The 141,096-nt window shown below is 41.4% G+C and overlaps 8 protein-coding genes across 20 annotated transcripts in view; 6 read left to right on the top strand and 2 right to left on the bottom strand.

The window, feature by feature from the left end:
• lxn (latexin) overlaps positions 1–4,424 on the top strand; it is a 5,487-nt gene extending 1,063 nt beyond the window's left edge. The window contains exons 1-7 of one of the 2 annotated variants that reach the window (XM_026191525.1): positions 1,939–2,118; positions 2,301–2,477; positions 2,571–2,633; positions 3,076–3,250; positions 3,464–3,600; positions 3,776–3,838; positions 4,047–4,424. In XM_026191525.1, coding sequence (XP_026047310.1) covers positions 2,340–2,477; positions 2,571–2,633; positions 3,076–3,250; positions 3,464–3,600; positions 3,776–3,838; positions 4,047–4,163 — 693 coding nt within the window. In that variant the 5' untranslated portion in view covers positions 1,939–2,118; positions 2,301–2,339 and the 3' untranslated portion in view covers positions 4,164–4,424. Of the gene's footprint in view, positions 1–1,938; positions 2,119–2,300; positions 2,478–2,570; positions 2,634–3,075; positions 3,251–3,463; positions 3,601–3,775; positions 3,839–4,046 lie in introns of those variants that run through there. The other variant, XM_026191524.1, reaches the window with a different exon arrangement.
• Positions 1–14,914, bottom strand: part of gfm1 (G elongation factor, mitochondrial 1) — a 15,549-nt gene extending 635 nt beyond the window's left edge. The window contains exons 1-17 of the mRNA XM_026191519.1: positions 14,615–14,914; positions 14,366–14,518; positions 14,148–14,280; positions 10,594–10,798; positions 8,352–8,468; positions 8,012–8,162; positions 6,467–6,621; positions 6,254–6,338; positions 5,995–6,132; positions 5,606–5,707; positions 5,441–5,497; positions 5,192–5,329; positions 4,480–4,562; positions 1,241–1,403; positions 987–1,131; positions 729–889; positions 577–630 (exon numbers count right to left, since the gene is read on the bottom strand). Of these exons, the coding sequence (XP_026047304.1) occupies positions 577–630; positions 729–889; positions 987–1,131; positions 1,241–1,403; positions 4,480–4,562; positions 5,192–5,329; positions 5,441–5,497; positions 5,606–5,707; positions 5,995–6,132; positions 6,254–6,338; positions 6,467–6,621; positions 8,012–8,162; positions 8,352–8,468; positions 10,594–10,798; positions 14,148–14,280; positions 14,366–14,518; positions 14,615–14,689 (2,115 nt within the window). The 5' untranslated portion in view covers positions 14,690–14,914. The remainder of the gene's footprint in view (positions 1–576; positions 631–728; positions 890–986; positions 1,132–1,240; positions 1,404–4,479; positions 4,563–5,191; positions 5,330–5,440; positions 5,498–5,605; positions 5,708–5,994; positions 6,133–6,253; positions 6,339–6,466; positions 6,622–8,011; positions 8,163–8,351; positions 8,469–10,593; positions 10,799–14,147; positions 14,281–14,365; positions 14,519–14,614) is intronic.
• Positions 14,915–15,769: 855 nt separating this feature from the next.
• Positions 15,770–33,269, top strand: itpkcb (inositol-trisphosphate 3-kinase Cb). 3 transcript variants are annotated; one of them, XM_026191551.1, is made up of 8 exons: positions 15,770–16,298; positions 18,740–20,073; positions 29,002–29,101; positions 29,374–29,587; positions 29,767–29,971; positions 30,482–30,583; positions 31,080–31,151; positions 31,272–33,269. In XM_026191551.1, the coding sequence occupies exons 2-8, from the start codon at positions 18,910–18,912 to the stop codon at positions 31,479–31,481; spliced, it is 2,067 nt and encodes a 688-aa protein (XP_026047336.1). In that variant the 5' UTR covers positions 15,770–16,298; positions 18,740–18,909; the 3' UTR covers positions 31,482–33,269. The 3 variants fall into 3 exon arrangements, with proteins under 3 accessions (XP_026047336.1, XP_026047338.1, XP_026047337.1); XM_026191553.1 differs by having other exon boundaries at positions 15,783–15,850; XM_026191552.1 differs by having other exon boundaries at positions 15,787–15,854.
• On the bottom strand, positions 31,978–41,431 carry actmap (actin maturation protease). 5 transcript variants are annotated; one of them, XM_026191558.1, is made up of 9 exons: positions 41,016–41,431; positions 40,855–40,898; positions 40,568–40,772; positions 37,414–37,482; positions 37,076–37,200; positions 36,724–36,853; positions 36,549–36,619; positions 36,282–36,434; positions 31,978–35,528 (listed from the first exon to the last, which is right to left on the bottom strand). In XM_026191558.1, the coding sequence occupies exons 3-9, from the start codon at positions 40,744–40,746 to the stop codon at positions 35,488–35,490; spliced, it is 768 nt and encodes a 255-aa protein (XP_026047343.1). In that variant the 5' UTR covers positions 40,747–40,772; positions 40,855–40,898; positions 41,016–41,431; the 3' UTR covers positions 31,978–35,487. The 5 variants fall into 5 exon arrangements, with proteins under 5 accessions (XP_026047343.1, XP_026047339.1, XP_026047341.1 ...); XM_026191554.1 differs by lacking the exon at positions 31,978–35,528 and having other exon boundaries at positions 35,941–36,434; positions 41,016–41,430; XM_026191556.1 differs by lacking the exon at positions 31,978–35,528 and having other exon boundaries at positions 35,941–36,434; positions 40,568–40,767; positions 41,016–41,430.
• Positions 41,432–41,456: 25 nt separating this feature from the next.
• Positions 41,457–44,027, top strand: snrpa (small nuclear ribonucleoprotein polypeptide A). 5 transcript variants are annotated; one of them, XM_026191560.1, is made up of 7 exons: positions 41,457–41,519; positions 41,830–41,913; positions 42,050–42,222; positions 42,309–42,479; positions 43,147–43,323; positions 43,421–43,509; positions 43,597–44,027. In XM_026191560.1, exons 2-7 carry the CDS (start codon positions 41,841–41,843, stop codon positions 43,754–43,756), a joined length of 843 nt encoding a protein of 280 aa, XP_026047345.1. In that variant the 5' UTR covers positions 41,457–41,519; positions 41,830–41,840; the 3' UTR covers positions 43,757–44,027. The 5 variants fall into 5 exon arrangements, with proteins under 5 accessions (XP_026047345.1, XP_026047346.1, XP_026047344.1 ...); XM_026191561.1 differs by having other exon boundaries at positions 41,458–41,519; positions 41,833–41,913; XM_026191559.1 differs by having other exon boundaries at positions 41,458–41,519; positions 41,789–41,913.
• A 4,386-nt stretch (positions 44,028–48,413) lies between these two features.
• Positions 48,414–112,321, top strand: LOC113036523 (protein jagged-1b). Its single transcript, XM_026192923.1, has 14 exons — positions 48,414–49,267; positions 56,057–56,386; positions 90,102–90,165; positions 94,605–94,853; positions 96,201–96,261; positions 97,350–97,480; positions 98,744–98,863; positions 99,233–99,346; positions 102,777–102,890; positions 106,734–106,847; positions 107,226–107,272; positions 108,892–109,068; positions 110,897–111,047; positions 111,130–112,321. Exons 1-14 carry the CDS (start codon positions 49,109–49,111, stop codon positions 111,564–111,566), a joined length of 2,268 nt encoding a protein of 755 aa, XP_026048708.1. The 5' UTR covers positions 48,414–49,108; the 3' UTR covers positions 111,567–112,321.
• A 4,031-nt stretch (positions 112,322–116,352) lies between these two features.
• On the top strand, positions 116,353–131,647 carry clasrp (CLK4-associating serine/arginine rich protein). Of its 2 annotated transcripts, XM_026191637.1 has the most exons (21): positions 116,355–116,464; positions 117,716–117,855; positions 118,232–118,329; positions 118,421–118,522; positions 120,427–120,506; positions 120,664–120,748; positions 120,841–120,977; positions 121,603–121,699; positions 122,828–122,906; positions 122,989–123,062; positions 123,144–123,185; positions 123,279–123,467; positions 123,812–124,153; positions 124,233–124,418; positions 125,476–125,515; positions 128,116–128,176; positions 128,325–128,383; positions 128,524–128,570; positions 128,652–128,737; positions 128,978–129,002; positions 130,561–131,647. In XM_026191637.1, the coding sequence occupies exons 2-21, from the start codon at positions 117,757–117,759 to the stop codon at positions 130,601–130,603; spliced, it is 1,971 nt and encodes a 656-aa protein (XP_026047422.1). In that variant the 5' UTR covers positions 116,355–116,464; positions 117,716–117,756; the 3' UTR covers positions 130,604–131,647. The 2 variants fall into 2 exon arrangements, with proteins under 2 accessions (XP_026047423.1, XP_026047422.1); XM_026191638.1 differs by lacking the exons at positions 128,652–128,737; positions 128,978–129,002; positions 130,561–131,647 and having other exon boundaries at positions 116,353–116,500; positions 125,476–125,519.
• A 170-nt stretch (positions 131,648–131,817) lies between these two features.
• LOC113035855 (B-cell lymphoma/leukemia 11B) overlaps positions 131,818–141,096 on the top strand; it is an 11,108-nt gene continuing 1,829 nt past the window's right edge. Inside the window, 4 exon segments of the mRNA XM_075410391.1 lie at positions 131,818–132,337; positions 132,340–132,483; positions 134,675–135,052; positions 139,575–141,096. The exon segment at positions 139,575–141,096 is cut by the window's right edge and continues 1,829 nt beyond it. Coding sequence (XP_075266506.1) covers positions 132,232–132,337; positions 132,340–132,483; positions 134,675–135,052; positions 139,575–141,096 — 2,150 coding nt within the window. The 5' untranslated portion in view covers positions 131,818–132,231.

Raw genomic sequence — 141,096 nt, 5'->3', positions numbered from 1 at the left:
GCACAAATGGGCTACATAGCAGGCGGAGGCTTCAGCAGACTGCATACTGTCATACATGCGTGTTCAAGCCTCTGCTTAGAGCACCAGCTCTGATCTGATTGTTCTTGATGGAAATGTGACTGGACAGACGTCCTGAGATGAGCTCCAGTCATTGTTATGGCAGTACCCCCACCCTGCAGCTAGTTCAGCAGAAAGATGTCCCCCACCCCTCCACGCTGCCAGAGTAGTGCAGGCCCTCCTGGATGAGGAGCATATCCAGATGCTTCCTTGACCAGCATTATGTTGTAACAAGTTTCCTGTCGAGGATGACTGGGACATGCAGGATCAGCATGCTTATCAGAGCCAAACGCAACCGCTGCAAATGTCCAAAAATGGAGGGCAGTTCTTTGACAACAGATTGAATACTTATACAGTCTTTGCACAGACGAGTGACCACTTTCACCACATCCACAGGAGGCTTTACCTCATATTAAACACCTACCATATGGTCTATGATATCATTTGAAAAACAAACTTTAATTGAACTCATTCCTCAACATTACCTGACCGTCAGGTTTTGTATGTTTTTGAACTTACCTCAGTACAAGAGCGCAGCTCTGTGGCGTAACCAAACATGTCATTTAGTGGGATCTGTTGGAACAAACAGGATGACATTCGAGTTAAAGCAGGACAAGAAAGCGGGTGAAACTGGAGATAAGCACTGTATCGTTTATATTTACTGGACTTACATCAGCATAAAGAGTGAAGTATCCTTCACCCCCATCCTGTCCTGTGATGACGCCGTGGCGGCGGTTTACTCCAGCAGTGACGGCTCCTTGAAACTCCTGGGGTGCAACGACTTCCACGGACATGATTGGCTCCAGGATCACTGCGTTGGCCTTTTCCATAGCTGTGGAGAAAACGGTGAACCCAGCGGCAACATAAACCAGATATTTTTCAGCTGAATCGGACACAAATGGAAAAAACAAACAGAAGGGCGTCCTCACCTTGTTTTAGAGCGCCCTCTCCTGCGCGGATAAAGGAGATCTCATTGGAGTCGACCATGTGGTGCGCTCCGTCTTCCAGGAGGAATCGGACTCCTGAGATCTTGTGCCCGCTCAGAGGGCCCTTCTCACAGGCGTCCTTGAAGCCCTGCAGCACGATGGGGGAAGGAGGGAGAAAATCGAGACTTTAAATTTGGAATCGCTTCCACTTGTGTTTAAAACTTATTCTGTGAGACCACGTGAAAGTGTTTGCATGCCTTTTCAACAGCTGGCACAAACTGCTTTGGGACGTTGGTTCCAACAGTTTGATCTTCAAACTCCAGTTTGGTGTAATGGTCTGACTCGAGAGGCTCGAGGACCCCGATGACTTTACCGTACTGCCCGGAGCCGCCACTCTGCTTCTTATGGGTGAAGTCAAATCTACGAGAGAGTGGGGGGAACACTTGTTAACATAGAGCGACACAACAGGAAGTAGATGATCCAAATGTATGCACCAATCAAATCAAAGAACCAACATAACCAAGAATACTCTTAAGAAACTAAAGTAGGTTTAAGTACTGGAATGTACAGTTTTATTTTGGGTTTATAACAAAGTATTTGCATATCCTAGGCTGTTTTAATGAGGAAAGATGAGATGTAACTTTAACTATTCAGTACTTCTGATGATTGATGAAATTGCATTTATAAATATGTCTGTTGGGGATCTCTAATTTACTCCAAATATAAGATTGTACCAATACCAAGTATACTTAAGCTCCAGCTCTATCCACTAAAATGTGAACATTTCCTTCATATTTTAACTGAAGCTGAAACTCTCCATTACTATATAACCAAATTTGACCTACTTTACTAAGTTGCAAACATTTGCAGAGGTCTGTTTGCTGTAAAGCGCTGCTTTTTTTTTTTTTTTTTAAAGTCAGGAGGAAGTGTTAAAAAGGGCTCTGTCTCTTTAAAAAGGGGCAGTCCTCAGTGAACTCTACTGTCAGAGGAAGTGGGAAGTTATCTTTCCATTTGCGCGAGGAGCAGCTGACTCGGAACACCGACTGTGAGGGGAAAAAACATTCCAGTTGGCAGAGATTCACTCCCCACTTTAATTCAGTTTGGGACACTTCACAGCTGCGTATCACTTCACCCTGTAAGAAAACACATGGTTTCTTTCCTGTATTGCTCAGTGGCTGTTGTGTGCAAAGCTGTGTTTGTCTACATAGCTGCTCACACCTAAAGATCAAAGTCCTCCAGGAACTGGAAGCCCTGCACAATAACCATCTTCTGTTCTCATTCACTCCTTTTCCCTCTCCCTCCACTTTCCACCCACAGATAAAGGCACGGACAGAGGAGGGAGCCGAGGAGGATGTGATGGCAACTGGCGAGCTGAACCCAAATCACTACCCTGCCAGGAGGGCAGCTCAGGTGGTCCAACACTACCTCAACACCCGGTACGGTTCACCATTCAGGCTGATCGGAGTGCAGACGGTCCACAGTGGGAACGCAGAGGTCAGCTGACCTTCAACACTGAAATATGTGAATATGCCACTGTAAATAAAAAACAACAACAACAACAACTTGAATTTCCAATTTTTCTTTCAGGATGTGGCAGACTCCGGAAGAAAGTATCAGCTGGAGCTCTCGGTGAATGATATCATAACCAATGTAGGACTTTCTTTTTTTCTCTTTTTCTTTTAACCACAATGTGAGGAAAAAAGACATAATGGTGGAGGAGGGAGGGGGGGTGCAGCTGCAGCTTCTTAAGAACCACAAAGAGTAATGATCCACCTCTCAAATAGGGTGGAGGTAATCTGAATAAATGTCTTCACCCACTCCCAAACACAGCGTTATCTGTGTTTGCTGCTGCCTATTGAAAGATCCTACAAATAAATCTTAGGTATGGTAAACAATCTCACAGCGTCTGGCTTAGTGTGAGCAGGTCTGACAAGAATGACTAAACAGCCTATAAAAGGAGGCTTATGTTAGCTTGTATGATGGTGTGGTGCAACCTCGACTCATCTGGGCTACATCCACTCCCATTTCTTGCTCACTAAGAATGCCTTTACTATTCGTTTTTTGCTAACTTTGTTTTGTTTAACTCCTTCAGACTACACAGACTTGCTCTGCAGAGCTTTTCTTTCCAAAAGGAAAAGGGCAACAGCCACCTGAAGTCAAAGCCTCGCATGAGGGGCTCCTTAAAATTGACATTAAAGCTCAAGAAGAGGCTCTATACCAAAAATACAAGACCAACCAAACCCTGATGTCTGCACAGTACTTACCAGGTAAGTCCAATAAAACAGGCTTAACTGTCCAAGCTACTGCAGTTCCACCCAATCAACACTGAAAGTCAGATTTTGCACAACAGTTGCGTTCAGACATTTCAACACTGTCGGTGCTGCGGTGTTCCTCTAAACATTGACAACACAAGTGCTGTCATCATGAACGCAGGACGCTTGAGAGATGAGACGTAACTGAGAACTCTAAACTTCCCTCAGACAGCCACGGTCACATCGAGCCCGACATGAAGCCTTTTTGGCATCTGGGCATTCTGGCCTCCAGCTTCATCATGCTGAATGAATCCACTGAAAACACTCTGTACAACGTGGCTCAGGTGGCCAACATCACTCAGCTGGTAGGTGCTTTACAAAAATTTAAGCCCCTTTAAGCCCCATGTCTGCACGATTTACTGAATACATACAGATTGTCAATAAAAGTCCTTCATGTGGTAAAACAAGACAGGTTATGTCGGCCATATAAACAAATGTATTAAGCCTTTAAAAAAAATTTTTTTGTTTTGTTTCCTACAGACAACTGAGGAGGACCACCTGGAGTTTGACTGTCACACACTGCTGCATGAAATGGTGTCCCAGGTAGACACTTGGCTAAAAAATGCCTTTAAAAAGCCTGAAATGCTAAAATAAAACTTTTTATAATACTAATAGATTTGGTACTTGTGGTGTGTTGGAGTAAATTAAACATGCACTTTACTGCACTCATGCTAAACTTTGCTATTCAATCTGAGCCACATTTTTGCATCCAGAGATCTCGCTGAACTGACATTTTTCTGTGCCGATACAGGAAATCATTCACTGGAAGATGCTGTTTACCTGGTCTCCTGCAGAGGGGGTTAAAGTGGTGCAGATGAAGCGGCTGCCTCACCGCCATGAAAGGGAAAAATCTCCAAAGACTAACTAATCTGTGGGTGTTCATCACACAGCCAAGACCACTTATTTGTCCTCACATCTTGTGGGGTCAAATATTGGCGCATAAATGGGTTTTTTTTGTTGTTGTTTTTTCATGATGACGCTACAAGCACTAGGCACAGATCTACTGCTGAAACCTAGAATTTACACTCTTAAATGCTTTAACTCATAAGTATATGATATACTGAAATTGTTTTAAATGTCTGTGTTTGGTCTATTTTAGCTTAAATAAACTGTTTACAATGACAAAGTATTTTGTGCGTGCTTGTATGTGCGTGCGCGTAAGGACAAAGACTATCAGGACGTACGGTACGGGACTGGTGATCGTCTCTCTGAAAGCTACTTTGGGTTTTCCCATCACACAGGGGCAGTTGTATTCCCTCTCCATCCTCTGAGAGAAAAAGAGCAAAAATAAACTTGGATTAGATCATAAAGGTTACTCAGAACAGAGATCTGTTAATTTGCAGAATTAAAGCCTTCATGGAAATACTACTGAAGTACTTTACTCCAAACTCCAAAATTAGCCTGAGATAAAGCAACGCTGGTAAGGCCAAAGACACTCACTAAATTATTTGATTCCCTCACTGAATTTGTTAGTTTGCTCACAAAGAAATTAACAGCCTAATTTTTCTAGTAGTTTCTAAAGTAGAGAGACGGAACAAATCTGTTACATAAACATTAGAAATTGATTTGAATGTCCTTGAGCGAAACAAGTATTCGATCCCCTTCATCCAAACTGGGCACACAGATTACAATCAGTCAATCAATTACAGACTCCTGATATCAACTTGTGTGTTTAAAGCACACCTGTCCACACAATCAGTTTCTTTCCAATGCACAACAGGGAGAAGAGTGTGGACCTGCACGAGGCTGGAATGGACTACAAGACCAATCCAAGCCCGTTTGTTTCTTTTTAAGTGAGTAAACTTACAGATTCAGCAGGGAGATGAAATAATTATCCCCACGTTATATAATGGATTTGATGAGATGTCCCATGAAACGTGCAACCTGTCTGAGTACCTGTGAGTAGATTTCCAGATGCAGCTCGCCCATGCCTGAGATGATGGTTTCTTTGCTCTCAGTGTCATAATGCACTCTAAACGTCGGGTCTTCTCTGGTGAAACGGTTGATTCCTTTAGAGAATTTATCCAGGTCGTTCTGTTCAGTCGCACAAGAGGAATTAATAATAAGAGGGAGTGACAAAGAGGTGGATTTAAGACTAGAGTTATAATAAAAGGCACGTCTTTCAGGTTAAACAAGTATTTTTACCTTGTTGGCTGGCTTCATCGCCATGGAAATGACAGGTTCAGGGATGTGAATGGACTCCTGTGGGTGTTAAAAATTGACATCAAATGAAGATGCTTCTCATGAGGCACAAAAACACTTTAAAAAGAAGCAGGTTTCTTTGTCTTTCGGGTGTCCTTTGCTTCTTACCATGGACAGGTCAGCAGTTGTCTTGGATGTGAAAGTGTCTCCGCTGGCACAGTCGATTCCAAACAGGGCACAGATATCTCCCGCATAAACCTCATCCACATCCTTTCAAAGCAGAGAGAGAGCACAAAAAGCAGGATGATTGTTTTTTAAAAATGATGACAGGAATGACTAAAAAACAGTTTCACATCTTGTTTTGATAGAAGATGGGTGCAAACATGTTGTTTTGTTGTCACAGGGGATGTGGTTGATATCTACACACTTGATTAAAGCCAAAAAGAGGAACCCAATCTTTCTGACCAGTCATGCTGCTCTGCTGTTTAATGTGCAAACCACAGATGGAAAACTGTGACCTCTCACAGCCTGCTGACGCAACGCCGGTTTGCTCTCACCTCCATCTGATCAGCATGAAGACGCACGAGCCTCTGAACTCTGACTTTCTTGCTTGTGCGTGTGTTGTAAATATATTCTCCCTTCTTCAGACAGCCTTGATACACTCGTATGTACGTCAGCTGACCAAACCTCCCGGCCTGAAAGACAGGAAATAGCAGAACATGGCAAACTGAAGTATTTCTATTGCACAAATGTGCAGAAATAGAGAGATCACGAGGACATGAGACAGAACAGATGCTCTCTGTCAAACTGAATCACCTCCAGTTTGAAAGCCAGACCAACGTAGGGGTTTGCAGAGTCTCTCGTTGGGTCCATTTGAATCTTTTTGGTTTCAGTGGAATCTCTAACAGAGTGGAAAAACCCGCCAATGTTAGTGGAAAAAAAAAACAAACAACTTTTAATCTGATTTTGATTTAAATCTACAGTTTCAGGACACTTTGCATGCAAACTGACGTTCCTCTTCATACTCACTCTTCATTGAGGATGGCGTAGTTTTTGACTTCACTGGGGTTGGGCAGGTAATCCAGGACGGCGTCCAGTAGAGGCTGGACACCTTTGTTCTTCAGCGCTGTGCCCACCAACACTGGGGTGAAGAGACGCTGCACCGTAGCCCGGCGGATTGCTGCCTGGAAGGCAGTGAGGTGAAAACTGATTGAGACAAATGCCTTTATCTCTTCGCTGATGTGAAATGTTAATCTCAAAATTTGGATGTGAAAATTCTGAATGATTTTCAGGATTTCTATACAAACTTTGGGGTAACTGGTGATGCCAAATTTGGTATTTCCGGACTGATCAAAACTGACTCTCAGATATGTTTGCTTCTTTGGATCGCCACCACTTGTATCAAGTCTGAAATACAATCACCGGTCACTTTATTAGGTACACCTTGACAGTACTGGGTTGGACCTACTTTTTGCCTTAATTCTTTACGACACAGGAAACATTCCTGAGGTATTTTCATCCATGTTGACATGAGAGGATCGCAACGTTGCTGCAGATTTATCAGCTGCACATCCATGATGTGAATTTCACGTTCCACCACATCGCAAAGGTGCTCTACTAGGTTGAGATCCGGCGAACTGTGGTGTTCATTTGAGTACAATGAACTAATTGTCACGTTCAAGAAACCAGTTTGAGATGATTTGAGCTTTGTGACATGATGTGTTATCCTGCTGGAAGATTGGTGCACAGTGGTCATAAAGAGAACCTGCACGGTCAGCAACAATACTCAGGTTGGCTGCTGCATTTAATCATTCCTCAGATAGTACTAAGAGGCCAAAGTATCCCCCACACCATTACATCAGCACCAAACTGAACTGCTGATAAGAAGCAGGATGGATCAATACTTTCATGTCGTTTATGTCAAATTCGGACCATCTGAATGTCACAGCAGAAACAGTCCTCAGACCACAGCACCTTTTTTCATGTAAGTTGTACCGTCAGTTGCAGTCTTCTGCTGCTGTAACCCATCTGCTACAAGGTTCAATGTGACGTACATTCATTATCTTCATTTCTTGGTTATAACAAGTGGTTATTTAAGTTATTGTTGCCCTACTGATCTTTTACCTATGGGATCAACAAGGCATTTACACACAGACGATTGCTGCTCACTGGATGTTTTCTCCTTTTCTGACTATTCTCTGTAAACTCTAGAGATGGTTGTGCAGGAAAAACCCAGGAGATCAGCAGCTTCTGAAACCAAGCTGGTATCAACACCCATACCACATCCAGAGTCACTTAAATCACCTTTGTTCCCCAGTCCGATGCTCAGCTTGAACTTCAGCAGGTCATCCTGACCCTGTCTACATGCCTAATGCACTGAGTTGCTGCCATGTGATTGGCTGATTAGATATTCAGATTAACAAACAGTTGAACAGACGTACCTAATGAAATGACCAATAACTAGTGACTATACCTCAGATACCAGCGGGTTTAATTGAGGATTTTTTTTGTTTGTTTGTTTTTGTTGGAGTTTAGTTGACACTGTTAGATTTCACACAAACTGGTCTCTCAAACCTTCAGATCATCTTTGGTTGGAATTTTTTCCTCCAGGAACATCTCTCCCAAGATTTCATCAGCATTGGCGACACACTCCACCAGTTCCTGCCTGCGGTCTGCGGCCTCAGCTCGAAAATCTGCCGGGATCTCATCATAGCGCATAGTTTGCCTGCAGGAAGCACGACGCAGCTTTAAATATTTTATACAGATCAGACTCGTAAGGAAACTTGGTCTTATCCACAATTTCTATGGGACTGATGCAGATCGCAACAGTTTAATTGTACAATAGCTGACCTTAAGTCTAATTCATGGCAGAGGGAAAATAAAAACCACCCATTTACACATAAATTCATCTTACCCAAACTGTCCTTCGAAATACATGCTCCGCTCCTCTATGAGGTCAATGATGCCACGCATGTTCCCCTCTAGCCCGATGGGGATGTTCACAAACGCTGCGTTGTGGTTCAGTTTGGATCTTAAAAAAAGTAGAAAATTTCTTTAAAACTGCGAAAAAATCCAAAGAAAGAAACACACAGCTGCTTACTGCAAGAACCTAAAGAGCTCCTGTATATTCTCACATTTTACTGCTCTTTGATTTCATGCAAACTAATAAAATAATAAAAGTCCAGGAAAAGAAACGTTGAATACACCAAATGTGCAAACAAACGGGGGAAAAATATTGATTACTACACTGCAATCTAGTGTGCAATGTGGAATATGGGTTAAATATATTTGTTTTATTGCATTTACAAGCTGTATTATTGATTAAGAAGTTAGTCTTTGTGTTTGCTGCATTAATGAAACACTTAACACAGTCAGTGTCAGACATGAAAAAGCTGAGATACAAGGACTGGTCTACATTTTCTCAAGGGATTCTTCTGGCTAAAGATCCAAAGACTGAAACATGGAGTTAAAAATAAAAGTCCAACTACAGTGTCACTTTCAAGTTACCTCTAAGGATTTAGGGAGTTTATGATTTTGTTTTTTAAACTGCAACCTATAATAAATACATCCTTTAAAGGCACCCAGGTCCATCCAAGAAGGTCACTGTGGCCCCTCAGCTGATATCTTAAAAGTATAAGTACAATTAAGTCACATGGTTTGGTAATGGAAATGTTAAATACACACATTGCTGATAAGTTAATACAATTATCACCTAATCTGTATTATTATCCAGTTAAAAACTGCTTAAAGCACCAATCGTGGTGCCTGAAGAGGACATTCATGTTGGAGAACATGGGCCTATGCAAGTGAGACCTTAGGAAGTCAGCTACTCCTTAAATAACTTGTCTTTAAAGCATGCTCTCACCATGAGCATACTGTGCGTTTATGCTTGTTATGCACACCAGGTCAAGATGTGGTTTCAGATAAGTTGTTTATGCTTCAATTTTGCGTAGGTTGTAAAGGTGGCAGAACTAATCTCTCCTCAGTTTTTCTACCGACGTCTCAAAGCCTTTCAAAGCTGTTTGCTCATCCAGTCCATACACGTTATTCTTCAGTCCTCAGCCCTGTGGTGTAACGGCAAACATGCCGATGCGTCTGACTGTTCTCTCTATGTGACGTGCAGAGATGGGCAGTAACGCGTTACTGTAATCCGATTACTTTTTTCAAGTAACTATTAAAGTAAGGGATTACTATTGCAAAAACGGTAATTAGATTACCGTTACTTTCCCGTAGGAACGCTGCGTTACTGCGTTACTAAAACCGTGATTTTTTTGCGAGAATGTCTCATGACAGTGACGTAAGCGAGTGCCACGTTCGTGACAACAGCTGTGTGCAGATCAACAATGGATCATATATCGAGTGCGGGAGAGAGTATGAGCGTGCAGCGTTTAAAGCGTGGAAGTACTGACCTTACTTTGAGTTTGATTCCATAAAAAGTGACAAAAACATTAGTGTCCATTAGCATTGTGCGTGGGAAGAAAACTTCTTTTTACAGCGAAAAAAAACCCCTAAACTTCCAAGCAAGCTCCGAGTGCGCTATGACGTAATGGAAAATTCACAGAGAAACTGCCGTATCCTTCCACTGACCGCTGCGGCACACCTGCACCAGGGTAAACCTCCGCCTACCCAACTCCTGCTGTACAGGTGAAAATAGAGCAACAGGACCGCTAGTCTTTGATTTTATTTATTTTCTGCTGTGTTTTACTTGCATCTATTTGAAAGAGTGAGTGTAAACACAAAAAAAAAAAAATATTTTATGTGCTGGAATGTGCAGAAAATAGGTTTAAATATTAAACAAATTTCTTCAAGTCAGAGAATGTTGCATATAATTAAATTTTTGCTTGATGCATAAAGTTAAAAGATTAAAATTAATAAAACTATAAAAGTTTTAAAAAGAGACTTTTCCATTTGATTACATTTTGTATGATGGATTATGCAGAAAAAGTAGAATTGGGCTGAAAGATCTATCACTTTATCACCTATTCAGGTTGTAAATCGTGTTTTTAAAAAGTAACTAAGTAATTAATTACTTTTGAAAATAAGTAATCAGTAAAGTAACGGGATTACTTTTTGGGGGAAGTAATCAGTAATTAGTTACTGATTACTTTTTTCAAGTAACTTGACCAACACTGGTGACGTGTGTGTACAAACCGTACCTCATCTGCTGCAGGGCTCGTCCGGGGTTGGCGCCCATTCGGTCCAGCTTGTTGATGAAGGTGAGGAAGGGGACGCTGTAGCGTTTCATTTGTCTGTTTACCGTCATGGTTTGACACTGGACGCCTCCCACCGCGCACAGAACCAGCACGGCTCCATCCAGCACGCGCAGCGCACGCTCCACCTCGATGGTGAAGTCCACGTGACCTGTGAGGCACATCGAGTTCAGACGCACTCAAAATGAAAGTGCTGAAAATGTGCCTTCACACCCCTTCACATTTCTACCGCTGTTAAAGAGTTGACAGAAAAAAAATGATCAAAGCAGGGACGTTGCAACTGCATGACTGGTTCTGATTAAATGATAGAAATGCTAACATACAACATAGATGACTCGGGGCCACTGACACTCTCTGTTGAGAAAAAAATGTCTGGCTTTTACGTGAGACTATAACATTCAAAGTTCTTTCAACTTTTATCCTCTGTTAAATTTTTGGTGGAGGAAAGTTACAATTACATCAGCTCTGAATCACTTTTCCACTTCAAAACAGACAATGTGAGCAGCTTTAGATCCTCAGGTGCACAAAAATGTTTAAAATACATTACAAATAAACAATCACGCCTCACTCTACAACACCACTAAGGTGCGAAGACTACAGCACACTTTAATTTTAATTCACGTGGCTTCTGTGGCAAACCACACAACAAAATAAAGCCTAATATTACCTGAATACTAGAAAGGCTTTAAAGAAGAGCCTGAGCAAGGCTGGATTTTGATGCTGTTGCAGTTTTATAAAGAGCTAAAACAAACAAAAATATCAACCGATTTTGATATCGGATGTGTGTTTTTGTTTTGTGTTTTTGAACCGCGTGACTCAAATAAACTGATCAGGACAGAAGGAAAACCAACCAATGACATCAGTGCTGTGAAAATGTATTATCCCCTGCCTCGTTACATCATTAACTGTCTAACGACATTCTTTTCAATTTCATTACCCACAAACAAGTCTAATTTCTACTGTAGAATCAACAAATCACTGACACAGAACCTGTCTGACAAAGTGAAGTGATGCTAAATGATCTCAAAAAGCAACACATCATGTCACATCATGTCAAAAGCTGAGAAACAAAGTCATTGACATTTATCAGTCTGGAAATGGTTATAAAGCCATTTACAGTGGGGCAAAAAAGTATTTAGTCAGCCACCAATTGTGCAAGTTCCCCCACTTAAAATGATGACAGAGGTCAGTAATTTGCACCAGAGGTACACTTCAACTGTGAGAGACAGAATGTGAAAAAAAAATCCATGAATCCACATGGTAGGATTTGTAAAGAATTTATTTGTAAATTAGGGTGGAAAATAAGTATTTGGTCACCTCAAACAAGGAAAATCTCTGGCTCTCACAGACCTGTAACGTCTTCTGTAAGAAGCTTTTCTGTCCCCCACTCGTTACCTGTATGAATGGCACCTGTTTGAACTCATCATCTGTATAAAAGACACCTGTCCACAGCCTCAAACAGTCAGACTCCAAACTCGTCTGAAGTTTGCCAGAGAGCACATGGATGATACAGCAGAGGATTGGGAGAATGTCATGTGGTCAGATGAAACCAAAGTAGAACTTTTTGGTATAAACTCAACTCGTCGTGTTTGGAGGAAGAAGAATACTGAGTTGCATCCCAAGAACACCATACCTACTGTGAAGCATGGGGGTGGAAACATCATGCTATGGGGCTGTTTTTCTGCCAAGGGGACAGGACGACTGATCCGTGTTAAGGACAGAATGAATGGGGCCATGTATCGTGAGATTTCGAGCCAAAACCTCCTTCCATCAGTGAGAACTTTGAAGATGAAACGAGGCTGGGTCTTCCAACATGACAATGATCCAAAACACACCGCCCGGGCAACAAAGGAGTGGCTCCGTAAGAAGCATTTGAAAGTCCTGGAGTGGCCTAGCCAGTCTCCAGACCTCAACCCCATAGAAAATCTGTGGCGGGAGTTGAAAGTCCGTGTTGCTCGGCGACAGCCCCAAAACATCACTGCTCTCGAGAAGATCTGCATGGAGGAATGGGCCAAAATACCAGCTACTGTGTGTGCAAACCTGGTAAAGACCTATAGTAAACGTTTGACCTCTGTTATTGCCAACAAAGGTTATGTTACAAAGTATTGAGTTGTATTTTTGTTATTGACCAAATACTTATTTTCCACCCTGATTTACGGATAAATTCTTTACAAATCCTACCATGTGGATTCATGGATTTTTTTTTTTTTAATTTTTTTTTTTTTTTTTCACATTCTGTCTCTCACAGTTGAAGTGTACCTCTGGTGCAAATTACTGACCTCTGTCATCATTTTAAGTAGGGGAACTTGCACAATCGGTGGCTGACTAAATACTTTTTTGCCCCACTGTATATTGGATTCCTGTGAACTACAATGACAGGCATCATCCACAAATGGAGAAAACAGTGGTGAACTCCAAGAGTGCCCTGACAACGCATCCAGGAGGTCACAAAAAAACCCAGAAAAATGTCTGCATGCCTCACTTGCCTCAGTTAAGGTCAAAGTTCATGACTCAACAATAAGAAAGCAGTTGGGGAAAAAAAAAAAGGCACAAAGGCTCTTCTCACATTTGCCAAAAAACATAGGGAAATGAGGCTGCTTCAGGAGCGACTTGAACAACTTGCAGAAAATCTTGAAGGAGAATGTCTGACCATGAGTTGTGCCCTGAAGCTCAAGAGCACTTGGGTTCTTCAGCAGAACACACCAGCAATTCCCCCTCTGACTGGCTCAAAAAATAAATAAATAAAATGAAGGTTTTGGATGGGCCTAGTCAAACCCATCTGTCACTCCTACAACACATCACCACTGCCTTGCTGTCCTCATGCATGTCCTGCACCACCCTCACATACTTCCCCGTCACTCCTGACTTCCTCGGTATCTCTTGGCACCCCATCAAATGCTTGTCTAGATCCAAAAAAGACACAGTGCAACTCCTTCTGACCTCCTCTATACCTCTCTATCAACCCTCTAAAATCAAATATCATATCTGTAGAGCTCTTTTTAAAAATTAAGGCGCTCACTGATCATCCCCTCTGTTCTTAACCTAGTGTCAACAACTCCCTCCCCTAGCTTTACGGTCTGGCTCATCAACTTTATTCTTTGTAGTTACTACAACTCTGCACATCACCCTTTTTTGTGAAAATCAATGCTAATACACTTCTCTTTTCTTCAGGCATCCTCTCACTCTCCAAGACTGTGTTAAACAATCTGGTCAAAACGGTCCATTGTCTTCTCTCCTAGACATCTCAATACCTACACAGGTAAGTATCTTCATAGCTGACCTCACTTCCTCTGCACTAGTAGCAGAGCAAGAGGTAAAAACTGCTTTGGAGTGAGTGCGGATCAGTCTGTCGATTCATTTTTGACCATTTACTGACAGTTAATGAACAGGTAATACTAAATTACCCTACCTGTGCAGCTCACCTCAGCAAACGTTACTTTGTAGTTACACAAAGCACCACAGTAATGAGTTACATTTTTACTAGGTGTATGTCTAATTACCTGGCGTGTCAATTATGTTGATGTTGTAATCTTTCCACACGGTGTATGTAGCAGCTGACTGGATGGTGATGCCTCGTTGTCTCTCCAACTCCATGGAGTCCATAGTGGCTCCAACGCCATCTTTCCCCTTCACCTAAACAACACAGGTGAGGGAAAGCATTCGTGAGCCTCACCTAAACGGAAAAAGGAGCTTGATAAAGACAATGAAACGGACTCACCTCATGGATCTCTGCTATCCTGCCGGTGTAGTAGAGCACGCGCTCGGTCAGGGTGGTTTTCCCAGAGTCGATGTGAGCGGAGATCCCGATGTTGCGGATCCTCTCGCTTGGAAAGACACCGGAGGAGCAGCTCCGGCAGCTGTTGATGAGCACCTGAGGATATGAAACCATCACAGTTCACTCGATCTACCGACTGTGAAACAAACTGGACTGAGGTCAAGTCAGCAGACCCGGGTTAGATAATATTACCTTTTTAAGTGTGACGGTTCCTCGCGCCGAAAGATGCGTTTTAGCTAAAAACATGCCCGCTTTTAACACCCTCATCTCGGCAACAGCTCAGTGGAGTACAGCTTGGTCGTAGTATTGCCCTGTTTAGATGACCCCGGTGCTGCTGACACCCCGGTGAAAGTCACGCCGGGACCCTAGCTGCTTGTGAAACGACTGCTTCCGGGTTTACGGAAGCCCAGAAGTACCAAAATCACAAACGTTTAAGTTTTCTCTTAAAACGCATTATTTATTTATTTGTCCCCTTTCTTTCTTTTAATGTTATTTAAATGTTAACGTGTTTTGAAAAGCCAAACGTGTTTAGCCACGAATCTTAATTTATCTGTTTGATAAATTATTTTTTAGGAAATAAAAAATATATCTCCAACTTGCACATGAAAAATATCTGAACCTTTGTGTTGACTGTCATGTCTATTTTATTTATCACCTATAGCACATTTAAACAACAGAAGTTGAACCAAAGTGCTTTATAAGCAAGCACATTTACATTCCAGGTCTTAAAGTAACCCAGTTTCAAATTACATGACAAGTTGAAAGGTGTGTTTCGTTGTGTTAACTGATTATTGTGGAAATTAAATTCACAGTCGTTAAAATCAGAATTCGTGATGATTCATCTCATAAATCATTACACACTGCTCTTCCCTTCATAAGCCACCTTTATAAGTTAAAAGTATCGGCATCAGCATTGGTATCGGCAATGATGGCCTTGTATTTATTTGGTATCATCAATACCAATTTTTTCAGTATCGCACACTGCTAGTTCACCACTAAAAAGAAAAAAAAGAGGTAATATCTCAAGATTTCAATTTACATCTGAAAACTCCAAATTTTAGTCATTAAATCGAAATTTCAGCATATTAAGTTGTCATTTTTACTTACAGATAGATAAAAAGAAATCACGGGCATTAACAAATTTCCATCCCATACTTCTAAATGTAAGAAATCCAAAATTATTTCTGGATGGTCAACTTTGGTATTTCTTGAATATCAAACACAAAAAAATGCAAATATAATTTTTTTAAGCTACCTTGCTGTTACGATGTTTACGCTTTTGATTTATCAGACTAAAATTTTTTTTAACCTTTCTCAATTGTAAAGGTTACTAACGGTTTTTCTTTAGCGCCTAAAAAGCCAAAATTCGTGGTGCACTTGAAGGTAACTCCATTAAATGACCTGTAGGCCACCGTCGGATCATTTTGAGTAGGTTTGTGACGTTTTCTTAGACATAATAAAGATTGTTTTGGGTGACAACATTTTGTTTGGTCGCCTTTTTCTTGGGTCTTTTCTTATTTACCGTACTTGTGGTTTTTAACTGAGCTAAATCGTGTTTCTTTTTTGTTTTTTTGTGGCCGTTACGTCTTGTCGTTTGGAAGCTCGTTAGCTTGTGCCACTTCAGGTGTCTCTGGAAGTTACTAAGCCTGAAAGTTAACGACACTTGCCTCCGTTTTACCAGCGCTTCCTCTTTTACTTTAACCACATGCTGATACTTCACTTCGTGCAGCAGCGATTCGCACACACTAGCTGAACAGCTCATGATCACAGACACATCATCATTTTCACGCCCTGCCAGAAGTTTTTAAAAACCTCTGCATCCCTGTCAGCTATTTTTAACTGTATACCATCGGAGGAGCACTTCAGGATCAGTCAGGTAAGGTTAGCTCAAGTTTTTGTGTGTGTGTGTGTGTGTGTGTTATTTTTTTTATCCGTTTGGTTGTTTTGCTTGGCTGAAAACGCGCAGATAAGACTTGTCTCTTCTTATTGTTTGATCACAGGAAACTGGTACGCGTTTTAATCTAGGGCCAAGTTAAAATCAGGATTTTAAAAAGCTCTAGTGCTGCCCAAGCTCAAATTGAAAGTGTGTGTTAAACCGCCCTTTAAACAAATGACTTACTGATAAGTCTCTTCATTTAGATTGGCTGTGTTTTCCATTTTAGCCACAAAGTGTACGCTGCTGATTGAACAAACAGATGAGTGGTTTTGATGGCAGTGCTTTACTGCCATTTATCACCCTGAGATCTATTTTAAGGGAGTGTTGTTGTTGTTTTAAATTTATTTTATTTTGTTGGGGGTTTTTTTAAGACTTGTTTTGAAATGATCAACTTCCCATAAACTATGTGTCACTGTATGAGCCCCTGCGGATGGCACAACATTCACAGTTATACAGGCCAGCGTGAGTCATTATATAGGATTAGTTATTATTTAGATTATGAATATAGTGAACTGTGTGGTTCTGTATGAGCTGTATTTTCCTTTGTTATCCTTGCTGTCTCATTTCCTGTAAGCACTCCTTTTGAGCTGTCACAGCAAATAACAATCACTTTACCTCACCGTGTTTCATTTATAATGTCGGAAAGGCTTTAAACGGCTTTCTGATAGAGGAAAAGTCATAATTTGACCCTTTTTAAACACTACTGTCTTTTGTATTTACATGAGAAATGTTGCAAAACAGCAATTCCTATGAACAGATAGAGGAAGTTGAACCTGTGTTTTGACATAGCTGACTAGAACGACTGTAAATGCATTATTAAAGGGAACAACCTGTGCTTTTTCTTGTTTTCTATTATTTATATATAGTGAATGATCAAATTAAAAAATAACAAAGGAACAAAAGTTAAGTAAGTGGGGTTAGCCTACCAGCAGCCTGAAGCGTCAAACTGCTGGTACACTGTACATAAAAGATGGACATGGCCATAGTGACATCACCTGTTGTTCATGAGTTCTCATTTTGAAGCACTGAGCCTAGCGTTGTTTCCGTCGCCATCTTGGTGGTTTGAAACTAACCGTGATAACAAGGCGGATCAGGCGAAGAATCCAAAGGAGGCTGCAGCCCCGTAGGCTGGTAGCTTGTACAGTCGTTTATTGGAGATAATTATTTTCAAAAAATTCAAGTTTGACTTTAACTCAAGAAGGCTTGAAACTACCAACCAATACCATCAACACATCAGAAATAACATTAATAACTGCTGTAACAAAACATTTTCCCAAGTATTGGATAAAGTGTTTATTGTATCCAACTTATCTTGAAAATAAATATAGAAAAATCAGAGGAGTCGCCCTCTGCTGGCCTTTACAAAGTATGCAGGACATGCTGCCTTCTTCCATCTTTTCTATACAGGTAGTGAGACTTTTTTTTTTTAATTTATTTATGAGGGGCAGCAAATCAGAAGAAATCTGAATTAAAGAGGAGGGGAAGTGGATCTATGAGTGTTTCAGATAGTAAATGACTTCACAGGCAGCACCAAGGCCCAGTATAAGATAAAAGTGGGTTATTTTGCATGCTGTATCAGAATAGACAAAAGTACTCTTGTAAAGTCCATGAATAAAGATAAAAATTAGAAGGGATCTTAATAGTTTAACCCTTTAACCAGTGGAAACAAGTTACGTCATAAAAGTAGACCATCTATATGGGCGAATTTGCTGTTGCAGCGATGAGCATTTAACATTTGTCTTCTTAAATAATCAAATTCTTACATATTAATTTAAAGTGATTGTTCTTTGCCTTGAAAAATGTCCAAATTATGTAATGCTGACTATTTAAACTCCTAATTTAGACATATCAATGCTTTGTTATATGACCACTATTCCCTATTGGGGGAATTTTTTTTATTTTTATTTTTATTTTTTGAAAGAAACATAAGGATAGCAGTCTAAATGAAGCTTACTGGGACAAATGAATCGTGTCCAGACACAGGAGGGCAGTATTAGACAGACGTGACTAATGGTGAAACTGACTAAATCTCAGTGAAACTTTTACAGTTTTCCCCCACATCAGCCCCCCCTGTAATATTTAAATCTTTGTTCTTGTCATATTTTCCTGTAATTATACTCCAGTGCAGTTTCCAGTGAGCCTTTATCTGACAGTTTCTGTCCTGTCGTCTGGAAATAATATGTGACTTTTAAGGGTGATTAAGCACATACGAGTTGGCATTCTTGAATCAAGCGCTGGTTTAAATGTGCGTTTGTTTTTGTATTATCATTGTGTCATCGGGGACTCTTTAGGTAAGGTAAGGTAAGGGTTTAGGGTTTTATTTGTCTATTGTCCTTGCAATTTTATTTACTAAATCACACATCATCTGCTTTTTCCCACAGATCAGTATAATCCCAGATGATTAACAGGGATTGATCAATAGCACTAACTGAAGTGTGTGATTAATGGATTACCGTTGCTTGATGGAGTCACTGGCTAAGTAGTTTCGACTGTTTTCTAAATCATACTTTGAGGGTGTGTCTGGGTCACTGCTACTATTACGGCATGCAGGATGGGCCAAACTCGCTCTGCTCTATCGCACAGCACTGCCACCCGTGGCAGAGCGAAATGGAAAGCGGGCGAGACAGCCCGTCGACTTCGTATCCGCAGACCTGGGAGCGGAGAAAAATCGAAAAGTGACCAGTTAAACAGGAATCCGATGAAAAATAAAGTGCTGTCGTATTTGGGAAGGAGAAAGCGAGACTCTAGTCAGGGGGAAGCGGATTTGGGTGGCGGAAACGCAGCTGGAGATCCAGCAACGCGCCGCGGCCACAGAGTAGGAAAGTTGCCGAGGGACGAGGTGGTGTCGGGGGTTGGGGAACAGCGAGCAGCCGCGGGTTGTTTTGACACGCCATCCGGGCTAGATGGAAATACTGAACCGACACAGCACGTCGTGAACCGTGAAGCAACCGCTGGTTCATCCGATGCACCAGGCTTGGAAAGTAAGAGCTGTGAAGTCAGCGGCGCGGGCTGCGAGGAGCCGAAACCCGTGCGAAAGAACAATGCCTCGGATCCCCAGACGAGGGCCATGGAAGATAAGCCACTGGGGGGAAGCAACCACGATCCCATTGTGTCTCAGGATCGAGTATTAACTGGAAATAGCACGCGTTCATCCAACTCACCCCCTCTGAAGACCTCTGACCCGGACACTGAGGGGATTTTGTCTAGTTTGGCCTCGGATCAACTTTTGGACTGTGGACTTTCAATTAGGGACGATCAAGCCGAGGCTACAATGACAAAAACCGACTGTAGCACCGTTTCATGCACACCCAAAGCGACCGGCAAACTGAACAGCAGCTGCCCGGTTGAAACAAAGAGCCAAACGGACTCTGATCAGACCAGCCAGAGTCCACCAGGAGGCCAAAGTTTCCCAGGAACCATACCCAAGCTCATCATAACCAGAGACCCCAGTCCGAACCGCTCACAGGTCGCATCGAACCTGCTGAGAATGGAGCCCAACACCGGCTGTCTGGAGCCTCAACCGGACGACGAGTCCCCCTGCTCGGACAGCGGCTGCGGAGGGTCTCCCGCTCTGATGCGGTCCCCCAGGAAGCTGTCCAACTCCTCTTCCATCGGCCTGTCCTCCGCCTCGTCCTTCGAGGAGTCAGAGGACGACTTCACAGGCAGCGACATCGAGTCCAGCCGGTCTCTGTGCAGTCCGGAGGATGGGACGGGGGTGAGTGTCTATTCAAGTCTTCTTCCGCAACAGACAACTTTTATAAAGTTTTCTGTTCAGTTGCTTGCAATATATTCTTCATAAATATTTTAAAAGACCTTCAGCTGGACTCTGACAAGAAACCATAAACTGGTCTTACTACCAAAGCTACCAAAAAATGAGTAATGCAAATATTGTGCAATTGACCATATATGATGGCATTACAGTATTTGAAGCTATTCTTTCCATAAACAAACATGTTGTTAGGTGTGACCACACTGGAACTCATTGTAAAATGAAAATCAATCAAAAAGAAAATGATACAAGTCGGTAACTGACTAGGTATTACATATTAAAATGTAGTACACACACCCTGCATAGGAAATGTACAGTAAACATTCCTGAGTCCTGTGTCAACCTCAACCACAAACACTTTATTTTGTCATCAAATGTAAACAGTGTGTGAGAGCAGGTGTGTCAGTCACTGCTGGTGCTATAAAGACAGTCAAGGAAAGAAATTTGTTTAATATGTGTCACGTTGATAATAAAAGGTCATTATTTGTCAGGAGGTGGAGATTTTTCAGCTGCTGTGGTGCAAATGAGGGGAAAAGGGCCCATTCATTCAGGAGAGACTTTTGATCTAATGTGTGTCATGTGTGGTAGAAGGCTTTGACTCACACTGCCCTGATAATGAAACATGACTGTAACAAATTTAAACCCAAAGGAGAGGAAAATGGTTATTATTGCCAGCCCCCACTTCTGTGTCCTTCCATCACCCATGCCACATGATCACATGGCTTTGATGAGCTCAGCCTGAGGACCATTTAAACATTGTTTGAATGCATTTCTTAACTGCTCGTCATTCGTTTACAGTCAGCACTTTGAGCTGTGACCAGCCTTCGTTATTAGAGAGCTTAGCCTGCAGACCCAAGAGGCTTACAGATTTTCCTCTCCTCCGTCCGGGAGAAGTAGCTTAAAGTTTAGTAGGAAGTTGTGATGATTTCCTCCGGTATCAGGAAGCTTTGATGCACTGTTGACTACCATGCATGGAATGCTTTAAAAACAGGATGTGTCTATCAGTATCTTCTTATCATCACGGTAGCTCTGTGAATGCTGAATGTCCAGGTTTTCATGCAGGGCCACATTACCAAGAAAGATTTTCAGCTGTCAGTGTTGTGATTCATACTGCGATGCCCAGGACATAATGATCTTCTGGTGGATGTGGCGGAAAACCCACCCTTTTAATTTATTTATTCATTTTCATAGATCAGGAAAGATTGAGAAATGCGTCACCCATGAAAATTGATGCACTTTGAAATTCACGGTCATACATTAGACCACCCCAGAGTCTCCTCTTTAACATATATTACTTTTGCTTTTCTCCAAATTGTTTAGTCCTTCTCAAAGAGCTGCACCAAACACAGGCCTCTTGAGACCACCGTGAGGTGGAGACAAGCTCCAGTTGATGTTTAATGATTTGATTATTCCTGTGAGTGAGGATCTAAATGTCAAAATAAAGACAGTGTGGGCAGCTTTCTTCCTTCATGCATGATTTTACAAAACAAAGTTCAGCAAAAACTTAATATAACTCGTGTCACGATGGCTTAATTAGATTAAGTATAAAAATAACATCCATATCGAGTCCACCCATCTAGTGATCTCGATCAACTGAAAGATGAACATTTTATCCACAGAAGTTTGTCTGTTACTGTCACAGCTTTAGTTGAGATCAAACATTCTTTCGACTTGTTTCAAATGTAAAACATCACAAAAAAATGAGAAAAACCACACCTTAATCTCTTCTAAGAAGCCAGTGTGGTATCTTCAGATGTTTGTTTTTCTATGTTCTGCAGTCTTAACATGCAAGCAGTGCTATAAAACAGAAACACTTTAAATCCTCGCATTCAAAAAGGAAAAACGAAGAGTTTTTGCTTGAAAATTATAAAAAATAAAACGCCTATAATTTATAATACCCCCTCATGTTTACCGTCCCCTTTGTCAGTCATTCGTTTAGTGTAAAGTCCATAAAATACCTCTGTCATGTTCAGATACACATTTCTGCAAACATATTGATTCACATATTGCATGTTTTGAGTGAACAGGACAGCGGACAGTGTAATTTCCTGGCTATTATAACAACACGCAGGAAGTGAGCAACCTGAGTAGTTGCACTTGAGGTGTTGTAACAAACAGGATGACGCTGGCCTGTGGTTTCTGATAAGAGCTGGTTTTAATGGGCATGTTTTGTCATATGTGCAGCTGTGTGGAAAACGCTTTTGTTTGTTGTAATTAATAGAAAGAGGGAGTGTGTGTGGCCGTGCCGTCAGCTCACAAACAAACCTAACATTTTCTTCATGAGGTGACGTGAGCAGATACTTGTTCGCGCATGCACGCACACAGACACACACACACAGAGCGATGCCGTCTTGCATTCAGAGTTCATTGTGTGTCATGGAAAATTGGGCTGAAGGCTGAGCTGGTTGCTAGGCAACGTCTTTGCCATATATGGTGTTTTTTTTTTCTCTCCTTGTGTTGTTCGCTCCACCAACAGTGTCTACTCTGTCCCTGACATTTGAATGCTATAAGATATAAATTCCTGCCAACGTCTGCTGTGCACAGCAGCGCCGATATTTTTGCATGATCATGTCTTCCATGTGAGACACTCTTTCTCCCTCTACAGTTTGCCTGCACTTATATAAAAAGGCTTAATATTTTCCTCTTAACACACTGTGAAACATACAGTGGAACGGAAAACAAGAGGAAAATTAGAGTAAGCAGACAAAAGAAGGAGCGCGCACAGATGAAAAAGATGCAGCGAAACTTTGAACACGTAGCCTACACTTGATGATTATTCTTATTTATGCATGCTTATTCACTCATGAGCCACAATTGCAGACTTGTTTTCCGTCCCACACATCACTCCCACAGCACTTATATACTCAAAATCCACGATACAGGAAAGTCCACGTTAGTTAAAAGTTAGCTTCGCTTTTATGTATTTATGTGCACAACACAGAATTACCTGATACAAGATGTATCAGGTTAAGATGTAACGCCCGCAATGAAATAAAATCCAGTGGTGCAGGAAGCACCAGATTCAGAGTATCAACGCCTTGAGTAAAAATTCTCCATTACTTCCAAGCAAATCATTTGCTTTTGGAACGTTGGCTGTTTCTTATCAACAATCTATTAAGGAAGTAAAGAGCATCATATCTCTTAACCCTATATCACACCTATAAAACTGTGCCTAGCTGGATCATTAAACATGTTGTCTCTGGAGTATTTTTTAGGTCGCTGTTCTGTTTTTGTAACTGTGCGCATGTGCTTTAGTTTTTGCAATGTGTGACATTTTTAATGTTATATGGTTATGCTCCGGATCTTATCTTTGAATACGTGCTTCTGCACTTTTGTTTTTCCTATTACTGTCTATTATTTCCATCAATCTCCCAGGGACAAGATATGAAAATGAGCATGTATGACTTCATCTGGCACATTCACACTATGGACAATGTACACTGTACACTGCCCCGTTTTTAACAAACAAACAAAAGACAAACAAAAAAACAAGACCAACAGCTTTTGAGTAAAAGTACTCACAGCGTTTGGAGGGGGTGGGGTGGGGGAATCATCATTTCCTTCATTACATAAAATTAAAAGACGTGCATACAGTTAAAGAACACAATACTGGATCACAAAAAAAATCCAAAACCTGGAAAGCAGTGAGACTTAACCTCCTGTCATAAAAGGTAGAACGCTGTCATTGATCCTTTCTAAACCAGCAAATCAAATTTTGCTCATATATGCCATAACCCCCACACATGTCCTCATGTGTATAAATAAGTAATTTTGTTATTATGACTTGATGCACAAACACAAACTTTTAGTGTGGTTTGTAAAGTACAAGCAAAAAGCCGACTTAACCAGCCAATACATTTAATGGACTCCCAAGTGAGATATTGCTCATTTTTTACTGAAGAAAGATGTTACCAAAAATGACAGTTCCATATAAGGAGTCCTTCACTCATAAATCTGCAAGTTAAATACTTAATATGCGAGCTGGAAAGTGAGCTGCTTTTCTTAGCTCAAGGTTTCACTGGAACTATATCAGATTTTATGTAAATAAGAGTTGCCAAAATAATGTTTTTATAGTTAAATGTGCTCCGCAAATAGAATTGGTCGTTAGTGGAAAATCATTAAACAACACACTGAGATGTAATGTAGGTATAAGAGGTCGAATACTTCCAAGTATTCAGGAAACGGTGATATTAAAGGGAAAAAGTAGCAAATCCAGCAAATACCAAATGTATTTTCATTTGTCAGTGATATCAGCTGATGACGTAATACCGTGTTTCTGGCACATGCAAATAAACATTTCAAATATTATCAGATAAAAGAGACATGTGAGTCTGTTTTCTGCAGATGGTTTTCAGGCGGAGGTTGAAGCCGGTGCCATCTTCTGTGCGTTCACTGGCCCACCACAGTGGAGCTTCATGAGCTCTGAAGACTTGAGTGAAGGGAAAGGGATGTGGTTTATATAAAGTAGTTTTGAGAAAAGGTCTCTAAGAGTACCTGAAAACACGGTTCGGGTTTGCATACAGTATGGTGTCACTCTTGTAGCTGACTGTCGCTTGACAGGTTTAGTTTTGTCCCCGTGCACAAACGCACAACTCCGTAGGCCACATAGTAGTCAAGACCTCATCATGCAGACAAAAGAGGAGCTGTGGGACTATATGGAAATGTTTGTTGGCTCTACCCCCACCTGCACTGAATCTGGCAGGAGATTGGCTAAGCATGAGGCTCAGGATAGGCCCAGAGGGGATTAGAGGATGAGAGAGTGAGACAGGAGAGAAACAAAGGTTTACACTGGGAGAAAGCGAAGACGGCTCGCAGAGTGGGGGATTTGCGCCTTCGGGGAGACGGGGTGAATGATTTCAGGGATGAACTGCGAGTAACAGGACTAGTTCAAACAGGCAGAAAGTGGCGAGAGCCAGAAAAGGGACAGCCTTAGGACACTTGGTGGATATGTTTGATGACGGCAACAAAGAAATTGAGAAAGCATGAAGAAATCAAAGGGTGGAGTACTAAAATTCTGCAATGGTGCAAATTGTGAATTAGAGTGACAAAAAGGAGGTTGTAGAGACGCACGAGTGATTATTTATCGGGCGATAAAGGAGACAAACAAACACCAAAAATTGACAGCTTGACTAAAGGTGATTTACCAGAGGAAGACCGAGCAGACAGTGGACTGAGTTAAAGGACGTTATAGATGACTGTGAAGGATCTCACGCCCACAGGGAGGCACGCGTCCCTGACGTTTGATTTAAGAGACCCTGTCCTGATGGCGGGGGGCATTTTGTGTTGGTTGCGTTCTCGTGTCGTCTCCGGGGTCGTGTGTATCTGTGTCGGCACCTGCCTCCTCCTCCGCTACTGCTCCGTTTGCCAGGTAAGAAAAGGGTCCAAAAATAATTATTGAGAGAGCAGAGATACTGATTCAAATTTAACCTACCTCAGCCACTGTTATAAATGTACGCTGATGTCAGGCTTCCTCAGAAACATGATATAAGGGGAGATTGTATCAAAGAGACTTGGGTATTCAAATAGAAATTAAAAAAAGATTGCTGTTGTAGCTGTTACAGCATATGAGGGCTATCTGGCTCGCGTTCAGCCACAAAGAACTGTATCTGGGTTAAGAAGCCAGTAAGCCAGTAGCAGCAGGCTCACCATGCTGTACACCAAGTGCTGCTATAACAGCTAAAAAGTAAGGTTTTGGAAAGGTGTACTAAATATTAACATTATAATTTAATAGCACCAAAAGTTGAAGTAGCTCCCACAACTTGTTTTACCCAGCTGATCATTACAGGCCTCATTATGGGCTATAATTATTGAAGATGGGTCTTTTTCTCCTGACCACAGTGGCCTTTGGTGGCGGCTGTGCACATGGCCACAAATGGTCTACATATATTTCAAGGCAAAGAGTCTGTTACATTACTCGTGTTATTTTTTGACAATTTTACAAGCAAAGATGTGTTTTAATTTTTGAGTAATTAAAAAAAAACAAAACCTTGTTAACTGGTGAGTCTTCTTTAGTGGGCACTTATTTCTTTTATATGCTGGAAAATCGCCACTAAAGGGCTACTGAAGTGGCAGTGAAACACCTTCCTCGTCTTGGATGCATACTTTACACATCTAAAGCAGAACATTCATGGCCCTTGTAACGTCTCTTAGCAGCGCCATTGTTGTCATTGTCTGCTGTGCTGGGAAGTGTTAGGGCCGGTGACATTCCTGGAATTGGATCCCATAGGTCTAGGAAATATGAAGAAGGGATGGGAGCACTACAGGGGGAAAAAAAAGAAAGTGGTAAAAGCAAGGGATCTCTGTCTGTTTCAAAGAAAAAAATTAAAAATAACCTCAAATGGGGGTTGATATGATAACTTTGTATGTTTGTGTTATGTGTACAGTTTTCATGAGTTATATAAAAGAAAGTGGAGATGGCGAGGGTTTGACTGTGTGGGGTGAAATGTGACCTCAGCATTTAAAACGTGTTTGTGTGTGTGTGGGACGGCTTCTTCGCTTTAAGCTGAAACGTCGAAAGCTCTTTATGTGCTCTTTGATGGGCTTCTGAACATTTATCAAACCACCCTTTTAAGAACGCCTTAATGTCCACAAGAATATTAGCAGCATTAGTATTTGGCAGTGCATCTGCTGTTAAGGAGGTGCATTCAGCTCCACAGAGGCAGCACATTAAGCTGTCAGCATAGGGCCATCAGAGAGCCTGACCTGGACGAGGAAAGTGAAAGAAGAGAGGCTGAAGCATCACGTTTCTCCCCGCTCAGGCCTTCTGTCACTGAACTGGTCTTCAGATGGAAACAGATGCTGGTAATGACTAAATATTAGTGAGGAGAAGAAGTAAAAGATTTGATAAGTAAACAGATTCTGTTTGGGCCACAGGTGAATGCTATTTCTGGACTTGTGCATTCAGAAAACTAATATTTATCTGTGATCAGTAATCACAGCACGTCGTTACAGCTGGCAGGAAATCTAGTCAAATATTCAACTGTAAACTAAAAATGTTTAAATAAAGGTCGAGCATGTTTTGGGAATTTTAAGAGTCTTTCTAGAGTCTCTGGTGACAGTTTTCTTGCCTGAGTGGAAAGTTGAAATGTCGCTGGCTTTTGTTGTGGGTTCATTTGGATATTTTCCCTTTGAGTTTGAATATAACCGTTCTTTTTGCAAATAAAGAGAAGAGGAGTTTTGCTGAATAGGCTGAGATATTTGTATTTATTTGAAGTCTAATCAGAGATTTCGGTTAAGGTAAAGATCAGCTCAAACACATCCTGAGAGACTGTATGGGGTGTCAACAGGCAGTGGAAATAAGCAGGCTAGTAAGAGAGAAAAGAGAAAATAGATAATAGAAGTGTTTCATCACTGTGATCCTGCACATCTATTAGTGTTTGTCTGTGGGTCAAATGAAGGTGTGGTTTGCTCAGTTAAGTGAGCAAGAGGAATTTTTGTCATGTTGAAAATTCAGTCGTTTACGTCACATGTGGTGAAGTGCTGTTCTTCACCCAGACGAGGCTGAGGTTAGAGTAAGGTGAATCTGTGGGTGTCGTTTAAGATTAAGTCCACAGCCGTCTCTCGTTGACTCTCTTCACCTTCGGCCTCTTGCTAAAAATCCTGGTAGTGACCTGCTCTCTGTTTTAAGCAGAATTTCTTTTTATTGTAGGCTTCGTGCCATCTCATGTTAAGATTAAACCTGTTATCCATCCTGGGATCTGAGGTTGAGAAACTGATGATAAAAGATTTAAATGCACACTCATTCTAGTTCTTAGAATGGTTACAAACTTACATGTTTGATTCAAGTTATCGCACTAATATACCAGAATAAATAATCCACAATTAAAGTAAAACCCTTTGGAAAGTTTCATCCCGATACGTAAAACTGCTCCTTCTCCTTCAACTAAAAAGTGTTTTTAAGGCTTTCAAACTGTTGCGAACAGTTTAAACTTGAAGCATTTTTTCCCCCTTCTTCTTCTTCATTTGAGGTAAACGCATACGCAGTGTTTCCAGTGTGTTTATGTTCCTGGATTAAGACTGTTTTACTGTGACAGTTTCCAAGAGCAGCGGGGGGAAGGAATGCAGAGCAAAGGGAAGAGCAATCTCTCTCTCACACGCATACAGAGAGAAATAATTTAGTTGTAAAAAGATAACTTTTATGGTTATGGCCTCTTGCATTTTATTACTCGCAGAAACCGGTTTTGTTGCCCAGTGCTAATTTTCTTTCTGCTCCTTTAACCTAATTGTCTCTGTGCTTTAAACCGGTTTGGTGCATAGAAGCATTTTAGGACTTAATCAGCTGAAATGTAAAAAACACACACACACACACACACACACACACACACACACACACACACACACACACACACACACACACACACACCCACCCAGAACTGGCTGTCCGTTTGTTGTGATTTCCCACACACATGTTCTAATCAATCAGTATCAGGCGCCTCTCTAACTGCTTGCGTCAAAGCGGCTGTTGCACAGTGTCCTTGTTCTACTGTTTCCCAACACAGATTACTGTAACCCACACACAGGCCCACAAGCTCGCAAACACGGAGGTTCTGTTTTACGACACCACAGCGGAGGCTTTGGTAAATGTTTTATGAATGGGCTTTGTCGTGTATGCGGCACACCTGGCCTTGGCTGCAGGGGAGGGTCTGTCCAATGTCTACTGATATGTTTGTGTGGGTATGAGGACAGTACAGGTTGGGTTTTCCTTTTAATGAGTAATCAGTCTTTTGGCCTGCACTCAGCTCAGTACTGTTTGTCCAGGAAAGAAAGCTCCTTTTCTGATTAGTCAGAGCTTCAGATTTATTATGTGTGTGACCGCCCATGCTTTTTTAAAAAACAAGGCGATGAAACCCTCTATTGTTTTTTTTCATCTTTCAGAGTAAGTCCTGGCACAAGCTGAAGACCATGGTTCACTGGTCCCCCTTTGTCGTGTCCTTCAAGAAGCGTTACCCATGGGTGCAGCTTGCTGGCCATGCAGGTATGTGTAAATGCAGGATATTTGTACACCTGCATATCAGATGCATTTATATGGAGGTTCCTTCTAAGAAAAGAACAAAAGATTTATGCTACTGTCGTATCTACTGAAAGGCTGGCAAGCATAAAGTTTAAGGGCAACAGTGCCGGCTCTATCCTGCTCACTTGTACGCCTTTTTTCAGATCTGCAGACAAACAAAAATGCACAGACATGTTGTAGTTTCTGATCTTTCTGTCTCATGCGTCATTAATTTTCTTTCCCTATCTTTCTCCAAGGTAACTTCCAGGCTGGGGAGTACGGGCGTTTGTTGAAGCGATACTGTGAGTGTGAGCAGCAGTGCCTGCAGAAGCTAATGACGGACTCTCTGCGCCCCTACGTGCCCGGATATTACGGCATAGTACAAAAAGACGACCATGACTACAACCTGATGGATGACCTGCTGGCTGACTTTGACTCGCCTTCCATCATGGACTGCAAAATGGGCAGCAGGTAAGACTTGGCACGTGACAAAGAGAGTGTATTTGTGTAAAAAGCATTTTTCCAAAAACAGCTTGTGCCTTAGGAAGGCAAAATGATTCTTGAGAGTTTACCTTCACGCACATTTACTCTTGAATCGTGTATGTAGAATGAAGGCTGTGCAAACATTTAAATCTAACCCAAACTCTCAGGACTTACTTGGAGGAGGAGCTGACAAAAGCCAGGGAGCGTCCACGTTTGAGGAAGGACATGTACGACAAAATGATTGCCGTGGACCCCGGGGCTCCAACAGAGGAGGAACGGGCCAAGCAGGGTGTCCTCAAACCGCGGTACATGCAGTGGAGGGAGACACTTAGCTCCACCGCCACCCTGGGCTTCCGGATCGAAGGCATTAAGGTATGAGGTCATGCTGAACACACAAACACATCTAGCCTGAAGACCTCAGCTTCAAGAGAATAAACAGCTGTGCTTGTTGCTGCAAAGACGTAAACCAATCAGCGGGAGTAAACACTTATCAGTTTGTTCACAAGACAGACCACGTGCACTGGGGTGAAATGGAAAATGTGGTTGGTTAACATGCAGTCATTAGGGGGACTGTTTGTTCTTTCGAAAATAAATCCGAGGCTGGTTATCAGTTTGTGCCAATAGTGAATTTGCATGCTACTCAGAGACTAAAGAAAAAATGTGATGACACGCAGTGTATTAAAGGCTCGCTGCAGCTGTATTTTCCAGTTGAACGAGTTCTGTGACTGTGGAATTTATTTAGAGCCATTTGTTTCCACCTCGAACCTCAACAAAACACAACTGTTAAAACCTTCTGTTGTCCAGATAGTAGCGTGAATCGGCATGTATAAGCTGAAGTGAGTCATTATGACATTTTTGATGGTTTCCTTTTTTTCTATATAGAGAGCTGATGGAACCTGCAACACCAACTTTAAGAAGACAAAACACAGAGAGCAAGTGATGCAGGCCTTGGAGGACTTTGTCGATGGCAACACTCAGATTCTGGTATGTTGTTCAATTGTTATGTTTTGTAAATGCAAAAAAGCAAAAAGCAGGAATCAGCAGCTGCTTAGTTTAACTCGGCCGGTGAGAAGAGGAAACGGCTATCGTGGCTTTGTCAGCTCCTCTGTAGGTCACTAATAGGTTGTTCTGTTATTTAGAGGAGTCTCTCACTGACTCGCATCAGACACACAGACAACAAGCTGTTACTTTGTTCTTAGATTTGTACAAATAAGACAACCAGATGTGGCATGTTCATTAGTAAATCTTAGAGATGCTGCTTTATGCTCCACCGCTTCTCGGGTCTGCACTGTGCTCACTCTATACAGGACTTACATCCTTGTTTCACGCGGTAGCACCTGCATCAAACAAGGATGTAAGGTTTTACACTTACCTTTAAATAAGAAAGAAGAACAAAAAGTGTTTTGTTTGGGTTTTTTGGCTCCAATTTGCAAATTCCCACAGTCTCAGTTTCTGTGTCCTTTTTTTCTGTTTTCCTCAGAAACTCTACCTGCAGCGGTTGGAGGAACTACGCTCAGCCCTGGAGCAGTCACAGTTCTTCAGGACACACGAGGTGAGACGGACTCCGTTCTGACTTCTTCTAACAGACCTGTTGTCTGTGTTGCTGATTTGTTACAATCCCATCAGCGCTGCATACTTAAACTCACTGGTCTTGCTGGTTTATCGATTGCAGGTTGTGGGCAGCTCTCTTCTGTTTGTGCACGACGCCTCAGGAAAAGCGAAAGTCTGGATGATCGACTTTGGAAAAACGGTCCCCTTGCAGACACCTCAAACTCTCGACCATAGGACTCCCTGGGTGGAGGGCAACAGGGAGGACGGCTACCTGTGGGGACTGGACAACCTCATAGACATCTTCAGCACCATGCTCCCGGAGACTCCTTGAGCGAGACACAGGACTGCAGTAAGAGACTGATGGGATGTTGAAGAAGATTATACAAACTAAGAGTGACAGAGGAATGGCTAACAGAGGGCCACCACTTCAGTTACTCCTTTCAGGGCTCACACCAAGTGACTTTATCAACTTGTACCAGTGTGAGAAGGGCGGGCGAAGTGGAATATGCCAAAAGGTTAACGTTATGCATTATGTGGAATAAGGGGGCGGATGACACGAGCTGTTAAATTTAAAGCACAATTGTAACTTTGTTTTGTTTTACTTGGGCTGTGGTTTATTTTCTGAGAGTACAGGCCTCTGCACTCATGGACCTTTAGCAGTCACTTTTTATTGCAGAGACTCATCTCGCTCCTCCTCACAGCTCCCTCTGTTGGCGAGAGGTGGCCAGAGCAGCCACCTCCTCAGCCGTGATCTTGACCAACAGGAGCGTGTTTTTGTTTTTGTTGTTTGTTTGTTTTTTTTAAACGAGCCTCTGAGGAGTGTTGGATTTTTTTTTTTATTTTTTTTTATCATGGACCACTTTTGATGACTAAGTATACAGCAACACTAAAAGCAGTGGTCAGACCACGTGTTAACTAACTCAGCATGTAAATACAGTTTAATTTAACTTTGTTTTGTTTTTTCCTGCCTTGGTATAGCCTTCTTACTGTGTTTGTATGATTTCTGTGCCTGGCTTTTTAAAAAAAGAAACTGAGCTATCTGATCATTCCACTTGCAGTGGACTCGTGCTATTTTACTTCCAAAAGAGTTCACCCAAGTATGAATCGATTTACATTGAAATCCCACAGTTTTAACTTTTCTTGGAAACAGAAAGTTTTTTTCTTAATTGGACTTTTGTATGAAAATGCAGTGATTTTTAGTAAGAAGCTCGACAGCCTTGTTTGTCTGAAGTTTGTTGCACTATGGATTCTCACAAAGCCATTGAACAAAACATGTCTGTGCGTCTCCAGCAGAGGTTTAAGTATTGGGTTTACTGTTCAACGTAAATATTTCTGCCTGTTATCTCGATTCGCTGATCAGTGTTGCTTTAGTCTGTGAAACTGGAATTACCCGATTAATCTGATCAGTTCGTGTGGGCTCTGACTTACACACAAACTCAAAACCCAAAAAAATAAAAATAAAATCTGTGTATGAGCGATGACGGGTGTCTGAGTAAAACAGAGGTTAAAGGACACCGCTGTAAACATAATTAAGCTAGGATAGACAGGAGGAATGTGGGTATTTACATTTTTGTATGCAACATTGAAAGTTTACAAAGAAGCGACACTGTTATACGTGCAGGCCGTGCTTGTGAGCATGTGCATCAGATCCCGACGGGAATGTGACGCATTGGTGAACGTCAAGTGTCCAGTCTTCCTTTGACAGTGTCAGGCAGCACTGTTTAGGTGGGTGGGGGTGTGGGCGTGTGGTTAACTCGGCACGAACATTTCCCACACAAGTGCTGTGAACGCGTGACTTAACAAGATTGGAATTTGAATTCAGGAGTTTAGATTTTTCATCTCCGAAGGGTAAACATGGCAGGAGAGACGGATAGTATAGTGTTTACAAAGTGTTAAAAACCTTTGCCCAGAAAGTCTCTATATTTGTAAAATGTCAAACTATCAGGTTTTCAAAGAGGGTGCTGCTTTGTAAGCAAGAAAACTGGATTCGTGACCACATTTTGTATTTCAAAGGCAGCGCTTTTCACAGAAAGAACAGACGGACTGATTGAAACTGTTTATAAACCTCTGCTTTGTCCAGACGGTCGTGGATTACAATAAAATGAAAGTGGAGAGTTTTCAGAGTTTTGGGGGATTTTTATTGTAATTTTTTTTCAGTTCTTTGTGCAAACACACACACACCAAATCATATACTTTTGTAAAAGAGCGCTGAATCAAGATGATCTAACATTTAATTATAAATTTAACACTACTGTAAGAATATGTCCTGTTCAGTCAGCTGTGACCTTTTATCACAAGTTTCTAAATAAAACCAGATGAATCATTTTGTGTTGAACTGTCCCTGAAAACTGAGATGGTGGAAACTTTGTGTAAAAACTAGATGACAATTTATTTTTGGTTGATAAGAAAATTAGCAGTCCACAAGTACAGAGACAAGAAAACCACCTTAATGAAGATCAGAATCAAAATACTTTTATAATCCCAAAGGAAATTATGTAGATGTGACAGAAGCTTCTTTTTTTTTTTTAATTTTTATAAGTAAATTAGGAATCAAAGTGCTAGTTTATCATTTTGGCTGTAGAAATTTCACATTTAGATGAACTTGCATGATTTAGAGGTCATACTATGCCTCAGCGATTTCCATCATCTGTCAAACATGCTGGAGGCGCTGTTATAGTATGGGCGTATCGATGGTGTGACTGCTGACAGAAGCAGCAGGACGACTTCTGAAGTGTGCATGACTTCTGCTCAAATTCAGCCAAACGCTGCAAAACTGGTGCTTCATAAACAACCTACAAGCTTCTTAAGGGGGACAAACTGTAAGCTTATAAATGGGTTAGTCACAATTATTTAACTAAGCCGGATTTTTACTTGGTAACGGGCCTGCAGGGAGGAAATAAAGCATTTCATAACATCCAGCCAGGCTTCATGCAGTCGCCAACTGCAAATGAGGTTCATCGGAGCAGATTTTATAATTATCTTAGTTTATCTGATTGTCTTTGAACCCATGGAAACTGATGGGCTGTTCACATTCATTTGTCTACTCACACATTTTAAGAGTGCATGATCAAAATGACTTCCGCGTCTTTCTTTTTTTTTTTGTACAACAATGGTTCAAAATTAGAGAGAAAACCATGATTTCACACACCAGTTACACAAAATTCTGACGGCATTGCAAAATCAACAAGTCTTCTGATCTTGTCACACGTTAATGGCCAGTGTGAGTTACGGGTTGAAGCCAGCATGTATCCTGTAGTGTCTGTAGGATTTGAGTTGAAGGAAACTGAACATTTATGGCTCTTATAGATGTTTCACCTCCTAACTGAAAGGCTTTTTCAGTTCTAAAGGCTAATGAGGAGTCTCGGGTATTCAGTATGTCTTCAGTGTGGTTTTTACCGTGGAGGCGGTCTTTAACTCACCCTGTAATCACGCGTCACTGCTACATGAGTCAAGATATAAATTCTTTGAACTGCCTTCAATTGAAGCGGTTAAAACTACCGTGATGTGGATGATTGAGGACCTGCACAACTAGAAGTATGTTTTCAGCGCCTGACAAAAACACTGCAACAACCAGCACAGGCTTTTATCGCCTGACATATTTTCTATGCTCTCTGCTCCATAAAAGCATTCATTTGAATGACAGAAAAGTAAACCTGTTTGATTTAGCAGTGTTTAAACAAGCTCAACAGCAGCCAGAAAAGCAACATTTGAAACCCTATTTCTCCACTCCTGTTTAAAGTGGGGGGTTTTTCACCTCACTCACTGTTATCACTGTCAGGAGGAATTTCCCCCGACATGCCCATCCTGCTCCTTCCAATATTTTCTGTCAAAATGTTTTTAAAGCCGCCTATACTGTGCAAATAAATGTGATAATAAGCGGCAGCATGAGACACGATAGCAAACACACTCACAAACATTATTGGACTGCTTTTTAAGGTTTTTGACCATTCTGGTTTGCTGCAACCATATAAAAAACTTATCTGAACAAAGGACTGAAGGTCATTTAACACCGAGAATGCTGCAAAAAAGCAACATAAAAGTCAGAAATTTCTTTATCCAAACTTGCTGGGTAATTTATATACACCGAACGTGTTGTGTTTTTCAAAAAACACTGTGAGCAAAATGAAGTAGATGTCAAACTGAGAGGAGCTGAGATTCAAACTGAGATTCTGGGTTCATCAGATTGTCACGAGAAGGAAGCAGCAGGGAGAACTTGATGGTTTGATCCAGGAGTTAAAGCTGTGTCACAACTGCTTTCGTGCATATTTCAGGATGTCAGTGGGGCAGTTCGAGCTCTTGTTGGCAGAGTTGGGATTGGTGGAGGTAGAGGAATCTTTTCAGAGAGCCGACTGACCCAGAGCAGCGTCCAGCTCTGCATCTGACGTAAAATAGTATTACGTTACTATTAAGTATATCATTGCATATTCGGTACTGTGCTATGAGCATGCTTTTTGCCAAAAGCAGTGATCTGATTGAAAAATTGGAAAGATTGAGCTTGGCTCGAGAAAATAAATGTTCCAAACAAATTCCTCCAGATAAATTACACGGTCTGTCTCCTTAACTGTTTATTTTAAAATCCATTAAGGTGGTGTAACAGGCAAAAATTACATAAACACTGTTCCTCTCCAAATAAATTGTGGATATTCTAAAAAAAAAAAAAAAAAAAAAAAAAAAAAAAAATATATATATATATATATATATATATATATATATATATATATATATATATATATATATATATATATATATATATATATATACATATATATATATATATATATATATAGCTTTTACAGTTAAACTGACACAATCCTTGTTAGTGGAAAATTATAAGACGACTACACATTTTACAAAAACAGTGACCAGAGCATGGCTGAACATGTGGGTGTGGCTTCTCCCTGATAACCCTTACTTTAAAGCCCTTTTAATTAAATAAATAATGTGTGTCTGCTTCACTGTGTGGATCTTGTGTGGAGCATCACCGCCTTTCCAGCCAGACCGGCCTCCACCCCTCCTTTGGGAACCACATACTTGGTGCCATCACTGGCTCTCTGAAGGTCCATCATCCTCAGCTGCCCATTGCTCTGAGCTACAGTGTCCAAACTCCACAGCTGGTAGCGCATGCTTTTACCTTGCTTAGCGAGGATGTAAACATCTCTGAGCGCCGTGCTGCCGGCGGGACAAGATGAGCTGCTGTCGGCGGCGAGGTAGAGCCACGGCAGAGAGGGATCAGGCTGAACATGCTCTTTACTCACACTCCCCTGGTCCACACCGAGGAGAACGCCTGGAATGAATAAACTCTGTTACTGTGTGGTCTGATTAGTCAAACTAGGCTCACTTTAAGGGAAATCCTACATAATAAACCCTGCCTTAGGTTGGGTTAGCTATTCATTCTTACCTGAAGCAACTGCCCAGTGCGCTCTGTGGCCACTACGCTGGCACGGCTCGTGGTTGTAATCCTCGTCATAGCTGTAAAAACTGTCAAGGAGTTTTGCTTTTCTCTTTAATCACAAATCCAAATCTACTGCTTTTCCTTCACAGCAACCCTTTCCCCATGGTTTGGTCCAGGATACGGGATGAGAACAGGCTGTCTCCCCCACAGGTGTGAGATGATGGCTGCAGCATTATTACCACTCAGACCCCCCGAAAGGAGCTTGGCCTTGCAGCCACACACCTCTTCTGCCAGCAGGGCCATATTGTCAGCTGACAAAATAAAAAGCTTAATGAGAACATAAAGAAATCAAAATTCACCAGCTTGAAACTGAATGTTTACTTGCTTGTGAAACATTAAATTAAATATCGGCTGCAAAATGTGTCATAAAGTTCCAAATGTTTAATCACAGCCTCCACCTGTTTCTTTTGCGTTTTTTTTTTTGCTCCCAAATACAAACAGACCTGAAGAGTTCACACATTTTTATTTTATACCCGAGAACATTTCACCCTGAGCCGTGTATCCCCTGCTCAGAGCTGTCTGAACCACCGTCTCCATGTCAACACTCAGCCGCGGCTGCCGTAGGTAAGCAGCCATCCACAAAGCCACCAGACCACACCTACAAAGTTACCAGAAATAACACACTGAATAAATATGTCACCCACTCACGTAAAAGAAGTCAGGTAAACCAAATAACTAAAAACAATAAAATACTACAGAAGTTTAAAATTGTTGTGGAAACTGGCGTGCTATGCAACATACTTCTTAACCAAAAATAGATTGAGTTGTTGAGTGACAGGTATTACAGTGACACTTCACTTTAGTGACTTACTGTGGACCATCTTGAATGAGTGATGGCACGTAGGTGTTCGCCAGAATCCACTGCAGGTCCTTCCTGAAACTGAAGAACAAACAAATGGCACTGCATAACACGAAGGCATGGAGCTTGTTAACCGTTTATCTGCTGCACTTACACAAATGAAAAAGTTTTTTTCTCAGCCATGAATCAATTCTAAGCATCAGTTCCATATGTTGTGTCATATTATCTGCATCAAAACTGTAGCAGTTTACGGCATGTGAGTGTTTCCTATCCCCAACTGTTTCTAATCCCTGCTTTCTGATTCTTTTATAGTCACGTGTTAATCAACTGGCTGATAACTGTATTGGCTGCTAAGGTTTCAGGATACTTTGAGGAGTCAAATGCCAGCATTATAAAAAGCTTCTTTCACAGGACTATCATGTACAGTACTGTGCAAACGTCTTGAGCCACCCTTCATTTCATCCCGTTTTGCTATAAAATTTGAAATAGGTTGTCTTTGGATGATGACTGCTTTTCATTCAATTCAATGGAATTCAGTTTTATTTATACAGCACCAGATCACAACAACCGTCGCCTCAAGGTGCTTTATATTGTAAGGTAGACCCTACAATAATACATAAAGAGTAAAACTCAACAACCATACGACCCCCTATGAGCAGGCACTTTGGCAACAGTGGGAAGGAAAAACTCCCTTTTTAACAGGAAGAAGCCTCGAGCAGAACCAGGCTCAGGAAAGAGCCGCCATCTGCCGTGACCGGTTGGGATGAGGGGGGAGGGGAGGAAGACGGGACAAAAGACATGCCACGGAAGAGAGCCAGAGATAATTAATAAGTAATGATTCAACTCAGAGAGGTCTATTAACACATAGTGAGAGAGAAAGGTGACTAAAGAAGCACTCAGTGCATCATGGGAATCCCCCAGCAGCCTACACCTATTGCAGCACATAGTTAGTGCTGGATCAGGGTCACCTTTATTCCACTGACACTGTGTTTGGAATCATTGTCATGCTGAAAATGAATTTGTTGCCAGTTAGATGCTTTCCAGATGGTACTGATGGTGGATCAAAATGTGATGGTATTTTTCTGCATTTATAATTCCATCTCGTGTAATTCGGCATACCTCAGCCTTTTCTCCCTGTTTTCCTTCCTTAAGAACAGCTTCTTGAAAGACACACTTTCAGTGAGACCATTTCTGATGAGGCTTCAGTGAACAGTAGATGGATAAACTGAAAGGCCAGATCCATCTGATTCTGCTTCCAGTCTTTAATGGATTTCTTCTTATTTTACAAGGACATTTCTTCCAGATATTTTTCATCTGCTGAAGTTTTTTAGGCCTTTCACTTCTTTTGTCTTCTATTTTGCAATTTTCTCAAATATTTAAGAACACACTACACACCAAGCAAAAATACCATTTTATGTCTGCCAAATTGTATTATCTGACACTTTTTCATAGATTCAACTAAAGAAATGGGAACAAATTATGTTTTTATATAATAGGCTGCTAGTAACAAAGTGCCCAAAGATACAATTTAAAATAAGTACTTTTCCAAGTTGTCTGTAATGTGACTCACACTGACAACGGTTTGAGTTAGGTTCCCTTTTTTATGCTATGATTCATAGGTCAATATTAAGTTGCACAAAAAAGATTATTCCTCTGAATAAACGTCAAATGGGAGGACTGGACTGAGAATGAGTGGAAAAAGCAGCCAATGCCCAAAGAAAAACTTTTCAAAGACCTTCAGAAAGTCTGAAGAACTATTGTTAAAGACCAATTTAAAAAAAATGACAAGAAGGTCTCACTCTTGGCTCAGGACTTTTGCCCCAATCTTGACATTCAGTTTTATTGACTCCATGTCAGAGATATATTCAGGCAACTCTCTGTTCTTGGGGTTAAGCTACAATGCAATAATATCACAATATAATAGGATAATGCAACTTTGTAGCAAAGTTGTAGTAGTACTCAATACAAAACAACATAACCATCAGAGAAACACACTCTTTGTATACAGTCCATTGTGGTGTCTGTGCGTGTACTATTTTTAAACTTTTTAATTAAATAACAAATCTCTCACTTTACTACTGTCTTTCATCCTTCCTGTGAGATTCATTTTCATCACTGCAAGCTAGTTAAGGTCTCTCTTTACTTTAATTCATAATTACAGCCATTTAGGTATATTACAGTTATTTGTTATATTTTGTAACTTTGTAGCATTATTTCATTTAGTTTAGCTAGTTACTGTTCTTAACGTCTTGGAGCAGCTGTGATCACATAATTACCTGTGTGATTAATAAAGTATCCTGATTCTGATTGTGGGACACTTATCGACTCATAAGTTCATCCGTTCAGACATCTGACCAGGATGCCTCCAGGACAATACAGGAGAGGTATTTTGGGCCGGCCCAGGACACACTGAAGAGATTATATCTCTGAGATTTTCCCGAGCAAACCCACTGTCCCCTCAGGAGAGATGGAGGAAGATGAGAAGGAGGTCTGCTGCCCCCACCACCCACATAAGTGGCAGAAAATAGATGCATATATTGCTCTGTCAATACTTTATCTCACTGCTCACTGGTTCTGGATTATATAACTGTACATTCTGAGATGTGTCCTGGTCCGTGGGTTTTGTTATGTTTTAGGTTTTCTGGACTTTAGATTTCTTTTCACTGTTATTCCTTAAGATTTTTATTTTTAAGCTTTTTACTTGAATTCTGGTTTATATTGGTTATTAATAGGTAACTCTTTGTTTAGCCTAGCCTCCCCACGTGTCTTCTTGTATCTTGTAGTTAAGTTGTTGTCTCTGTGTTAGGTGTCCCTCTGTTACATTACTCACTTGGTGAATCCTTGCCTCTTGTGTTTGGTTTTTAGTTCCTGTATCTTTGATTAGTTTAAGCGCATGGTTGTGTTGTTTGTCCCTAAAAACATCATCAAAGATAAGTTACACAGTCATGGCTGATTATGCTGCACATGGATTTTTAATCAATAACCTGTATGGCTGTGCTGGCAGATGAAACATTTGAACTGCACAATGGATCCGCTTGATCAACTTGAGCATGACTGTGTGTGACAAATGTCTGCCAAGCATGTGAGCACTTAAAAATGTGCAGATTTATGTGCAGATTTATCAATTTTCCACACAAAGCGAAAACATTCATGATAAAAACCTGACCTGGTCTCCCTCTGACTGATCAGCAAGCAAGCCTCTGTGTGATCTCCCTCTACAGCACGTCTACTGCTGGCTATAGTCTGATACAGCTTCTTCTTTGGTGCTGACGTTTGAGGTGGTGTACATGGAGCAGGTGGAGGAGGTGGAGGCGGTGGAGGTGGCAGGGAGCATTCCATTGACATCTTCTTTTATCCTGAGGAATTCTGGACTAATAAAGTAGAAATTAGTTAGAAAACGGGGGCAAGCTGCAGCAAGCCAGTATAAACTGTAATTATAGAACCTGCAACTACCTGCCCAACTTCGACTTCTTCTTATAATAAGCTAATAACTAAACCTGTCAACATACAGGACCAAATGACGAACGTTATTCGATGTTGGAGACTATTTTAGTGCAAACTGGTGTGCAGAAATCATATACAAGTACTTGGTTTATGGTCTTTTGTACACTTACCCCACACCCACTTATCTAACTAGCAAAGCCAGCTAACGACACCCGGCTTGTCCCCATATTTGGCAGTACTACTCTCGCGCTGCGTCTTCTTCTTCTTTGTGTAGTCACTCCTCAGGAACATAGAAACATACCGCCCTCCAGTGCATCTAAATTATCTCAGTACCAACTGCAAAATTAATACATATGACTCTAACTGCTAGTTAAATATGAAGCTAAAGATAAATTATAAGAATTTAAAAAAGCGCTAAAATAACCCGGACTAAAATATGTGCCACACCATAATCTGAACTCTGAGAAGAATTGTATCAGAATGTCTGCCCCTATGTTATATTTTTAGCCAAAACTGTGACACAAAATGTTATGTTGCCACAATGATTGGAAACAGCTACAACAGGAAAAAAATAATAAAATGGGACACGGATGTTAAACATCGGAAGTTACGCTTGCACTGTTATCGCGAGAACAGAAAACGGGATTTGTGAAGACCGGGTTTTCATTCATCAGGTAGGAACGTCAAGCTAAAGACTTGAATCGTTAATTTTCTTATAAAGAAACACTTCTTCCGCGCTTTCATGTACTTAAATAATGCATTTGAGCTTTTTGTGACGATCTTAAGTATTTGGGTGATTAGTATATACATGTAAAACACCAAACAAGGTGTTAATTTGTAGTAGATAGCTTGCAGGCTAACCCTCCCCGTCACGTTTGGTGAGTGTTTGCTAACGGTCGCTAGCTAGTTAGCTACTTAGCATCTAATCTAAACTGTGCCTCAGACTGTCTCTAAAGATACAAACGTTCATCAAACGCTCATCAGCAGATTAAAGGATGGCCACCCCGGATGTCCGGCTAAATCATACTATCTACATCAACAACCTGAATGAGAAGATCAAGAAAGATGGTGAGGTTTGCACGTTGAAATCTCTTTCCGTTTAAATAAGCACAACCAGAGTAATCATTTTATGGTGTGTGTGTGTGTGTGTGTGTGTGTGTGTGTGTGTGTGTGTGTGTGTGTGTGTTTTGTTTTTTTACTGCAGAGCTGAAAAAGTCGCTGTACGCCATCTTCTCACAGTTCGGACAGATTTTGGATATCCTGGTGGCACGAAACATAAAGATGAAGGGTCAGGCCTTTGTTATCTTCAAAGAGATTAACAGCGCCTCCAATGCGCTGAGATCCATGCAGGGCTTCCCCTTCTATGATAAACCGATGGTAGGGTAACTAAACACTGAATATCACACAACTGCTGCTTACCATAGTTTGTGTGTCACATGTGATCTTTCTGTTTGGTCCTGCAGCGCATACAGTATTCAAAGACTGACTCTGACATCATAGCTAAAATGAAGGGGACTTACGTAGAGCGTGACCGCAAAAAAGAGAAGAAGAAGATCAAAGGACCCGATGGCACTGGACCAAAGAAGGGTGTAGCTGGTGCAGCCATGGTCGCTGGTGTGCCTACCGCTATGCCTGTAAGTGGAGCCAGAGCTGTTTTATTGGTTATTTTGGCAACTATCATGTATTCACAAGGAGCTCTGAGCCAAAGTGTGGGCAAAGACACAAAGTATAAAAACCCTGAGATTTCGAACTTTAATATGTTGGAAAATTCTTGGTTATTTTGTTCTATAGAGTAGATGTTTTATAGTAGATTCCTACTGTTTCCTGGATCACAGAATACCCTAAAGAAAGGCCACAGTTTGTCAGGTGTGTTTCTGAGACATTAATGAGCAACATGGGGGCTCCACAGGGGACTGTCCTGGGTCCATGGCTTTCTACATTGCATACAGCAGACTTCGATATATAGATACAGAAAATCATTCTCTACAAATGGCAGATGAGCTGTGTCAAACATATGAATTTCCGTTTGTTATCAATGAAGTTGTTCTTATGGCTAAAACATGTTTTCAGCTCAAGTTGCAGAACAAAAAACATGATACTGAATTGGGATGAACCTTTTAGGAACAATATTAATAAATAAGGAAACAAAAGCAAAGGGAGAAAGTTTCTCCTGCATTTAGAACAGTTTGTGTGATTGAAAACTGACCCTATTTTCATTGACAAATGTAAATAGTAGCACACACATCTCAGAAGAGGAAAATGGACATCGGGTTTTCTATTAACAAGCTCTTCACTCTTTAGGGAATGCCTCCAATGAGCCAGGCTCCCCGTATGATGCACATGCCTGGCCAGCCACCTTACATGCCCCCTCCAGGCATGATGCCACCTCCAGGGATGGCACCTGGCCAGATGCCCCCTGGTGCCATTCCTCCTGGTCAGATGATGCCTGGGCAGATGCCTGGACAAATGCCCCAGCAGGTAGTGTTTTGTCACAGAGCATGTTGTGTCTTCATTTAATTTAATAAATTGATATTTTTCTGGTTGATTGATTCTGATATCCAATGTGTACTCGTAGGTTGCAGAAAATCCCCCCAATCACATCCTCTTCCTCACCAACTTGCCGGAGGAGACCAACGAGCTCATGCTGTCCATGCTCTTCAACCAGTCAGTAGCAAACCCATTCTCTAGATCTAGTTTTGCACGCTTGTGTCTGTTATAGGCTGAGCCTAACTGTTGGTGTGTGCGTTTTAGGTTCCCAGGTTTCAAAGAGGTGCGTCTGGTCCCCGGACGCCACGACATCGCATTTGTGGAGTTTGAGAACGAGGTGCAGGCCGGAGCTGCACGAGATGCACTACAAGGCTTCAAGATCACACAGACGAATGCAATGAAGATTTCATTCGCTAAGAAATAAGCTCTCAGGAAGGGTGGTCTTTGTTTTTTAAATTTGCAGTAAATCTGACTGTGATTTATTCTTAGAAATTGACTTTCAGGGTTGCACGTAAGTATGTGTCAAGCTGGTGTCTTTTTTTTTTTTCTTTTTTTTTTAGCTTTACATCAAAATCCACAAGCAGCTTGATATGTCTTCTATATTTGTCATAAAGCATTGCACCCAGAGTCTGGTTTACCAGACATTGTACCTGGAGCTTTTCTTTTTCTTTTTATAAATAAAACTGTTCTAAGAATGTGCTGCTCTTCATTTAAGCTGCAGTTTGAGCTTTCCGCCAATAGGCGATGCTTTCTCTCCTCTTGTGTTAAACATTTTCTCTCAAGTCCCTGTAGTCAAAAGGATCTCATGTTTAAACAACTTCAGCTGCACAACATGTAGAAGGAGAAACCAGCATTGAGAAAACCCTGTGTTTTTTTTTTTTTTTTTTTTTTTTTTTTTTTTTTTATAAAGAATACCAATGCTGTGTGCTGCAGTCTGAATTTAGACCGCATCTGCAGAAAATTTAGTTCTTTGGAGTCTTCTGATTATTACAAAACATGGAAACTTTATGGGACTCCATATAATTCACCGTAGCCATCCTACTTGTAAAATAAATGCACTGGAATCTCATTTAGTTTGTGCTTTGAAGTAGAACCTAGATCTCTGAAGCCACTTTCTCTCCCTGTATTTGGCATTAATCATTGGTATATTATTTAATGGATGGCTGGTGTTGCATTGTTGCAGCGTTTCGTCATCTGCTCCCCCAACAAATGCTCGCACGCTATTACACCTCCAAAACTGCAGTGTTCGTGTTGAGACTGGTGTTGTTGAAATGAGATAATGAAGCTGCTAATTGAAGATGTGTGAATGTGCTTCTCAAACCGCAGTATAATTGTTTTTGTGTTCGAGCCAGTAGTACATACCTGTCACAGATGTGAGGGCTGCTTTTGTAGAAAAAGGGTTCTGCTGCATTTCAGAACAAAGATATTATTTTTAGAGGATCATTGTATTATGAAGCAAACATGAAAACAGACTTGATTCTCTGGACACTTGCGTGAATATTTTGTTTTCTACTCTACTAAAAAAAATTTCGGATAAAAATTGTGCATTAAGTCACATCATAACATTAAAACAGGAAGGCTTGTTGCTGAAAATGGGCCTCCATACAGCTGTGTAGATATTTTACGGCGATTTGATTTATCATTGAACCTAGTTTATGCAATTTCTAGTATTTCAAAAAACAAAGGGTAGGTGGACCTGAAGTTTTAGGTTGTTCAGTAGTGATAACTGGATAAACTCTATACTGGGTACTGTTAGGTACACCTTGCTAGTATCTATCCATTCATGCTATGCATTCAACAAGGTGCCGGGAACATTACTGACAGATTTTTCCATGTAGCATCACACATTTGCGACTCTCCTGGTTCATCACATCCCAAAGGCCCTCTATTGGATTGAGATCTGGTGACTGGAGACCATTTGAGAGCAGTGAAGTCACTCATGTTCAAGTTCATCTTCAAGTTTGAGCTGATTTGAGTTTTTGTGACATGGTGTGTTATCCTGCTGGAAGATGTGTACACTGGTCATAGAGGGATGGACATGGTCAGCAACAATGCTCAAGCAGGGTGTGGTGTTTAAACCATGCTCAGTTGGTACTATGGGGCCCAAAGCATGATAAGAAAATAACCCCCACACCGTTACACCATCACAATCAAACTCATCATACGAGGCAGGAAAGATGCATGGTTCATATTATATTTACTCCAAATTCATCTGACTATTCTCTGAATACCAAAAAGTTGATGTGGGTGAATGAAATGAAATGTTTGTGAGGCAACATCCCAGAAGATCAGCAGTTTCTGTAATACTCAAACCAGCCACAGTGACACACCCAGAGTCACTTAATTCACCTTTCTTCCTCCTTCAGATTTTCTGTTTGAACTTCAGCAGGTTGTTCTGACCATGTCTACATGCCTGAATGCAGTGGCTTACTGTCATGTGATTGGATGATTGAATATGTGCATTATTGTATTTAATGAAGGGATGGATGAGTGTATATTTTCATTTAAGTTTAAAATGTTGTCATGTAAGTGCAAAAAAGGTTTTTCTGCAATGTTCTGTAAGTAACATAAAATTAGGTGGGTAAACAAAAGTAGCTCAGAATCATGGACAATATGAATTATTGTCTCAGTAAATTCTTATTGTCTATTTTCCTCTCAGCCTTCACACGATATGTTTGCAGACATGCTAATAAGGAGCACGTCCTCCTCTCACAGACTAGATTCAGACAGAGTGACGTGTGAATTAGGCCTGAAAGGCTTAATTTAGACTCTCACTATCAGCTGTGCCCGGTGTACACAGGGCCTCCCTGTTATGTGCCCTGAGTAATTGTCTTCAGGTCAGCTCAACGGTGTACACAGAAATCCACATTCTTCTGCAGTTTCCCAAGCCTTTCCACACTCCCTTATTTTGCCTTGAGAAAGCACTGACCTCAGTCACCAGGGCGCCGTGTGTGTGTGTGTGTGTGTGTGTGTGTGGGGGGGGGGGGGGGGGCATGGTTTTGGCAACATGCCCAGTGCCTTCCCATTCACCAACACAGTAATCTTTCAGAGACTGAAAGGCAGCTTATACTTATCCAGCAGCTTATGCGTGGAAGCTGTTCCTGTCAGTACCACTTAAAAAATAAATAAATTTTATAAATCATCTCTTAAGTATTTTTAGTTTGCAAAGTATGGAAGAAATATAGTATCATCAGAATTCAACTATTTTTAGACATTGAATTTATAACACTGAATTTTTATCCTCCAAATTCACCTGCAAAAGATTCATACTGTGTAACTAAACTTCCTAAACCTTCAGATATGTAGGCTACCTTCAGTTAAAGAGAAGCATCCCAAGTTTAGAGGATAAAACTTCGGTTTCACTTTAATAGTTTTACCTCTATTTCACAGTTTGTAGTGTAAACAGAAAGCATGGGAAGTAAAGAAAGGACGGTCACATGCATCATAAGCTGAACTGATGATATTGAATTTGCATAATCCTGCATAGTGGAGGAAAGAAAATTTGATTTCTGAGTGGAAAAATGAAAGTTCTTGTATTTTTTGAGTTCTTTAATTTAATGTGTTTTTGGTTTTAGTTAAGGAAATAACAGAAATTCAGTTAGATAGAGGTTAGTGGATATTTTAGAGCTAATGTTCTGTTTTTATGCTTATTTTCTCTGTATGGTCCATTATTTGTTTGAAGTGGATGAAACATTAAAAAAAAAAATTAGACATGTGGAAATCAAATCTGATCTAAGCTCATTCTAAAGGCCCCGAGGAAGCAGGTTACTTATCTATATGCATTATTTATTAGTATTACATTTTGATTAAATAACTCCTAAATGTGTTTTTTATCCTAATTTGAAATGAGCCATTGTTTTCACGGCAGTTTAAATAGTGTTAAAATAAATAAATAAATCTGCCTTTTCAAATCCTGCGCAATAAAACGCGTATTGACCATTAGATGGAGCTAAATGCACAACTAACTGCATATCCGTTATGTAGGCACCAAGAAAGCAAGTGAAAGGATTACTTTTTTTGTGACTCTTCTTCTTCAGGTGAGCCACACGCTGCAACCTCTGCGCAGACCCAGTGATGCACGTGTGTTTCCGGATGCTTGGTTAGAATTCAGCTCGTGCTTCGAGGTCACTGCTTCCCCCATGCAAATTAAGCCTCTGCTCCTCAAGAGCCCTCTGTTCCGCTCCGGGGTCAACGCGGAGCGCCAAGCCGCGGAAACACCAGCGGTTGTCAGGGAAGCTCTTGAGCAACAAGCCCGTGATAGACTTTAAGATTGAGAAGGGGGAGGAGGGAGAATCTCATTAGATTTTCTCTGATAAAGAAGGTGCATTGTGTGGAGGTCTTGGGTCCAACAAGACGAGAACTAGAGGACTGGAGGAGATATGGAAAATATGTGTGCCATGTGACCGCTGCCAATATTCAAAAGATGCCTACACACCCTACAGTTCTCTTTTATATTTATGCGCTCAGCCGGTTAGTATTTGCAACCCGGCGGCTCCATTAAGCACATTAACACTTTTCAGAGCCGCAGCTGTCGAAACAAGTTCAATCATAAAAGTGGGTTCAATTATAACGTGTCATAAGAAATCAGTCTGCAGGTGGGTGAGAACCGCGTAAGCACTTTTGCCCTGTGCGTCCTGACCAACAGAAGCCGCTTCACACCTTTCCTGCAGGCGTGAAAGTCTGTTTGTCTTTTGTAAACAACTTTTAGTACATCATCCGCAACAGCACGGGTGTTTTAATTAAGCTTGAAGGACAAATCATTTCTATTCACAGGTCTGAACAGAACTGTGAGAACAGTTCTGCCAAGCTGAGCTTTGAAGTGTTCCGTGGACTGCAGAGGTTTGAAACTGGAGGAGAGGAACCAGTGAGGCACAACAAAGGACAGAGGGGAAACAGAACACTCAGGAGAGGATAAAAGAGATGCGAAAAGCATTCAGAATACTCTCACACGTAAATATGGTATTGAAAAAAAAAAGAATGTTGGTCAAAGTGTGTAGAGAGAGAAAAGGGGATGAGAGCCCCGTGCGCTCTGGGAACCATCCGGACAAGGAGTGAAAGACGGATATTCCCTGCCCCAGGACACACCCTCATGCTCTCCCTCTCCCTCTCATTGTTTCCCACAGTGACTCCGTGGCCGCCAGCCTTCGTATCGGGTTTACAAATGACCAGCCAGCCGCTCCAATGACAAGAACACAAAAGTGAAATCATTCCGCCGGGGAGAAGCAACTTTGGTCGCTGCTTTGGTCACACACTCATCAAGAAATAGGATTCATACGATTGTCCCCTCTCCATATTATCTCTGAGAGTGGATTAAGCTTTGAGAGAGACAGGAGATGAAGAGAGAGTATCAGCTAATTGGGATGTGAGTTCAAGTCAAGTGAGCCGGCAGATTGGACCCGTAAAGCCTCTTAAGGCAGGTGGTGGTGGGAGGAATACACCAAGGGGAGTGTGTGTTTGTGAGAAGCGTGCGTTTGTGTGCATGTGTCATTCCCAGAGGAAACCTGCCTTGGTCACAGCAGCAAGGGAGGGGTTGATCAGGTGTGCGCGCGAGCGTATGTAGGTGGGTTGATTGCAGGGAGAGATCCAAGCTGAGACAGAGTTATGGTTTCTCCGGTCTGGACGCGATGAAGTGGCTTTGCGGGAGTTTCAGGGTTTAAGACCGGCGAGGAAGAGGAGAGCTGGGCGGACGGAGGACACTGGAAGAGAGGAGTAGGAGGAGGGGGGACACCACCGCCACCAAAGCGCACAGCACGGTCCCCAGTCCCTTGATGCAGGGATGGAGAGCTCACGGGTGCACGGGATAACTCGGAAGAATCTGAGGAGCAGAGGTGAAAAGCTCAACGGGAAGCCAGACATGAGAGCCGGGCGACACCAGGGACACTTCCACCTGCCGCGGACTGTGATTTTTTTCGTCGCGCTCACGGTGCAAACGCAGGTAAGCCACCGATTAAGTGCTATTTCGGGCTGCATGCACTTAAACGCCCCACGCGGACTCGCAACTGTGGTTCTGTCTGTTTTTTAAATGAAAGCTGAGAGAAAAATACTCAGGAATAAAGTCCCACGCACAGTGTCCCTTTATGCTGCCCTCTTTCTGCTCCTGCATGGCGCTGTGCCCACCTGTTGTTTCAGCCCGCTGGTGTATTATCCCACACAACAGAGAACGACTGTAATCCAATTGTAGAAGCACTGGATGCAAATATCAGAACAAAAATCCGCCTTTGCGACAGACGGTAAAAATCACATATATATTTTTTTTCTTGAATGAAAAAGAGTCAGTGTGCCACTGTTTGCCAAACAAAGACATGTCATGATAACACAAATCAATCACATTAGTGACATGTAGTCGATGAATGTGATTTATTCCATCATTTTCTGCTAAATAATGATTCTTAATCCCTTTTCATTCACTTTGGTATATCCTCGATCATTAATTGCGCATAAATTACACCCAAATTTCACACCGCACCCCTGTTAAGGTATTTTCCTTATTCACGGATCAGTAAATGAGTGAAAACATCTTCCCTTTTAGGCTCTTTGGTTGCTGCTTTGTCCATTTCATATATTAGTAACCATTCTCAGGTGTGGTCTGATTGTCTTATTTTCTCTCTGTCTGCATGGCTGCATGTATGCACGCTTTCTTTTTGGCATAACAGCAAAGTTCATTAATGACTGCGTAAATACTTCTGAGAAGGTGGTTATAACATTATGAGGACAATTTGTGGCTGTATTAAAGCTCTGGATTTTATTCCAGTGTTGTTTTGGGCATGAAAGCATAAACAAGCAAAATATTGTTCCCCTTTTCCCCCATGAGCTCTCAGGCAGCTGCTGGTCTTGTCACAATGTGTCTAATGTGTGACAGCGCTCACCAGTAGCAAGACCAGGCCCAGGGGTGCTCCGAAGCGTGCATGTGTGCACACACGTGAGTGCACGTTTTTTAAACACTGAGCTCACATCCAGCATCTGTGTCCTGGGTGTGTGTGGAGCCCGGGGCCACAGCCTCATAGACTCCGGGGCGTGTGAATGTTGAACATTCAGGCAGCTCTGCGTGCCTCTCTGTACCTCTGCAACCCTTTCACAGCTGAGGAACAACACACCCTGCTCTCTCCATTCTCCGACTGCACTGCAGTGTGAAGCACACACTCAAGATCCTTTGCATCTGCTGGTGCCCATTTATAATGCAGAGGACGGGGGATGTTTCAACCTGCAGTTCATAAATGAGGCTTCTTGACACTCTAGCGGTCCTTATGTGTTGTCTATTGTGCCACGCTCACACTACAGTACGCAAAGCATTTATGTTTCGCTAAATTAGACTGCCATTTTCAAACTGAAGCTGAATTTTAAAATGAGATTGGATGAAATTTATGTGCACATCATTTCTGTTTGAATGCTGAGCAAAATGCAGTTCATAAAGTGAATCAGCGACAAGAGGATTTCGACATTTAAATAAACAAACACTTAGAAATTTATCATCCGCACAATGCTTGAAGCATCCACCCAGACAGAATTTCAGTGTGATTGAAGATCCTGACCGTGACTTAACCGCAATACTGTGACAGTAAGAGACTGCAGTTATCAACAAATAGTTAAAATGCCTCTCACACAACACCATACATCTTCAAATACCCTATTTTGTCTGGACAGTAACTGGGAAATCAAAGATATCACAATCTCATAAGACAAAGGAATCAATCATAGACTGCTTGTTATGAATAGGGTTGCCAAAAATGCAAGGCTCGTTAAATAATCAGTTCATAAAATATCTGATGCAGTTTCACAGTGGCATTTAAAGTGCCACAGAAATATGCTTGAAATCAATGATGCCTTTCCGAAGAAACTTGTTGGCCTCGAGTACAAAGAAAGTCTCGCTTAAATGGCTCACAGCGAGCTCTGTGGAGTTCGTCGAATAGTAGCATTTGTTCCATGACAGTAGAAAAGTCAACAGATCATTTTCCGAGGCTTGAATGTCTTTAGGTACAGAGGATTGTGAGTTTTGCCCCTTAGAGAGCTTTAAACTGACGAAGCTCAGTTTCAGAGACGGGCTGAGCTTCGGCTTGGCTCACTCTCTCTCTGTTTCCCCTTCTCCCTCTCTCCCTCTGAGCGCTGAAATGCTGGTATGCAGGGAATGGCTTAGGCAGCGAGTGGAGGAGAGGAAGAAAGGAGGATGCAGAGTGATGAGCGCCACTGTATCTCCACAAGCCTTTTGATGTAGACAAGTTCACCCCACCTCCCTCCACCACCACCACCATTACCCTGCGACCCCTCCCATCTCACCCCTTTCAGCTCTGGGACAGGGTGCAGGCAAGGGACACAAAACCCAGTAACAATGGGGCGACTGAGACTGTGGCTCAGCGTTGGGCGGCCTGGCTCTGGCTAAGCAGACATATGAGAGTTTCCAGGTCTCGGTGATAGCTGTCCATGATTGAATGCACCACACCTCTGGGAATACACGGCTTAGATCCTCGGCTGTAATGAGGTGTCACCAGCTCATTGTTTCAGATAGAAAGCCAAAAAATAATGTGAATTATTTACATTTATTCATCAGTGAGGGTTTAAGGACAAACTGATATAACAGTGGCCTTATTTTGGTGTTTGCTGTTGTTGGATAAAGCCAAAACCACAGAGAGGATCACATACACACACTCACATACACACACAGACACACACACAAATGCACACACGCACATACCTGACCCTTGTGCTCTGAGACTCTCAGGGGGTCTTGTTAAGTCTAGAGTGTGTGAGAGAGGCTGTGCGGTTTGTGTGTGTGTGTCCCCTCTTAACCCATCCCTAAACAGGGAGGGAACACAGACAAGAGAAAAGGAGGCAGATAAAAGTGAGGATGGGAACAATGTAGAAAATGGCTGATGGCTGCAGAAAGAGAAATGACAGGAGCGTCAAAGCTTGTTCTCAGATAGAGAAACAAGTGAAGTGGAGGAGGAGGGGAGAAGAAGCGTGTGAGCAGGATCCCAGTGTCATTGCCCCCTGGGAAGGGGAAGTGAGAAATAAGAAGGGAGTGGTGGTGACACACAGGAAGACTAAAGAAAGAAAGACAAGAGCCAAAGAAAGGCGAGTCCAAAGATAAAAGCTAGTGCTGTTTAATCCCTCGATAATTTAGGGAACATCTCTGTTCCCCCAAAAGTTGGCACACTGTGAGAAACGTAAATAAAAACATGGTGCAATGACGCAGAATGATCATTTATTCTTTCATCTTCACACTGTAAGAATCTGAGAACTGAGGACATCAGTTTCTGTAGTTTTAACATAGTTAACATAGACTGTATATGAAAGACGGGTGTAGCCTCTGACTTTTAATAATGGATTGCATTTATATAGCGCTTTTCTAGGCACCCAAAGCGCTTTACAATTCCACTATTCATTCACTCACTGATGCAGGCAAACCGCAGTTGTAGCCACAGCTGCCCTGGGGCAGACTGACAGAAGCGAGGCTGCCATATCGCGCCATCGGCCCCTCTGGCCAACACCAGTAGGCGGTAGGTGAAGTGTCTTGCCCAAGGACACAACGACCAGGACAGAGAGAGCTGGGGGATCGAACCGGCAACCTTCCGGTAGCAGATGAGCTTCCCAACCACCTGAACCACGGTCGTTTTAAACGATAAGCCATAAAACTGCAGTTTTTGTAATGTCTAACAGGGGGCGACTTCTGTGGGTGCAAAAAGAAGCCTGGTTGTATAGAAAACAGCCTATCAGCTCCCTTTATCTGTAACCTCAGTAAAACACTTTCCTGATGAGTTTTTAGTCTTATTTAATGCAACATGGTGTTCATTTTGTAAATTATGAACTTAATAGAGTCCAAAAGGAGTGTAAAGCAAGGTCTGCTGTAGGGTGGGTGTACCTTGGATTTAAAAATCGCTACTGTATGAGCATGTCCTTTGGATTCTCAGTCAGATCCACCACCTGCTTGTTGAGTTGAATTTCTAAAGGCACCAAGACAGCGATGGACAAAATGCTCAGCTTGAACTTTTAAGATGGGACTTTGGAATCCAATGAGTGATCTCACCAGCGCTTGAGATCATTTTTCTTTAATTTTTATGGGGACAGAGATATTTTTCTATTTCATAATCTGCTAAATGTTTTCGTGGGTACCAGATCTGGAATTCAGGCAGGTGACTTAATCTCACTTTTACGACAAAACCATGCTCTTGAATGCTTTCTGAATTTAGTCTGTCTTGCAGAAAAAAGAAAACCTGCTGAGAAAAAATGATATTATCTGCAGCTGTATATGTTTCTCCTAAACCTGCATATTCAGTATTAATGGTACCTTCACTAATGTGCACTTATGCACCCCCATATCATCACTGATGCTGGCTTTTAAAATTTGTCCTGATAAGGAACTTGATGGTTGCTCTTTTCTTCAGCTTGGAGGACAACATTTTTCACTGAGCGAAGGTGGCAACGTTTTTTCGATCTTATTTATATGTTGCTACTTTGTTCCCTCTGCTTGTTAAGGCCAATTCAAGGGCTTTAACATATGTTTCTAAGCCCATGAAGTTATTCATATTAAAAAAAATTAAGCTTTACTCCTAAAACCCCGAGCCTCTCATAAATGCTCTTTTAATACCCAGTCATGTTACTTGTTATCTAATTATGAAATGTTCCACCAGGTCTGTTTCATTCTTTTCTTTTTGTGTCCCCCCCTTCTAACTTTTATTCTTAGTTTCAATATTTTTTCCCAGTTACGTAATTTTACTTGTTGTCTTTGGATTATTTTCATTCAAATATAGGTTTTTAATCATTTTTAAACTACCATGTTCTAGTATTTATATTCTATACAGCGTTCCAACTTTTTGGGAGACATTGGTTGTAAATGGAAACGTCTGTTTTTCTCTTCACTAGAGGTCAAACAAAGTTATGGGAATCAAAGTTATGTCATCATGTCTTCTTCCCCCTTTTCTCTCTCTGTTGCTTGCTTTTTGAACGCTGTTGTCTTGTACGTACTGATAAACAGATGGTGGAGAGGAGACATGCAGGCCGCTGCTGATTCCCAGAGGCACTGAGACAGTACATTAGAGGAAACACGATAGCCGTCTCTCAAAGTTTCATTGCGCATTTTTGTTTATTTTAACTATATGATGGTGTTTGAGTTAGTCAACCTCTATCATGTAAATTAATATCTAAACTATTAAATAACTGTGGATGAAATGCATAAATCAAGCTCAAGTGACTGACAGGGAGAAGGACTTCTTTTTCTTATATGTTATAAACTGCTGGAATCACATAATAAACTTTAACATGAAAAATCTCACTGTAAAAAAAAAGTCTGCTCAGCTGAACTGTCAGTGGAAGTGATTGAATTCTGCAATAAAGGGAGGGCATACATAGAAACATCTGGTGAAGCTGGTTATTTGTGTGAGGGTAATTGTTCAGTTTCAGAAATATTCTAGCTCTTAAAGCGAGTCTTTATAAATATTAAATATTCCAGAGGAATAGTTTGACATTCTGTGAAATACACTTGCATTTGCTTTTTCGTATTATGTGGGTAAATTGATATTTCACTCTATCGTCTGCACTAAGGCTGTCATGATAATAGAATTACAAATTTTAGACTGATACCCAGGAAAATGCTTGATAGTTATTACCATTTTCAATACCGTGGGTGAACAAAATGGCCCAAATCAAGAGTAATTTTTAATAAATATTGATTAGAACAATACAAACAATGATAATGTCAATGAAACTATTTGCAAGTTGCCTGAAATATTGCAGAAAGCCAATTAAGATAACTTTAAGGTATATATAAATATGTATATGACAAATATTTTAAACAAGAAAAAAGGACAATATTTTTAGTTGTCCAAGGTAATCTCTGTTTGTCATTGCTAAGGAGATAGTGTCAGTAAAGTAGGCTACCTGTTTTTGTCTACAAGTCTAGGTTCAGTCTAGGATTTTAAGAAAACACATAACACTTTTTAAACACGAATAATTGTGAAATCCTGTTAAATCCTTTTCTGTAGGATAAGAAGTCTTAACTTTCATGCACTTACATTCTTAGTTTTTCAGTAACCAGAAACCTCAGCATTCAGCAGCCATCTTCAGACACCTCAGTGCATTTGTTTGGGCAGGTATTTTAAAGTGCTATGTATGGTAAATCATTGATCACTGAGCCATAAAACTGGATGCATATAATCAGCATTAAAATCTAAAACCTAACATCTGAAAGGTTTACTGACATTCAGCTGAAATGAGCTTTTTCCCCTGGATGTTAAACTTGCACCACCATCTTTCCCGAGGCAGAGTTCTCCCATAGATTTCAATGAAGGTTTCTTTGATTGCCCTGTCTCTCTCTTATAACGTCTCTAATGTTACAGCTCATCAGAGGCTTCTCTTGTATGTTTCTGGAAAGGCCTGCGGTCCATTTTTTAAGATTAATTGGTTTCTAACTTTGCACCAACTGTAATTTAAACATTGTTTGATTTTATAAAAGATAAAAAGATAAAACAACTCCTCTTATAAATTAAAAGCTTTTGCAATTACCTTCTTTCACTTCCTGTCCTAATGAGACATTTTTAAGTAGAACTTGAAGCAAGACACAGCAATGACGTGAATTTTTACACAACCTAAAATGGCCTGTAAATGTAAATCACCTGTCATTACTTGGTGATCTTCCATCACTGCAGTGGGTGAGAATGGCCTTAACTGTGCAAGTTTGATAATATATTAATGTAATTCTCTCCTTTGCGCTCCTCTCTGCTCTCTCTGGATTCAGGCTGTCTGTGCGGTTGGGATGTTTGAGCTTCAGATCCGACACTTTCAGAACCCACATGGTCGTCTGCAAACAGGAGAATGCTGTGATCTCCAGGCCAGCGGAGCACAGCACTGCTCTGCCAGGGACCAGTGTGACACTTTCTTCCAGGCCTGCCTCAAGGAGTACCAGGCCCGGGTCGCCCCAACTGGAGCCTGCACCTTTGGTACCGGCAGTACGGGTGTCCTGGGTGGAAACTCCCAGTTGTTCCACCACAGAGGACACGACAGGGGGGGAGGAGGAGAGGACGGGAGTAATGGACACATTGTCATTCCTTTCCAGTACGCCTGGCCGGTAAGTACAGGGGCAGTGATGGTTAGCAGTATGGTTACCAAGGGAACAGGCTAAGCTTCAAGTGGGAAACAATACACTCAAACTGAGGCTAGAGGAGAATAACGATGACACTCAGAGCTTCACACTCACATGCTTTTGTATCACAATAACCACAACATATTTTTCTACTAGAGTATTACAATATGGAAAACACAGAATTTGCTCATGTGCTCATGAAAGAAAGATAATCTTCCTGGTGAATCACACATCTTACATCTCCCAGACTGACCCAAGAAGACCTGATCTAAGCTGTTAAAGGGTTATTAAAAGAATGAAATGAAAATATTTGACAGTGTTTGACACAGATTTTCTTGTTGCCCATGATTAGAATTTTTGGATATTTGTGATCTTTGGTTTATGAGCAAAAACACACAAACCTGAAAATGAGAGTGATGCAGCTGTGGTTCAGAATGAGTGTGACTATCACCCCCAAATTGCCTCTGATGCATCCGTGTCAGTGTGACAGAAAGTACATAAAGGCTCAGAAAAAGGTGCTGCGCGCATGTAGGTTTTGGGAGAAAGTCCACAGTTAGACTTGAAGACTGCTTGAATAGAATGAGGCCATTTACCAGCAGAATGGCTATTTTTTGTATTTAGTATATGCTAATCTTAAAGTTCTTCCTGCAATCCTGTAGCGGCCCTTGGCGACTTTCTGCTGTTTACAAGGGAGAGTACACTAGTGTGCATTTCATTCATCCACATTCTTGTGGGCCTTTTCACCTTTATTAGACAGTATAGTGAGGTGGAGAAAGGAGAGTGAGGGGAAGGGATGCAGCAAAGGGCCTAGAGTCAGAGACTGCTGCATTTAACTGTGCAGCATACGAGGTCCTGTTCAGTCTCTGAGCTTTATTCCAAATGCAATCACGGAGAAATACAGCTGGTGAAGCACTCTGGGTAATCAGTAAGACTAGAAGAAAACCTAGAAAAGCACGAAATGAATGCAGCCCATGTATCATTAAACTGGTGTCAAAATGTAACGGCCTCCAACATCTCCACTACACTAATGGCCACCACACTAGCCATTAGCCTGGTGGCCATTAGTGTGGTAATTACGTTGGTAACTGTCAGTGCAAAAATGACGATTACCAACATTGTCACCATAATTTAATATATCCGATATATGTTGGCTGGCTTCATACACTGGAACTGAAACTTTGTGTGTCTAAACCAAGAAGGTGAGCACAGTCTGCCTAAACTTGGTTACTTGTTTGGTTTGCTTTTCACTCCATTCCACTGTTTTTCCCATCACTTCCCATCTCCACATCTTTAAAACGTTCTGTTCCTTATGTTACAGAAAGTTTCTGGAGGTTTCTTCAGCTCATATTGAACTACTTGTGTCTTGGGTCCTCTTTACAGAGCAGAACAATTAATCTGCAATTAGCACAACAGTAGGCACGTGTGGTCAATTGATTATTCAATCTAACTTCTTTCTTCCTCCTCCAGTGCTCCATCTATCCCTGTTTATCCATTTAATTTTTGTTTCCCCAATAAAGCATCCAGAAGCTAAAAAGGCCACAAATATGTGCACTCACAGAAGCCTCTTTTAAAAAATGTGTATTTCTGTCTATTATATCATTTACATGTGCTGTATGTATGTAAAGCACTATGCAAAACTACGGTGCCAACCCTCATTTCTTTATGCTTCCAAGGAGCCAGACTTTTCTTGTAACTTTTTTTCGCAGTGGTCTTGAGAAGTAGTTTTTCTTTAGACATTGGCTGCCTTTTTCTCTGATCCTTCTACCTGACCATTTTATGAGGAATGTTTTTGATTGTTGAACCTATTAACATTCAACTATGAGTCATTCAAACAAAAAAGGGCACCTAACTTAAGGGATGAACTATTGTTGTGTGCACACATAACAGAAACCTTCGAAATGTAAATTGTATCTTTAGGAACTTTGTTACTTGCAGCCAGAAACATTTTTTTTTTCAAATTTATTTTATTGAATCCATGAAAAATAATAAAGTTTACACAGTTTGAAACGCATAAAATAGTTTTGTTTTTGCCTAATAAGATGGTTCAGTGTCTTATGGAGTGAAATATTAGTTTCAAATGATTGTCAAAATTTAAAGATGCAGTCAGGAAAGAAGAGCAACATTGAAGCATCTGTAAAACACAGTGGAGTGCTAATAGCAGAAGCAATTGATTGTTTTGGTAAAAATAAAAAAAAACATTCGAAAAGTAAGCACCTTTCAAGTGTTAGCCTTTTCAGAGGTTCGGGGGAAGGTGCAGCTGTTGGAATAAAACAGCAAGTGGGGTCTTCATGTGTCACGTGACTCTTAAAATGACAGGAGAGTAAAAAGGTTTAATCATAGTGTAACACAAATACAGTAATTAGGCATAGCACTTATCTCTTCCCATCAACCCATTTTCTAAGAATCCATTAGTCCATCTGGGTGCTCATTAGTCACTCCTTTACTGTACTTTATTCTCACATTTAACTCTTGTTTATCGGTGAAACCAGAGCTAAGAGAATCTGTTCAAAATGTCTTGGCAAGGACACATAGAAGTCATCCACAATTTTCCCGTGGATGTGAAAAGGTTTTGTTTGTTTCTTGCACTGAAGAAATGCTCCTGCAGTATTTCCTGTTACCCTTTCTTTGTCTTTGATCGCTCCCAGCTTGTTTCTCATGATGAAAGAATTACAGAAATGGCAGTCAAAGACCTCACGCTTCTAAGCCATAATCATATTATGTCGTAATAATGTTTGTTATGTAGCACAAAACCCCCAGGTGAGGCTTCAGAAACACACACACACACACACACACACACACACACACACACACACACACACACACACACACACACACACACACACACACACACACACACACACACTCCTAATATGTCTGCAGTATTTCCTTCACTTCAGAGGACGTTACTTTGACTCACATTAATTTCCCGGAGACTTACGCTAAACCTGAAAACTAACCCTTCATACTGAAATTAATTGATTTATGTTATGGGGGCTTGGTTATTGTTCCTGCAGTGTGACTGAAAACAGTTTATGTCCCTGCAACAATCTAAGTACAAACACACACAGAGGAATGTTACACAGCTTTGGTTTAGGTTTCTTTTTCTTGATTAGTATCAGTCCATTTACCTGTGAGACTCCCTGTCCCAGAGCCAATTATCTTCCCTTATCTGTGTATAGTTTGCTTTTGTGTGAGTTTTCATGTGTGCGCTGTATATCTAGTGCGTGTGTCACACTTTTCACCGGGGAAGTGCGTGACTGGCAGGTACGAGTGTGAGAAAGTTCTCCGTCAGAAAGCTTTACCTGGATCAGTTTCAGGGCCGGGCCGCAGGGCGGGCTGGGCTTCAGGGGAGAGAGAGCCGGGACACTCTGTGGCAACCTTAGAGCATTTTCAACTGAAAGGCCTGCTTTATCTGGCCATCTCTGGGAGGTGGAGGGTAGTGGGTGGTGGGTGAGGGAGGTAGAGTGATCCCCCTGCCCCAGGTGAGGGGATGAACAGGTGAGCAAAGTCATTATGAGGAAAGGTGAGCTCTTTCTGTCCCCTGCCCTCCGCTCACATGTGCAGTCTTCATTTCTCACACTAATCTCTTCAGGGAAATGCGCGCCTGTGTTTTTGTCTGCATTTGTTTATGTAGCTGTAATTTCTCGTGTTTTGTTTGGTTTGCGTATCATGCTATCAAAAATGACTGCAGGGGTCCATCGCTATTAGGCTCCTGTAAGTCTGTGCCATGATTTCTCAGCTTATGGCTAAATCAGCTTTTTCTATTGGTTTTAGAGCACCTGTAAAAGCTTTACTGAAAGGCAGCCTCTCTGAGAGGGTTTTATGAGAATAGTTCAACTTTTCGTTACATGTTCAATGTGAAGACTAATACCTTTCTCTTTAAGTTCATGACAGTACAATTAGAGAAAGACTGAATAAGCATGGTTTGTTTGAAAAAGTTGCAGAAAGACAGCTTCTTATCTCTAAAAAGATGCACAGTAACACATTTGGAGAAAATGCATAATAGAAGGAAAATTTCATATCAAACCTCATTTAAACTGTCAAGCACAGTGGTGGAAAGGTGATGATTTGGGCTTTTTTTGCAGCCACCTGCGCACCTTGATTGTGAACTCTAGAGTCAAACGTAGGCCATTTGTATCACAGCTAAAGCTTGGCTCAAATTGATTCATGCAACAGGATAATGATTGCAACCACAGCAGTAAACTACAGCAGCATGGATGACAAAAACAAAGAATATAGGTTTTGCAATGGCCCAGTCAACAACCAGACCTCAACCTGACTCAAAATACTGTGAAGGGACCTTAAGAGAGCTCTGCATAAACAAATTCCTGCAACCCTCAATGAACTGAAGCAATGCTGTAAAGAAGAGTGGTTCAAAATTCCTCGGCAAGAAAGAAAACCGCTACTTCAAGTTATTGCTGCTAAAGGTGGTTTATATATAAATAATGCACTTTTTTTTCAAAAATTATGTCTTGATGCGTAAAATCTGATGTAAGTAGTGAAATGACTGAATGTAGTGTGAAGCGCTTTGGGGTCCTTTGGGACTAGAAAAGCGCTATACAAATGCAGGCCAGTTACCATTTTACCAAATGTAGCAGTGAGTTTGCATTGCTATCCTTTTGAAGTCTGAAGTCAGGTTTGCTGGTTTTCCCGTTTCCAGTCTTTACACCACGCTTAAGGTATCACGGCTTTAGCATTATTCGAGTCCCAAGTGGTGTCAATCTGCTCCTGACAAACAAGCTTATTTTTCAGTGAGGAAACTTTACAAAATGTCACATAGTGTAACAACATTTAATGTTTTTCGTTTGCTTATTATGTGAAAAGTGCAGACGAATCATCCCTCGAGTGACAGAGGATGAAATAGGATATCGTTGCTATTTTCAGTCTGTCTTTGAAAATGAAAATGCAGAGTTTAGCTTTGCCTCCTGGTTATCAGTGACGGTACAGATAGACTGAGAGACGTGGCTTTTTTTTGACCCCGGCGTTAGATGCATGGATACTCAGCGGTCTGGAATATTTTAGCTGTGGCGTTTCAGCAGAGATCAGAAAAGTTCAAAGACTTCGTAGATATGAGGTTGTTTCTTTATGGCCTTCATCTGATGTTCATTTCACTGGTGAATCTGTTTTCATGAAGTGAAATAAGAAAAGCAATGCACTAACGTAACGGTGAAAGTTAAAGGTGCAGAGGAAACAAACAAACGCAGAGACAGAAAGAGAGTTTTAGACAAGTCATCCAATAAAATAATCTTAGTAATTGTTTGTTCCTACTAATATCAGCATTTCTTCAATGAACATTAGAAGCATTTCCAGAAGAAATTGGACCTTTGACACGGAAACTGAAGTTTGAGTCTCATTTTTGATAGTTAGGCTTTAAACACACCTTTTTCAGTGTTGTGCAGATGTTATTAATCTCTACGGTACTTTCTAAATAATCAGGGTACTGATCTTTTTGCTTTGTCTTGAAATCAAAGATTCTTTTGAAATTTGAATTGCCTAAAAATAAGATCTGTGTTTTTTTTCCATAATATAAAACGTGTAAGTAAATATGGCGCTTTAGAATAAGTGGTTATATGATTATATTCAGGGACATTCAGTGTTATCACATATAGCACAAAGCTTAGTGGTGGTAAATCTGAAGTTTTGTTGACAGCCTAACATTAATTAACCTTTTAATTTTACTGTATTAATAGTAGTAGTAGTGTAGAATATTAACTGGTTGAGTAAAACACATACCACATGCTTTTATGTACCACAGCATTTTTCTTCTGTAAAATTCCCAAAAAATAAGTTTGACTTTTTGTTGAGGGACCCAGGTTGATGCTGACTTTCAGTCAAAAATACGTCATCCCTGAAGCTCTCCACTTACAAGGCCACTGAAGTTTTCTTAACTTTAGGACAGACGTATAGATCGTATTTACCGTCGTCATAAAAGACCTATGAAGTCATTTTCTTGGGCGAGAGAGTCTCCTATATGTATTGATTCACTGTGAAAACGGCACTCACCAGACAATGTGGGACGTGAATCTGATATTTCCCGACCCTTTGTGACTCACAACTAGTTTATCAAGGTCTGGTTATGCCCGCCTTTTTTTTTCTTCTTTTTTTTTTAAACAAACTGCGACAAAGGACGATTTGATAGGTGCCACAGAAATCCTGTTAGGACAAAGTGAATGGAGTGAAGTCCCCGCCATTTGTAATCCTCATGTCAAGTGTTAAAACCCATTGATGGTCAGGTTCACCGCTAGAGGCTATAGCTGGGAAAAACTCACATTCAGCAAAGAGTCTGCGCACGAATGTGGTTTCGAGTGTGTGTGTGTTTAGTGAATACCGACTTCCTCTTGCCTTTAGTCTTGTCATTCAGGGTAAATGTATCTCTTGGGTTTGCATTGATGTGGGTCTTTCTTTGTGTTGTCAGGAGTAGAGATAAAAGCAGCACACCGAGCGCATGAATAGCAGAAATGTTGACCGTTAACAGATAATGAGTTGTTTTGATGCTGGCTGTAAGAACGTGAGCCAAGATGCCCAATTCTAAAAGCTCTGCCGCTCAACCCACAAATGGATTTTCATTAGAAACGGGGCATCACTTAAGGGTAAATAAACAGGCTTTTCAACAGCATAAGATTTATTGCCAAGAAGCTTTATACAACAAAGAGACACACGTTTTCTTACTTTTTGTGCAAGGCAAATTTATTTCCTACAGATTTTTAAAATGTTTTCTTCTAAAAACAAACCAGAAGATGATACCAGAGTTAATATTGCTCCAAATAAAACAAGGTCAGAATTCTCAAATATGTTTGGGACACTTGCTTTTGCACTTGTGCTGCACATTAGTCTCTGTTTGTGAGAACTAACTGCACTGAAAAAAATATGTTGTTGGATTTACTTAATTCAATGGTGGACATTTGTTGCACACAGATGTTTTGCTTTGGCAGCAACTTAAACAATTGAGTTAAATTAACACAATTTATTCATGTTCAATAAACTTGTGCAATTTGTGTTGATAAAATGTGACTTAAACATGTTTTGATGAAGTAATTTGAGCTCTTGGAATATTTTAATCCTTCACAATTTTCTCACGTTATCCCAACACGATTCAATAACTTTTACCCAATACTACTTGGTCACTTAAATACTACATGTTATCTTCAAATTACATTTTGCTATTATATTCTAGTATCAAATACACAATTTTCAAATGGAGGCCTTATAACAGATTGTATTGTTCTCTTCCAAGATGGTTGCTGGCATCCACCAGTAACCTTTCAAAACAAAATGTCTAATTTCACTGCATTGACAGTAGGTAAAGAATTAAACTGACATTACTCCTCTACTGAATCTATATAAATCAACAGTTAAATAATGTCAGTTCTTCCGTGTTCTCTGGAATCAATCACAGCAAAGAAATTGGACTGTTTCTTTTGAAAAATGTTGGGAAAGAACAATACAAAACATTCTATTTAAGGCCTCTAACGTCAAGATTCAGTTAAACAACAATTATGACTAAACAATTTGAGGTAATGTTAGTTTCCATTAACATTAAATTAGGTTACTGAATTGGCAAACACCTTCCTATTAACACTACCCATTTTACCCCAATAACTAAAGAAATTAGCACTTGCAGGTCAAAACCTTTATTCAAGAGACGCAAAAATAACATTGATACAGTGACTGTCAAAAATTACAGCACTGATCATACTGTGACATCTTGGTTCAAAACAGCACACTTAAAAATATTCAACGTTCTTTACTTCAACTGAATGAAACTGAAAATACCATTTCACACGACCCATATGGGATATTTAGACTGTATAACTGTTCACGCTACATCTCTTCACTAGTAAAAGAAAGAAAAAATACAAAGAGAAATTTAAAAATGCTGCCAAACAGACAAACAGAACTTGTACAGAGCAAAAGGAAAAACAAACAACAAAAAACGGCTCGTCCTCATGGCAGTTGCAGAGTATATAAAAATGAACCCTGCGATCCGTTCCTGGAATTGAGCTTCAAAAATGCAGCAGAACAAGTGTGAGATTTAAATGTCCTCTCACCTAGAGCTGGTCACCTCACATGCATAACAGTGAGCTTCGTTGCAGGAGCAGTTTTGTCTTAGTTGTGAGCTTTTCTTGAGAGCTGAGTTGCATCCAACTCCATTACCACCCATTGAATCACCTCAAAAGTGTAGCAGAGTTGTGATGGGTAACTCATGTTGAAGGAATAAAAAAGGTCCAAACAGCATGGCTACTGCAAAGGTCACGTTATCCAGATCTTGAAGAACAACATCAGAAAAGTCATTGCCTGCCGCATCCTCTGGAGACAGATGTTCATTGTGGTTTTCTCAATCTGTGCAGTGGCCTCAGTCAAGTCCTGGTTAAACACAAAACATTTCTTTAAGATTCCTTTTTAAACTCATCTCTTTTGAATCTACCAGTTCTAATGTTAGAGTAATTTAAACCAATGCAAGCAACATAGTAAATAGCTATAGCCAAAGAGTGGCCTGCCATGCTGCCATTCATGGTCTAACAGAGTTTCTAAGAGAGGGTGAAAAACATAATAATTTCAAATGCTTTACATTAGTTTTTGTTAGAAAGACACCGGCCCATCAGAAATCCAGGTTATGTCACTCAGAAGATGTTAGAATTTAGACTTTCAGCCCCACAATTTGGTTAGCTGTTGGTCAGTTGGTCATTTTTTCAAACAAAAGCTAATATAAATATTGGTGGGATTTTCCTTTGTTCATTAGAATGACAAATTTAAAGTTTTTTCACACTGATGTGACCCCTAATACAGGGGTGGGGATGGGGCCTCAAGGGCCGGCGGCCGAGTTCACTACTAGGCCTCATGTGAACTTCAAATTATTAAAGAGGACTACTGGTCCTAACCAGTCCAATGAGGATCAAGTGGATAACTAAATGCATTTTTAAATGTTGCAAAGCCACAATCTACTCATAAAACACTCACCATGAACTCCTGCACCAAGATGTTGCAATTGTCTTTCACACAGATGCGGAGCACTTTGATGAGGGACTCCGAGCATTAATGTCATCCTTGACTATTATAACAAAGAAAACAGAGATTTGTGAACTTTTCAGTAGCACAGAAGAAAATGATCCCAGACAAAAACTCTTGACTTTTTAAACCAGTCAACATGCAACACCAGCATCTACAAAGCAATATCAAAAGTTCCTGTTTGACATCAACTTTATGGATATATAGTTTCCAGAACATTTATTTTTAAAAAAAGATAATTTTTTCTCAGTGGGCCAGTAAATGCATGACGAAAATTATGGCATCCTTTTAGTGGAATCATTACTCACAGGTAATAGTTGACTGTTTCAATGGATGTAGCATAAAAATCTTTTACTGACCTAATGCAATACATATACACTTTGTAGTTAAAGAATTTTAAAGTTCTTACTGTCATTATGGCAGCTACATCCTTTAGCTTTGTGCCCTGTTCCCCCGATCACTTTGCAAACACTTTCAGCAGACTGTCAGAGAAAAACTCAGCTCCGTCAGAAACCTTGACTGTAAAGGCATGGTTGGGATGCACTGGAATGCTGCATTTTATCTGAAATGACATAAAATTATTTTGAAATAACAGCAGGCACTGTGCTTGGTTAATCAGTAATGTTTTGTTGAATAAAAACTGTGTTTCCAGATCTTATGGGATTAAAAAAAATCCAAAGATGTTTGTTTCTGATTTGCAACCCAACAACCCACAAGTTACAACCTCATTTCAGTTCAAGTGTGCATTAATGTGAGTCCAGTAATCATCTTTCTGGCAATACATACAGGTATAAGTTAAACCTATGGCAGATTTTGGATCTCTCAGTTGTATTAATAGGGTGAGTATGCATGCACCTAATAATTATAAAAAACCTATTATAATTAAGTTACAGAAACGAAAATAGAATATACTTTCTTACCATAACACCTTGAACCCACAATCCATCAGCTGACTCCTGGTGAAATGCAGAATAGAGGTCATCTCTCAATGTGCAGCAAAAAAAACAAAAACAAAAGGACAGCAGGTGAGGGCAGGAGGGGTAGGGATGTAAGCTAGCATAATGCCGCTGATGATATTAGCTAAAGCTGTTCAATGTCCAAAATCTCACTAACACCACGGTGCAGTAAATACACAATGTAACTGAAGAGTCAGTTGACAAATCTATTCACACAGAAAACCAAATTATGTTATGAGTGCCTCGTAATTAGGTTTAATGTGATATTACGGCTCTTGTGCCAAAGACAAATTCAAATGAAAAAGCGCCAATTCTTTGACAACAGATAAAACAGCAAATAAGCTAACGGCTCTTTTTTAGCATGTTACATGGCGACACTCTAGACGTTTAACTACATTTGGCTGAATTATGGTAAAAATGAATTCAAAAAATCAAGACATACCAAAAACGTAGAGTTGGCTGCTCGACTTGACTGAGATGGATGCCTTTTTTAAACCACGATCCAAAGCCCGCGAGATGAAATCACGCGTGGTTTCACGAGATTTAACGTTGCTATCTTATTGACTTACGTCACCTGAACATGATATGAACAATTTAATACACCCTTTCTGCATATCATGTAGTTTTTACACTATATAGTTACATTTAACTTTAAAACATGAGGCAATTGTGTTAAATGCATGCAAGATGCTTACATAAATCCAAGAGATGGCCAGTCCCTTTTTTTCAGTGTGTAGTCACCTATCATGTGTGGATTAAATTGTCTCTGATGTTGGGTTTCCACTACTTTTATATGTTGGTGAAAATTTTCCCAGTGCTACAAAAGTCCAGATGAGCATGTAAAAATGGCCATTCTTCGGTAACATTCTAGCGCTCATCAGCTGATATGCTTCCAGCATGTTATCCACAAGCTCAGTGTAGCTCTCTGATCTCTGATTGCCAAGAAAATTCTGGATAACCTGCACTAATGCTTCCCATGCTGCTGATTCAGTTGGCTTCAGTTTCCTTTTGAACTCATGATTAAGCATTAGTTCACAGATTCAGGATCAACCAAAACACATTCCTTACTGTAATTTTGGCTTCACCTTTCCTCACCAAAATTGTTTCTTAAATGCTGAAATGCATTGTTGAAATTTCTTGAAGTGCAGCGAAAGAATCCCAGTAGCAAAATGCGTGTTGACCAGTGTTGTAATCCAAGCAAAGTGTTAAGATGGAATGTTTTAACTAAGAAAATTTTTTCTTCCATTGGATAATTTCAGAAGTGATTAGTATCCTTCAGCTGGCAGCAGGTTATTGACCCCAGCTGATGCAATGAGTAGCTTATATCCTTTAGTCGTGTTGCCCTGTTTCAGAAAGAAAGCTAAGAAAATTGTTGAAACTATCAGAACTGTTTTAGATGTTATTAAAACCTAGAAGGAAATCAGTGAACCATCACCTTCAGTGGTTGGAAAAAATCTTGAATGGTTGTGAACAAAGAGCAGTCAAATGTTTGGTAACATAAAATTTTTAAAAAGCAGCTGTAGAACTAATGGAGAAGCCAAGAGACTGAGTCTAAACAGCAGTGCAGCCTTAAGAAAACCACCATCTCACCATCATTGAGGCTAGTTGGGAGAATAAAAGAGTCTTCTCTTTGCTCTGGAGCACAAAGTTCAAGCTCTTGAGCAAAGAAGGTCATGAGAAAGGCGAATGAAGTGTTGAGCCGGTCATGCCTATTGTGCACCGTACAGTCCAGGGGAGGCAGTGTTATGATCTGACTGCTTGAGTTTTTTAACCTTATGTGCCCAAAAATCAGGTCAGCTGACCGTCTGAATATATTTAACTCTATTGAGAATCGTTGGGACGGGATGGAGAAGACTACACGCAGTGGTTTGATCATGATCCCATCATCAATGGGATCTTTGTGAAAAATGAACGTAAGTCTGCATAAGCATAAGCATAAGCGATAAAATAGCAAATGTGTGCTGCCATCAACGCTAAAGGCAATCTAACTAAACAATAGAGGGTGTGAGGTTTTGGCAGCTTTGGCCGGGCAGTGTATCACCTCTAGATGTAAATCTTCATCCTCTCCATTCACTGTGTACTGTTTGATAAAGAAAATGAGGGAGGTGATAATATCGTTTTACTTCCTTGTTTTCAAGTTAATCCACCAACAAATTTCTCACATCTTAACACAACAAGTCTAATCCAACTTGGCTCTTCATCAGAAGAGCTATCGAGGCTATCTCGGGTCACATGTAGGCGAAAACAAAGGCTCTCTGCTCAGAGCAACATGCAAAGTGCAGGCATATGCAAATATCTTCACTTGTCATTTGTGTGACAAGTTCTTTCCCGTCAGCCTCTCAGCTCTCATGATAATCTGTTGTCTTTGTGTGTCTCTATCTGTGTTAAAGAGAATTAATTCAAAGGCCCACAGCCCGTTGTATTCTTATATGTGACATTTTCAGATGACATAGTAACAAAGGAAGAATTCAGGTTTAGTTTTTACAACAGGAGGTCGATTAGATAGATGGGTCAACAAAACACTGGACATCAACACGCAGTAGTGTTTGCTTCAACCACAGCTCTGTGGTGGCATCGTCAGTTTGAAATTAGTTTTCCAGGACAGCCTAACACATTTTCAGTTTTCAATTAATCATTAAAAGAATTAAGTCAGATAAGTCATTTTTTATGCAAACATTTTTATATCCATGCCTCCATAATGGTCTCTGATCAGTAGTTTCAAATGGATGGTCTGTGGATAGTGATTATCTATATCTACACGTCAAAATATACAATCACCGGCCATTTCATTAGCCGCACGTAGCTAGTACCATGTTGGACCTCCTTGCCAAAAATTCAACAAGCTGCTGTAAACATTCCTCAGAGATTCTAGTCTTTGTGATGTGAATCTCCTGTGTGATCACATCCCAAAGATACTCTATTAGATTTAAATCTGGTGACTGTGGAGGTCAATCGTGGCTCAAGAGTTGGCAGTTCATCTTGTAATTGGAAGGTTGCCGGTTTGAGCCCCAGCTCTGACAGTCTCGGTCGTTGTCTGTTTGGGCAAGACACTTCACCCGTTGCCTGCTGGTGGTAGTCAGAGGGCCCGGTGGCGCCAGTGTCCGGCAGCCTCGCCTCTGTCAGTGCGCCCCAGGGTGGCTGTGTCTACAACATAGCTTGCCATCACCAGTGTGTGAATGGGTGGATGACAAAACGTAGTGTGAAGCACTTTGAGGTCCATAGGGACTACGGTAAGTAAAGCGCTATCCAAATACAGGCCATTTTACCATTTACGTACAGTGAAGTCATTGCCAATATTCAAGAAACCAGTTTGAGTTGATATGAGCTTTTGTGCCATGGTGTTTTATCCTGTTGGAAGCACCCATTAAAATATGGATACTGGACATGGTCAGCAACAATACTCAGGTAGCTCGTGGTGTTTAAACTATGCTTAGTTAGGGCTATATTATTCCCCCCACACCATTACACCACCATCACCAGCCTCAACCACTGATACAAGGTGGGATTGGAGCCATGACCTCTGTTATATATGCACAATTCTGCCACTATCTTCTAAATATTCAACACTCATCAAACCAAACAATGTTTCTATAATCTTCTGTTGTTCAATTTTGGTGCACTTGTGCAGTTTCCTGTTCTTAGCTGACAGGAGTGGCACTTGGTGTGGTCTTCTGCTTCAAGGTTCCATGTTGTGAATTGAGAGATGCTCTTCTGTATAACTCAAAGCAGTCTGGTTTTCACCAAGAAGATTTCCACTTCTTGGATATTTTATTTCTTTTTCAGACCATTCTCTCTAAACTTGAGATGGTTGTGGAGGAAAATCTCAGTAGATCAGCAGTTTCTTAAATACTCAGACCAGCCCGTCTGCTTCCTGGTGCCAGACAGGCTGGTCTATGCAAACTTACTTAAATCGCTTTCTTCCCCTTTCTGATCCCAGGTTTGAACTTCAGCAGGTCATCTTGACCATGTCTCCATCCTTAAATACACTGAATTGCTGCCCTGTGATTGGCTGATTTGCGATTTGTATTAACATTCAGTGAGTACATTTGAATTGGTGAAACAAATATTGTCAAACCGATTGTTTATGTCATTGTCTTTGCAACGCTGGTTTATAATTAAAGCCATCTTGTGGAGTTTTAAACCTGCTATATACACAGGTTTGAAAATGATGCTAAAAATTAATATAAGGTTGGATTTGGTGACTTAAACACAGAGATCAGTAATCCAAAAACAACCATTATAAAGAAATGTACTAGCCTGATGTATATCAGCAGGAAAAAAAGTAAACTGACTGAAAGCAGACACCAATCCAGCTTGCGTTACTACATGAATGGTCCGTGTGGGTGTTTAATCCCATTTTAAGTGGCGCCTCTGTAAACCTCTTTGCTCATATATATGAGCAGTATCAAAGTAGGCAAACTACCTGTATGGATGATTAGGTTAAAAGAATTGAAGAACTAAGATCTTAGTGGAACAGTGGATGTTGTGGATGTTGTGGATGTGTTGTCCTAGAGACGCCGCCAGCTGCCTGGGAACCACCAAGAAATTGTTTGGATTTGTGTGTGTTTATGCACGGATTAAGCCAACAAAGCGATGCGGGTTAATTAGCGAGTTTGACAGGTGCTCAAGTGAGATTTTGTTGCCTTTGGCTAATTGTTTCCCCCTGTATGAAGTCTTAAAGCTCAGCCAAGCTAACTGTTAATAATTTCCTATTACAATCAAAGCCTGCAGAGGAAACAAATTTAAAAACTTTTTAAATGCATATACTTAGTTACTTTCCACCAGCGAAACCAGTCAGCGGTGACTCTCAAGACATCAATAGGACACACAGACAGCGACGTAACCTGCATTCCTGCTGTGTGGGAGCCGAGCGGAGGGAAGTCAGTGGAGGGAAACCAAAGGAGAGGAGCATAGTCGGAGCTTTCTTTCTCCACGGAGTTTCTCTTTCACTCTTTCTCCGCCTGTCGTTTGTGCTCTCCTCTCTTTTGTCCCCTAATTGACTCTCCTTGCATACCTTCATGTGCGCTGATACTGTTGTGTGCATTGTACACACACACACACTTCTCATTTCTCCTTCTACGGACACAACTGAACACACAGATTGTGAATCCTAGAGGCAACCCGCACACACACAGATGGAGAACACAAAAAGGTTAATTCCATCAGGATTTGAAGCTTGTGTTTTTTAGAGATAAGTTAATAACTCGGGGGTAAACGTCTCGAGGGAAGCGTGTTTTAATGATTTCATTTGTGTGCAAATTGGATCGGGAGTAGGAGTCTCTTTATTAGAGGAGAAAAGAGGACCTTGATTTACATGATCACAGTGAAATTACGGCGTGTCCCTGTTTCTGCATGTGTCATTGTGTGTCACTGAGAGCAGACTGCAGGTATACTATCCTTTCAGTGTATAAGAAATGGCTTCCTTTCAGTGCCATCGATTTGTCCTTGTCTTTTATCTGTCTCGAACATTTCTCAGACATCATCTTTCTCTCAGACACACCCTGGCTGTCTCCTTCAAAATTACTCGTTGAAGACCTTTTGTTTTCAGCAATCGCTCCCCTTCAACCACATCAGCTCCCCGTAGACTACACGAGCGCATAAAGTTAGAGCACAGCTGTCATAGAGCCTCCGCTTCTCTCAGTGGTTTCCTGTGTTGCCAAATCTCAACAGCAGCAGCCACAAATATTTTGAGGCATCACATTGTGAAATGTCTGAATCTGAGCATGAATCCCTGCTGTGATTTAAACCCTGCCTCTAAAAACTCAGGTCTCATGAGCTACAGTATATTTACCTTATATCGGCTTGGATAAATCGTAGGGTTGTGTCAGAAAAAATCTCTATTGTAAGAAACAAATCAAACGTGCTGATCCATCCACTGCGGCAATCCCTTGGGAAATAAGAGAGAAGCTGAAGGTTATTTATATTTACTTTATATAGTATCTTCTTGATGTAGGAACATTTAAGGCCTCAGGCTACATCCACACTAATGTGTTTTCCTTTTGCATCGTTTTCTCTCCGCTTTGGCCTCCCGTCCACACTGAGATGGCGTTTTCCTCAAGGAGAAAGGCAGCGTTTTGAAAACGCTCTAGAAAACGCATACATTTCAAAACGGAGCTGCCCCGTCGCAGTGTGGACACTCAAAAACACAGACTTTCTAAGACGATGAAGCACTTTAGTCATGTGATGCAGTCATGTGACCAATTAAATAAAGATAGCGGAGGGCATTAAACAGCGGTTGTTTTGATTGCTCTCAATTTTGACAGCCCTAAAAAAGATTAACATCAGTTTGTACATGCTCCAGATAGATTTTCTTCTCACTCACATTTTCTCATGCACAGGACTGGAACGTAAGCGTTTTCGGCCGTTTCAATGTGGACGCACAACTCTGTGAAAACGACTGAAAACGCTAGTGTGGACGCGGTCCGTTTTCAGATGAAAACACCGTTTTCTAATCTATCTGGGCTAGTGTGGACGTAGCCTCAGTGATACAAGCCTACAGAGGCGGCAGTGGTCCCCGCATTGCCGCTGAAACCAACACATTTCAAAAGGTGCAGCTTTTACTTTGAAGGCAGAATTTCTCCTTTTTCTTGCACTTTTCAAATTTTCATTATCGCTTGGTGGGTAGTTGACGAGTGTTTCCAGACAAGTTAGTGTCATCCATGCAAACCTTTTGCAACTGTGGCAGCCTGCTGGAGGCCAAAGCAATCCTGAAGGGTTTTTTAGTGCAGAACTGTATTCCTCTTTGTGACCAATTTCACGCTAGAGAGTGTCAGCTACCTGCAGACTCCACTTGCTCACCAGCTTCTTTTCCCTTTCAGTCAGTGATTACCTTGCGGTCACTACATGGTATGTAGGCTGAGGGGCCTAACACTTTGGCCTTATAGGAAAGACATTACATAATAATTAAAGAATCTTGATGTTAAGAATTTAAAAAAAGATTTTGGTGACAAGTCCCGGCAAGCAAATATATCGTTAAAAGCTGAAAGTGGACATGTTAACATGAAAACATGGTCTTGGTTCTTAGTTGGCTTTCTCTAAGGTCTTTACACACCAAGTGTGCTTCAAAAAAACGACCAGAAATTCAGAACTAATTACACCTACATGTTTGTGAAAAATCCACCCCCACAAAGGCACTACAAAAAACACTGAAGGAGATATCAAGTGAAAATGAGCTGGTTCTGATGTTTCTGAACAAGAACATGAAGAAATGGAGATTGTCATCTGATTCTCACAAAAAGGCAGAATCAGGGAGAATTTCAGGGTTTGATCCAGGAGTTAAAGCTGTATCAAAACTGCATATTTCAGGATGTCAGTGGGGCAGTTTGAGCTCTTGTTGGCAGAGTTGGGACCACATCTGAGGAGGCAGAAGAATAATTTCAGAGAGCCGACTGACCTTGAGCAGCATCTAGCTCCGTGTCTGAGGTTAAACAGTATTATTCTACTATTTCAGTATATTCAGTGTATGTGTTTTGAACTACGAGTGCACTCGTTACCAAATGGTCCCTGTGGAACCAGAGCCTGTTTTTTTATATTTGTACATTTAAAGCATAACCAGTTTTGGAAATCTATGTATGCTCAGGAAAATACAAACAGGGTTGCTGTTTAGATTTTGCATGTTTACATTTTACTCAGGTTCATAAGTGCTGCAGAGAAGCATGCCACTTTTACTGTAGTGCAATGTCAGATGAATAATTGCAGAATTAGTGTTTGTTTGTTTTTTTAAATTTGCATTAGTGGAACTAGTATAGGGAGTAACTGGAATCCAGGATGCTAACATTTATCATGAATTCAGGGATATCCAAAGCTAGATTATCTGTGCTGCATGTAAATGTCTCCAATTTGATTAATCGTGGGACAAAGCTTGTAACCAAGAAGTTCATGCTCATTTTGTCCCATCAGATAAGCCTGTGCTCTCTCTCTGCCCGACTGCTGGCGCTGCAATATTCTTCCTTCACTTTTCATCTGAAACGACTGCAATGCTTTTAAATATGTTAAAATTCAGTCTGCGCAAGTACAGCATAAAGCGTAAGTGGACCCACATGCGGGACACTGTATGTACGAACATGTAGGTGACTCATTACAGTGGGGCGATTGTGGCGCAAGAGTTGGGAGCTCGCCTTGTAATTGGAAGGCTGCCGGTTCGAGCCCCGGCTCTGACAGTCTCGGTCATTGTGTCCTTGGGCGAGACACTTCACCGGTGGTGGTCAGAGGGCCCGGTGCGCCAGTGTTCGGCAGTGTGCCCCAGGGTGGCTGTGGCTACAATGTAGCTTGCCATCACCAGTGGGTGGATGACTGGATGTGTAAAGCGCTTTGGGGTCCTTAGGGACTAGTAAAGCGCTATCCAAATACAGGCCATTTGTCAGTTTTATGCTACTCCACTGATCTGCAGTTTGTGATAACATGACAAAAAGAGAGGATGCAAATGTGCAGAGAATAAATTAAATGCATTAAAAGTTAGAAATCCCTGATCCACAGTTCAATTCGCAGTTCAAATGGTAAATGGCCTGTATTTGTATAGCGCTTTTCTAGTCCCTAAGGACCCCAAAGCTCTTTACACATTCAGTCATCCACCCATTCACACACTGGTGATGGCAAGCTACATTGTAGCCACAGCCACCCTGGGGCGCACTGACAGAGGCGAGGCTGCCGGACACTGGCGCCACCAGGCCCTCTGACCACCACCAGTAGGCAACGGGTGAAGTGTCTTGCCCAAGGACACAACGACCGAGACTGTCCAAGCTGGGGCTCAAACCGGCAACCTTCCGATTACAAGGCGAACTCCCAACTCTTGCGCCAGTTCAGTCCCAGGAAGAGACACAGCTCCCTTTTTGTTTGTGTCAGGAAGAGCATCCGGGATTAAAAAAAAAAAAGCCAAATCGAACATGTGGCACTGCACTGAACATGTGGTGTCTCGTTGTTAAAAAGCCAGCAGCAGACAGTGCTTTTTTTAAACTAGAAGAGAAACTTTGTAAACTCTCCAAAATGCACCTGCTTTTTCTTTTGTACCAAGTCAAAGTATCTGCTGTGAAAAAGGTTTGTGGCAAAGCTGTAATTTATCTGACTTAACAGGTGTAGCACAAGAGTGTCACTCCAACTGTCTGTGCACGCCCCCACAGGCCTGTGAAGGGGACTAATCAGACACATTACGTGAAAACACCTGTGGATGTAATTACTGATAAAACTACTGATTGTAAGGCCTCGGTGTAATAATTCAAAGTGCTCCCCTCAAAGAAGAATGAGTATAAGCGGTTTTAGCAAAACAGGAGCAAAAGTGCCTCTTATTTTGAAACTGTCTCACTGCTGCCTTCATTCTCATTAAACAGATTAATTAACAGAGTAGTGCACAATTAAATGCAGACAATAATGCGTGCAGAACACTGTACTCATTTTGTTGTTGTTGTTGTTGTTTATTAAAATAACACTTTTTACTTTAATAATCTAATTAAAAGTGATCTTTACTGTAAAATCACAAAAAACCACAGCCAGTGTCAATGTAAGAGCTGCAAAGATGAGAAATATGCGACGAGTTATCGCCACTTCTGACACTTTTACTGTTTATGAAGACTAGAAATCTGAGACCATATAAACACACACACTAACAAGACATCCCACTCTCAGGCTCGTCCTGTTTTGTCACTCGAATTGCCATTTTCTGAAAGTGCAGGCGTGGATGTGAAGCGCGCAGCGGCTAGACAAGGTGATTTCCTGCGGAAGTCGGCGAGCAGGAGGGTTTTTTTTAGGGGGGGGGGGGGGGGGGGCTGAGGGCGCTCGGGTCTGGGTTGCGATGGGGCATGTGAGGGAGGAGGGGGAGGGCGGCAGAAAGTGTTGAGATTAATGGGCGAAAGGGTAAAGTTGATGTCAGCTCTACAGAGGAGAGGCTGAGTGAAGAAAAAGGAAGTGAGGAGGAGGGCGGTTAGTAGGTCATCTCAGAGGGGAGCACAGGTGTTTTGGGTGGAGGTGCGTGTGTCGTAACCGCTTACGCACACTGCTGAGAGAATCATAGGCGGCAGGACGTAAAGACGGGCGGGTGGTGGGAGGACAGGATGAAGATGAGGCAGGGGGATGTGGAGGATGAGGACATGACATGTCAAGAGGTCTCTGCCGCTCTACGAGTTTTGAAGATGCCACATAATTAAGTAAAATAACCCCAGAGGAAGGAGAGCGTCAAACAGCAAGTCAGTAGAGATGCTGAGACAATCCTGGAAAGTAACTAAGTAGATTTACTCAAGGTCAACGTTCGGGTGAACAAAACCCTTTTTACTCCATAACATTTATCTGATCTGCAGATACAGGTCAGGTTGTTACATGAAAACATTGATGACACTGAACTGTTACCACTGTTTCTCCAACCTTTTTAGCTGCTAAAGAGTGCATTTCTCATCAAATGTTAAAATAACAAGCGGGACAATTTAAATAGCTACTGAAATTAGACTAAGATATGTTACACAGAGGCGTGCTCTGAAACCACCCATATTCAGGAAATCTGTGCCTTTAAAGATAATTACTTAAAATACATTCGTGAGGATAAGCAATACAATAGCAACCACACAATTAAGGTTGAAAAATCACTGGATTTTGTATTATCTGTAATTTCACACACAGTACCAGAGGGATTAGAATCCATTAATCATGATCCTCAAAATTTACAGTGTTACCTTTATGGAAGGAATCACACTAAAGTGCTTTGACTTTTAGCATGAATTCACTGAGTTTAACAAAAGGATTGTCTGACTGTTGAGGAATTACAGCCTTTTTTTATTCACAAATTCTTTCCTCGGTAATAAAAAGGTCTTGGAAAGTCAAGAACACTGTTGAGGAGTTAGATTTTAGATGTCACTTTGAAGTCTACAATCAAGAGATGTATTCATGAATACAGAAGGTTTACAAGCCAATGAAAAGTAATGGTTTCACGAACAAGAAGACCAGGTTAAAGTTTGCCAGAAATGATCTGAACAAACCGGCACAGTTGGGAGAAAAATTCTTTAGACGGAAGAAACCAAGAAGGAAAGAAACAGCTCATGATCCAAACCATAACACAGCATCTGTCTAACAAGATGGAGGCAGCGTTATGGCATCGGGACCTATGTCTGCTAGTGGAACTAGCGTTTATAGATCATGTGACTGCCGATAGAAGTAGCAGGATGAATTGTTAAGTGCACATGGCTAAATCTGCAAAACCAATCAGACAGCACTTCACTGTACAGCTGGATAATGACCCAAAGCGTATTTCAAACGCAAAAGAGTTTCTCGAGGCAACGAAACTGGATAGTTTTAAGTTATTAAATACAAACCTGAAGGCAGAGAGACCTACAAACAAGCAGCAGCTGAAGGGAGCTTTAATAAAGATCTCAATCGATGAAACCACATGTAGTGATGTGGATTCTACACTTCAGGTTTGTATGTTTGTAAAACTCTTAAACAGTCAGTGCAATGCTTTTGTTAGGCACTTTAAATTAAAGCTGAAAGTCTGCACTTCAGTCACAGCTTGACTGTTTGATTTGAAACCGACTGTGGTGCACCGAGGCAAAACCACAAAGAAAAGTGTCAGTGTCCAAAAAACTTGTGGACCTAACTGTATGTGTCCACTGTGACACAGACAATACTGACAGAGGGTGGTTTAGTTTAAGTGAAGATAAGTGACCTGGTTTTTATTAAGAAAATGACTTGACAGTAGATAAAAAATGGATAAATAAAAAAGAGTCACTGTTACTTTTGATGCTCAAAGTAAATTCAGCCAATAACACTTTTGAGCTTTTATATTGTTTTCACTTGTGATTTTTTGCAAAGTGAAGGATCCGAGGACTCTGTCCCCCGCAGGAGGGCAAAGAGTTCGATGGAAGACTAGGTGGAGACGATGGGGTGGAGATGAGGGCAGCACTGGTGGACACATGGAAAAGAAGTGAGGGCAAAGAGGGGAAGATAAAGTCTGAAGCTAATTATATCCACAATGGAAGAAAAACAAGAGAGACGTCGAGAATGTGAGAGCAGAGACGTGTAATTATAGAGACGGGGTCATGAGAGCAGGGTGGGGTGGACCGCTTCACTCTGGGGGTCTAATTCCTCGTCTCATACTGTGTGTTTGTGTTTTCGTGTGTGTGCTCGTGTGTGTGTGTGTCTTTTGCACCTGAGGGCAGGGAGACGGTCGGCACTGGATAATATCCACAGAGACTTTTAAAATTCACAAATTAGCCACCGTGCCGTCACATCTCCCGCTCTCCTGTGCGCTCATTGATTCGAACACAGTGATGTCTTTTCTTTGTTGTTCAAGTCAAGAATCAATGTCTGTCGGGAGCTTGAGTGGTCAGATAACGTTTTATTTTACACTTCATTTAAGCGGGCGCAGCTCTGACGCACTGACCCCTTCCAGGTTTTGACCTTTTGTTGTAGCCTCTAAGAGGAATAACATGTTTGTCACATCTACTGTATGCGCTTTATCATTATGCAAACATGGAGCTGTGCTGCTGGAATAGTAATGGCATTGTTACTGTGGTTACCACCACTACTAATATATAGTGCAGGTGAGCTGACAGCCATCTAATCAAGCTTGTGCACTACTGCTGTCATGACAACCGTTAGCATGTTCATGTGTGAGAGTCAATAATTACTGGAGCTGGTGATGGGGCGAAGCAGCACATGTTCAAAGGCAGATTCTAAATATTAAAAGTTGTTTGAAACATTGAACAATTTCCTCTGGCAAATGTTTAATTATTAGTGAGTCTCATTATTTTGTGTCTGTTTTAATGTGCTTTCAGACTTAGGCTCATTTGTTTAATTGCTGCATGCTGGCTTTACTTGCAATTTATGAGGTTGGACATGGGGGAAATATTAATATGTTGTGCTTTAGTATATTACGGTCCTCTATTTCTTTGGAAATAATTAAAGAAGGCAGCAAAAGATGATCAAATGGGTCAAATAATATAAATAATGTTGGAATCTAAATCATTAAAACACACCGTTAAAACAAATATATTTTACATTTTAATATTTTCCTCTAAACTATAACAGAAACATTTTTACTTTTCTCCTTAATAATAAATTGAAATCAGCTTCTCACTCTCTGGACATGCTGCATGCACAAGGACGTTCATCTATTATTATGCATGCTCATATGGAAAAAAATGCTAATATGGTAAACAAATGGAAATATTGCATGATAATAATGATATCTGTATAAATTATTAGATATTTGGCAATTTACAAATATATAGGAAAGCTAACATGTTGATGGGCTAAAGCAGCAGAAGACCACATTGAGTCCCTCACCCATCAGCTGAGAACAAGAGACTAAAGGTTCAATTTACACACGGGCTCACTATTTAGTATAACAATAAAAGAAGTATTGCCGAGTGATGAAGAGTCTCAATTTCTCCTGCAACAGTCAGATTGAGGTGTCAGAATTTCGCCTGAATGACATGAAAATATGGATCCATCCTGCCTCGTGTCAGCAGTTTAGACTGCGGGTGATGTAATGGCAGGGGGGATATTTTTGGCACACTTTGGACCTCTTAGGGCGTTTTTACACCTGTAGTTTGTTTACTGCGGTCTGAATCAGTTGATAAGTTTGCAAACTTGTAGCTATTGCCTGTGATTTGGTTTGCATATACCAGATATTTTTCTGGGTATTGTCGCTGCCCATGTTTATCCCTTTATAACTACATGGAGGCAGCCAATCGTCTGCTGGTTGCCTCTGTGAGGAAAAGGCAACATGTAACAAAGCTCAAATAATCTCAAACTGGGGTTTTGAGCATGGCAATCAGTTCACTGCACTCAAATGGCCCACACAGTAACCAAATCTCAATCCAATAGAGCTTTGAGATGTGGTAGAACTGGAGATTTACATCGTGTATGTGCAGCCAATAAATGTGCAGCATCTGTGTGATGCTGTCACATCAATATGGACCAAACTCCCTGAGGAATATTTTCAGCACCTTGTTGAATCTATGAGATGAATAATTAAGGCCGATTTAAAGGCAACAGGGGGTCTAACCCAATACTAGCAAAGTGTACCTAATGAAGTAACTTTACGATATCATAGTTAGACTTAACTTTACGGGGTCTGGCTTTTATCATTATTTCTAAATAATTCCCACCTATGTTTCATGGAAATAACTATGCGTTGTCTCTAATTAAACAGAAAAGTGACTGTTTTAATTGGTATCCCTCTACTTAATTAATTCCTGTTAATTACATGCAAAACCAGTCATGCTAAACATGAAAAGATGTGAAATTGTAATAAATCTGTCTGCAGGCAAACAAACTAAACTAGCTTCCTTTTAAATTTGAAATTTGAAAAAGAACATGGCAAATAACACTCATTAATTAACATCCCACTAATGTTATGTGAAAATGAGTAGCTGCTCCATTGAGTTACCCTGTTGTTTTTTTTTCTGTGATTAAACAGAAAAGCTGAGTATGCTGTGATGGCGGAAGTCAAAAAGTGCCGAGCAAAATTAAATGTAAATGTACACGAATGTTTATTTCACTTGAAAAATGTGATTTATTATGGTAAGTGGAGGAGTTGGTGCATTTCAGTCAGACTGCACTGAATTATTTTATCTTTCAGTCAACTTTCTTTTCATTCAACACTTTTTTTTTTAAATTTGAAGATATGTATGAATAGATTATATGCAAAGTAAATGTATACACTTGAATATTTATGTGAATTAAAACCAACTTTTTTCAGAAAAAACCTTATTAGAAACTCAACAAGCGAAAATAACAGCCTGCCATCCAGCAACTGTTTCTTTTCATACTGCTGACCCAAAAAATAAAGATTGTTTTTTGTGTGTTTTTGTAGAAAAAATCACAAAAACCTGTTTGTTGTCTAAAATGATAAATGACATGACATTTTATCTGCAACAATGCCGAATGATTTCAGGAGACAAATGAAAACACTGTATGTCGGAAAATAACATTGTCTTCCACAGTGTGTGTCAGAACTGCGTGTGCATGTACGCTGGCATGCGTGTGTTCGTGTGTGTGTGTGTGTGTGTGTGTGTGTGTGTGTGTGTGTGTGTCAGCTCTGAGGGGAAATTCCTCTCTCAGGGCTGGGAGTTTTTCCTGTCGTAGAGCTGTGTTTGTACAGCCTGGCTTTGTCGGGATATCCTATCCTGCCCATGTCTGAGAGAAAGAGAGGGAGGGAGGGATGGAGGGAGGGATGAAGGGGGCACTGATAAGGGCGAGGGAGGATGAGAGGTGTGGAGAGTCAGGACGAGAAGCTGGAGGGAACAAATAAGAAGTGGAGCAGTGAAATGGACAGCTAAGGATGGCAAACATTTTTAAACCTTTATTTAATAGAATTTGTCATGCATTGACGTAACATAGTCCACTTTAATCCTCAGCTTTCCGGTGTGAGGCTGCAGGCGAAGGGACTGTGCGAGACGACCAGACAGCCTGCAGCCTGAAGGAAGGGCCGATCTATCATCCAGACTAATTCTGCTGTTTTGATGTTGTCTTGCTTTTGGGAAACCCCGGTTCTCTCCAGCTATGCTAGACTCAAACATTTGGACATGTGACAATCAGAAAGAACATGCAGAGATACCGGGCTCAGATGTTTCAGAGAGGCTCGGTACAGTGAGTGAAAGACGGGAAGTGGTTTGGATAGAGGGACAGGGAAATAGGAGCAATTCCTTAGATGGACTGAATGTAGAGGAAATCGAATATCTCCCGTCTGTTCACAGGAAAACACACTGAACCACAGTTTAAGCATGCACTGAGACTTAAAGACAAAATCTTTGTCTGTCTTGTTCTGGTTATATTTAGGGAGGATGAGCTAAAATGAAATCCGAGATCCTACCAGGGGATGCAATAAACTGCAAATCACAGAACTGTTTTAAAATCTCAGGTCACAATCTTCAGTGAAGATGAGAGAACAGCAAGAGAAACACAATAGAAACAAGAAATTAAACACACGGGGTCAAGACTTGAAATTCTTAGTCAATCAGGTTTTCATTTAAATCTGACTTTTATCTCAACAGCTGATTATTTCTTCCAAAGAGAGATAAAGGTCGTTTTAGGATATAAAACGGGAGTCAAACTAAGAAGGGAGACCGGCTATTTCTCAGGCACAGAAATTTGTAAAAAGAAATGGTACTGATATTAAATTTAGGTGAGTTATGTCAAGGAGAAATATACATGAGAAGAAAAAAATGTCTTTAATTTTTCTTTCCTTCTCGGTATACAGCATAAAATAGACAGAGGGAACAAGACCTGGAAGTCAAGAAAATTGTACCTATTTTAATTAGTCTAAATGCCTCCAATGTATTTCATTATTGGCTGGGGAAGGACATTGTTAGTTTAGACAAAGCAACACTGACAGAATAAAAGATGAATGTAGCCACGGCGACATCACCCCGTGGTCTGTGAAATCCTGTTTTGAAGACTCCTAATGAGAATTTTCATCATTGCAAGTCAATGAACATACCCCAGACAATCCTTCATTCGAAACTTAGATTGACAAAAATTTATATAATTGGCTTAACAATATGATAACAAATGAGTAACTGAGACCATAAATTCAATAGTATTCAATTCTCTGTACAGAGAGTACCATTTCCCCATAAACGTCTATTCTAACTTAGTGAGCAACTTAATATTATGTGGGAAACTTGCCACAATTAATTGTCAGGAGTAAGAACTGCAAAACAGGAGTGTTTGCAGTTGTTAAAGGAAAGACACTGTAATGTTGTTGTACATACAATGACAGTAAATAATTTCAACTTTAAAATAACAAAGGCTAACAGAAGCTAACAGTAGCTAACATAGACAAAAACAGCAGAATGCAGATTTATTGCTATGCTAAACTCCAACAGCATGAGTAATGATGGGAAGCCAATACATTGTTAGCTAAAGCTAAAAGTTAGAATGCTTTAGATATGATATCAAGTCAAAACTCTTTTGAGTCAGATATATATATTTGAGGTAATCTTGCCTTTAGGACTTTCTGCCCTGCTTTTTTTTGCTAATTACCTAGCTTTTAGCTCCTTTCTATAAAATAATCGTTTACATACTCACCTTATAAGCTGAAGATCACCAGTTTGATCTCAGGAGGAGACATAAAGAGCCAAAATCCTATATAGTAATATTTAGTTTTTGTAAAGTTAAATTAAGTTTAGGAGTTGACAAGGACAAGGACTAATGAGAAGGACTCTTATAAAAAACAGGATGACATAGGGAAGGCAAGACTAATAAATTAAACTACAAGTAATCTAATAAAATTAATTTTAAGTACTAACAGAAGCTAGAATAATAAAATAATATATATATATTTAAAAAAAACTCAAATTAAATATGGACATACAGATATCAAGGTGAAGCTAAATAAAATCAGAAAACTATAATCAGTAACCTAACTGAGTCACGGGTACAAAAAAACGACCCAACATCAAAATAATTTATAGAAACAAGGAAAACCAAAGAACTCCCATAACAAACCCAAAAACCATTACAGTCAGGCATGTTTCACAAACAGAGACATCAGCATATTTTATTTAAGACTATTACTATTAGAAAAACACAAAGGAGTTAAGCACATGATCCAGGCTGACAGAAGCACAGCTGCTACATACAAAAAGAAGTATGTGAATGTGTGTGAGAGAGAGAGTGAGCGAGGAAAAGTGCAGCACAAATTCAAACTGGCAAGTGTGATGACGTACATGCAAATTTCAGATCAACAATAGCAACAGGTCAGTAAGTTCAAGGCTCGTGTGCTCTGTTTTAGGATTGCTGCAAAAAAACTTTAAATCATTTTACAGGTAAAATCAGTCATTTTTTGAGGGTTTTTTAAAATGGAAAAAACTATTTTGTACTAATAAATATATGTGGCTTAATATATCATTACATCTTCCAACTAACTGATGTATTATCATAATAACCTTAACGCTAAACAATATCCATCTAATGTTAGGATTTCATACTTTCTATCTGATAAGCAGTTTGACAATGCTAGATCCACTTCAAATAAAGTTTTACTAATGCCTCTTTATAGCAGCTAACAGAGGCTAACAGTAGCTAGTGGTGGCAAAATCAGTGGTTAACAGAGGCTAACAACATATAATAGTGGCAAAACAGCAAAGAGAGGCTAACAGAGACTAACAGAGACTAACAGCAGCTACAAAGAAGCTAATAGTGACAAAAACTGTCGCTAACAGAAGTTAACAGCAGTAAAAACAGCCCCTAACAGAGGCTAACAGAGAATCAAACAGGAGTGCTCAACAACTCACTTCAGTATCCCTGTCATTGGACAGAAATTAGCATCACTGACTTGTACTGGAATTCTTTCACATAGTTTTTCAGCCTTCTCCAGAGTAAAGACATGGATATTTATAGATAAGGTTAACAGCAGAGTGACAGTCTACACTCTCCAATGAATGATGGCCAAAGTTATTTGTCCTACAGTGACCACCATAGCTAGGATTACGCTCTCTATTTGGGAAGGTTAAAATCTAGTACTGTGATTTTACCGCCTGTAATTTTAAAATTGTTAAGCTCTCTTACTGTTGTGAGAGCAGATGACTCATTCAGGAATGGTGTCATTATTTTCCAAATGCCTAATTTCATGTGTTTTGAGTCATTCCTATCAACTGTCCACATCTCAAAAGCCTGAGAATCTCTGATTTTTCTGAGAAAATTCCAGGGTGATGATATAAATGGTAAATGGCCTGTATTTGTATAGCGCTTTGCTAGTCCCTAAGGACCTTCCGATTACAAGGCAAACTCCCAACTCTTGAGCCACGATCGCCCCATATACATCTTAACAGGAAAACTGTGAAATTTTAGCACTCTACTGTTATTAGTTTGTTTATAAAAAACTATGCTCTTGTGGTAAAGTCAGGTGCCTTTTCAAGCTTTTCTTAAACAGAATTTTCTCTAGAGTCATTTTCAAATAGATATGTCTATATCAATCTATATCTATAATTTCTTCAGGTATATCATTCACAGGCCAAATACCTGCTGCCTTGATTTCAGGCATATGGAATTTCAAGAGTGTAGCTGAAGTTCAGCATCAAATAATGTGAGCATGAATTAGCTTGAAACAAAAGTAGAGGGTTAAAGCTTGTATCACAGATTTCCATATATGAGGTGTACATTATACTGCAACACTACAGTATAGTGTCACATCAGATGACTGGTCTTAAAGACAGTGTGTGTGTGTGTGTGTGTGTGTGTGTGTGTGTGTGTGTGTGTGTGTGTGTGTGTGTGTGTGTGTGTGTGTGTGTGTGTGTGTGTGTGTGTTTATATAAGTTTATTGTGATATTCCAAAGAAATCACACCATCATGAGCAAAACATTTTTTAATAGCAAACAAATAATGGTAGAGCTAAAATCTGGCAGTTTTTCTGTTAAGACATGCATCATCACCCTGGAATTTTCTCAGGGAAATCAGAAATGGTCGCGCTAGCTTGTGCGATGTAGGCAAGACAAGAATCACTAAGAAGTGAATCACCTCCATAACACTGAAAAAAAAGCTGTTTGCTTGGTTCCTTATCTTGCTTCTTTATCTTGTTAACCTGATATGCTTATATGCATTTTATCATCATCATAAATATGCAGCTTTTCCTGAAGACTCCAGGAGGTTGATTTGAAAAGTCACTTGTAGGTCCTAACATGAGGCTTCTTTGTTTAGCTGTGGGTTTCTTTGGTGTTGTTGTCGTTGTTTGTGGATTTTCTTTGCTTGATTGATTTCGCCTGTGTTACATCATAAACATGTTATATCATATATAAATCATATAAATCATGGTAATGTTGGTCTCAGGACAACAGACACTTTGAAATGGAACATGTTTTTCTTTTCCTGTTTCTAAACACACACACACACACATCTTGTCCATTTGCCAGTTCCTGCTATCATCACTTTGGTCATAATCACCACAGGCCGCACAAACATTATATTAAAAGGTTGTTTGTGTAGGGATAAAATAAAAATATCACTTTTGTTTGTGTTGTTTGTGTTTTTGGTTTTTTTTTTTGTTGGGGTAGGAGGTTACTTTTCTCGATCCTGGCCCCTAACAGCTTTAGTCTTTGCGACATCTTCACCAAGTTTCTGTGGCGTGACTGTGCATGTTTTGGAAAGACAGTTAGGAAGTTTATATTGCTGTGATAATATGAATCCCTACGGACACAATTGTTTTAGCTGTTGTGACTTTAACTTGGCAACCATGGTTAGTTTGACCCTTGCTGGCTGCCATAAAGAACAACAGACCTCAGTGCAGATACACCCTTCCTTTATCAGAGCCTGGATTATAAGTTTGGATGCATGCAATTGTGGGAGGTGAGGGTGTGTGCTTTGCAGGCAAGTGAATAAGTTTTTGTCATAGCGTTGGAGCGAGAGTGTTGGCAAAAAAAAGTGCATGGAAGGAAGGGTGAGGGAGGAGGGAGGGTGATTGTAAAGATGATAAGGCTGAGGGGGTGTGTGAAAACGCTACCAGTGCATTTTATAGGAGTGGACAGTTCATCACAGTTGTCTTCCTAGTCTCAAAGCTCCACCTCCAGCATCATTTTTTTTTATCAAACTGCTGCTGCAAAGATGTGTCAACCTTATCTTCTGGGCAGTGCTGAAGAGCAACCAAGTGCATTTGCTTAGTTTCACTTGAATATTAAGTTTTGAGGTAGTTCATTAGCTTCATGCTGCCATAATTGATCTTTATGTAGGCTATAATTTTTTTTTTAAATAAAATAAATAAATAAATAAATAAATAAATAAATAAATAAATAAATAAATAAATAAATAAATAAAAATAATTACTATAACCTGCAAAGGGTGACCAAGAGATTGTGTGAAAATTACCCACAACAGTTCAAAACCAAAACAAAAGTATTCACCACTTTGAAAAAATGAAAATAGTGTTTCTATACAAAGACTGAAGCACAAATTCCTTGGACAGGCTGCACCACATAGGAAGCCACATTAATTTTTTGTTGTTGTTGTTGTTGTTGTTTCAAATAAGTTCAAGAAGATGTACCTGTTTGTAAACATTATTGTGCTGTAAAGTTGGACTTTTTAACATCAGAGTCAATGGGGACTGATGCACTTTTGGCACCTGCCTCCAGTGGCCAATAACGGAACTGCAGTTTTTGGCACTTCCTGGCTGGCTTCATTTTTCAGTCCTGTAGGTTGCTGCTTTGATAGTAGTTTGTTCCACACAGAGTGTGACCACAAAAACACGCATGCCCATAAAGTGCAAACAATACTTGTTACCATATACAGAAAATGCGTCTATTTTAAATCCCAAAGAGATTCCATCCAAGCTGTAGTACCCAGAGTGTGCCTGTGCAGGTGGGAGAGGACATACAAACTCCACACAGAGAGGCTTCAGATAGATTGAGGATTTGAACCCAGGACCTTCTTACTGTTATATAGTGGTGCTAACCACTGTGATAGACTTGACTACACTATTTAAACAGGGAAAGAAAACATGACTTTGTTTTTTCCTTTTATTCAAACTGAATGAGATAAAGGAAGCATTTTCATCGGTTTCAGCTCTTCTGTTTTAGCCATCATAGCAGAATAAACCCGTCTCACCTTTACAGCTACAGCAAGAAAGGCAAAAGCCCCCTTATAGGTGATTAACACAACTGGCCCAGAAAGGACTGACATAAAGCACGGTCCTCTGAACAGACATATAACAAACAATAACCAGATGTATTTAATGAATGCCTTTTCCCTGTGCAGCTGTGAGTTATAAGATAGCTCCCTGAACTGGCACTCTGTCACTGAAACCCCGTAATATAAATGAATTTAAATGATTGTCGCTGGAGCCTTGGCTCTTAAACATTGCTGGCTCGGTATAAACACTCCAATAATGTCATATAAAAACACATAATAACATAATAAGAGAAATTTTGCTGTGGAATGGATACTTTTATTGTTAATATTTTAAGCACCATTTGCTGATAAAACTGTGTGTGTGTGTGTGTGTGTGTGCAGGATATCTAGTTGTGGAAAAAGTACACAACTGTAATGGTATTTCACTTAAGCTGAGGATGTGATTCATTCTTCCAGCACGGATCTTGTATGGAATTAATTTCATAAAAAGTCGTCTCAAGATCCAACAGTGTAGCTGTGAGCTGTAATTCATGAATACCAAACATTGCTTCAGGTGAGAGTTTTAAGCCAAAGCCTAATGAGTCCAGCTGGTCCATCTGTGGGTTACCCACTATCTCCCAGGCTTAATGAACTGCCCGTGAGCCCTCTGCAGCCCAGCACATCTCATTAGCGCCACGACATCCAAGTATAGTGTGTGGGAGTTCACCCACTTACTCAACTACCATTTCTTATCATATCACATCAGTTCTTTTGTCTTCTCCTTTAATCATCTCTCTTGTATCATCATCCGTTTGGTTTCACCTCCCTCTGACCTTTCTTCCATCTTCCTCCGGGCGTATATCTGAATCAGAGAAACTCCAGGACGCCTACAAATTATAATTATTCTACCACAGTGGCGTTTTTCCCCTGCTGTACCTTTCTGTGCCCTTTTCTTTACATATCCCCCAAGTAATTATCCTCCCTTCCCCTTTTCTCTGTCCTTTTCTCTATCTGTACCATCATTTGGTTCACCTTTTCCTCCCCTCTCAAACACACTGGATGCTCTTCCTCTTGAAACAAATTCCTGACTCAGTGCTTTCCGCTGCACAATTTTCGCTCCCCTAACATTTTGCGCCTTCATTGCAACCCTTCATCTTCTCCTCTGCTCTTCAAATGTGCCTCTATCTGCCTCGGATGTTTTTGGGCCGACCTACCGCACTTAACCTCTCCCTCACTCGGTCACCTCCGGTGCCCATCACCTGCTTCCCATCCATTTGTCCTGCAGCACCTCACTTCCCACTCCCCACCCGGGCAGTGCTGTCCCTCAGCAAAGACGTGACCACACATTCATGTAACCCTTTAGAAGAACCTTACCCACAATGCACATGGTGGAGCGATTTGCATGACAGGCAGTGGTGCATTTCGCAGAGGGAGGGATCGGCCGGTGAATGTACAGAGATAGAGAAACCCATAAAGGGAGCAAGAAGAACTGTAATGTTGGTTTGAATTATTCATAGCTGGTCTATAGGACGAATAAATGCATCAGGAAAGGGGAAGACACAAGGAAGAGCACCTGTTATCTATCCAGAGTGTGTATCTCTGTAAGCCCAAAGTCATGTATGCTCAAGTCCTCTGCTACTGCACTATGAGATAAGAGTATATAGGCTGGCTATGTGTCCACTTAAAGCTCTGAATTTAATTAAAGTGTATTACTAAAGCTAGAAAAAAAGGGTGCACGTAACAGTCATTGAAGCGCCACACTGACTCCACTACAGTTATTACATTTATATCAGGCCAGACACCAGAATGGAGTGAAGTGATCAGCCTCACATGAAGTCAATGACAGTCATTTCATCTTCCCCATCAGGTCTTGTTTTTGTAATGAGCGAGTTTGTGCCTGAGGTTGCCAATAATCCTTTCCATTTTTCAGCATTCATAGCCTACTCAGCAAACCCATGTTTACACCGATGCATTTGTTTCTAGGACTGTTTAATCGTGAAAGCTAAATCCTGATAAAGACCAAAATGACACAAATTTGTTGGATTAAATTTGAAATTGAAAATTGTGAGCTAAAACATGTTCGAAAGTCTGAGAAAAGAGCCTGGAAGGAAGGAGAGAACAATTTCTTTGTGTAATTTAATTTATTTTATTTTTTTTAAAAACCCTCTGCATGTCATCACACTGACTGTGTTGTTTCTGTGTTTTTTTCCCCACAGAAGTCGTTCTCACTGGTGTTGGAGGCTCTGGATTATGACAATGACACATCGAGTTCAGTCGAAGGTGTGTTTGCACATACTTGCGTTCCTTTTTATTCATGTGTAGTCAGGAATGTAAATAAAAGGGGGGCTGAATTAAATAACAATAAACAGAAGGAAAGTTGTGAGGGTGTTATTATTCCCCTCATCCTCACACATGTCATGTTTTGAGGTTTGAAGCTAGAGAGCCTTTGTAAGATATACCGTCATCGCTTCAAACACCATTAAAGTGTTGAAGGTAAGTGACACGTTTAAAAAATGGAGCCGTCTTTACTGCATTTCCAGCTTTATCTTATCAAGAAAAGAGTTACTTGTGAGTTTAAATATTAACAATCAACAGTTTTATAGAGGAAAACAACACGGGTGCTTGTTTATGAGCGTTTGCTGTCTGACATGATGAAACAATGTGAAAATATCCTTTGTGTCTTAATGTCTGTGATCTAACGAGTTTAGTGGGCCTTTTATCCAGACCCTTTAATTTCCTGCTCATCTCAGTGCTGTTCCTCCTCATAATCGGGAAAAGCTCCGTGACAGGGAATGTGAGCGGCATGCTATAAAAAGCAACACACATACACACACAAGCACAGCCAGACAGATGTTTCTGTGCCTTCCTCATTCCTGTCATGCCACAATCCTTCCTTTGAGGGACCACTGCACTGCGGTCTCGCAACCTCGGTGCTACCCAGAACATGGCTGATAGGATGAGAAACTTTTCACCTCACATTTCTCTTTCGCCTTCCGTCTCTCCTTCGCTCTGCCCTCCAGCGACGCTCTTACATCTTGTTTGCATTATCTTCCGTTTCCACCTGAGCTCCTGACAGCCCTTACATTGGGCCTAAAGCTGTTCACTAGGCTGACAGCTTAGCTCAGCCCAAACAGAGGCGTTCGGTAGCAGTCTGAATGGACTTAGCGGGCCGTGCTGCAAATCAGAAAGGATTACCGAGCATAACTGTACCTTCTGAAACGGTTCTTGGAAATACCAAGAAAATGTGATGTGCTATGAGCACAGACGGTGTGACCTTCACAGAGTTTTCTTCAAATAAAATGTAGCTTAAGTGTTAATGTGCAGGGGCGTACCTTGATCTGTTAAAGGATAATTCCCGTTGGTTACAACTTTGGTCTTTGGCCTTTATGTTTTTGTTGAGTATACTGACAAGTAACCGTTTAGATAAGGAAACACGATGGTATCACAGCAATGAAATGAGATCAGTCAGACTATAAAACTTCATACATGCCTGCAGTAGTTCACAGTAAGTAGGTAATATGCAGCAGGTTTTGGCACCTTTATTTGGTTTTATTTAGTTTCTTTCAGTCGTTTTACATATTCTCTATCCCGTTTTATGTTTATTTTGAAGGACACAGTCTTTTATTTAACTTTATTGCACGACACAGACATATAGACCTGATGGAAACACCTGTCACTACAACAGTGAAAATCGAATAAACAGCAAACTGCAGCCTCCTGAGCAATCATCAAGATGAGTAAACGCGCTCTGTAATAACCAATAATTTAATGGAGGCTGGAAATTTTGCAACACCAGGCTGCATCAGCTTTAACTCATAAGTCAGTGACTGAATGTTTACACAAAGTACGATTTCACAACAACATACAGGATAATATACTCAGAAAATAAACATGTCATTAAGTACATAAAGAAAAAATGAAAAGGCCTGCGTTGATCTTTTGGGCCTTGCAGTTCTTGTAACATCTCATTTCTGCAGTGCTGCCATTTCCCCAGATTTCAAAGGGTTTTCTAGTCAACAAAAAATGTATTATTTAATTCTTGAACTAAATTTTCCTGCTCAGAAGTTTTGCAAAAGTGCCTTTGTTACTGCGTTACTGCCACCAGGGCAATAGCACAGAGAAAACAGTTTCTCACATGCTGTTGGATGTTTTGTGTACGCACCAAACATCAACCTCCGGGGCTTTAAATAAAGCTACAGCCTTCATAACACAGTTACAGTGCAGTTTGTTTATAACTCACTAATTAAGGCTTAAAGTTAGGAGCAGGTCTGCTTTAACTGACAGATGGACGCTGACACAGGCTGCTGCTTTTCCCAATTTGCGCTAATTGGTCACTGAACTAGATTTCTTAATCGTGTTTGTGCCTTTAATGAAATAATCTGAGGAAATAACTTGTATAAATCTGCGCTTCACTTTTGGAGAGTCAAATTCCATCCATCCATACATTCGTGCATTTTCTGCCACTGTCTGCCACAAAAAAACCAACATGGCTGTTGTCAAAATCCTAAATTTGAAGCTTTAAAACAGGGCTTCTGTACCAAATGCTTATAGTAACTACGTTCATCTCTTCCCCCTCACAGAACAAAAACCCCACAGGGACATTTGTAACTTTCTCAGCGAAATGTTTCAGTAAATATGAATCATCTTAAAATGTTTTTTTTCCCATGTTCTCCTTCTGCTCCCGTATTCATTGGGTGATTTTGACAGCATACTTGCTGCTGTGCTCCCCCGTGTTTCAGCTGTACTGATGTTACACCCACAGCCACAAAACTGCGAAAGCGGAATTCAATATTAGAAGCATTATAATCTCGACCAGCTTGTCACCAAAGTTCAAGACACATGTTTAGACTTAGTCCCCCATCCATGTGAGAATAGTTTCACTGGGAGTTTATACTAGAATGAAAACTGAAAATAAACATAGAAATGTCATGAGAACCCATGCACATCAAATTAAAAAAAACCTTCAGCTGATCTATTGGCTTCCACAAGGCTATTGATTCAAAATGAAGTCACAGGGAGGTGTTTTCTCTCCTGCAGTGTTTTCTCACCATTGTCAAGGGCAAGCACTTCACAGCTAATACAAGACAGTAGGGGGACAATCTCCAGAGACAAGAAAACGAGCTTTTTTTAAAACTCCCTGCAGATACAATCTCTGTTTCTCTGCTGCTTATGTTTCTATAAAGTGTGATTTCAGGAAGAGCTCAGGGCTTCTTGTTTCAGCTGTTCTGCCATCAATCTTTCTGTCTCTTGCTCTCTCTCTTTTTTTTAGGATGCCCATTAGCACCAGCCAGAGAGGCTATTCTTCCTGGGGTCCTCCACACCCCTCACATATTATTGTACCATCTTCTCTAATCACGTTACTGCGAAAATTGGGCTCTGTTACACACCTTCCCTGCTGTGCTGAATGATAATTCGCTTACTTCTACTTCTTTTCTGGAAGAGAAATGGTGATGATGAAATTAACCCCCGGCCATGCCAGAGTCATAAAATAATGAAAAACCCACAATGCACTGCAGTAGCATAATGAGTGTTTGTGAAACGGGGCCCTCGAGTTTGACTACAGGCGACGGCAGAGGAATCGAGCAGCGGCCGAGCTAACAGTCCGCTCAACGTCCGCTCTGTTCCCATCCCATTTTTTATGCTAAAACACAGACACAGACACACACACACACACACCAACCACTGTGTATCCCTGTTTTCATTCCTTTGGGTCAAACCGCAGTGATCTCATCTCTCCATCAGGCAGTTTGTTATGTGTGTGTCCTAATAGCTGCTTCCCTTCCTCTTTGACTCTGTTTGCCTCTGGCAGAATCTCTCTCTCACACACACACATGCACACACTCGCACATTCTGTACACTCAGTCTCTCTTCACTGCTGACATACTTCCAATGAGGCTTCCTGTTCTGTCCTCCTATCATGCAATCTTTGCCTGTATCCTCACTAGCATCTCATAGATACACACATGGCATATACACTGAAACAACACACAGACACACTCACACCTATTCTGAGTACTGTGTGTCTGTTAACACCCTGTCAGAGAGCAATGAAAGTGACTTGGGGATACCAGTGCCTCTGGGAAATCCCCTCCGGGGTCAGGAGCAGCAGCCACTGCCCCGCTGTTGCCCTGGGGCTTGTCTGGTCCTCTCTCTGCATCTCCCCCTCCTCTCCAATAGCTAATCAAATGTTAAAGAGCTGCCTCATAGGGATGATCCCTTGGATATTTGTGGTGTCTCACAGCTCTGCAGAGCATTTTAGAGCCTCATTGTTTTTATCAATCCCACAAATTCCAACATCCAGTGGTTTTCTTTTGTTGTTGTTTTTTTTTTGTTTTTTTGGTGAAATAGCTCTCATAAATCACCTGTACACAACCTGCTCGGCACAAAATGGCAAGCACTAAAGTTAGTGATGCACTGGTGGGTAACTTGTCACATTAAACAGCTAAAAAAACAGATATTTTTCTTAGTGGGTGATGGAAAAAGAGCCAGACTCCATATGATGGTAATGTTGCTCCATAACTGCTCGATGTGTTAACAGGCGACTATTTGATTGAACTCGTGCCATATCAGCTTTGATGCTAATAATGTTAAGGAGTGTTTAGATTTATCTGCTGAATGTGGCCACAGTTCCTCCTTCCCCAGATGTTTGGCACCCTTTGATTTCCCAGTGTCAGAACAGCAAACAAAAGAAAGTATTTCTTCCTTCCTTCCTCCCTCAGGTCAGTTGATCGAGCGAATCCTGCTCTCCTCCATGCTGAACCCCGGTGAACAGTGGCAGACTTACCGTTACCACGGACGCTCTTTCAGCCTGGAGTACCGACTTCGTTTCCGCTGTCACTCCAACTACTACGGACCCTTCTGCAACAAGTTCTGCCGAGCCCGCAATGACTTCGTCGGCCACTTCAACTGCGACCAAAGCGGCTCCAAGGTCTGCATGGAGGGCTGGACGGGGCCAGAGTGCAAAATAGGTAAGAAAAGGAACACAAAGGAGTCCACTGGTGTTTCCTCAAAGTTGTGCATTTGTTTGTGTGTGTATGTGTTTTTAAAAATCCAGTATTTGTCACTACCTCATTCAAATATTAACACATAATCATTTTCTTCCTTCAATCCTCAACAAGACAATGTTTTTGCCAAAAATGCTCCCTTAAATACTAAGTAGGTATTACTGTTACCATCAACAATGGTAACAATTAAGTTATCCAGTAACAGGGGTACAGCATTAGAAAAATAAACCCAGGCTTAATGTTTGCTGCGATGGATTACACTACTAAAGCCTGTACTGGTGGGAAAAAAAACCCTTCAGATTCCTCAACACACAAACATATTTTGTAAACTGCCCAGATCAAAGAAGTCAACTAAAAATATTGGAGTCTGTCTCACACACACCCTGTGCAGGTTTGCCAGTTAATCACAGGGTCACAAAGACCCTTACTTCCACTTCAGAATCACTAATAATCTAACACACGTATCTTTGGAGTCTAGCAGGACTTAGAAAAAGAAAAAAAATCCCACACAGATACAGGTTAGCTCATGCAATCTTGACACAGAAAGGTCCCACCCAGCCAGGAGATACAAACACAGAGCCTTCTTGACCTAACCTGAAGTTAATCAAATTTTTCTTGAGATCGTCTTTGTTTTCCTGTCTAACTTTAGTCTTTGAAACTATTTAAAACTATTATTGTGATTAAGGTTTTGTGGATATGTCATCTAAATATTCACACACAGCTTTAATAGCAATCTACAAGGTGAGAACAGGCCTCATTAATAAGGAATAACCGCACACGTGCTTGTCTTAGTGTTAAAAAGACTTCAGGCCATTACACGGTTGCTCTCTGAAACAGTCCATCAGCAAAGACACGCTGGCTACCTTCTGTGGTGAGGGTGTGGAGGATTATTTTGTGTGACTCATCAACTGAGCGCCCTCACTCTGTGACCTCGGAGCGCTGCCATCATGTTGCAGCGGTTGAACTGAGTGAATGGAGGAAGCCAGAGTGGAAACCATGGGAACCCTGAAGGACACAGAGCTAGTTTAAGGACATCCTGCAACCCTGCCCATCTCACCCCTTTCTCACTTCATCTGACTTCCTCCTCGACACGACACTGATTGGACTGCAGGAAGGCAGGAAGCTCGCTCTGTTACCCCCTGCAGGTTACTGTTGATGATGAAGTTCAGGGCGTTTTCAGGGTTAATTAAAGGCATTTTTGACCCTGATATGATGTGGCAGATACTCTGACGCCATACACGCGTCTACTCCATAAAAAAACATTGTGTCATGGTATGATTCCAACCGTGTTTTGTTTTTTTGGCTTTGCAGCGGTGTGCAGGCAGGGCTGTCATCAAACCCACGGCTCTTGCGATGTACCTGGAGAATGCAAGTAAGTGTATACTTGTACCGATATAGAAAATTGGAAATATGAAATATTATTTTGACTGTTACAATATAAAAATTGAGTAATGAAAACTTTAGTCAATACCAGAAGATGACAAAAAATGTGATTTTATATGAGCAGGTTAACTTTTTAAACCAAACCCTTCAGTCATTCATTCATAAATGGCCAGCCAAATTAATGGGAGTTTTTCTTTTAATATACACTAACCTTATGTTCAAAGCATTCTGGTTGGAACAAACAGCCAATCAGGAGAAAGGTGACTTAAATATGATGAATTGAGGGACTCTACCAAGTTCAATCCAAAAATAATGCACAAAGCTGTAAATACACAAACTTAGTTCCCCTGTAAGTCCAGCAGTAGTGTTGTGGGTGTAGATTTAGTGAAGCTATTACATTAGAGGGATCTATTCTCTTTACAGATAAATTAACTTCAGTTGTAAAGTGGGGCTGAATGTACACTATATCTACAAAACCTAAGGGGCCACCTACATTGCATTACACCTGCAGGAGCTGCTTGGCTATGCCATGAAGATCCTGGTGCTCAGTTTTTACACCCAGAGAAAGTCTGGAGCTCTGTTGTTGAGCCAGCTGTAGACTGACTCTACAGCTGGTGACCCCGCTCTGTAACTTTATGTGACTTTCTACTTTGTGACTGAGTCACTGTGCTCCTTAAAAGCTTCCACTTTGCAATAATACCACTTACAGTTGATCGTGGAACAACTAGGAGGGAAGAAATTTCACAACCTGACTTGTTGCAACGACTGCATCCTATTACAGTAACACACTGGAATTCAGTGAGCTCAAAGTTTAAGAGGAGTGGCTCAACACTTTAGTCCATATTGATCTGCACACCAATGAGCTCCCACGTAAGGATTTAATTTGTGCTGTGCAGCATTTTCAAGTAACAGCTTCTTCCACAGAAGTCTAATGAAGCAAATAAAATCATCATCGAAACATCCCTCCAGGATTTCTATAACTATCATAGCAACAGCAGCTTCATAATACAGATAATGAGATTCGTGGTTGTTCCAATCTGCCTCTCTGCTCATGTTTTCTTCTTCTTTTTCTTTTAGGTGTCAATATGGCTGGAAGGGTCAGCTGTGCGACCAGTGTATGACGTTCCCAGGCTGTGTGTATGGGAGCTGCACTGAACCTTGGCAGTGTGTGTGCGACATCAACTGGGGAGGACTGCTGTGTGATAAAGGTCCGACATGTGACCCACTCCTTTTCTGTAGTAGAGAAGAAGAAAGTGTTTATGTGCGAGCGAGGGGGTTTCCACCCTTTTTTTCCAGTATCTCAGATATGCAACTGGAGTCGTTGGTGTTTAGGATACTGCGCTGGCTTGTAGACACACAGAGTGATCAATCACTAGGTAAATTTAACCACACAGCGTAGCAGGCACTATGAAATTAAAACCAAGTAAAAGTTTAGAGCCGACTAACTCTCAGCTGTCCAGCTTTACTTCTACTCAGTGACCTTTTTGCACAGTTATACAGAATTCATGATTATTCATAATTATTAATCTTATTTCTCTTATTTCTTTATGTCATGCTAAAGATACTTACTGTGTCACCTTTTTAAATTTTTGATTGTTTTCTGTATATGAACTCGTAGGTTTATAAGAGTTTGGATTCAGCAACACACTGATGGATCCTTTGTTGTCCACAAGAGCTTCCAAAGACTCATTTAACATAAAAACACAGTAGAAGACTACATCATACGTAAAGATGAAAGTGCTCTGCCGTGTATTGTATGTTGACCAATAACTCATCCTGTCTGTGTGGCTCTGAGACAAAGAGAGAGGCATTGTGTGTGCAGTCTTAGTGAGGCGTGGTTCTTCACACTTCTCTCCATGCATGATCTTCTGTATAAGATAAGATAAAAGTCCCCGAGGATTTCGAGCGTCAGTATTTTCCCACCAAACTGTAGCAAAGTTCGCCCAGCATTATCCCAGCATATGACTCCTACCTCTGTCCCAGTGTGGGAGCCTAACCAGTGCCCACGGGACAGCGTATTGTGCAGGAGAAAGGTGATAGCCTTGGGTAAGGTGAACGTGAGCGGGGCTGGGCTGGCTGCTTTTAACTAGGTGGGGTCTTAAGCTGTTTCTGCGCATTCAGAAAGGCTCTGTAAAGAGCTGCAGTGAGACAAAGAGGCCTTGGGCACCGAGGAAATGATTAAAGACAATGGAGGAACAAGCCCTGCAGCTACTGGCCTGCACAGTCAGCCCACAGAACAGACCTGGATACACCAGGTCTGTGTGTGTGTGTGTGTGTGTGTGTGTGTGTGTGTGTGTGTGTGTGTGTGTGTGTGTGTGTGTGTGTGTGTGTGTGTGTGTGTTCGCTGGATGTTTACCTGAAATAAAGTCAGACTAAGGCATCCTCATTCATTTTTCTATTCGCCCCTATGTCACTTTGTTTTTGCTCTGAGCTAAAATCTAAAAACTAAACGCATCATTTTGTGGGTTCAGATCTAAACTACTGTGGCACCCATCAGCCCTGTAAAAACGGCGGGACCTGTACGAACACAGAGCCCAACGAGTATCAGTGTGAGTGCCAGGAAGGCTTCAGAGGACGCAACTGTGACATCGGTGAGTCAACGTCAACAAACAGCAAAAGTGCTCTCAGTAATGTTTGTTTACACAAATGTAAGAGATGCACAGAGATGGCCAAGACTACTGAGTGGCACAAGGAGGAAATATCATAAATTGTTGGAGTTATTTAGAAAATTCCTACTTATAAGTCGTCTTTACATGCACACATGTTAACCCCAGTGTAGCGTGTGACTCTACAAATTCATTCTTACTTCAACGTTTGTTTTCTAGTTTGTTTATATTATATTTGTATAAGCCATTCACATTTTTCCACAATATTGCTTGTCAAAGTTAATAACCGTTATGAGAGAAAAAAACTGCACCAGCTTTTCATTTACACTTTCCTCCCCTCCTTCCTCCCTTTAGTGGAACACGCGTGCTTGTCTTCCCCGTGTATGAACGGCGCGACCTGTGTGGAAGACCAAACAGGGTTCAGCTGCATCTGTAGCGAAGGCTGGACTGGACACACCTGCACAGATGGTGATTGTCGATGCTGCTCACATTCGTGTCTTACTGAGCTGAGGGGCCGGGGCGCTGTGAGATTGTCTGTGATTGGTTATTATTGGATCAAAGCCAGCGAGTGACTCTAATCAATGCAACAGAGGAAGTTAAATTAGCCTAAACATCTTTCCCTGTGTGTGTGTGTGTGTGTGTTTGTATTTGTATCACTAGAACAATCAAGACCCTCTGTTGGAGCACTTATAATCAGCGATTGCATTAATATAAGCAGAGGTGGCACTGTGAATTATTACATGTTTTTTTGTTTCTTTTTTTAATGGCAGTAATTTGAAGGTATTTATTATCAGGTCTTTTACTCATGTGAGCTTTTTCCCATGTAATGTGATTACTTTAATCGCATAATTGGGAATTTGTGGAGTGACATCCGGTTCTCTTGCGATGTGCGTGAAAGTTAAAAAATAAGAAGTAGCAAAGTGTCTGCCAAGTGAATGTAAGCTGAGACTGCTGCTAAACACAAAAACAATACACAGTTGTGTTCTGGATTGGTGTGGCATTGTTGTTCTTGGCCTTATGTGGATGTCAGTTTACTGTACAGTAGTCTGATGTTTTTCCTAAAAATATGCAAAGCCAGACTGTCTTTACTTTAATCGCACAAAGACAAGAGCAGCCTTTAAGGGCGCTGTGACATGCAGTCTCCTCTAACACATGCTGAAGCGTTTATTCAGACTCAGATTCTGCTGGATAAACACGACATCGGGCTTTCTCTGCTTCTCCAGGTGTCAAACACGAAGAATCGGCCTGGGAAAGACTCCAATCTGATCCACTGGATGGCTTTGGAAAATATAACGAATGGCATAAATTCTGAATTTTGTAATGTATTTTTAGATGTTTTACAGCTTTTTTCTATCGGTGAATTGCACCTCTTTTCCTTTTATCAAGATGGGACAGAAATGAAATGTTAAGTTAAACACCTTTACAGTGAGAGAAAGGGGACTTTTACTAGTCCAGCCCATTTCAGATCAAAGTGGCCTCACAATGTAAAATGAGTTTGACAACCTTGAGTTTAGAGGCACAGGTTTGGAGAAATATGAAGGATATAGTCAATTCAACTCAAAATTAGCACAGTAGCACATTTTAAACAACCACAGGTGGCCAAAATCCTATGAAAGATATACAAAACATACACTGTGTAGAATAGTTGTTAATTAAACAATTACAAATACTTAATTTAAAAAAAATTTTTTTTTTTTAAATATTTTGATTTTACCTGTCTGTGGCTTGTTACAGCTGTGTGTTAGAGCTCAGTTTCATTTAAACGTAATCATTGTGACATGCAAATCAGGACAAGATGTAATTCTGCAATAGGGGTGCTGGTTTAGGTCACTCAGCTTACCCATATGTTGTAAAGCTAACACAGAGGCTCAGGTTTGCAGCTGGTCTCATTCCCAGCTTTCCCGTTATCTCGCCACTATTTTATTAACTCCATACAAAGGCTAAAAAGCACAAAAATATGAGAGCAAAAGCCATTCTGACATAAATGACAAAAGACAAATCCATTTTCAAATCTGTGCTCTGTTAGCTATAATTACAGCGGTGTGAAATGGACTTGGCAGCAAAAAAGGAGTAAGAATATAAAAAAAGATATTCATGTTCTGCATCAACCGAATGCACATAACTTCACTGCAGGGCTCCTTTCAGTGAGGCTAGTAGGATACATCTCAGGAGGGTGCCTGTTATCTATCTCGTGCTTACAGCATGTTGTCTGGAAAATAATTAGCCCAGTGAAAACCCAAACTCTGGTCTCCGGTTGTGTGGTTAGCGCAAGTTACCATGGTGAAAATAGAGGTGCCCCCCCCCCCCCCTCTGATCTCCCATAAACACAGTTTTTCTTTTTCTTTTTGTGAGTATGAAAGATGTCAAATCATTAAACGTAGCGGTTCATTCTTATATTCAGACACTGTCCCCCTTAAAAGAAAGACAGGCGGAGATATCTCCACTAACAATCACAAGTATGCATCAAGCTCAGAAATGCTGGATTGTATAGTTCCCATGATCCCAATCCTGTAATCTGGGCTTTCTCTGATGTTATCAGGGGATTTTTTTATTTTTTTTTGCGCGGGGGGGGGGGGGGGGGGGGGGGGGGGTTTGGGGTTATTTTTTTTGGGTTTATTTTTTCACTCATTATAGAAAGTTCCTTCACAGGCACAGATGACCTGATGCCTCTTTGAATTGCTTAACATCATGGTTTGGTGTAATACAAGTAAACCACACTTAAATATATGTCTGTTTGTAGGTTAAATGTTTTAAAGACTGCGTTAGTTCCCGCTCACTCAGCCGCATACATTTTTTGATCTGCACGCGGCTAAAGGTCAAGCTGAGCAGAGCTGTCAGAACAGTCTGGGTTTCTTGGTCGTGTGGTCTGCAGTGTGTGTGTGTGTGTGTGTGGGTGGGTGGGTGGGTGGGTGTGCGTGACGGCAGGTGAGATTGGATCACACGGGTTATGGTCTTTCAGAGCTGTCTGTAAACAAGAACAGTTCCACATCCTCAGCTTTCACCTCGTGCAGGATAAACAGCGCTGTGGCATGTAAACAATTCAGCAGAAAGCATTTTTATCAAAGAGTGAGAGCAGAGGGATGAACGGGGGAATAAAAGTTTTGTTTATTTTTGCTCTTGTTGTTTGTTGCTCGCTTGATTAACAGTCAGAGAGGCGGCCTATCTCTGCAGGCTATGTGTTGTGCGGGGGGGGACTCTCCAGGGAACATACAGCAAGAAGATTGTTAGGCTTGCAAGGAATGACAACCAAAACCACAACATAGCTTTGTTTTCAGACTAGATTTATATATATAACCAATATTAATTAAAGGCTTCTTTGTTTGTTATGAATTCTCCGTCTCATTTTTGGAGATGTGCCGCTAACTTGGCAGGATTATTGTTGTTCGGGGTCAGGAAAATGGAAAATGGTTCTTCTGTAGGGTTAGGTAAATGAAAAAAGGTTATGAGAGAGACAGAGATGTACACCACAGAGATATGCATGGGAAAAGTTATGATGCCCTCTTTAAGTTATGCATGGTTAACCCCTAAGTGGGGAGCTTCTCTTTGTCTGAATGTGATGTTTTTCCTGTTTTAAATTCCTTGTCAGATGGGTAGAACCACACATGGCAGCCTCATTTTTATTTCTGTCCAACCCCCGGCTTTGCCATCCTTTCCCTTATTCAAATGCACTCCTTCCTTCCTCCTCTTTGGGAAAGATTTGAGATGATTGTATTCATCACTGTTTGCACAGAAACCAGAGCAGCAGAAAGAACAAAAACACGAAAGCATCCAAGCTTCCTCACACCAATACTACCCTTCAGATCACACATGCACAAGCTGCCTCCTTAATGTTCTCACTCACGCTCCTGTCACACAGGCCAGTAAGTTCATATATATTATTCTCTGTTTGTCTTCTCAGCGGTGAAGCAGTGTGATCGCAGCCCCTGTGGCCATGGAGCAACGTGTGAAGAAGCTCCTGGAGGTTATCGCTGCCTCTGTCCACCTGGATGGACCGGCAGGACGTGCCAGCTGGGTCAGTGGGTCATCGTATGCCTGCTCTTCTTTATCTTACTATAATACAACAAATTGCTCTCTGTCTGCAAACTCCTCCCACACAATCAGGAGCTAAGCAATCAAACTTGGCACACAGGTATATCTTAGGCCCTTGAAGGTTCTTATCTATCCCGCCTACATGTTGCCTAGAAACCACATACCAATGGGCTAAAATTCCCTTTTCTTTAGCATTTATGCACCTCTATGTGTTTTTAGCTGCTGCCTTATCTGCCAAGGAGTCCTCAGAGCAGATTGATCTGCTTCTTTGATTTGACAAAGATTTTATTCATGGCAGAACCCTCCCTGTTTATCCGGGCCCACTTTGCATGTAAGGTGAATGTGTTGACCGCGACACCACAGCATCTCTGCACCTACAACACCTTAAAAAAAGCCACTGTACCAATTTCGTTTCATAATAATGTCTAATTTCTATTTATAAAACTTGAATATTATGATATATTATGACTCCATCATGTTGCCTAGCAACCTCCTGGTTGGTATGTACTAGTGTTGTAAGGTTTGCATAAATATAGTCACTTTCAGCACAGGGCCAGTAGTAGTGGATAAATAAAAGAGTAATAGAACAAATAGTAAATCATGTTAGTGTTTATTGACTTTAGTTGGATTATATCACATTTTTGTTGAATTTCTTTTACTCAAACTGATCACAGTTCATGAAAATAATGACCAGGTTAATGGTACAAGGTCCAGTTAGTATCTGCTCATGGGCACCTGCTCTGTTGTTTCATATATGCGGAGACTCAGGTTTCCATTTTTTTGAGTACTTTAAGTGTTTTTAGTCTGTGAACTGAAGTGTTGTTGACTTCACAAAAGAGAAAATAGTCTTGACTGTTCTGGAGCTTTCAGCTGGTTATTTTTTGGGATCATCTGAGCAAAATGATGGACTAACATCCACATGTAGATGTGAACATCCACATGGCTGCATATTTGTTTTGAAACCTCCGACTTGTCCACAACAATTTATATTATAATGCACCAACTACACATGACAAAAGAAGGGTAACAGGAATGACTACTCGGCCGTCAGTTCTCAGTAGAATATAATCTATGCTTTAGCCAAGCTTTCTTGTCATTTCTTTGAATAGTCTTCAGGACTAGTTTTCCAGGCTTCTTGAAGGACAAAGCTCTTCTTTGGATGTTGGCTGCCTTTTGTTCTGTTTCCTGTCAAGATGATCCCAAACTGCTCAAGTACTGTTGAAGGTCTGGGCTCAGGGGACTGATAGTGTACGACTGTGTTTTTTCAATCTTTTACTGCATGTGCAGTGTGTTTGGGATCATTGTCATGCCGAAAAATGAAGCTCCTGCCAATCAGATGCTTTTCGGATGGTATACCATGGTGGATCAAAATCTGACAAGATTGCCAACACTACTGGCTGAAATGCAGTCCCAAACTATGGGATGGCTGAAGACACTCACTGTTGTGCCTCTATCCTGACCTCCTCCGTACATGCTAACTGATACTAACTGATTTTTCCGTCCATTTCTTGGGTAATTTGGCATACCTCAGCCTTTTGTCCCTGTTTTTTCAAGTACAAGTGAAAAAAGTGTTGAAAATAGTTGGAAGATCTTTAAGAACTATTGGTCTGGCACCTTGGCTCAAAAAATATAAAGAAATGAGGGGTGGATTGAGACTTCTGCACAGTACTGTATGTGCATTTGACATCTTGACATCGTTGTCTTAAAAACCATTAAAATCTAATATTTTAAAAGGTTCAGGACTGCAATGCAAGTGTAAAAGTGTATTTTTATACTTTAGGGTGCAGAGATGATGTCTGCTAATGCTAAATCTGTACTTCTCCAGACAAGCTGCCATCACTGGGAATTAACCTGCACGGATATGTTTCGTTTGGGATCAGGATCTACAAGCTATTTGGGAAAAGTGTCACTAACAAGACAACTGATCAGAGATCCTTATTTTCAAAGGAAACTATTCATAGGAGTTTAAACAAAAATCCTCTGAGAACAAATTCAATCTGAGCTTGTTTTAAAAAGCTGGGAACGCTTGTGTTCCACTTGAAGCTAAATATGAATTTAAAGCGCAAATTAAAGAGGCAGAAAAGCCAGCAGCATGTTAATTTTCCCATCAACCCATGCTGCCTGAGAATCAGTAGTCTCTTAATGCACCGTCACGTCTCTTTGAGCTGCATTTGCTCATATTGACAAGCCTGCACCCAGAGGGTTGTTGTGTTAGATACTACAGCAGAGGGAGTATTGTATGGGCTCAGGTCAAACACACACGCACACACACACACACACACACACACACACACACACACACACACACACACACACACACAGTATATATACACATGCTGGGCTTTGGGGTGATGAAGTAAAAACTGAGACATATTTCAGGATGACAGCCTCTCCTACTCCTCGGTGTTACAGCGATATGTCACTCTGACACTTGATGATCCTCCATAGTTCCACATCACGGGCCAATGGCTCACAGTACAACACACACACGTGCGCGCACACACACACACACACAGTGTTTGGACACATGTTATAAAACTCTTTATAGCCTGAGCCTATGAGCAGAGCATCAGCAGCACCTGAAACAGTAAAAGTCAATTACACTTGCTGATCAGTTTCACTCGCTTATAGCTGATTTCTGCACCCCCATTTTCTCCCACAGCAGGATGGATCCTCAGGCTCTTACCATTGATAGCCTTTCCATATTCACACACACACCCCCACCTAAATCCTAATAGGCTTCTGGCTGACGGTAAATGGTTTAGATTACCTATAACTGACTCACTACTTCCTCTTTATTCATTGAGCATTTCTTTCTAATCCTCCTTCTATCTTTTTGGAGCCAAGCGCTCGAGGGCTCCTGGCTTCAACACTCCCAGAACAACAGAGGGTGGGAATAGGCACTGATAAACTTAAAGAAGCAGGGGGTTCTGTGCATAAACAAATAAGATGCTGCGAGGTTTTTGCTGACATGCATCTGCCCAGCAACTCTCCACTTCCAGGTTCAAGCACCCAGTGCAAAACTGAACTGTTTAAATGGTGGGTAAAGATCATTTGAACTCAGTGGGAGACATGCAGGATTTGATTTGATGGGTTTTGTGGGCTGTGCGACGCTTAGATGGAGGGATTTAGGTGATGTTTTATCTCACTGAATTAGTGCGGTGCTGTTTGTATGTTCTCCAACAAGGTTACGCTCAAATTTTGTTTTTATTAATATTGGTCTTCTGTTCTGAGGGAAAAGTACTGGCACAAACCAGGGCCACCTGAGACAGCTCTCTGCGTAATCCCCAAAATGATTTGTGTTGGAAACTGATTGTCAAACTGAATTACAGTCATTGATACAAATGAATAAAAAACACAGACATGTCCTCTGACATAAAAAAAAAAAGACATGTTTCCCCAAAAGGATCAATAAAACTAATCTGGGCTTTAAATGTTTCTCATCTCATCACCTTAATGAGATTTTATCTTAACAGGCTTCAAATGTTTAATTTCTTATTACTTAAATGTTGTGTTAACCTTTATCCAATCAACTGTCTTAGTGTGTTTTGTGTTTCTGATAGACAAAAACATATGTTTATATATCTGGAATCAGCCTTAAGTGGCTCCGTTTTTGATCCCCTCATGTTGCCTGTGCTTCCATTGTGTAAAAGTGATAATATATGCCCAGATATGTTTTTATATTATCAAAGTTAATAATTTTAACAACTTTTTGATTAGTAATTCAATAGAAGGCACTGAAAGCTGTAAACTGTGTGGGGTACTTTTAAGGAGGTATTTTATCAAAATGTAAATTTATAAAATGTTCTTTGTTTTTTTTTTTCAGACAACAATGAATGTGAGTCAAGTATCTGCATCCACGCCCGCTCTTGTCGCAACCTGATCGGAAGTTACCTGTGTGACTGCCTTCCTGGATGGACGGGGCCTAACTGTGACATCAGTAAGTGCACAAGGATGAAAAAAAGTAACGAGAAGAAGGAAAATCATTTTATAAGTAAAGAGAGAAGAGACAATCCTGCGACAGATAGTAAACCATGAAGAGCCGTTAAACAGCAGGTCTGACTCCCTGTGGGCTGGAAATCATTTTACTCCAGCTCCAGTTTCATCAATCATCCTTCACAGCGTATCACTGCAGTGCACTGAAAATGCAACAAACACTATGTAAAGGTCTCTTTTGGCTGTTCTCTCCTGTTGCTTTGTGCTAACTTTAGTCTCTTCTGCCTTCACTTTGAACATGTTTGATTACAAAGTTCATAGATATCATAGATATTCTGTGTTTGTGGGAGAAATTAATGTGGCATTCCTCGTTTCCCTGCAGGGAACAGCAGCTGTCAGGGTTTGTGTTTGAATGGTGGACGTTGTGAGGTAAGACTCCTGCCTGCCAATCTCTGTCTAATTTGCCTACAGTCTCTGCACCTGCTTCGTTGTTCTCGTCTTAAGTTTTTCACTACTCAGCATTCACATTATCTTGATCATTTTTCAGTATTTCAAGCAAAATATTGATATATAATATAATAGTCAATATGAGCTTTTAGGCATGTCAGCAGGGGCGCCACAAAGGGGAGAGGGGGACCACCCCACCACACCATGTGCCACTCCAATATTTTAAGTGGCCCCCATATGGCCACCCCACTGAAAAAAGTCTGGAGGTGTCCCTGTATGTCAGACATTATTCAGTACAAAGTTTTGAAGCTGCTGTGCTTTAGGTTAACTTAAATGTTCTCTTAAATATTATTCTGCCTGTCGCAGATCCTCTGTAACCCTCCCCAGTGCTCTTTTCTTCATGTCACACATATAAATTACACACAGTTGTGGTCAGACGATTAGATACACTCATCATGGGCATGACTGTCATGGAAATTTGGGGCTTTTAAGGTTTTTTGAACTGTTCTTTTCCTGGGTTCAATCATTGTGCAACTGTTTGAATTTATTTTCTACTTTCTCTCATCCACAAGAGCTAAGATGTATACTTAATTAAATATTTTAATAAGTGGTACTGAAAATTAATTTGATAAGACAGAGGCCTGTTAACTTCTTGTTACTGATCATGATTGACTACAACTAGCCAACATAAAAAGAAAAAGCACTCACTGGACTGATGAATACTCACGACAATGGGAATGTCCACGGGAGTTAGTGAAGCTCTAAGGAGTCCACAGTGAAGTGAGTTTTACATTACCATGGATTAAGAGGGTGCCAACCAAGAAATAAGCCCCTGCTCCAAAATCAACACAAATCAAATGCTTTCTTTTAAAAAGTTGTATGGTCAGATAAAGGTTGAACCACAATCCCAGGAGATATGTTCTTCAGGTGTGAAGGCTTTTAAATCTAAGAACACCGTACCAGCTGTGAAGAATGGAGGTGGTAGCATCATGCTTTGGGGCTCTTCTGCCACAAGTGGTAATGGTATATTGGACAAAGTCGATGGAATAATGAAGAGGAAGAACGACCTGTGAATTCTTTAACTTTGCCTCAGATCAATAGCTAGATGGTTGAAAGTTGGACACAGTTGGGTCTTCCAACAGGACAATTATCCTAAGCACACATCAAAATTGGTTTTGGACTGGATAAAGCAGGCTGACATTAAGCTCCTGGAATGGAGTCCCCATTCCTAAAAGCCAGGTCTGTGCCAGGAGACCAACCAGTTTAAATGAACTCTATAAAATCTGCCAAGAAGAGTGGTCAAACTGTTGATGATTAACGAAAGTATTTGGTTGAGGTACAACTTGCTAAGTGAAATTAACCAAAATATTAATGGGGCTGTGTGCATATAGTTGAGCATGAGTGTATCAGAGAAAACCCAGAATTAAAGTCAAACCCAATTCCTGTTTTTAAAGTCATTAAAGATAGATGCTGTACAATCATCAGCCTGGAAAAAGAACAGTTCAAGGAAGTCATTAAAAGCACAAATTTACCATGACAGTCATGCCAGTAATGAGTGGCTGTGAACATCTGACCACAACTGTATATTCTGACCCATACAGGACCAGGTGTCAGGGTCCAGATGTGTGTGTCCACCTGGATTCTCTGGAAAACACTGCCAAAATCGCCAACGTCTGTGTGATAGCGCCCCCTGTCTGCACGGAGGGCAGTGTGTGGAGAAGGATGAAAGAACAGTCACCTGCAACTGCCCCACTGGATATTCTGGAAACTTCTGTGAGGTTGGAGAACCCAATTTAATCATTTTTTAAATAATTAAAACTAAATGGGTTTTTTTTTAGTTGAACTAATGTGTGAAGATAATTTCTAGTAAAAAAGATGAAACAGGCATACAAGGTAATATTAGATGTTACAGTCTCTAAATCAAAGACTCAAGGGAACCTAACATAATCTAGCCTAGAAAGCTGCTCATATTCAATATACTTTTAATAATGTAAATATGATTACTTACAAAGAATAAACATGAATGAGGAAAATGGAAAACTTGGCAAAAATAAACAAAAGAGGAAGAAGATCATGAAACAACCATACAAAGAGCCATCAGATTCCATTTTCCCCTAAACTAATATTAATAACCTAAAATAACAGAACCAAAATCGAAAACATGACTCAACCCATAAACAAAAGCAGCAGAACGACATCACCAGTGCTGACAACGATCAGGAGACGAGGTACTGAGATGCCAACCAGCAAGCTCCGTGCTCCACCTTTTCTAGCTGTATATGCATGCCAGTGACCCTTCTGCAGCCAATCAGAGTGAGAAATGTATCAGAGGTGAAAGCAAGTTAATGAGGATGACAGAAAGATCAGAGGAAGATAATAGATGTGTGGGTGCACAGAGAGCGTGCATGACATTAGAGAATATTTCAAAAGAGTAATCCAAAAATTGATATGATGGATTTAGAAAAATTGGGATTTTTAAAATTTAGTCTTTATCAGAAGTTCATGTTACACAATGGTAAAATATGTATTTAAACCTGTTCCAGAAAGACAAACTTGAATATTTACAGTGCTGAATGTACTGCAAAGGTAAATGAAAAGCACAGTAACAAACGCATTATGCAGCTAATCTCAAGTTCAATTGGTTGGGGCGACGCGCTGTCCACATATACACTGGTATTTGGTAAACATAGCTTTAGTCTATGGATTTCAGCCTTATGTCCACACATACAACAACTGAAATGAAGATTTCGATTTAGAACGTTATCTACTTTTATCTCTGTTTTGACATCAGACTGTGCGGTTTTATCGTCTGCAGCCTTCTGATTGGCCAACATTTATGTTGCATAGAACCTAATGTTGTGCCTTTTTCTTTTTCATGTGGATGGAGATATTTTACAAAACAAAAGCAGAAAATCACTTTTAAAAAAAAGTAATACATGGACATGGACCTGAGTATAAATAAAACAGGCGATGATATCATGAACAAATGTAGAACAAGCTTATAATTAAAAATAAAATACAGAATAAAAATGGATTGAAAACTATAGACAGCACATCAGATGTTATTATTTATACCAAGAATAAACATGATTCGAGCATGTATAGCCCTATCAGAAGTACATTAAAGAGTCCACAGAAGTAAAACTTTTTAACAAAAGCCAAACAGTAAATAAACGTTTTTATAATATTGTAGAGCCCTCCTAGCTCCAAGTTTAATGCTGAAATTTGTTAACTGTAAAGTGATTAGTTGAAAATCTCAAGTAATTACGTAAAATAACAAATCTAAAATATTCAGGTTTATATATCCAGTGTCTTTAGTCTTTCAACTTTCAAGTTCATTTTTGTTTGTTTATTTATTTTTGTTTAACAATCCCTGCTGAGCTACAGGAGAAGTCACACTATTAGGAGGAAATTTTACACCAAAAAGTTTAAAAATGCTAAAACTTTAAAAAAAATAATTGGTTATAAATGAACATTTGAGTTTTAGCATTGAAAGTGAAGTAAGAAGAGATCTTTTAAAGATCCAATCAGAAACTTCACTGGAGGTTAGAGAGAAGTGGATATATCTCTTAACTGTCTTATTGTTTTGTTTTTCCAATATTTCAGGTCGTGTTGGACTTGTGCAATCCCAACCCCTGTCAACAAGGCCTGCAGTGTCACATAATAGATGGCAGGAACACATGCATCTGTCCTGACGGTAACTATGGTGACGAGTGCATGAGCCTCAAAAATCCCTGCATTGGTCACCACTGTCAAGGTGAGACAAATACTTGTGCATCTTTAAACGTATAAAATCTTGATGAACTCTGGTCTGATCTTTGACGTCTCCACACCTGAAGGCGCCATGTCTGACTCAGCACACGGGGGCCTGAGCTTCTACATGATCCTGGTGGGAGTCTTAGCTCTGCTGACGGTCTGTGGCTGTGCCTCCTGTGCCTTCATCCTGTCCCACCTCCATCGGAAGCGGAAAAAGCAGCAGGCTGTCCCGCAGGAAGAAGGCATCAACAACCAGAGGGAGTTTGTCAACCTCATCAGAAACGTGGACCGTCCGGTGCCCCAGCTGCCCGCTGCCGCCCCTCTCACAAACCCTCCAGCCCCTGCCCCCGTCTCACGTTGCTACGAGGAGATTGAACTGACCCTACCACCCTCCCCGGCCCCTTCACACCCTTCCCCAGCACTAAAGCCAGCACATGCTGCCAAACTGGACATTTCAAACCAGGAGAGGGAGAAGTTGAACCGCCTCCACTATGCAGATAACCAAGAGCTGGAGGTCTGACCCCATGCTGACCTTTTAAAGCCCTGAGGAGCTGTTTTTTAAATTTACTTTGCGTCCTTAGCACTCTTTTGCTCACAGGACCCCTTCTCCAGTTACTTGCACTGTGTCGATGTTGCAGATATAAAAATTAAAGGTGACCCTCTGACCTTTATAAACACAGATGGCTGTGCTCAGACACCAGAGGAACAAAGGCTGCTAAGCGGAGGGGTCGAAAGAGCGTCGTCGCCATCGTCTTTGGACCTTCTTAACGGCCATGAAAAAGCAGCACAGGCATAAAGTTGAGCTGAAAGACTCAACAGTAAACTGAAAACTTAAAGACTTACAGACTTGCCTTTGAGTGCCTGTGAAACTGTCAAGAGTAAACAGAGGATCTTCCTCCATTTGAGTCCTGATACATTTCCTGTTCGGTGTTGCCATCTGACTGTTGTCCAAACCTCCACCGACAGAAAGGATCAGTGAACAGATGCCTATTTAACATTTTTTTTGTGTGTGTGGCTGTGTGTAAGTGTGTGTGAGAGTGAACAAAAGACTGGATATAGTTAGTTTTTGTGAGAGGGGAAACATTTCACTCTGCTTAGAGTGAAAGTGCATCCTCCTGAACCAAAGGCTTGCAAGCCTCCTGAGAACATTTTAAAAACTATACACTGATGCCTATTTTGTCATGTAATACTGCAGTTTGCCCGAGATGTATGGTTTTTATCATACTTGTGTGTAACATGGTTGTTTTTGTACATAAATAATATTGTACATATTGATGCCCTTTTTGTACTGTGATTCATTCTGGAAGTATCACTGTATTACTGTCCCCTGTTTTTCCCCTTATACTTTCCATTTGGAGCAACCAGCACATGTGGAATGTAATAAAAGTGCATTTACCAACTCTTTTATACCTTTTATTAAACACCAGGGTTTAGTTGTCCAAAATAATCCCTGTGAGCCAAAAGCTTAGGCTTCAGACAGCTCTAAACTCTCTGTTCCAGACAGTTTTCCCTTAGGTCTGAATAATGAGAGGAAGAGCAGACAACCCTAACATGGTCAACTGCTGTTCAGCTCTTCTGTTTTTGAGGGGCAGCTAATCAGAGGAAAGCTGGTATAAAGAGGGAGGAGCTAAAGATGACAAGATAAATGATTTAGGACTGTGAATAATGTAAAGCTGTGCTAGTCGATAATAACGCCTCAGTCTCTGTAGATCTGCTTTTGACCATAACCGTATATGTAACAAAAGGCACCCAAGCTTATTTTTAAGCTTTGGAATAGCAACATTAGTCTTAAATTACTTATATTTGTTTAAGAGTTATCAGTTCGTCTAGTTCCTTGTCTCCTTGTATGCATTTTTCAGATGTCACAACCAAGCTTTCTGTTTATAAATCACTGACAGAGTCCCATGAGAGGATCTTTCGTGTTGGAGCACAGGCACAATGACTAGGTCTGTAAGTCACCGTATACACAATGACTTTCACTAGTTTCCTTTTCTTTCTGATGCTGTCGGCGCCTGGAAAATATTGGAGACCACCTGACTGACCCCAGTTTTCCTAAAAAATAAATGTGTGGCTGCAAAAAAAAAAATAACAGTAAGTTTCAAGAGCAGTGGGTTTGTGCAAACTGCTGGTCAAAATGCTGGAAACACTGGCAAATATTTACTTAAAGTTTCTGTTTTTAATGGGTCTGCAATGACTGAAGTTAAGTGTAACCATTTTTGCAGATATCAGACAGTCTATGTTGACCTAAATCATTACAGTAATGCATGCTGTGTGTTACTAAAATATAAAAAATTGTCAAGTGTAAGCAGCTCCAAGGTCACAGCATAGACATTTAATGTGCAAATAGATGTGACAGATGTGACCTCTGACCTGTGCAAACAGCGGTGGGCTGGAAATGAACATGGTTTCCTGTAACCATGCTGGTCATGAGGAAATGTAGAGAATAGAGTTTACACACACAAACGTAGCCGTATACATATACGTGCATATGTACAAGCCTCTTTCTGCACCTGCTGAGCAGGATGTCAAAGCCCAGCCAGCAGATTAGAAAGCTTCAGATTCAGCCAAGAGGTCACTGCCCCTCAGTGTGAAGGTGTTAAATGCTTGTCCTTAGGTTCTGTTATATATGCTTTCACAGTGCTGGATGGTTCTATTAACATGGACAAAGATAAAATATTGTGATCTGGTTGACAGCCAACTGTGAGCACAGAAGCCCAATCCACATCTCAATGTTAATGTCATTTTTTTCATATAGTACATTTAATTATTATTGTCGTAAAGTACTAAAACCTAACAAAGTCAAGTTTGCAAGAGAAATAAAATACAAGTTAAAACACACACACACACACACACACACACACACACACAGTTAGAGGTCTATTAGCATTATAGACACTGAGAAATGTTCCTGGGACTCAAACCTTTGTAGAAGGATTTAGAAGTGATCCTGTTTTGACTTCAGTACTGTGATGATATGTTCAGATTTCAGATGAAAGGACTCTGAATAAGCTGAAGTCATCCTGATCGTTTGGATAATCCAGCAAATAAAGCATTACAGTAATTTAAACTGTAGTGATATAATCTCTCTGGTGCGTTCGGGGTCTGCCTCCAGCCTCCTCCCGGTGAGACATGCTCGCAAACCTCCTTTCCATGCGGAGCAGTAGCATCTCTAGTCTGATCCCTCCCAGATGGATCCAAGTTACTTTTCTAAGGAGCTGTGTGATTACAGCACATTGGAGAGATAGAATATACTTTTATAAATAAAAGGTATTGTATATAATTTATTCATCCAGGTAAAAGTCTCATTGAGATTAAAATCTCCTTCTAAGGAGAGACCTGTTCAGGCACAAAATAATATAACAAGTAAAGGAACAAATATGACTGATATTCAAATATGCAAAACATTAAAAGCAGTCACACTGACTAAAAGAGTTATTCTCTAATTCCTTTAAAATGGTCTTAAACTCAGTCATATCCAGGTCTGACACTTTCAGCTCCGTTCTGACTCTGCGACAAATATCAGCATGAGATAAATAAGAGGAGTTGAAGATTCTTTATGATCATTTTGTAGTCACATAACAAAATGATGTGTGTTAGCTTTCAGCTTAAAACACAGGCAGACACACAATGAGTAAATATACATAACAGGGAAAGATAACAATATAGATACATGATGTAAAGTTCAGCTGTCTAGTGCATGCCTTGGTTTTTTAATGTATGCAATGTGTGTGTATGTATGTATGAAAATCAGCAACTCCAGAAGAGTTGATTTATACAGAAAAATGTGGTAGTTAAAATGAATATAACAGATTCCCTTTAAGGATTTATTTTAGTGCCCATCCACATGTGCAGCTGATGCACTGACCCAAGGGCACCTGGGTTTGTATTTCTGACAGGGATTCAGGAGAGTTTGACAAATCCACAAATACAAGAAAATATATGGCTTAAACACTGAGTGACTCTCACTAGAGCAGCATTAATGCATGTCCTGGTGCACATAAAGTAGTCATAGACTGGTACAGGGGCATAATACTTTGTAGAAAAAAAAGATAAATTTAATTATTTTTAGCTGGATTACCACAAATGTTTTCACACACAGTTTGCCAGTTCCTTGAAAGTATCTCTGTTTAACTGTGATAACTTCAAATGTGCATCTCTCCTGTCTTACAGGGACATCTTGTGGCCAAATACGGTGCACAACCTTAAAAACCACTGATCCGTTTTTCATACTGAGTTATTATGTAACTTTCATTATGAAGCCAACAGATAATGTAAATAAACTTTCGTTCAAAATAAAACACATATATTACCCTGTTAAAGTTTAAGGAAGGCTTTTTGGAAAGACTAATCTTTGTGCTGGAATAAGGTACTGTTCAGTTTCAGCAATAAAAAGAACTACATTTATTCAAACTTTTAACTATCATAGCAAAGTATAAACTATATCTAAAAAACCCAATTTAATCAATCTAAATATTTATTCATAATTTTTCAAAAGGACACCGAGCATTGTATTAAAACCATCTGTAAATTTAAAAAGAAGAAGAAAGCTGTCAAAATGTTTGTTTGTTTTTTATTTTATTTAAGATAAGATAAGATAAGATAACCTTTATTAGTCCCACACGTGGGAAATTTGTTTTGTCACAGCAGGAAGTGGACAGTGCAAAAGTTATGAAGCAAAAATTAGAATACAATAAGAATAAACACAGTACACAACTGTACAGAATAGAATACAATAAAATATTATATACAGTAGAAAAAATATACAATAAGATAAAAATAGAATACAAATGCTATATACAACTGAGTAAAAATACAACGATGCCAGAAAAGATTATTGCACTTAGTGTTATTGCACATGTGTGGATGTGTGTGTTTGATCAGTTAGTCTTTATTGTGGAGTCTGACAGCAGTGGGGAGGAAAGACCTGCGAAATCTCTCCGTCCCACACCGTGGGTGCCGCAGTCTCCCACTGAAGGAGCTGCTCAGTGTTGTCACAGTCTGCTGCATGGGGTGGGAGATGTTGTCCAACAGTGATGACAGCTTAGCCGCCATTCTCCTGTCACTCACCACCTCCACTGGGTCCAGAGGGCATCCTAGAACAGAGCTGGCCCTTCGGATCAGCCTGTTCACAACCATTTGTGATGCTTTGTATAGAATCTCCTCTGCTGTGAAGGTAGAAGTATTGATGGTGATTATTGTTTACTGTGTTTTATTATAAGGAGGTTTTTTTTTTTCAAAAGTATCTTCCCATTAATGTTACATACACACGCCTCCCCCGCAGCGCCCTCACAGGCCAGAGCCGGTACTGCAGCCTGTTATATATACGCTAAGGAGGCGTGTGGTTACGCTCCACTCTGCTAACGTCGCTTTTGGCCAACTGAAAACAACCCGAGTGTGTGTTGGCGATTAGTAAAACAGGTACACTGTGAGAATTTAGACCGCGCTGAATGCCCTGTACGTGTGTGTAGATTTCAGTGTTTCGTAGCTGCTTTTTGACTATTGTTCCCAACGCATTTGCAGATCAGCTAAGCTAGGCTAGTTGTGATGCTAGATAGCATTAAAAAGGCCCGGGCTGCATGCGCAGTCAGGCCCGTGTGTATGCTAACAAACTCCTACATCACTTTGATAACACAGACTTTTTTAGCACCCGGCTGAATCTGAACGCTGAAAGTGGGGCGTAGACGGGTTAAAATAACAATTTTTAGGACAAACAGCGTTGTAATGTAACCGTTTTAACTACGTTAATACTGGATAGAAAACTAGGTTAGCTTTTTAGCTTAAGACTGTTTAGCTACTGCTGTAAATTAAAAGTACGTTTAGTGGTGGGAGATGCAGAGGTGACACCTTGATTCACTGTAATTTATGTGATGTACCAAAATCATATTTTAGGTGTTTATTTTTTTCCAGTGAAATGCATTTTATTTATTTTTAAAAATATAAATCGGAGTATATTTGCTGTATTTGCTTGTTTGTTATTTCATTAATGTCCCTGTTTTAGCCAAATGAGGACTAGGAATCTGCCATAGAAATATATAATCTTGTTATTAGTGCGGATATGAGTTTCGTCAAACACTCCGAGAAATGCACTGGAAGTGTAGACACTGATGCAAATTAATTTCAAACGTATACATTTTTGGTTTTTCGTTACACTGAATTTCCCTCACATCTCTAATGTGACGTGTCACAACTTCAGTTATAGGAAGTGACCAATATGCCTCAGTTTACTTATGAATAGACAGACTACAAATAATTTGTGTATTCATGGCCTTTTAATCTCAGACTATGTGCCTGTTGTCTTGTTAGAAGTTTAGACGTCAGTGCGTGATTTTGGTTGTCAAGTGTTTAACAAGGAATCTAGGTAACGATTGCATTGCCTGTGTTTAGTGTGAAGGTTAAAACTGTGAATCTTCGTGAGTCTTGAGTGTTGATAGTGTGTTTGCAGATGTGCTGGTTGCACTCTGTAGTTGGTTCTGATCAGAGATATCAACTGTAATATGTAAGAGATACTTTCTGTCTGTATATCAAGGAAATAACGTGGAGTTCAGAGCTCTTGAAGTGCTCTGTTTATCAAGTCCAATATTTATTTATTTATTTTTAATCTTGCCCCTAACACCCCTTAATCTCACTTTCCCCTGTCTTCCATGATTCTTGCTTGTTTGCCCTGAGCAGCAGCCGTGCCCCGCCGCGCCCCCACCCCTAGCGGAGCCGTCATGTGGCAGGAGGCCCGCAAACATGAGCGCAAGCTCCGTGGCATGATGGTAGACTACAAACGGCGAGGCGAGCGCCGGCGAGAGTACTACGAGAAAATAGTAAGAAACTTTATCATGTAGCATTGCCACAGTGTACCACCGGGTAGGAGTGAGCAGGTCTGGCCTGAACACTCTTACTGCAGGATTTTTAAAAAAAAAAAAAAAAAAGGAAAGATTTGAGCAAATTTATACACAGTTAAGTGGATCCAAACTTTGTGGTATTTTTAAAAACATATGCATATAGTTGGCACAGCTTTCAGTTATCCTCATTGCATCAATGAACCAGTTACTGTTTTAAAAAAGTGTGAAGTTTTAGAAGTTAATTTCCATGGTTGTTGGTTTCAGTTTAATTAAAGTGCTGTGCAGTGTAACATTTTGTAGTTTTTAGATATTAGTCAATGCATTGCATTCTGACAGTTTCATTTTCTTTTGACAGAAAAAAGATCCTGCTCAGTTTCTTCAAGTTCATGGTCGAGCCTACAAGATCCACCTGGATCCAGCTGTGGCACTGGCTGCAGAGAGCCCTGCAAACATGTGAGGAAAATCACAAAATCCACACATAATAAGAGATGAGCCACACCGCAGAGCTTATGATCACATGTTGCCTCATTTTTGTTGTCTGAAGGATGCCTTGGCAAGGAGATGCCAACAACATGATTGACAGGTTTGATGTAAGGGCTCACCTGGACTACATCCCCACCTACACTCCACCTCTGCTCACCACATCGTAAGTCTGAAAGTACTTAAAGTCACATTTTTAACATGGAACCCACATTGTGTGAACATTTTACGGTTATTTATTTACTTTTTTGTTGTATGATTCTACATTGGACAGTTGTGAGGAGATTCACACATTCACCATAGATTGTTGTACATATGCAGTACAGATTGTTATATATTCAACAGTAAAGATAGTTCATTCATATGTTTTCAGTTATTTTTTTGTTTTGTTTTGGGGTTTTTTTTTTTAAATTTTGTGGAAACATTTGCTCTTATATGAGGTTGAGCTGATCTGACTTTAGTGGTCAAAAGAGATGGTGACCCCTTTTTTGTTTGTTTGTTTGTTTTAAGAAAAAAATAGGCTAATTTAATTACTTATATTACAATTTCTATAATAATAAAGCCAAAACACCTGCTGCAGTAGTCTGTAGTAGTAGATTTATGACTCTTCAAGCACAGCTTTAGTGCTTCTGGTGACCCGCTCCTAAGACAGTGGCAGGTGGGGGCTTTGACTGGGGCAGTACATCTGTCCAAACTGTAATGCAGGTGTCCTAAGGTGAGCTCAGGGAGGACAGAAACCACCTGTGGAGCAGAAGAGCAACAGCTTGCATGACCTTGATTCCTAGTATGAATACAGATTATTAGAATCAGAATCAGAAAGGGTTTTATTGCCAAATGTTGAGCAGGTTTACAACATTAGGAAATTGCTGCGGTGCTTCAGTGCAAACATACTGTCATAAAAATATAAAAATAAGAATAAGAATTAAAAGTGCTAAGTGGATAGATATATACATGATATATACATGAGTGCAGGTGGTGATCAGTGCCAAACATGGAATGATGCAGTGAACACAGCGTAGGGTCATGTGTTAGTGGTGGGAACAGTCATACGGTTATTGTTCATGTGTCCGACAGCAGAGGGGAAGAAACTGTTCTTATGGCGAGAGGTTCTGGTGCGAATGGACCGGAGCCTCCTGCCTGAGGGGAGCAGGTCAAACAGACCCATTAAAATGGGTCCTCATGGTCCTCCGGATTTCCTGGGTTTTAAGACTGTGGTCAGTAGGTGCTGGATTGTTGACCTGCTAATAGGAAAGTGAACTGATTTTTAGGCCGTTGTAAAACATTTTGGTGTTTCCCTGCTGATGATGTGTGGTTGTAGCAGTAATCCTGCTCAGTACGAGAGCAGTTGACATTATGTGTATGTCTTTGGACAGTGGTGTGAAGCTGCCAGCTGCAGGATTGACTGAACACCTGAAATAAGGTGTCAGCACAATCCTCAAATGCTGATCATAGCTGTGGTTAGTTTTACAGGTTCACTGTTTTCTAACCACAGGCACAGTCAGTCCATTGATTTCTCAAAACACCACCCATGAGGAGACTTTGTTGAAGATGGTTGCTGGGATGACCGGGTGACTACTCTTAAAACTTTCTCTGATAAATACCCCTCCTATTACATTATAATAATTTAAAAGACTAAAATTAAAAACTAAACTAAAACTGAACCTTTCTATAAAGTTAAAACTAATCTAAAAAATACCAAGCGATTCTGTAAAGTGATGGAAAACTGAATAGAATTAAAGAATTAAAAACAAAATAAAATTTAAAAACGCTGGTCATAGCACAACTGTCTGTTTCCATCTTTATGTGTTGTAATGCCGATTACTTCACTGACTGTTTGTGCTGGTGCATTGAAACTTGTGGTAATAACTGTAGAGTAGCTTTTTAGTAAGACTTCTGGTTCTTACTCTGTGATAAAACACCTGCTGCTCAGTAATTGAACAGGTCATCTGTGAGATTGTATTTTTAGTCATCTTTCATGCTTGGTGAGGAGACAAACCAGTTTGGTGTGGTGAGATTTAGGCGTTCAGTGAGGTGTTTAATGTGACCAACAATCTTCTTTGTCTCATGCAGCACTCCAGAGCAGGAGATGGAGGAGAGAAAGTGTAACTATGAGCGCTACAGAGGCCTTGTACAGAATGACTTTGCCAACAGTGAGTGTTAACACACAAAATCTACATGACTATGTAATGCACTTAATAGTGTTGCACCTGTATTCTTAATGTGACCATGGCAGTGTGTTGACCTGCTCTCAGTGGGTATATTTTGCAGTTGTGTTGTGCTCTTTAAATCCCTCCTGTCCTCCTGCAGTCTCTGAGGAGCAGTGTTTATACCAGATCTACCTGGATGAGCTCTATGGTGGTCTGCCCAAACCAAATGAGGATGAGAAGAAAAAGTATGAACTAAATTTTAAAGTGATTTCTTTATTTCCACTGTGAAATCCAGTATTTTAAGTTGTGTTTATAAATCTTTCCTTGTGTTGTGCAGACTGGCTGAGAAGAAGGCCACCATTGGTTACACGTATGAGGACAGCACTGTAGCAGAGCCTGAGCCCCAGTCAGACAAGGAGGAAGACAATTCAGAAAACAGCGAATCCGAAGATGACGAAGGCATTCCAGATATCGGTGAGCGTGTTTCACTGGAGTAATCTATGTGTTAGGGAAATAAAATTCAGGAGATGACCAAATAAAACATTTAGAGGTACAGCTGTCCACAGAGAATGTGTTTGATCAGCTTTTCGTCTCTTGGATGTGCGAGAGTTATTCCACAGAACGTTTCTCAGAAGAGACTAAAATCTGAAATTGTCAATTTGACTGTGCGAGCTGGATTTGTGACATCATTTAATGCAGTGCAGGGTTCAAATGGCCAGATACACATCTGTGTAGCTGGACCAGGATTAGCTTCAGACTAACCCTCAAAATGGGCTTCAGCGAAGGAGAAATGTCACATCCCAATGAGAAATTAATGCTGTTGAACCAAGCAATTTAACAGCGTGTGAAACGCTAGTTATTGAGAAATAACACTAGTTATCTTACACTGTACCTGGAGAAGTTTGTCTTTATAAACGTGATCCACTCAGCTGGAACTGCTCATCTTTTCTGCCCGGTTGCAGGTTTTTCTTGGTTATGTGATAATTGTGTTTTAAATGCTGTGAGCCGACGATCTGATCTCAGGTCAGTGTTCCTGTTTAATGCTTGGGTAAGAAATCGACTTGTTAAAAAAATGATGTGTCTGTGTGTGTGCTTTCAGATGTGGAGGTTGATGTTGATGAGCTGAACCAGGAGCAGGTGATGGACCTGAACAAAATGGCAACGCCATATGGAATGGCTGAAGGAGACTTTGTCAGGTAACATGTCATTAATGACATCATGATGTCAGTGGTTCTTGAAATTTTAAGTAGTGTCTTGATCAAAGTAAAGTTAATATAGCTTTTTGTTTTTAAATTCAGGGTTCTTTTGTTGTTGGGTTTTTTCCTGTGTTTTTTTTTTTTTTTTTTTTTTTTTTTAGGTTTTAATTCTGTTTAAGTTTTTAGTCTTTTTAAGTATAATTGTATAAACGGCAGATCTCAGAGGTGAGATTTAGGAAAAGAATTTTAGGTATTATTGTGAAAACAGAACTTTTTGAAAGTTCAGTTGACTCAGTGTTTTAGACCAAATTCTTAGTAAACATGTCTGAATCTTTAGGGAAGTTGTGATACATTTTATCAACTAACTATTTTCAGAAGTCTGGTTTTTATTTTATTATAATTTTTTCAGTTAACTGAAATATTTTTTCTAATGTAGTCGTTTTGTTTTTTTAATGTTTGTTTTTTTTTTTTTTTGTGGTTTAATTTTGTTAACTGTAATATCCTTGACCTCAAAGTTGATGTATTTGGGTTATATTCATTTTAATTACAAGCTTCTGCAGTGTTTTAAGTTCAGCAGATACTGTAAAAATACACACAGTAAAAAAAGGTATTTTTTTTTGTTTGCTTTTAAATTGATTGACTATTTAGAGGATCTCTTTCAAAATAAGTTCTGTAGAGTAAAGGCGAACTTTGAGCAACATGTTTGTATTCTTGGACTCCAGTGGAGTAGCTTTGTATGGTTCACAGTGCAAAATGAGCTTTTTCATTTTTAGTGTCGTCTTAATTGGCTTTTGTGCAGCCCAAATAAACTAGCTGCTCTCCCGGGGGGGGGGTAAAAAAAAACACTTTCTGAAGTTGGGGAATAAGAACAATTTAAGCCTGAGCCATTGTTCGTACAGCCACTCTTGTTATTGTTTGAAACCATGGCAATGTTTAACGTGAGCATCTGACGTTAAAGCATAAACCGTAATGAGTACACTGAGCCGTGGCTCCGACACGAACGCATGTATCTCATGCTGTTACACTGAGGATCGTTGGTTTTCTTTTCTTCACGTTGATGCGCTTCTGTGTTTAAATAATTATTTTTGTGGTTTTTGTAATGCTGTGATTGTGCTACCCATTTGTCAGGATGTTGAGAAAAGACAAGGAAGAAGTGGAGGCCATCAAACATGCCAAAGCTCTGGAGGCGGAGAAGGCCATGTACTCTGTAAGACTAAATCTGCTGAGGGAAGTGTTTGTGTGGGTTGTGTTCACAGGTTTTATAATGTTTGTTTGCTTGATCGTCTCAGGGCCGCCGCTCTCGTAGACAGAGGAGGGAGTTTAGAGAGAAGAGGCTAAAAGGAAGACAAATCAGCCCTCCGAGGTAAATTTGCGTTATTTTTCCGTAATGAACTTCACCGTACCTCAGAACGTGGTTATGTTAACTCGCCATTTCCTCTTGCAGCTACGCCAGGAGAGACAGTCCAACATATGATCCTTATAAACGGTGAGTTCACCCACTTGATTTGTCCTTCCCACTTTTCTGATTGGTTGTCTGCCTCTGTGTGTCTTAACTAAAAAAAATTCTGATCACTTTCAGGCCAGAGTCAGAGTCCAGCTCTGAGTCACGCTCACGCTCACGTACTCCCGGTCCAGAGAAGATCACCTTCATCACCAGCTTCGGCGGCAGTGACGAGGAAGCCGCGGCAGCACCGCAAACAGCTGCTCCTCACTCTGGCCACGCCCCTTCCAACTCGCAGCACTCTGCAGGTCATAGCAGGGGCTCCCGGTCGGTAACTTTCCCTCCTCCTGGTTTTTCTTCTTGCAGTCACTGTTAATTAAAATGACCGCAGCTGTTCGTGCAGAAAGAATATCGATTGTTTTTGTGGTCAGAAAGGTGGATCAGCTTTCAGAGTATCTGACCAAATAATCACCAACTATCAAAAAGGAACTATTGAAGTGTGCATGCGCATAAAGAAAAATCTGATTGGGTATTTTTCAAAGCTGAAATCTGTTATCAAAATTTTTCTATAAATTAAACAACATATTACATTTAAAAGCGGAAAATATGATGTAATGATAGGCTAGGTGCTAGCCTGTATTTATACTGAAACGCTGTCTCTGTTTATTCAGGAGACGAAGGTCATCCAGCAGCCACTCCCCTTCTTCCTCCTCGCACTCTTCCTCTCGGTCCTCCTCTCGCTCATCGTCACATTCACGCCGACCCCGACGAGGACGCGGGGGAAGAGATGGGCGTCGATCCCGGAGTCGCTCGCGGTCAAGGCGGCGCTCTAGGTCCTACTCCCGAGGTAGAGGAGGGAACGGAGGATCGTGGAGGAGACGTGACCGGTCACGCTCCAACGACAGAGACAGAGAACGTGAGAGGGACAGAGAGCGAGAACGAGACCGGGATCGAGACAGGGATAGGGACAGAGACAGGGATAGGAGACGATACTCGGCACGTAGAAGAACAAGGTTAGCTTAATCTGTAAGCAGTGCTACATGAGCTGCCTAACAGAATTCTGTAGTTGAAGCCCTTTTGTCTTTCTATCAGGTCCCGCTCGAGCTCACGTCAGGGCGGCAACTCGAGGAGAGGGGGTTGGAGCAGTGGAGGACATCGTCGTGGTGACAGCGGCAGCCACAGTCCCTCACGAACCCCTAGCCGTCCTCGCCGTAGCCCATCCCCTGCCCACAGAGGGGCCCAGCCTGCTACCATTGCCATCTCTGACAAGTTAAGAAAGTAAGAAGACCCTAAAACACTTTAACAGAGTGTGAAAATGTAAATAATCAATATTATAGAAAGAGCGGTGTCTTTAATATCCAAAATGAAAGCTCCCTGGCCTTGTCAGAAATCTGGAAATATTCTGCCGATCATCCAAACCCTTAATCACACATAAATAAGACTAAGTGTCTCTAGCCTTGTGTCATCACAGATTCATTTTGGGCTTCTGATGATTTCTTAATGGAGCATAATTCTTCATTACCATCTCTCCAGTTTAATTTTTTCCTCGCAAAATAATGAGAACAGGAGCGAGATCCATTTAAAAGACAAGAGAAATCTCTACACTTCATCAGCTGTCATTTAAATATTTCCTGGTTATTTAAACTTGTTTATAAAGACTTTAGTCACTGTGACTGACCTTTTGTGGCCTGACTGCTATATATTGTTCGTCCACCAGGGGGCCTTGCCCCACATTTTAGCAGATGTTCGTCTAAAAGGTGTATTTTTAGGCAAAATAGACACGTACATTTCAGGCTGCTTGATTAAAAACCACCAACAGTTTTCATCCTTTTACTGTTTTTTATCAAACTTTGTAATTTTCCCCGCTCTTTAAGAATGGTTTTGTCTCAGGAAAAGCACACTTTCGACTCATAACTCATTAGATTGGCTAATCAAAAGCTGAACAGCAAGTGTTCTTGAGTTTAATGACACACAAGACAAAAGGTTTGGAGATGAGCTGTGCTATAAAGTGGAAATATAAGTAGTACTTTATTGCTTTAGGGCTGACATGTCTCTATTTACCATCATCACTTTTCAGACTTAAGGCACCTGACTAGGCCTGTGCTGCACCAGTGAACAATAAATAAGTCCATAAATAAGAGTCTTAAAACAGTCAGTTTCAGTGTCACGAAGCCAGAACAATTTAACACCTGTTCTTTATTGCTTTTCACATTTAAAAGCCATCCTCACCCTTCAGCGTTACACCTGTTAGAAAGTCAGTATGCATATATAAATATGCCATCTTCACCTCATCGTGATGTGTTTTTCTGTCTTCTTCTTCTTCTCCTCTCTCCAGGCCTGACACTTCGGGTGGTAAAGAGACGGGAGCTGCCAAAGTCAGTAAGAATTTGATCTAGCTGGGTTTCTTGCTAAAGCCTACGCCTCCCTCATCCCTGACAGGCTGACTTGGTTGTCCACCACACTGGGATGTAGAAGCCATTGTTGCCCACAGAGAACAGTTATTTTATTCTTATCCCCCTCCCCCTAAAGTGGACACGCCCTGCAAATTACACTACAGTATTCTTGCCAGATGTCTAAGTTAATGCTGCCATTTCTTTATGAAGTGAACTTTTATACGTCCTCTGAAGTCTTGATGATGATTTTAAACTTGGTGGTGGATGCATGTGTGCAGTTATCTTTATGCATCTGTCTTTAGTCTAAAATAAACACACTGTGACACATCAAAGGTCTTGAGATGAAGAAGATCACTTCTTCCTCTTATGACAATCTATAAATCAGTAATGAACACGTGAATGACGAACATATTGATTAAAGAAATAGTCGGACACTTTCGAAAGTACAAATGGACACAAAGATCAAAACAACAATTGAGCAAATAAGCAGACTTCCTAAATTTTTGAGCAGTTTCCTTTAAGAATAAGTCATCGAAACTGTTTTGTGAAATGTATTTCTGTCATGGACGACTTTTCTTCTCACTCTTTTCCTGGAAGAGAGGACGAGGTTTGAATACATCCCAACTGTCACACAGTCAAATAGTGTACATTTGTTATCAGCTCGTCTGTTGCCTGCAGCTTGTGACCTGCAGTTTTTCTTGCCTGGCCAGATTTGAACAGCCCAGCGAAGGGTGTGTCGTGACAAAACGCCACTGGCCAACTTTTTAAACTCACCGGACCTGAACTTGCTCTTGTTTCACTTTCTGACCCTCTCTCCTCCTCCAGTCCTTGTTTTTCTTTCTTCTCTCTGGCAGTGTTCGTACAGTTGCAAGAAAATCTTTGGGTTACCATGAGAATTATGATTTCTGCATTACTTACTCATGGGGTCTGATTTCTTAAACAGTTAATGCCTTTCTTGAACACATTGAGCAATCATTCATTTCAATATTTGAATTTTCAACTGCAATAATCCTTCATGTGTTTGTCATCGCTGCTTATGAGACAACACTGAGAGTCTGGGCCTGTTCCTCTCTACATAACTGTTTGAGTTCGTCAGTATTTCTGCGACGTTTGTTTCCCCATTGGCGTTGTTCCTTTGTCCAGGTGTGAACATGGTAATCACACTCCAGGTGTGGACAAAACAACCACATTGAGTCCCTTTGGAGATGGAGGTCTCGATCCAGATCAACTCCAGAGTAGTTTGTGGGACCAGATGCAAATTTGAGCTAAACGTCTTCCCGTAGCCAGGTGTGCTTTGCTTTCTGGGATGTAGCGGAGTAATGCAGCCGTGCTCAGTACACAAACTGTAAAATATTACCCATATAAACATGAATGTTAGGAATAAACTCTGAGTTATCTGCTGCTCCAGAGCACAGCATTTTCTTCCCATCTTAGACACATGTGGCCAATAAGCAGATTGAATGTTCTCACATCTTTTTTTTGGTTTGATTGGAGTTTTCTGTGTGTAAATAAACAAAACTCGTCAACTGATTTGGACCAGGGTAAACTAACTTTAGGTGTGAAAATGCCCTCAAACAGCCCTCCCCAGATGGATTAAGGTCAGGACGATTCTGCCTTGGCTCATCCAAACCTTGAATTTTCTTTGTCTTTGGTTCATTCTGTTCTTGGATTACCAGTCCTCTCCTTGTGGGTTTACATTTTCCAGTAAAATGCTTCGTAATTTGTTGCTCTCCTAACAATCGCGAGGTGTCCAAAACCTGGGGTAACAAGTCAGCCTAAAGCCTAATTGTGCCTCCACCGTGCTTCACAGGATGGTGTTCTGGTTTTTTGGGGTGTAGAGTTTGCAGAGTTGTGGTTTCCTGTGGGGTCACAATTAACCTTATGTCTAGGGAGTCCAGGGATTTTGTTGTTACCCTTGGGTGTTTTCCCCAGGACTATACTCTATATTCCTGATGCTATTTTTGCAGAGAGATAACCGGCAGTTCTCAGTTTCCTCGATTTGGAGACGACCCAAACTTCAGTCTCACCTTATCAATTGGAACGCCTGATTCCAATGAACTTTGGAAGTACTCTTCCCTACCTGTACTCAGTGATTACCCAGGTTGTTTTAAAATTTTAAATGCATAAAGATTGATCTTCATTTTGAAACCAATCAGTGCAAAAATCATAGTAATTCCAAAGTGTCCACAAACTTTTTCTTGCAACTGGTTTTTTTTTGTTTTGTTTTGTTTTTTTTTAAACTATATATTTGTGTTCATGTTGTTTTGATCCTGGCCTGTCTCTAAACTGTCCCACAGCAGTTGCAAGCTAAAGCAGCAGTCTGTCTACACACACACACAGAGCCTGTGTCTGTTGTTCCAACACACAAAATGTTTTCAATCACTTGTAATCTGTCACCCTTTTTATCTCCACCAGCTACTGTTCGTAAAGGTGATGGTATTGAATTTGTACAATAGCCCCGGTACCTCCCCCTCTCTCTAACACATGCGTGCACACTGACACACACACTTCTTTTTTTTTTTTCTTTTCTTTTTTTTTTCCGGCCATGGAAAGCTGTACTAACACATTTGTGTCACCTGCAGCCCAAGATGACCCCACAGGAACGGCTGAAGCTGAAAATGCAGAAGGCTCTCAACAAGCAGTGTGAGTGCAGCCGAGCAGATCGCATGTGTTTGTGGTTAATGTGCGAATTAAGAATCAGCACTGTGCACAACTTGAAACTGTTGAAGATTTTCTCATATTATGCAAAGTGAAAAAGATGATAAAGATCTTTCTTTTGCCTAATCTGCAGCCAAGGCGGATAAGAAAGCCGCTCAGGTGAAGATCCAGCAGCAGGAACACAAACGACAGGTGTGTGTGTGTGTGTGTGTGTGTGTGTGTGTGTGTGTGTGTGTGTGTGTGTGTGTGTGTGAGAGCATGTCTGAGGTTTAGTAAGACAGAAGCGTCTTTGTCCACCTATTTCCTCTTATTGCTGGTTGTTTACTTTACAGGAGCGAGAAGGCGAACTGCGAGCCATGGCACGCAAGATACGCATGAAGTAAGTCCGTGTTTGTGTGCCTAGCTGGACCGTTTGGTATTTGTGTGTCGCAACTTTCTGACCCTGGCGCTCTGCGTTTAGGGAGCGCGAGCGCCGTGAGAAAGAAAGGGACGAATGGGAAAGACAATATGGGCGACAGAGCCACTCGCCTTCTCCTTCCAAATATGGTAAGGCTTTAGGTTTTTGATTGACAGCAGCAACATGGCTCCTGTGTAATTAGAATGTGGCTTAATGAACATGCAGTGTTTGTTCTGCAGCCTTGCATACTCGCACAGAAGTAACCAAAATATTTAATCAGCTCAGGCTCTGATTTGCTGCCATCAGTTTCTGCTCTGCCAGTTTTATGGGCTTTAAGATGTTCTGGCATGCAGTTGTTTTTCATCACGGCTCTGTCCTCTGTCCCTCAGGCCGAGAATGCAACTCATACAAAAGGTATGTGAGAAGCCACAAGAATCTGCACAGCCACAATGAAGCAGAATGAATTATGTCTTCTTTTTTTTTCTTTCTCTCTGTCTCTCTCTCTCTCTCTCTCTCTCTCTCTCTCTCTCTCACACACACACACACACACACACACACACACACACACACACACACACACACACACACACACACACACACACACACACACTGTCTCAAAGGCTCATCACCAGGCCTGCAGACACCGTAGTTAAGCTATTTGTCTTCTCATCAGTTGCAAATTAGAGTACAGATTAGTGTTGAAAAGTCAGACTAAATGCAAAGAGGTCAATACCTTTTCAGGTAGTTTCTCTACAGCCACATGTGTACATCCACAGAGCACTTTATTAGGAACACTATAAGCTCGTCTACCAGTTGGAAAGTGAGTGGATCGATTCCTGACTCCCTCTGGTTATAAAGTGTGTAACTGAGTAGAAAAGCACCATTTAAGCACCAGTCCGTTTTTACCATTTAATACTCAGCTCAGGGCTCCCTTTACTCTCCAAACAGCATCTGTCAGTGGATTCCACATCTTTCTGCCAACACTGGGGGTTCTAGTCCTTTCATCTCAACAGCATTACATAATTTCTGTGTATTGGACAAACGTGCTGTCCGTCTGTAACCTTCATACATAGACGTGGGTCACGTGCTCAGTCTGTTGAGCTCCTTTTTGTGGTTATCTGACCTTTCTCATTGGATCTCCCTCATCTGTCCACAGGTGTGTGTGTGTGTGTGTGTGTGTGTGTGTGTGTGTGTGTGTGTGTGTGTGTGTGTGTGTGTGTGTGTGTGTGTCTGTCTGTGTGTGTGTGTGGTTTTTTTTTTAACTTTAGTGCCACTAGTAATCAGCACTGTGAGAAATATTCAAATCAGCCTCTGTGGCACCAACAGTCATGCCACAGTCCCTGAGAACAGCTGTTTCCTCATTACCTGCTCCTGACCTGTAACATGTTACACACTTCACTGCCACCACGTCAGTGGCCGATTGAGTGCCTGCTTGAATGAGCAGGTTTAAAAGTGTTTCTAATAAAGTGCTCAGGAAGTGTACTTTATGTTTATAACTTGTGTTTAGATGATCAGTTTAGGTCTGAAGTGAAGGCTGATGAATGATTTTGGATGAACATTGTACGGCCTGATGTAATGTGTTATTGATGTCTAGGGCTTGTTTACTTCAGGGATGTTTGTAAAAAAGAAGAACTGGGGCTAAACTACATGGACATGAATGCTTATTTTAAATGAATAAAAGAACTTTGTGCTAAAATTCACAATTTGAATTGGTTTCTAAAACTTTGGATATTTCCAAACCCCACTGACTGAGGTGCAGACACCTCTTCACTGACTTTCTATGAAAGTCATTCGGGTAGTTGGTTTGTAATACTGCTAACGACCAAACAACTGACGCTTACGCGCCTTGATGGAGCTGATAAGATGATCTTCACCAGATTAGAAACAAATTTTTAATCTCACACTAAAGCACAGCAGTCATATCTTTGTTTGTTACGCTGCTCTTTATACTGGAGTCTTTTCTTTTTTCCAGGAGGTCGCGGTCTCGATCGCGGAGTCCATACTACAGATACTGAGCGGATGGCTGGACAGCAGTACATCGGTTTCGAGCACATACTATCCAACAACAGCCTACATACAACATGGAAACATGAAGAAATGACTGCTGGCTAATAAACCAACACACAAATCTGCACCTGGATGTTCTCTGGTTTTGATCCTGTGACACCTTCAGCCCTTTTCAGACATGGATTGTTTTATTCACACTTGAAGGTCACACTGCTGCTTTCTGAGAACAATTGTGATGCCTGGCACCTGTAGCCTCAAACACTAAAGGTGTGTACTCACACTTGGCTACAGTGACTAAGAGTGGAATCTCTGTATGTGTGCTGCATGGTGCTTCCCCTTACACACAAGCTCAACATTCAGATTCCTGCTTTTCTTTTAAAGCAGAATTAAGTAAGAGAAGAATCTCTAAATATTTCCTAAACTTAGAAACGAATTTTTGATCGTGTGCAGGTTTCTGTGGTTCAGGCTTTAGTGAGGCGAACACCACAAAGATGCAGAAGGGCCATGTGCCTGCCTGTCCTTTCTAAAGCGACTGCATCATTCGACCTGCTGTGATGAATGTGATGCAGAAGGCTGCCGTGTTCAGGTGAAGGATGTCTGAAAAGGGCTCCAGTCACTAAATACAGTTAATTGGTTTAATTTCTCCTTGTAAAGACAGTCTTGTCAAATAACTAACTCCAGTTTCTCCACTTCTGCATGCTCTCCCTCTCCGTTTCCCTTTCTGAACACTTCCTCTCAGCACGGAGACATTTGTATCTACTACTAAGCAATACCTGCAGTTTGTATCCTCCTCGCTTCACAACCTCCTCCCACAGTTTGGCTTCTTTTTTTAATATGAAAACATTAAACCAAGGAACATTTTAAACACCTCCTGTGTGACACGTCCATCTGAAACCGCCTCACAGAAAGCCGATGAAGTCAAAGTCGATGCATTTATTAAAGTGGCTGCTCTTTTTGTACCGTCCTCAGCCAGCTGTTGACAAAAGCAGAGAAGTCTTTGTTCTCAGTGATGTGGAATGTTAAATACAAATAAAATTTACTTTGAGTTACTTGCCTTTTTTCTTCTTTGTCTTCATTAATGTGACAGATTATGCACAGAATTATTTACTGAAGTCTCCGCGGGGTGAATTAAATATTTAATCAGGATGAGCATGCTGCATGTATTAGTGTAATGTATCACCATGCATTGAGATATACTGCCTGCAGTGCGTGGAGGCGAACGGTAGGAGGCGACAGCGTTCAGCGCTTCGCTGTCACAGAGCGTCTGTGAAACTTCGGAGGTGTTTTCCACGCTGTTTGTTGAAACGCAGTGAGCAAATAACATCAACAGCTGCTCGCAAGAAAAAGGAGAAATAAATATTTCTCTGGTTCCGGTTTGGTTTCAGAGACACCTGTGGAAAACCAACGAGGTATTTCCTCTGAACTGCAGAAGAGGAACTGGTGTTTGAGACCCAGTAACGGGGTGTGAAAACCCTGATTTAGACGGGCTACTTAAAGCTGTGTAAAACAAGCAAAACCGCGAGAGGTGCTCGGGGAAGAAAAGGTTTTAAAAAGTGACAAGTCCGTGTCTGCCGAGCCTGTTACCCGGGGAGGGCGGGGTCAGGGTCGGCGGGGCGGGCGGTGCCTCCTCTCGCCCATGCCCCCTCTTGCCCTCCGCTCGCTGCGGGGAGAGAAGCGTGAACTTGAACGCTGCCTTCACTGCGCGCTGCGAGTCCGGGCAGAGGCCACACACCACAGTCTCATCAGCTCGGGCTTCGGACAGTAACTCGGAGCAGGAGAAGCCGGACGGGGTCCGGTTCGGTTTGGGACCCAGAAAGGTGCCAGACGCTCGACGCGATGTCCAGGCGCAAACTTGGAAGCAGACCGCAGCACCTGAGTGCGATTCAAGGTAAGCCCGGAGGGAGAGCAGCGGTAGCGGACGGATGTGATGTTATCGAGGTGAAACGAAAACAAAAATCGAAGTCCCTGCTTCTTCTTCTTTTTTTCTCCTTTTTATTGGGCTTATCGGCAGTTTTGCGCGCGTGGTGTGTAGATGCGCGCTGGCACCGGTTATCGCACATTAAATGATGGACTTTTCCCCCTTCCTCATCTCACAGACTTAAAACTATATTTGTGTTTAGACCGATCTGAAGCCAAAGCTGATATTTAATCCCGTGTGCAGCCTAACAGGCAAATATTTAAATAAGAACTCCTAATGTTGGCGTTGTGTTTGTCCTGATGTGCATTGTTGGTGCAGCAGTTTCCACAGAAGAAGGACCGGTTTACTGGCACGCTGCTGTCAGCGGCTACAGGTCCGAACACGATGATTAATATTTTCAGGTTTGAAGATGATCAAGTTTCTCGCTCGGTCTCTGTCTACTTTTGAGAAGACATCACCTGCTGAAAGTCCCTCCAATAAAAGAGAGAGACTAGTCCTGCTTCAAACTATGCAGGAGTTTCTTTTAATTAAATGATAGGTTTAAATAAAGCATGTTAAATGAGGGTGGTAATTTAATCCCGATCAGATTAATCAAACATTAAAGTTTATTAAAGGAAAATGGGGGGAAAAAAACGTGATAACTGAAAGGAAATGGGGACAGAAACTTAAATACCATTTGTTTTTTACAGTTCTCTACTGGAGACCAGTCGTGCATGTCTGTTGTGACCACAGGCCTTGACTCAACCCTGCGTGTGTGTGTGTGTGTGAGTGTGAGAGAGTGTGTAACCGCGCCTTGCAAGTCTGCACAAACAGCGCAGGCCTGAAACAGGAAAGGTGACATTTTTGAGTAACAACTGGCGAGATCCGACTTCAGACTGTACTGTCTGTACCTGTCCTGTGTGCTAGCCAGCTCAGCCTGGGCAGGTGGATCCAGTCCAGTCATCAAGGTGTGCCCACGCTGTGTTGAGCAATACACCGCTGACCCCCCTCCTCTCTCCCCCCTTCTCCTCGTCTCCAAAGAGCTCTGTCTGGTCTGAGCTGTGGGACTAAATGAAGAAATACCCAGAGTTTACAGATGGCTCTTCAGAGGTTTGGGTCTGACTTGTTTGCCACTGCTTGCAAACTGCACTTGCGTTTCAAAGTGCTAACCACATAAGATTTGTGAGAGTTGAAGTTGAATCAGATGAGCTGTCCTGTACATGTTTGCGAACTTTAAAAAAGAAAAGAAAAACACAAGGGCCGCAGCTCTTATCTCAAACACCTTCTGCCACTTTTTTCTTTTATTGCAATCCACTTCCTGTTGAGAAACTCTCGCTGCCTGTGGCTGGTAGGGCAACGTTTTATTTTGAGTGAAAGGTGAAAGGCTTTGCCTTCGCCGCTTTTTTAATTCACTGCTCCGGCGTGTCAGCACTCAGTCAGTGGCAGTCCTGTTAACAGGAGGTTGAAGTTTCTGCTGAGCTGGACAGATGGTGCTCCTCTCTCGCTCGCTCTCTCTGCAGCCTCAGCGAGCAGATCTGTTTTGCGTTGGTTAAAGGAAGTGGTCAGTATTGGCTGAGCAGATTGGCCTCGTTGCTTGAGAGTTTACAACTGAAACTAGCACTTTCAATCACCACGCCTGCTTGTTGTTCCATTGAGGTCAACTGTACATTGTAAGTAGGCTAATTTATGAGAGCGAGGTCAGAAACTTGTCAGCAAGTCCAAATGAACGAAGTGCTCTCTGATTATATCAACCACCCAGCTGCTTTTGATGCAAAATACAGGTACATCTTCCTTTCTCTCTTTATATAGATGTGTGTATATAGGCAACTCGCTTACAGACTCTAGGGGCATAAATTGGTCATGTGTATGGAACATAAAAATAAGTGCACATTAAAGAAACGCTTCAGAGAAAGCTGGTTGCTGTGGATGTTTTATAGACACTTTAAGCTCCCTGCACTTGATAAGAAAGAGGAATTGCACAGTTACACTTGCATAGGAAAAAAAACTGAGTGAAATGCTCTCAGGAAGCAGACACTGATTGATATTTAACCCCAAAGATCTTCATTTAACTCTCCGACAAGAAAACGAGACGACCTGAGAAGCCGTGACTCTTTTACATGTGGCTTCTTGTTTTAATTGATCTCTCTCTCTCTCTTTGTCTGTCTGTTATCTCCTGCCTCAGATGCCACCGATATGCCTGATGAAACCGGCTCATCAGGCGACCACCACCCACCCCTTCCTCCCCCTCTTCCCCCAAATCTTCTTCCTCCGCAGGTCCGGGCTCCTGACCAGGGTCGCGACCTTCTAACCTGCGGCCAGTGCTGTCAGGCATTCCCCCTCGCCCACATCCTGGCCTTCATTCAGCACAAACAGGGTGGCTGCACCGCCCGAAATCTCGCCTCCAACGCCGCGCCACCCTCGCCCGCCGGCCGAGCGCGGCAGCATGTTGCCAGCGCCGAGCTGGGCCCCGGCTTCATCGAGCTCAGGAGAGGGGCAGCCAGGGAGCCAGTCTGGGGGGAGGAGCCCGGCGTGAAGGTGAAGGCGGAGCACAGCAAAGCAGGTGAGCTCTTGGAAGAAGCAGAAGATGATGGCAGGTTGCTAATTAGTGACTCGGGGGGGGGGGGGGGTTTGTTGTTTTTTTTTGTTATTTTTTTTTCTTTTTGTTCTTTCAACCGCCGCCTCTTCATTTAACAACCGTTCCTCCTCCCTCCCGAGTCCAGCTCATTAACTAGCCGTTGCCATTAGCAGACCTGCGTGAGTTAGTGACGCGCAGGCTAATTGTGTGGAAAGGATAGGCGTCAGGAACATTCGGAGGGCACTCAGGGTCCCCGAGGGCTCCACGCTGAGCACCTGAGCTCCTTCGCATCTCCCTGACTGTCAGTCTCTGAGGTGGAGTGGCCAGGTAAACATGTTTCTCCCTCCCTGTCATTCCCTGCACCCTGGACCTCAGAGACTGAATCCACATCTCCAAACCCCCCTCCACCCACCCCCCCAAAAAACATGAACACACACACAGAGGAGCGTGTCTCAGTATTCAGTGTGTTTTCCAGAGGGCGGCTGAAAGGCTCCTGTGTTAAACGGTCAGAGGATGCGAGGCAGGCAGATCGTGCTGGTTTCCTCGCTGTCATGACACTCTAACCGAGGACATTGCATCATGTGCGGCTCCTCTGCCATCTCCCGCTGTTCTGCCCCAGGCCGAGCCACCTGAGCTCCAGGGAATCTCCCTCTTCCTCCTCCTGCTTTTTCTTCATCTCACTCGTCTTTCTCCCTCGTCTTCTCCTTTATTTCCAGAGTCCTAACCCATCCCTCTCCTCTTCTTTCAATGGCACCAATTTTCTCTCCTCCTGCCTTACTTCCTGCTTTCCCTACTGCTGACTAAATGATCTTGATCTAATATTGTGTCTTTTTTAGGGTGGAGCCCATTAAACTCAATCAGAAATTCTTTATTTTCTTTCATAATTTAACTGAGATCCTTTTTGAAGAAGGGCTCTTCGTGTCCAGGTTTAAAATAAACAACCAAAGAAAAAAGAAAAAGAAACGTGAAGGCCACGTTGTAGCTCTCGAAAACGGACAGAGCGTCTCGCTGCAGACGCGTGTAAGGTGTGAGTGCCCCCTTTGCACATTTTGAAACTCTCTCTGCCACAAGTTAGCAGTTCCTTCCTTTGTGTAACGCTCAAGGGACGGCTGCACGCACCATTTCCGTTTGTCCACAACCCCTCTTGTTTTGTTTCTTCTGTTTCAGTGTGCTCACCTCTCTTGCTCTGCCTCTCACTCTGAGGCACAGAAGCACACCGGTTTAGTAATTTGGTGGCCTGCAGGATTATACAACAAACCTAACACGTGCATGAGGCGGAAGTGGAGAGCACGACAACATGTGAAAAATGCAAAAGAAGAAAAGCTTAGATTAGATTTTTTTATTTTTTTTTTAAATTCAAGAATCTAGGTTGCTGCTTGTTTGGACATAAAAACAAAGTCTGAGCTGAAATGTGCAGAGTGTGGCTTTAATTGGGCGTCCGGCTGGCCCTGAAAAGTTCTAGTTGATGTTTTGGTTTTACTCGAGCGACGAGCTGTTTTTCTATTTTTATTTGTGGTAGAGAAATTGAACATCTGACAAGATGACTGAAAGCGAAAGAGCAGTTATCCCACAACAGACAGGTCCTCCATTTATTTTCCTGCATTCAAGAGCGGAGGGAAGGGGGTAGAGCAGGATGGATTACTGAAGAGCCGCGTGCATCTGTCTCATTCCTTTTTATTTATTCTCCTTGTTTGTTTTTTTTTTCCTCCTCATCACCCCCCCCCTCCCACCAACATCCCCCCCCCCCCCCATCTTCAACACACTTTCGCTTTGCCCTCTTTCAATTTCTCGCACCCCCCTCTCCTCTCTTCTTCCTCTCTTTTCTCCTCCCTCCTCCTCCCGAGGGAAAAGAGATTCTGCCTGCTGCTCGTTAGTGCTCCCAGCCAATCTGCATTTTTAATTAGTAGTTATTGCTTCTGCTTAATATTCAAGTGCTACCCCGGGCCAAATGGGAATCCTTACAGGGGAAAAAAAAAAAAGAGCGAGGAGTGAGCGGGGAGAGAGAGCGAAGGAAAGAGAAACCGGCTGGGTATTGTGTTTCACTCCAGGACCCCGAGACAAAAGCCCCACCACCCCCCCACCACCCCCCCTCAGGGAAAGATTTGGAGGGTACTGGGGGGCGGCGGGGTGAGGAGAGCCGGGGTTGGAGGATGGGTCTCAGCTCCAATCCGAAGGGGTGACATATTTTTGTGGCATCTCTCAGCCCCCCGTACTACATTATAATCTTTTTATCTCATTTTCTTTTTATCTCCTGAGCCCTGACCTACCTATCTCCCTCCCCTTCTTCTTCTTCCTTTTTTTTCCTGCTCCAGCTCCTCACCCTATTTTTAAAAGAAGTATCACAACTTCTCCTGGGTTTCTCCTCAGGCTAGGTTAAAGGACTCGAACACCGCAGCTCCTGTCGTCTCCAGACAGAGGGGATGGCGAAGGGGGGGGGAGAAACAGTTGCTCTCTTTTTCATCTTCACCCCCCCCACCCCCTCTCCCCCTCCAGTAAAATACAGAAGGATTTAACTTGAGGAAACATGAAAGAGGCTTATACCAGAGTCGGCTTTGAACCTCTCCAAAAAAAGAGAAAGAGAGGAGAGAAAAAAATAGTTTTTTTTTCCCGCAATTTGGGAATCTTCTCTCCAATTTTGATTTATGCAGAAAGGCCTCATTTGTCAAGCAGGCTGAGTCAGAGCCTGATTTACATAAAGCGTTCGTTTTCTGCGTTCTGCTAATTAGCAATTTGCAGCTTAATTGGAGAGTGGCTCTCGGTGAGGAGACAAAGCTATCCACATATAAAAATATCTCCAGATGTACTCTGTGACACAGCTCGCCTCGCTGTTGGACTTCCAGTTTCCGGATCCTGATTTCTCTTTCTTCAGGTCGCACTTTTGCCTCCCTCAGTTCTTCCTTTCCTTAGTTGGGCCTTAGGTCTTCTCATCACCTTTAATGCATTTAAACTGCAGCAGTCTGTCTGTACTACTCTTCTTATAGTCTTATACTGTTCAGTTTAATCGCTTCAAAGCATCTTTAAAAGCAGCCAGGACATTAAAACCAATGAGAAGTTAAAGCTTTACTGGGAAAAGAAAACTTGAGTCCTGGTACTTGTGTGGGCGTCAATTTGACATCTAAAGGAGGCTCAGGAGGTAAAGCAGGTCATCTACTAATCGGAAAGTTGGTGGTTTGATCCCTGCCTACTCCAGTCTTCATGCCCTGAGTCAACCCAGAGTTGTTCCCAATCAGTTCATCGGAGTTGGATGTTGGACAGAAAGCACTACTTGTATTAATGAATGAGAAATGTATAAAGTGTTTTGAGCGTACAATTAGAGTAGAAAAGCACTAGCACTCCCTGATGGCAGAAGCCTCTCCCTCCCACACACAAAGATCTGTAATTGTTCAGGAGCACAACATCCTCAGTCCGATCAAGTATCCCTAGGACGTGCCAGAACAAGCCCAATCCACCCCAAGCCACAACCCACAGGGTGCAGAAATACCACCTGCTCATGCCCAGTGGGTCACATGATATCAGGCGAGTGATTTTCATGTTGTGGCTAGTGGCTAGCCATAGCCTATCAAGCGGAAAGATCCCTGGTTTGATCCCGGGAGGAGACAAAAATCTCTTCGGTGTTGTGTCACAAAGTGTAAAAAAAATCTGTTGCACCAAACATGCAGAGCTGCTCGCTGTCGAGACCTTCGTGTGAAAAAGGGAGCGGCCGAAAGTAGCTTTGGTTTTAATGTTGTGGGTTATCAGTGGCTTTTTATGTTTAACCCTCTGAGGTCTGAGTCATCTTCCGTGATGACCCTAACCCTCTGAATATGTTATCTTTCACTCTTTTAAAAAAAGTTGCTCTGCAAAATTTTAAGTCCAGTAGCCCAAAGTCTTTGAAACTTTTTCCAGCTGTCAAAATGAGTTTTTTAAATTTACTTATTTAAAGCAGCAATGAGCCAGTAAACAATCAGGAACTAAAGATATATTTCACTGAGAAGGTGGTGGAGACCAAAAGTAGAGCTCGAAGGACAGACACACATGTGCAGGACATGCACGTATCCGAAATGTTGTTCCCCCACACGTGGGTGTGCACCTGGAATAAAATATAATTAATACATTTTTAACCAAGAACAGAAAGCTATAAGAAAATGAGATACAGATATGAAAGTAAATAAGGTTTTAAGTGTAAATATGAAAGTCAAAATACAATTATTGATGCCTGTGTATAAATTTATGGGGTGTTAATAAAGATCCTTATTGCATTATTGCAGAGAAGGTGTCTGTGTATCTGCTGGATGTGTGAAGTGTTTGTGGACACTAAAGCAGTGGTTTTCAAACTGACCTTGGATCCATTTCTGCTGTTAATGATTGACCTGACTGAATTGAATGATTGATCTTTTGAGAACCGCCTCTTCAGGTGGCTGCATGTTTGTCCTGTCCCGCGGTGGGTGCTGGACACTTTTAGCTGTACTCTTAGTTAGCGTCCTTTATCAAAACCACTAACTCACTTCTGTTTGGTCTGTGTTTGCAGTGCCAGAGGAGCCCTTGTATTTCATCTGCCAGCAGTGTGAGGCCGTCTTCCAGTCCGCGTGGTTGCTCTTACAGCACGCTCAGCACACGCACTCCTTCAGCATCTACCAGGAGGATGAGGGCGACGCTGTCATGGAAGGAGGAGGAAGTAGGGATCTTAAAGACCACAAAAGTGCTGCAGCCATTTTGGACCCACGACACCTGACCCAAGCGCTCGCTTCAGCCTTCCAACCCTCCGTCCCACGTCTTGGCCGTTCCCGTCAGTCCCACGGCCCCCTCTCCTCCTCGTCACCTGCCTCCTCCTCCTCTTCCTCCTCCAGGAACCTGCAGACTTTGAACTTTTCCGTGCGGCTCAGGGAGCTTGCCGAGGTGAATAACAACACAACAAGTGGCTCCCCCGGAGGCCTGGTGCTGTCGCCCTCTTCTTCTCCACCGGCAGCTTCTCCTTTTCCTCAGACAAGCGCCCTCCAGGCCGACTTCCACTGTGAGCTGTGTGACCAGAACTTCCAGTCCCTCCGCGCCCTCTCCGCCCACCGCCGGACTCACGCCTGCGAGCGGCCTTATCACTGTGGTGTGTGCGGCCAGGCGTTCGCCCAGAGTGGCCAGCTGGCTCGTCATATAAGGAGTCATCACCGGGAGGCCGGAGGAGGAGGAAGTGGATATGAGTCTGTGGAGATGGTCGAGGAGGAAGGAGGGAGGCAGGGGCCAAGAGGCAGGCTTCAGATTCAGCCAGCGGGAATCACGGGGAAGGGAGACCTGATGGCCCACATCCCCTCCGAGCTGGACTTGACCTTCCCCAAACACCCATCCTTGGCTTCAGGTCTAGTGCTGCTGCCCTCTCAGGTCAGACCACCAGAGAGGGAGCTGCTGAGGCTCTACCAGACCACCAGAGAGGGAGGTGAGGAGGAGACGGAGGTACATGCAGAGGCTCCACACACCTCGCCTTGCGCCAGCCCCTCTGAAGGCTCGCTGGAGAGCGGAGAGACGGGCGGCAGCGGCGAGAGCGGCATCGCCAGCGGAAACTGCACTCCAAAACGTCCTGAGGTGAGCGACAAGGTGCGAGGTGTGGGAGAGTGGGAGAACGAAAGAACGAAAGAGATCATCGAGAAGGAGTGGAGCTCGGCCAAAGTCAGCGAGGCAGTGCAGGAGTGGCAGAGGGACAATGAGCGGAGGACCGTGACGGGAAGCGTGAGCACAGCAGGCAGCGGCGGCGCGTCCGCTGGAGCGCCAGGGAAGAAGAAGAAGGACGAGGCCTGCGAGTTCTGCGGCAAACAGTTCAGGAACAGCAGCAACCTGACCGTGCACCGCCGCAGCCACACCGGCGAGCGGCCCTACCGCTGCGGCCTGTGCAACTACGCCTGCGCACAGAGCTCAAAGCTGACGCGCCACATGAAGACCCACGGAGCCCAGGGCGCAAAGGCGTCCTTCTTGTGCCAGCTGTGCGCGGTGCCCTTCACCGTCTATGCAACACTGGAGAAACACCTGAAGAAGGTTCACGGCCTGAGTCACGCCAGCGTGGGAGC

This window comes from Astatotilapia calliptera, chromosome 14 (assembly GCF_900246225.1).
Source record: "Astatotilapia calliptera chromosome 14, fAstCal1.2, whole genome shotgun sequence".
Taxonomy (NCBI): domain Eukaryota; kingdom Metazoa; phylum Chordata; class Actinopteri; order Cichliformes; family Cichlidae; genus Astatotilapia; species Astatotilapia calliptera.
The sequence above is the reverse complement of the archived record's forward strand: the minus strand, read 5'-3'. Positions and strand labels throughout refer to the sequence as shown.

Excerpts from the sequence above, each read along its gene's own strand:
- itpkcb (XM_026191551.1), top strand. The coding sequence starts at position 18,910 with ATGGGCCAAACTCGCTCTGCTCTATCGCACAGCACTGCCACCCGTGGC. Across the intron at positions 29,588-29,766 it reads GACTGCAAAATGGGCAGCAG|GACTTACTTGGAGGAGGAGC; the intron begins GTAAGACTTGGC and ends CCAAACTCTCAG. Across the intron at positions 29,972-30,481 it reads TCCGGATCGAAGGCATTAAG|AGAGCTGATGGAACCTGCAA; the intron begins GTATGAGGTCAT and ends TTTTCTATATAG.
- clasrp (XM_026191637.1), top strand. The coding sequence starts at position 117,757 with ATGTGGCAGGAGGCCCGCAAACATGAGCGCAAGCTCCGTGGCATGATG. Across the intron at positions 118,523-120,426 it reads CCACCTCTGCTCACCACATC|CACTCCAGAGCAGGAGATGG; the intron begins GTAAGTCTGAAA and ends TGTCTCATGCAG. Across the intron at positions 129,003-130,560 it reads GAATGCAACTCATACAAAAG|GAGGTCGCGGTCTCGATCGC; the intron begins GTATGTGAGAAG and ends TCTTTTTTCCAG.
- LOC113036523 (XM_026192923.1), top strand. The coding sequence starts at position 49,109 with ATGGAGAGCTCACGGGTGCACGGGATAACTCGGAAGAATCTGAGGAGC. Across the intron at positions 94,854-96,200 it reads GGGGCCAGAGTGCAAAATAG|CGGTGTGCAGGCAGGGCTGT; the intron begins GTAAGAAAAGGA and ends TTGGCTTTGCAG. Across the intron at positions 109,069-110,896 it reads ATTCTGGAAACTTCTGTGAG|GTCGTGTTGGACTTGTGCAA; the intron begins GTTGGAGAACCC and ends CCAATATTTCAG.
- snrpa (XM_026191560.1), top strand. The coding sequence starts at position 41,841 with ATGGCCACCCCGGATGTCCGGCTAAATCATACTATCTACATCAACAAC. Across the intron at positions 41,914-42,049 it reads TGAGAAGATCAAGAAAGATG|AGCTGAAAAAGTCGCTGTAC; the intron begins GTGAGGTTTGCA and ends TTTTTACTGCAG. Across the intron at positions 42,480-43,146 it reads GTGTGCCTACCGCTATGCCT|GGAATGCCTCCAATGAGCCA; the intron begins GTAAGTGGAGCC and ends TTCACTCTTTAG.
- actmap (XM_026191554.1), bottom strand. The coding sequence starts at position 40,746 with ATGTCAATGGAATGCTCCCTGCCACCTCCACCGCCTCCACCTCCTCCA. Across the intron at positions 37,483-40,567 it reads ATCAGTCAGAGGGAGACCAG|TTTCAGGAAGGACCTGCAGT; the intron begins GTCAGGTTTTTA and ends TTTGTTCTTCAG. Across the intron at positions 36,620-36,723 it reads AGACAGCCTGTTCTCATCCC|CTATGACGAGGATTACAACC; the intron begins GTATCCTGGACC and ends CAGTTTTTACAG.